The sequence below is a fragment of the Akebia trifoliata genome, chromosome 8 (assembly GCF_017979445.1).
Source record: "Akebia trifoliata isolate Shusen 1 chromosome 8, ASM1797944v1, whole genome shotgun sequence".
In the NCBI taxonomy this organism is placed as follows: Eukaryota; Viridiplantae; Streptophyta; class Magnoliopsida; order Ranunculales; family Lardizabalaceae; genus Akebia; species Akebia trifoliata.
Window position 1 is genome coordinate 46,897,405 of NC_141382.1, and position 144,179 is coordinate 47,041,583.

The 144,179-nt window shown below is 34.8% G+C and overlaps 10 protein-coding genes across 13 annotated transcripts; 6 read left to right on the top strand and 4 right to left on the bottom strand.

Annotated features, from left to right (window-relative positions):
* Positions 1 to 1,849: 1,849 nt before the first annotated feature.
* On the top strand, positions 1,850 to 8,165 carry LOC147397268 (vesicle-associated membrane protein 711). Its single transcript, XM_086452799.1, has 4 exons — positions 1,850 to 2,290; positions 3,932 to 4,122; positions 4,865 to 5,028; positions 7,838 to 8,165. Exons 1-4 carry the CDS (start codon positions 2,074 to 2,076, stop codon positions 7,926 to 7,928), a joined length of 663 nt encoding a protein of 220 aa, XP_086308925.1. The 5' UTR covers positions 1,850 to 2,073; the 3' UTR covers positions 7,929 to 8,165.
* A 1,923-nt stretch (positions 8,166 to 10,088) lies between these two features.
* Positions 10,089 to 41,203, top strand: LOC147397269 (uncharacterized). Its single transcript, XM_086452801.1, has 5 exons — positions 10,089 to 10,357; positions 33,541 to 34,833; positions 38,222 to 38,342; positions 39,384 to 39,443; positions 39,539 to 41,203. The coding sequence occupies exons 2-5, from the start codon at positions 33,617 to 33,619 to the stop codon at positions 40,994 to 40,996; spliced, it is 2,856 nt and encodes a 951-aa protein (XP_086308927.1). The 5' UTR covers positions 10,089 to 10,357; positions 33,541 to 33,616; the 3' UTR covers positions 40,997 to 41,203.
* A 4,793-nt stretch (positions 41,204 to 45,996) lies between these two features.
* On the top strand, positions 45,997 to 49,814 carry LOC147397270 (ACT domain-containing protein ACR2-like). The gene is given in 9 exon segments (XM_086452803.1): positions 45,997 to 46,122; positions 46,304 to 46,372; positions 46,790 to 46,841; positions 46,943 to 47,057; positions 48,158 to 48,225; positions 48,487 to 49,155; positions 49,251 to 49,355; positions 49,450 to 49,678; positions 49,681 to 49,814. Coding segments are annotated over 8 exon segments (1,407 nt in total). The 5' UTR covers positions 45,997 to 46,122; position 46,304; the 3' UTR covers positions 49,782 to 49,814.
* Positions 49,815 to 51,092: 1,278 nt separating this feature from the next.
* On the bottom strand, positions 51,093 to 57,457 carry LOC147397271 (uncharacterized). The gene is made up of 3 exons (XM_086452804.1): positions 56,859 to 57,457; positions 54,920 to 55,107; positions 51,093 to 51,903 (listed from the first exon to the last, which is right to left on the bottom strand). The coding sequence occupies exons 1-3, from the start codon at positions 57,304 to 57,306 to the stop codon at positions 51,373 to 51,375; spliced, it is 1,167 nt and encodes a 388-aa protein (XP_086308930.1). The 5' UTR covers positions 57,307 to 57,457; the 3' UTR covers positions 51,093 to 51,372.
* Positions 57,458 to 59,092: 1,635 nt separating this feature from the next.
* On the bottom strand, positions 59,093 to 68,822 carry LOC147397272 (putative clathrin assembly protein At5g35200). The gene is made up of 16 exons (XM_086452802.1): positions 68,673 to 68,822; positions 67,832 to 67,952; positions 67,582 to 67,651; positions 65,681 to 65,778; positions 63,975 to 64,116; positions 63,792 to 63,892; positions 62,775 to 62,858; positions 62,562 to 62,612; positions 62,390 to 62,455; positions 62,239 to 62,304; positions 61,834 to 61,914; positions 61,631 to 61,708; positions 60,824 to 60,973; positions 60,626 to 60,701; positions 60,116 to 60,237; positions 59,093 to 59,806 (listed from the first exon to the last, which is right to left on the bottom strand). The coding sequence occupies exons 2-16, from the start codon at positions 67,928 to 67,930 to the stop codon at positions 59,447 to 59,449; spliced, it is 1,644 nt and encodes a 547-aa protein (XP_086308928.1). The 5' UTR covers positions 67,931 to 67,952; positions 68,673 to 68,822; the 3' UTR covers positions 59,093 to 59,446.
* Positions 68,823 to 75,229: 6,407 nt separating this feature from the next.
* Positions 75,230 to 80,646, bottom strand: LOC147397273 (putative glycosyltransferase At5g20260). The gene is made up of 4 exons (XM_086452806.1): positions 80,215 to 80,646; positions 79,976 to 80,127; positions 78,369 to 78,723; positions 75,230 to 76,139 (listed from the first exon to the last, which is right to left on the bottom strand). Exons 1-4 carry the CDS (start codon positions 80,593 to 80,595, stop codon positions 75,477 to 75,479), a joined length of 1,551 nt encoding a protein of 516 aa, XP_086308932.1. The 5' UTR covers positions 80,596 to 80,646; the 3' UTR covers positions 75,230 to 75,476.
* Positions 80,647 to 90,969: 10,323 nt separating this feature from the next.
* On the bottom strand, positions 90,970 to 106,865 carry LOC147397274 (putative sucrose-phosphate synthase 1). Of its 4 annotated transcripts, none has more exons than XM_086452809.1 (14): positions 106,499 to 106,865; positions 106,282 to 106,371; positions 99,401 to 99,642; positions 98,993 to 99,056; positions 98,152 to 98,850; positions 97,474 to 97,590; positions 97,157 to 97,288; positions 96,839 to 97,015; positions 95,623 to 95,676; positions 95,466 to 95,528; positions 94,390 to 95,349; positions 93,851 to 93,978; positions 91,920 to 92,226; positions 90,970 to 91,266 (listed from the first exon to the last, which is right to left on the bottom strand). In XM_086452809.1, the coding sequence occupies exons 1-13, from the start codon at positions 106,679 to 106,681 to the stop codon at positions 91,947 to 91,949; spliced, it is 3,189 nt and encodes a 1,062-aa protein (XP_086308935.1). In that variant the 5' UTR covers positions 106,682 to 106,865; the 3' UTR covers positions 90,970 to 91,266; positions 91,920 to 91,946. The 4 variants fall into 4 exon arrangements, with proteins under 4 accessions (XP_086308935.1, XP_086308934.1, XP_086308933.1 ...); XM_086452808.1 differs by lacking the exon at positions 90,970 to 91,266 and adding an exon at positions 91,400 to 91,610; XM_086452807.1 differs by lacking the exon at positions 90,970 to 91,266 and having other exon boundaries at positions 91,400 to 92,226.
* Positions 106,866 to 122,489: 15,624 nt separating this feature from the next.
* Positions 122,490 to 129,076, top strand: LOC147397275 (calmodulin-binding receptor-like cytoplasmic kinase 3). The gene is made up of 7 exons (XM_086452813.1): positions 122,490 to 123,722; positions 123,923 to 124,174; positions 125,052 to 125,338; positions 126,516 to 126,681; positions 126,767 to 126,856; positions 127,257 to 127,555; positions 128,534 to 129,076. The coding sequence occupies exons 1-7, from the start codon at positions 123,431 to 123,433 to the stop codon at positions 128,741 to 128,743; spliced, it is 1,596 nt and encodes a 531-aa protein (XP_086308939.1). The 5' UTR covers positions 122,490 to 123,430; the 3' UTR covers positions 128,744 to 129,076.
* Positions 129,077 to 130,544: 1,468 nt separating this feature from the next.
* LOC147397276 (synaptotagmin-5-like) lies at positions 130,545 to 140,391 on the top strand. The gene is made up of 13 exons (XM_086452815.1): positions 130,545 to 130,957; positions 131,059 to 131,161; positions 131,249 to 131,301; positions 131,387 to 131,507; positions 134,172 to 134,293; positions 135,134 to 135,235; positions 135,376 to 135,450; positions 135,694 to 135,773; positions 136,257 to 136,407; positions 136,492 to 136,722; positions 138,197 to 138,490; positions 138,758 to 138,871; positions 139,891 to 140,391. The coding sequence occupies exons 1-13, from the start codon at positions 130,853 to 130,855 to the stop codon at positions 140,035 to 140,037; spliced, it is 1,698 nt and encodes a 565-aa protein (XP_086308941.1). The 5' UTR covers positions 130,545 to 130,852; the 3' UTR covers positions 140,038 to 140,391.
* A 1,035-nt stretch (positions 140,392 to 141,426) lies between these two features.
* Positions 141,427 to 143,886, top strand: LOC147397277 (Pentatricopeptide repeat (PPR) superfamily protein). The gene has a single exon (XM_086452814.1). The coding sequence runs from the start codon at positions 141,587 to 141,589 to the stop codon at positions 143,498 to 143,500; it is 1,914 nt and encodes a 637-aa protein (XP_086308940.1). The 5' UTR covers positions 141,427 to 141,586; the 3' UTR covers positions 143,501 to 143,886.
* Positions 143,887 to 144,179: the final 293 nt, after the last annotated feature.

A 144,179-nucleotide genomic window follows, 5' to 3' on the forward strand; every position in this document is an offset into this window, starting at 1 on the left:
ACCAATTTGATTAGGAAAGGTTCATATTCAGAACCAATCTAATATGCACTAGATTAACCTCTAATTAAATTGGATTTTATCAGATATCAAAGTTAAGATCCAAACTCGATCCACTGACAATTGGATTGCAGGTGGATAGGATCAAATCCGATTTGATATACAAAATGTAAATAATTTCTTATATTTAAATAAAATATTTATATAATAAAACATAATTGTATGACTCACTTTACTATAATTTTATGCGGAATAAACCTTATATTCAAATACAGTTTTATAGGGTCCACCATACTCACTTTATTATATTTATTTTTCACTCCTTCAATTTTATTGTATTTCTTCTCCTTGCCCCACTCTTTTTCCAAAAGAATAGTGATTTTTTAATGTCTCCTCTGACACATGCTCCTTACGTGACATGGGCTAGAACTAGGGTGCACATGATTCGGATTTTGATAAGATTGAAATTGAACCAAACATGATTGACTCTACAAATTTGAAATCGAATCAATCTAATTACCCTATAGAACCGAACCAATCCAAACCAACCTTTGTTTGGATCGGTTCTCGATTTTCATACTTTCAAAATAGAAAAATAGTATTTTTTTCTTTCAAAAGAGGAATTAAATTTGTATAAATAATGCCTATTTTTAAAATGAAAATAATTTTATGATTAAATTTTGACTGAAATCGATATAAATTGAAAATTAGAAGAAGCTCAATAAGACTAAAAAAACATTATAATTTTTAAATTTGTATTTTTGATAGATTAGTGAGGAAACTAATCCATAAATGATAGCCCAATGAATCCAAGTCTAGGTTTCATCTAACAAACACGGCATAAAGGTTATCGTTAAAAAATAATGAATCAAACTCTTTAAAAAAAAGTTTTTCAGTAAATCAATTTGAGAGTTGAGAGAGAGATTTGTATACATTTTTTATGAGGTTTTATTAGAAAAAATAGAGGAGATGAAGTTGATGAGTTACCTCTTCGTAACATATTAACACAATTGAGAGAGAGAGAGAGAGATAGGATATCTCTTTGTTTTCAGATAAGGTGACGAGTGGAGAGGTGAGGAGACGAACGACGACTAAACTTTGAAGAAGAGAGAAATAGATAATAAAATAACGAAACTAAAAAAGAGTTTTATTTTTAGATATATAATAATAATAATAGATATTTCGGATTAGTTCGATTCTATTATACTCCTAATTCGAAATCGAACCAAATCAATCGGATTTTTTTTAACAATCCACATCCGAACCAATACAAAAAACTTCGGATTGAATCGATTCTCAGATTTACCCAATTCAATGTGCACCCTTCCTTAGCCAAAACCATAGATTTTTCCTCAGGATACACTTTTTTTTAAGGGCATTAGAAAAATCATTATTCTTTCCAATAATATCCTACTAATTTAATTATCTTTCCTCATTTGTACCATTTTTAATAACACCCCTCTAACTTTACTTTTTTGCCTTTTTTATTCTTTTTAATTTATTTTATTGTCTTTACCTCCCTTATCCTTAAAAATGGTCATTGGGGCGAATTCTAGTATAATATAATTTAAATACTTTTTCATATTTTATGAGATTAGAATAGATTGGATTTTGAATCTCATCCCATCAATTGATAGCTCGGTTCCACCTACTCACAACTGTTTATTGTAATCCTTGGATAAGGAGAACATAGAAATCAATTAAACCAAAATATGTCCCTTGATCCAAATTTTGCCACGTATGATTGGGAGTAGGGTATATAACATACCTCTAGCAGTACATAATCCGATCTCACAAAACGGAAGTCTTCGTCCTCTCTGTCCTCCCCCGAACAACTATAAAACATGTTTCCCTTTTGATTGGCGCTCCTTTTCATCTTTCTTCCCAATCAACGCTAAATTTAGCAGAATTCCGCCAAAATCTCCCGCTTGTCGAAACCCTAATTCTCATTGAGGTTTCGTTTTTTTCGAGATGAATCTATTCGAATCGAGCTTATAGCAAAGACGATCTTGCTTGATCGATTCGATTCTTAGTATCTTCGATCGATTTTAGATTTTCACAGAGAGAGAAAGAGAGATGGCGATCTTATATGGTTTGGTTGCGAGGGGATCTGTGGTTTTGGCGGAATTTAGCGTGACATCGACGAACGCGAGTGCAATCTCTCGGCAGATACTGGAGAAGATCCCAGGAAACGAAGACAGCCATGTCTCCTATTCTCAAGATCGATACATCTTCCATGTCAAGAGGACTGATGGCCTCACTGTTCTCTGCATGGCTGACGATTCTGCAGGAAGTGAGATTTCCTCTCTATCTGATTAATTGCTTCGTTTTAAGGTTTTTTTCTGTTCAATTTCATGTTTCAACATTGCAATCCACTCAAAAAATGAATTTTTATTATTGATGCTGCAACTTTGATCTGCATCGTTTGAATAATAATTGCTAGATATGAAGAATTAAGACGATTGCAGACCTTAAACTTGAAATTCTGAGAAGTAAAGGTCCAAACTTGGTTCGATCAAGTCAAACTTTGATTAATATTCCTCATAATCTAAGAGGCTAAAGGCCTTCTAATATTGGGTGAGGGAGTTTGAATTCTTCGAAGGATTTAGTAAGTTAGTTATTATTGATCAATAATCAGGTATAAAATGTTTTCCCTTACCAAAAGAATATGTTCATTTTGGACTCGCTCTTCCAAATCAACTGTACTTTTAGTGAACATCCTTTTATACTTTCCTATGCTTTCATGGAAACATAGTGAATTTTCATTCCAGTGTGTTAACAATACTTTTTCAGAGAAATAATGGAAATATTGAGAATCTTTTCGTTGAAACCCCAATGAAATGATAAAACAAGCATGGAAACACCCTCATACTTAAAGCAACAACACTCGCACTCGCTTAAATCTCTTTTGTTTCACTTGTGTATCAACCTTTTGCTCTAGGCTCACTCTGTATATGCTCGGAACAGTCTTATGACTTGAATGTGTCTTGCTTTTTCTGTCTGGATTTCCTTCCAACTATTTTCCATTCTCACTCGTAGTTAAAAATGCTTGGCCTCTTTTCGCCCATCTTTTCCTTTCTTTCTAAACAAAAAGGATGTGCAGTAAAAGCTCAAACGAGGGATTTGAGCAGGCATCTGTCCAATCTGAAGGCTGTTCCTTTGTTGTCTAGATAAATCACACCGGTTAACATTCTTGGTAATTCCTAATTGCAACTTTGGAGCCTAACTAGTTCAACAAGATCACATATTTGCAATCAAGACTTGAGTTGATTGATATGCCTTAGAAAAGCTAGATTTCCTTTCCAAAGAGGAGTTTCTTTTGATCAGGGAATTGATTTGAGGATTGGGAAAACCTTTGAAGGTAAAGTAAATTTAATTCAAGATCAAATGTTGAGTATTCTTGGCTTGGTGTTTTTTTGGTGTAAAAAGTTTAGGGAGTTTAAAGGATTATTTTTTGAGGATTTCTTGTTTAGACGGGAACAAATTTTCACTTGTCAAAAAAAGGATTTGATTTGAAATCACATCAACTGTGACCTTATTAGGTAAGTGGGGATAGCTCCATACTTGGAAAATAGATTCATTTCTTAAGATAAAAGTTGGGATTCATTCTCTTTCTTTGCATATCCAGTGAGCTCTGTTGTGTAGAATTGTCACTTCTCCCCAATCTGCAGAATGCATTAGTGGGTATACTTGGAACTTCTTTAGGAGCTCTTCCATATTAATTACTCAAGGAGTGGTGATATCAATTGAATTGAAGCTTTATGTTGGGGCAAGTGATACCTTTCCATGATTTGTAAATGTATTAACTCGGTACTGTATCATATGTTAGTAATTTTCCTTACCTTAACTTTGGAAGGTTGATCATAGTCTCACCACCATTTCAAGATTATAACATGTGAATGATATATTTTTATTTTTGTCTAATCTATGGCAGGGAGAATCCCGTTTGCATTTCTTGAAGATATTCATGGAAGATTTGTAAAGACTTATGGTCGTTCTGTTCACACTGCTCTTGCTTATGCCATGAATGAGGAATTTTCAAGGGTCCTAAGCCAGCAGATGGACTATTATTCAAATGACCCTAATGCGGATAGAATGAATCGTTTGAAAGGTGAAATGAGTCAAGTAAGTTCTGAATGATTATACCGATTCATCCATTCTGCTGGGTTCTTTTATCCACTTTGGTTTTTGAAAGACATCTTAAACCTCTTGGCTTCTTGTGCGTGTGTGTGTGTAAATTTAAAAAAAAAATTTCCAATCCATGTTGATTGATTATAAATGCTCATGTTATGAATGGAACATGTAAATCCATTGGAAAATAAAAAATACGCATGTTCGATGAAATGGTTGTTGGTTTTTCTGCCGGATCGGTCGCTCAAGATCTTTGGTCTCTACCCGGACCCGATGAAAAAAATTGGATCACTTCTTATGGATTCGTTGAGAATGATTCTGATCTAGTTCATGGCCTATTAGAAGTAGAAGGCGTTCTGGTGGGATGTAAAAATATCTAGAAAATGTCAATTATCAAAAGCAAGTATGATGTATGTTATGGCCTCAAACACTTCTTAATTTATATCGTCAGTCATTTGTGTAGAAGGTCCACTATTTTTGTTTCCATCATTCTTTTGGAGAACTCATCCTCGAGTTTGAAATCAGTTTTCTCCATGGTTTATGTACCTTTTTTTTAATCTAGCTCATTTGTAGTCATGCAAACAATTATGATTATGCACACATTTGCTCCCAACTACTTACCTCCATGTGATTGCAGTGCAATGTAGTTCAAGCCATGATTTTAAATTTGTAATTATGTTGTCAATTTTTATCCGAAATGTTATTTTGAATATATCATGTTTATTTGACGTGGTAGGTGCGTAATGTCATGATAGAGAACATTGATAAAGTTTTAGAGAGGGGAGATCGGTTGGAGTTGTTAGTCGATAAAACTGCTACCATGCAAGGGAATACATTTCGCTTTAGAAAGCAAGCTCGCCGATTCAAGAACACTGTATGGTGGAGAAATGTCAAGCTCACGTATGTGCTCTAAACTGAAACCAGTTTGATCTACTTTTTGTTAGCCTATATTGGTGCACACACATATTTTTATGTACACACGAGGAATACTTGCACTGGGACAGAAGATAAAATTTACCTGGATTTACAAATATTCAGCATTTTCCAAAAGTTCTTTGAATCACACTACAAACTAATCCTCCACGAGTTGGCTGTGAAAAGAACTAACCAAACAAGGGTCCATCATGATTCCACTTCTAAGGTCTGTTGCCGAAATCATTATAGGAACAACTTCCAAGGAGATTAATGGGAGAAGTCTCCTCTTGGTTGTGCCCCATGGTTATCAAGGTTCTTAAAAATCTAGGGATGCACAAACCAACCCCCAATTCCCTCATAGCAATTAACGACCGAAGCATCTTTGTTGGAGGATACTGCCTACAAAAAGGTTCCTCCAAAATTCCATTTCTGATTTTCACCCTATATTTCTTAAGTGTAGATTTTATTAAACGAGAAAAAAAAAGGAATAGAAAAAGACCTAAGGAGGTCTAGGGGCCCAACCGGGGAGAACAAAATCAAGAGAGCACTATCCCGTGAATTTATAACGAGATCCTATCTGAAGACAAAATCCTAAACAAATTATCCCCAACAATTCGTAGAAGCTTGCACCATTGAAATACAAGCTTTTTGATATCATGGACAATATCGTGAATATTGTCCTTTTGCAATGCCTAGTCCTTTCCTTTCAAAGGTCCCATATGATCTCAAAGGTGTGGAACTAGGACTGTTAATTGATCGGATCATTAGGTTTGACCTGAACTGATCCGATAATGATTGGATTGGGTCCTTATTGGGTCTCCACACCTTGATCCAAAAATCCATTGACGGGCCTAGGTGAACCTCCGGATCAGCTTCTTTTGAAAGAAAAAGCATTGGTGTACCAACTATGAAAGAGCTCCAAAACCAATCTAGGAATGCCAAATCTCAGAAAGATCCCCCAAATCTCATTTTTATGCGATTATGCATGTATGATTGAACAAATCCTCCTCAACACCCCCACCTTATAAGGCCTAGCTCAGAGACTCCTATGCCTCCTCAAAGCAGTACTTCCATAGTTTAATATTACAATTAATGGTGCTCCATTACCGCCAAAAAACGAAGTAACGGTACTCCACTTTTATTTTCATTTTGATTCGTATTTATTTTCTGAAGTGCAAGGATGTGCTTTCTATTTCCTATGCTACACTTGACGATAATATTAGTTGTGCTTCTACTTATTAAAACAAAGAGATATAAACAATTGCCACATATGGTGGTGTTAATGGACTGGACTGGTCCAATGGGCTTTATAATTAGGATTAGACTATATGATTAGGCCCACTTGACTCATGGGCCCCGGCTCCATTTATATGCACCCTTGGGCCAGGATTGGACCTAGAGTTTTAGGTCTGTGTGTGGGACCTGGGCCTAGGAACACATATTCTGGGCTGGACATGGACAGAGCTTTGGCTCAAACGCAACCCCATTAGTATCTGAACACATCTCCAACTTCATGAAGGTGTTGTTGGAGAAACTGCACCAAGGATTGAAGATTCTTTGTGCAAAATTTTCTTAATTACATATCTTAGTGTGTTTGTTGCTTTAATAAGTGTTACTATTAATAACTCTCATTCTCATACAACAATACTCACCATCCCACCTTGTTTCTTTCTCCAAAGAAGAATGTTGATCCAAGATCTATTTTACGGGATTTGCTTTCAACATCTCTTAGTATCTTTTGTGCATGGTGACTCTTTCTTGCAATAACTGCGCCGTCCTCACTCAAAAATAGATTGATCACTTCGTGTCTTGCTAGAGAATGGTGATTTCCACTTTGGACGGAGTCATCTACAAGCACTAAACTGTTGAAGTTTCTAAAATAGGGTCTGAGTGCTAGTTTGGTTCACGCATCACTAAGGTTTTATTCAGACTTGATATATGATGGTAGGGAGGGACTTTTGCATAAGGAAGCTGTTCTTTCACTTCTTTGAGGTGTTCCTTTACTTCTTAGAAGTAAAGGCATTTTATGTTCATCTCTTCAAGATCCCATCACTGGAAATGGGAGTTGAAAGAACTAAATCAAATAATTGTCATTAACATAAAATGATCTGTATGTGTCAGTTTTGCTGATTTTCTTTTTCTTTTTTTTTTAATAGATAATTTTCTTGATCTTATCCCTAAGTCACAATCTTGCTTTATCATGTGATTGACCGCTCCAAAAGCTTCGAGTTTGACCTTTATAAATCCAGTTGCGACCAACTGCATTTCTTAACACTTATGATTCATCTTTATAACTTGTAAAATAACCCCATGAAAATGAAAGTTATCTACATCTATGATCTCTTTTCACATGGCGAACATGTAAGGGGCAGGACCCACTATTTGATGGATCAGAATCAAATGTTCAATGTGATCTCCTGTGTTCTTTTGGATTCGTTAAAAGAATATGGTGAATGATTCCCTGAAATATTGTGGAAGGGATGGTTGTGATCAATTGCTTTGGACATTTTATAAAATTGGCAATATGATCTAATGGATTCTCAAAAAAGATAATTTGAATGGTCCCTGAAAGGTCACGCATACATTTCTTATGCTTGGTAATGCTGTTTGACCTAGTAATGTCATTTATACATGGTTATGCTTTTATATTTCATACCTCATATCAGGAAAGCGAAATGAGTGAAATGGAACGCTGACCTTTTTGTTCTGATTCTACTAACTCGATCTTTTATGTTTTTGTTTTTATGTTAATGGACTCAAAAGTCTCACTGTGGAATGTTTTTGTATCTCACAGGGTTGCATTGATAATCCTCCTCTTGATCATCATATATGTCGTGTTCGCATTTGTTTGCCATGGACCGACGCTGCCTTCTTGCAGGAAATGAATTCTATGTTGCGTGTGGAGTTTGCTTTTGGGTTGATGTGGGGTGTACCCATTGTCCAGTTTCTTTTGTTGTTTGGTACTTAAAGTTTTCCTTGACATGTTTGGGTGGTGGTTGTTTATTGTAGTGGGGGCCTTGAAATTATTGCATGTTATGGAGAATTCCATGGCTACAAAATATCTTGTAGACATCAGAGATGAAGCTTATGTATTTATCCTTTTCTATTTTTATTATGTTCAATTATTGGCTAGGCGAATGGGCAGACTTGGTTGATAATTTTTTGGTTTCGGATTGACCGCACAAACATAACACATCCTGCTCATTGAAGGTGCCAACTTGGTAAGTTGCTTGAATTTACAAAACTATCAATTACTTGATCTATCATGTTTTTCTTATGGTGCTTATTCATAATATAATGGTGCGGTAATATCATTGCCCTTTATTATATATATATATATATGTCGGTGGCGTTCAAAGGCCCTAAAGAGAGCCAAACATTTTTTCATTGTATCACCAAAAATCTGCCCATTCTGAAATTTCTTGTCCCATCAAAAGTGGTTTACAAAAATCGGAGGGTCCATGATTCTTCAACTTGTAAACTAGGGTTAGAAATTTCTGAATGGACTGGTTTTTTGTGAAGATGATCTCTATGGTTTTAAGACAAACAATGGATGTTTTTAAATTATGTTATGATAATTCTAGTGATAGTTCACCCCAAGGGGTTGGCTCAATGGCAAATTTGAATCGATAGTAGTGAAAGTCCGTGGGTTGTGAGTTTGATACCTTGTGTGTAATTCTTCGGGGCCACCCGCGAAGCCACACCCTCACTTACCTGGTGCGTGTGATGTGCGGGCATTGCACGTGACCGGAGAAGGGACCCATCTAGTTGGATGTACTTCGGATACCTCTGTTGTAAAAAAAAAATAAATAAATAAAAATTCTAGTGACGGTTTGGGAGAGTTGCAAGTGAGATTAAATTCTCAAAACACAAGGGAAAAATTAAGTAGGGACTAGTCTATGCACTGGGCAAAGCCATACAGCCCAGTCTGCCGTCTACAGGGATGCCCAGTCTTTAAAAGAAAAAAAAAATCTAAAAATTTAAATATAACTTTATATCTATTACGGTGATTTGTGAAAACCATTGCACATGAAATATAACATTCTTGTAATTTTGGAGATATAGACGTAGGACTTAAAACAGATCGGATTCAGGCTGGATCTTGGTATTTTCATATCTAAATTCAAACTTTTGTATTTGGATCCACATCCAACTTTGAACCTACTACTTAAATCCATATCCAATTTGTTGTTGTTGTATTTATTATAGTCGAATCTGACCTGACCTGAATCCAATTTTGCATGAAAGTGTTTTTCTAATAAAAATAGAGTTAGGTACCTAGTAAGATTTTAAATCTTACTAAAGAGTCGTTGGGTTCACATGGATTATCACATTGGCAATCCAGCACCACAATCTTTTAGTATCCTACAAGGTGATACTATAAGGAAACTTTCCTTATTAAAATTAGAATTGGATCAAAGCAAAATTTTTGTTCTGATTATCCATGTTTAGATCCTGGCTTGTCGGATCTAGGCCTGTTTAAAGCCTGACCCATTGACAAATGGTCTAAGATCCAATTTTAAAGTGTTGGGCTGCTTTGATAATGGGTAAAAATCTTCTTGATATACATTAAAATATAAATACATATATGGGAAATGTTCAGCAACAAACATTTTGGCAAAACATTTTTCAAAACATGGGTTAGAGGTTTTGGAATGGGCTGATTTTTTGTGGTGATGTCATCACCACAAAATGTTTGTTGCTGAACATTTCCCATATATGTATTTATATTTTAATGTATATCAAGAAGATTTTTACCCATTATCAAAGCAGCCCAACACTTTAAAATTGGATCTTAGACCATTTGTCAATGGGTCAGGCTTTAAACAGGCCTAGATCCGACAAGCCAGGATCTAAACATGGATCAGGCTAACATGATCCGATACCTAAACGGGTCTAGTTACACTACCCAAACCCGATCCACACCGTTCAAAATTCGCTCCATTTGGACAGCCCTACGCACTACATTTTATTATTAATATTTAGGATAGGATGCTTTACGAAACTTTAAGGCTTGTATGGAACCCGCCCAAACTCTATGTTTGGCTCGGATCTCTCGTGATCAGGGTCAACGGTGGATAAGAGCTTAATGTGTATGACGTTAGATACACTGGTCTCTAGGTTATAGGTTTCCAGCCGTTTTGAATCCTACTGTGTCTCTGTCTGATGATCTCAGAGCGATACGTTTCTTCTCTCAAAGGTTAAACTAGGGTTTCGGTTATCTCCTCTATCCTCCATCGTGGATTTCCTTCAAAACCAGAGCGATTTCTAGGGTTTCTGCGCGCCTGCAACTCGTTCGTGCTTTTGTTCAGAGGTAAAATATCACTCCAACTTCCCATTGAGACTCGCCTTTTCCCTAGGATTTGTAGATTATTGAAATTTTTTTGGGGATTCGAAAATCCCACCATTTAGAAATCTCTGTGTCTATCTTGCGTTTTCAGATCTGTTTGAATGTAGTTCCTTCATGTTTCGTTGAAGTGGCGAGTCTTATAGAGAGATCTAGATTTCATATTTGGGAATTTTCTAATTGTTAGGGCTTATGCTGTTTGAATTACATATACTTATTCGTAGATTAACGTAGCCCTAAATAATAAAACCCCTTAACTGATAATTGGTTTGGGTTAAAAACCCTAAATTAAATTGCTTTGTGTTAAACCCTAAATTAAATTAAACAAAATTTTCTTATTGTAGAGAACCCAAACCTACATTTGGAACAACAGATCGATCATACATAAGCAATATCATATAGTATAAAAATCTCTCAAGTACCTCACACATCAATTTTACCACCACAGAATACTCTAATCAACCCACCAACTCACTATCATTGTTAACAAATACAAATCTCACATGCACTAATGTTACTCACATAACAAGCGCTGTTCTAATATTCTCATAAAACATAAATCTTGAAACAACTATACCCATTATTTTATATTGATTAGTAAGCCTGTTTTTAATGAGGTCTGTAACTTGGCAACATTAAGGACTAATTAACTATGGGGTCTCAAACTGCAGCCTTAGTTTGAATGGACCATAATTAACTATTCCATTGCAGAGATAAGTACAAATCCTGAAACCAATCTTAGGAATTTTCTAGGGTATGACTTGGAGACTGAGTATCAAATGGATGGCTGAGATGATCATTGAAATACAGATTGCCAATGGATCAGTTTCCCTAGGTAATCCCTAGGGAATATCTTCTCATCTCAGCAGTTCACGACATCGGACACTTGAATTTTGTTAACCCTAATGCCATTCATAAGGAGCTTAGATCCAATACTTCCCATTTGATAGATTGATTTTTATTTAAAAACATAAATGATAGCATGCATCTACCGATTAATTCCCATGAACAGAACCAGTAACGCAAATAATGATGTATGTGGGCTGCCTTAAGGTGCATGTTACAATCCCCAAAGGATTATTCTTTAGTCCTAAGACCTAAATGTATAGTGTGGTTAAGGTTTACCTTTTACAGAGTATTATAACCCATAGTACACGGAATGATCCACCATTTTGAAATGGACCCCACCAAAAATGTTAAGCTTAAGAGAAAAAAACAGTATTAATATGTCATAAGATAGAGAAGTCCTATCATAACCTCAGTGGTATATATATTGGAAAAGTATAAAATTTTATTAAACCCAAAAAGGAAATGAAAATAAAGGTGGTCAAGAGGACCATCTTACAAATGTCTAAATACAATTACAAGAAGGGAAGGTGCCACTTAGCTTAATGGTAAAGGCTTGAGGACAGTTGATCCCATGATCTAGGTTCAAATCCGGATGAACCCATCTTCACCTCGATTAACTACTAATCCCTTGCTTGCTTAGCCACAAAAAAAATTTACAAGGGAAAAACAAACACAAAACCACCACCACCTAACAGCTCACCACTATCCATAGAATCCCACCTGAAAATCAAATATCTAAATTCTTTAAGTGAAACAGTAGACCTATGATTCTTATGATGACATTTTTATCCACACACTCCTTGCTATCAAAGACTTGCATATTCATCTCTTACTGAATGTCCCAACCAATTGCAAAGGGAATAAGGTGCTCCTCAAGATCCTCTTATGCGATCTAACCGGAGATGGAAACAACTTTGGATTAGGAAAAAAAATCGATCTGGGAACCCATAAGGAGGAAGAAGCGCCTTAGGAAGAACCCAATCACTGTTTAAAATTTCATTACATTGCTATGTTTTGGTAGAAACATAGTGAGATTTTAAGGTACTTATCAAAAAAAAGAAAAAAAAGAAAAAGAAACAAACAACATCAAAGTTTGTTATGAAATTTCGGATTGTATCAGAATATTTTGCTATACATACAGTCCCCGGGTCAGCCTATGCATGACCAGGCCATGCCAGCCTGAGTTGTGCGCAAGCAATGAGTAGAAGTTTTATATTTCAATTTATACATTTTGTTTTGTTGAAAAAAGAGATCATTAGTCATCGAGTAGGTTGCGAGCCTGTTACTAATTTTTAAGTATGGAATATTTGTTTTAAAAAATATATTTTGAAACATTTCTAATGTATATTGATGTGAAAAAGTTTAATATTTAATACTATAATTTATTTAATAACTTAAAACATTTTTTAATTTATTTATGAATAAAGTAATATTTGAAAATTAATATGATTGTTTCGTAATATTTTACAATGTAATTAAATGTTTTGTGGTTTTTCAAATGACTAAACCGCTGAAAGAAAACAGAACTTTAGACCTTGAATATAATAATGCCATCTCAACTACTAGCTTTTGGACATGGGAATAATTGCAGGCTAAAGAGGTGTATGACATCTGTATTCTCATATCTAATTATTGAAAATGGGACGATGCTATATTAGCTGACAATTGGGGGCTATGAAACTATGAGATGATATGCACAAGATGAGCATAACCATTTCAAAGAAGACTTGTCCATTCCCAAATAACTACCAAAGAACATGGCTGCCTTAACTAGGATGAGCTCATGGCTATAGAGGTCGAACCTTGAAAGAAAATGTTAATTGGTTACAACTTATTTATTTATTTTAATTTTTTTTGGCGAATAGAAAGATCACATTAAGAGAGGATGAAGAAACAAACATAGGGAATTTTAGTGGACTTTGAGAAGACCTACCACAAAGCAAACCCCAAAGAGAAAAAAAGCCCTGTAGAGGAATGGCAAACCTCATTAAGAAGGTGGCTATAAAGCAACTTACTTACCACATGCTCACCCCCACAAGGGAATCTCTATTGAATTCAGAGTATTTGAATAAAAAGCTATTAACTCCACGGAATTCTTGGACCAATAGAACATCATTGCTTGCATATTCAAGATAATATAATTAAACACTTATTTTCCTTCGACAATAGGGGTATTCTTTTCCTTCCAAATGCATCAACAAACTGAAGCTAGCAACATATCTAGAGGATTTTACCTCTTATCACTAAAAGCATATCAAGACCAACTGAAAAAAAAGGGCCACCACATAACAAGGAATGACCCAATAGATATGAAATAACAAAAAGTGAGTCCAAAAGCTCCTTGCCATAGAGCAATGGAGAGTAAGATGATTAACATTTTCAGCTCTCTTTTTACACATGGCTCAAAAGTTAACATTGTTTCTTTGTGGCCTATTAAATGATCAATGGTTAAGATTTTGTCAAGTGTGGTTAACCACGCAAAGGAGACTTTTGACAAAATTTTAACCATATAAAAGAACCTAAGAAATAAAGGGAGATAACAAAGAATAATATACTCATAAAAATAGAATAATATGATTTGATTGAGAATTTAATATCTTGATTTGTAACTTAGAGGAAATGTCAAAGAACTACATGCAATCCGTCAAACTAGTGGCTTAACAGAGAAAATTTTGTTATTTTGCAACAAAAATTAGAGAGGAACATAGGACCTAATTGGGGAATCATCACTACCTATTCTCCCAAAATCTCACTATATTCCCTTTTCGTATTCTAAATGTAGTGCCTATATTGAACTTCATGCTTCTATCAAGAATACCTCTCCATACCCTACACCCATAGGGTTGCCTAGCTCGATCGCTCTCTCAACCCATCTATCACACCCATATTTTTCCATAATCAGTTTTTTTAATAAGTAAAACCGTTACATTAAAAAAGTACAAAGACAATATGGCAAAGCAACACCTTACAAATTACAAAGGGACTCCCATCTAAAGGCAAACTCCTCAAAAAAGACTCCTTTAAAAGCACTATCTAACATGCACCAATGAAATAACCACCCAAGGATAAATAAAGTCATGTCATGGTGAGGCCTCTCCTGCCCTGAAAAGATTCACCCATTGCTCTCCTTCCCAAGCCCCAACAATTTGCAAAGGGGAGCAAGGCCCAAAGACTTTTTTTTCTACCAGTGAAAACATTATGACTCCAACTTTAGAAGAGAGAATGCACCTCCTAAATCATTTATCCAATAAAGCTTGATTTGTAACCATCATTTTCCTCTTTCTAAACCTACCTTATCTTTTGGGAGAATGCACCTTCTATTTTATTATATGTTACTTGGGGGACTCCTCCAAATTATTCATTAGAACCTATTTATGTTTCTTTCAATCACCTTACTCTTCTTTATATTTATTTCCAAACGTGAGATAAGAGTTTGTCTTCTTGGAAAACCCGTTACTTATCCAAAGGGGGGAAGCTTAACTTGCTCAAGAGTATTCTTTCTAGCATCCTAGTGTATTTCTTATCATTGTTTTCCATCCTTGCAAGTGTGGAGGTAAAACTAAACAACTTATTCATGGATTTGTTGTGGCATGTTAAGGAAGGGGAGAAGAAGTTTCACTTGGTAAGTTGGAAATGTATAGTTGGTCCAAGAAAGAATGGAGGACTAGGGATTTAAAATGTAAGACAAATGAACAAGCTCTTCTTGGGAAATGGTTGTGAAGATTTGGGTGTGAGCGGTGTAGCTTATGAAGAAAGGTGATTGTAGCTAAGTTTGGTGAGCAAGCTCTTGGTTGGGAGAGTGAGTGGGTATGCATGCCCTATGGCTGAGGAGTCTAGAAAGGTATCCAACAAATTCTTCCTTTGTTCCAAGGTAACTCTTTTTTTAAAGTTGGGAGAAAGCTCAAAGGTTCGGTTTTGGGAAGATGTTTGTTGTGGTTCTATGTGCCTTAAGGATCGCTTCCCAAGGATGTTCACCATCTTGTTATAAAAATGAGCTCCCGTTTTTAACTTCTTAATTCCATCCACTTGGGGGGTGGGTTGGGCATTTTTAAGCTCCGAAGGGCCCTTGAGGTTGTGACTTGTAACATGGAGGTTGAGGGTGTGAGAGTGTGGAGGTTGGAGAAGAAGGGCTGCTTCTTGGTTCGTTCCCTCTACTTTGCCTTGTCTAACTTGTTTGGAAGCTTTCTAGTAAAAGGGGTTTGGAGGGCAGTTGTTCATTCCTAGGTTGCGTTCTTCATTTGGGCAGGAGTTTAAGGGAAGTTATTGACCTTGGATGATGTGTTAAAGAGGGGTATAATATCAATGAACTTCTGTAGTTTATGCGAGTTGGATAGAAAGGTCCGTGAACCACATTCTTCATTGTGCTCTAGCCTCTAAGATTTGGTTTCACTTTTTTGGTTTGTTTGGGGTAATGGGATGTTTCCCAAGGTCGCTCTGGACAATTTTTGAATTTTGGTCCTAATGGGGGGTGGGTCTTCAAGCATTCAAGAGGAAATTTTAGAGACTAGTTTCTTTTGCTATTTGTTTGGGGCTTTGAAGTGAAAGGAATGCTAGGGTTTTTTAGAATAAATAACGTGAAGACCACGAGGTAATCATTAATGTCTTGGGTCTTTTGCTCCATTGGAGTTCGATTTTTATTGAAGCAAAATGGATCTTCTTTGAGGCTCTTTTGGGGAGGTGGGATTGAGTTTGTAATTGTATGGGAAGCTCTTCATTATTCTCATCTTCTTTTCGTTTTCCTTCTTCTTTGTATCTTCTCTCGAGTTTGGTCTTTTTGACTCCGACCTCTTAATAAAGTATTTTTACTCATTAAAAAAATGGGAAATTATAAAAAAAATCTAAAATAAAAATTAATTATAAAAAAAGTAACAGATTTTTGTTAATTACCAAAACAAACCCAAATTGGCACTTCAAGTGCCGATTTTTTAAATAAAATAAAATAAAATTTCAATACTTTTAAGTGCTGAAATTCCATTTTTTTTAAGTAAAACAAAATTGAAGTGCCGATTTTTTAAAAAATCAAATCAAATAAAATTTCAGTACTTTAAGTATTGAAATTCTATTTTTTTTTAAATAAAACAAAATTTTGGCACTTAAAATGCTGAAATTTCTGTACTCTCCAATCGAAAAATTTCTCCCCATCTTTTTTCTTCTTCTTTTCTTCTCCTGGTTTCCCTCATTCCTTTCTTCCTATTCCTTTCTCTCCTCCTCCTCCACCAACGAAGCTTCAAAAGTGGTGTGCACATACATATTTTTCAAAATGTATGATCAAGATCGTGATCTTGATTTTGATGATCAATCAAGATCTTGATCTTGGTCATATCTTTTGAAAAATATGTATATACACACCTCTTGAAGTTTCATTAGAGGAGGAGGAGGGAAACCAGGAGAAGAGAAGAAAAAGAAAAAATGGAAGGAATTTTTCGGTCGGAGAGTACAAAAATTTCGGCACTTTAAGTGTCAAAATTTTGTTTCATTTTTATTTTTTTTTTAAATGGAATTTTGGCACTTAAAGTATCGATTTGGGTATGTTTTTGGTAATTAACAAAAATTTGTTACTTTTTTGATAATTAGTTTTTATTTTAGGTTTTTTTATAATTTCCCCTTAAAATAATAAATTCCAAACATGGGACATTCTCAAAACAATAGATCATACCTCTTCAGTACCTAAGCTGCTTGGTTGAAACTTCAACAAAGACGAAGCCTATTCCATGAACTAAAAATGGAAGGCCGTCGTCCCTCATTTCTTGAAGTTGAAGCCTTCCAATCTTACTCCCCTCAAGCCACTTTTTAGAAATCATCTTCTTTAAGTCTCCCACCACTGATAGTAATAGGAATGGTGAATGGAGTCTCCTTGCCTCAATCCACCTGAGCTACATAAAGAATCAGTTGGGCTTTCATTGACCAAGATTAAGAAGGATGTTGACGATACACATTTCATTATCCACGTTGCCTGTAGATCACCAAATCCTATTCTTTCCATCACAATAATTTGAAAAAAGCTCTACCTAACGTCATGGTGGTATGCTTTCTCCATGTTGATCTTACACACTAATGTGGCCTTGTCTTCATTAATCCTCGAGTCAATGCATTCATTAGCTATAAGTATGCCATCAAGAATTTGCTTATCTTTTACAAATGTGTTGTATCTGAGCCTCGAACCAATATCCAATTTGAATTTTCTTGATCCTTTCAAAGATTTCAAGGTCAGTTTAGGCCCAAAGGTTTTATTGGCCATTGTGGAGGGTTCTAACAAAGCTAATTGGCAATATATATTATAAAAGGTAATTACTGAATTTTGCAATAGGGTTAAAATTAAATATTCACAAATAAATCTCCAGCAGTGCTTATCGATTTAAATAAAATGTTAAAAGAAAAATAGGGGTAGTAGGGTTTTAATTGGCACAGGTTGAAGAAGGTTTAGGATGGATTGTCATGAGGTTAGAGGGATGGTATTGTGACAGCAAGGTAAAAAGGTATTAGGACAGGAAGAGTGGAGTTTTGGTGATGATGGAAGGTTCACTGGGGACTGCAGGGGCAGCAAGTTGTGGCTGCTGTTTGTGGGACAAAAATCAAAGAGAATCTACTATTCATTCGAGAAACTGGTGGCTGAAAACTTCTGGACAACTTCTAGTGGCAAGAAAATCAAGAAAAGAAGAAAGAATCTTGAGAAGAAGATGGAGAGGATGAAGATTAAGATGATCAAGAAGAAGGTAATGGAGTATTATCTTGGAATCACACTAAGAAAAGGAATCCTACCTTGGAATCATACCAAGAAGAACAATGGCTATACACAACGCATTCAATCACTGAATCTCATAAAAAATCTGTAAATTTTATTCAATCTTGTAATAATAAAAAATCTGGAATAAAATCTTTACAATTATTTATATCAAACTCAAAATCCTAATCTAATCTCTCTAACATTAAAAAAATCAATGGCCAAGATTAAAACACAACTCATGTGATCTTAATTAATATGGGAGACAACTTAAATAAAACCAAATTAGAACTAATCTTAATCATTAACTAAACCTGCAGTTAAAATTAAAACAGAAAATTTCAGGAAATAAATACAGTACCCAAATTAATGAAAAAGCCCTTAGATAACAAAAATATGCTCGTAGTTGAGCCCATTATTGGAGTTATATATTTAAGAAAAATGACCCACTTGGTGGTCTAAATGACTCTGATGATGTCCTTTCGTTACATGGGCTTTATTTAAGGTGCTAGGATCGAAACTTATGATGCTGCTCTAGATTTTTGAGTCAACACACTACCCTAGGGTGGAACCTTACAATTAGAAAAGAGCTTCATTATGAACTTTGTGTTTTCATTATATTTGCATTTAGTATTGATTCATGAAACTTCGACCATGCCAAGTTAAAATTCGAGGCTACTTCATTAAGATCAATTTGGTTTTTCCAGTAATTTGTCAACTTGGGTAAGTTTGGATTTTTCCCTAAAAATTCAATGCACTGATTTTCAAGGTATAACTAAACATGCATGAGAATTAACTTATGGCTCCATTTATCCCCAAAAAAAGGATTTATGGCTCTTTGTATCATAAGAACCATTTATGAGAACACATACACGATCAATATGGTTTGACACATTTTAATTTTATTTTAAAAGTTTAATTTATTAAAAGAGGACAAGAAGTCCTCGAGGAAAATACAAGGGAAGGAGAGAATGAAAAAAGCAAAGCGATTACTCCCTGATTACATTGTCCCTCCTAAACAGAAAATCTTTAAAAGAAGAAACTCCTAAACTCCTTAAATTACTTACACCAAAGGAACAATAAACCAAGAATACTGAAAATAAGCTCTTGCATGGTACTACCATTCCCCTCGAACGTACGTAAGTTCTTCTCTTTTCATAAGTCCCAACAAATTGCAAAATGGATGAATTTCCATAGAATCTTCCACCTGCTAGAAAAAGAATTGACTTTCCAACTAAAAAGAAGAGGAATAACCGAACTTGGAAAACACTACGAAATCTCAAACAAAGAGAGAAAGAAAGATCAAATGCCGTAGGCCACCTCACAATAAAAATAATATGATCCACAGACTCCCTGCTAGACTTACACAAGCAACAAAAGTCAATCAAGGCAAGGTCCTTACGTCTAAGAGAATTGATCATTGGCAACTTATTCAAAGTCACTAACCACATAAAAAAGACACTCTTTAGAAGGAACTTTGGCTGCCCAAATTAAAGAATATGGGAAACAAACCTCGATATTATCATCAAGAAGTGAATAAAAAGATCTTATCGAGAAACAACCATCCACATTGTCTTTTCAAATCTTGCAATCCACTCTATCCAACGAAGGACCTGTGGAGGCAAGAATATCTGAGATAGAGATAGTGTCCGCAATCTCCCAGTCGTTCAATCTTCTTCTAAGACCAAGATCCCAAGACTCACCACACATTAGCAATCAAAAGGGTTGAGACATGCATTCTTTTTCTTTAGGAAAGCACATACAACCCAAGAAATTGAAACTGTAAAGGGGTATCACTACACCATCTATCCTCCCAGAAGCGAATATGATCCCCTTACCCATTTCAAATCTAATATGCTCCCCCAAGAACTCTCCCAATGTAGATATGCTTCTCCACACACTACAACCAAACAGTAATCTACCAGGTCGACACTCCCAACCAAGCAGATCTTCCCCAAACATAGCGGCCACATCTTTCCTCCAAAGTACCTCATTTTCATTGTCAAACCTCCACCATCACTTATCCAACAACTCTTTATTGACGAACCTAAATCTCTTGATTCCAAGGCCGCCAAGTTTCCTAGGACGGCATACTAGCTTCCAATTCACGATGGAATTGAGGTTTATGATGCATATGGATATGATGAAGATGGAGAACATCTTTCTTGCATAATTCGCAACCTTCTTTTCATCCAGCATATTGATCATTCCATAAGGCATTGTTTGTTCCGCATCGCTTGCAAAGTTCAAGATAAGTTATGCCAGTTGATCATTGATAGTTGGAGTAGCAAGAACATTATCTCGTCGCATATGGTAAAAGCTATCAAGCTACCCAACACTCCACACCCTAAACCTTATTCAATAGGTTGGGTTGATGATGAATATCGCAAGCAAGTCACTCAACAATGCAACCTTGCATTCAACATAGGTACCTACATGGATCAAATTTTATGTGACATTGTCCCTATGCTTGCCACATACTTTTAGGCCGCCATTGGCTCCATGACAAGGATGTCATATTCAGTGGGAAAGTCAACATGTACTCCTTCATGCACAATAAAGTGAAAGTTGTTTTGCATCCCTCATATGCCAAACCAAAGCCTTCTCAACCAGCCAAATACAAGCATGTTGTCGACAAGTATAGGCATTTGTGAAGGATATTTTTCCTTACTCTTTTGATAATGGAGTTTCTCTATTTGTGTTGAACTCGAGGATGAGTTCTCTTCAAGAATGGGGGCTTAATAAGACATCTACAATTCTAAGTAATTTTCTAATTCTATTACTTTTTTTTTAGCTTTATGTTTTATTTTCTTTTAAGCTATTGCTTGTTTAGCAATAGAATCTATTGATTCAAATTGATTTTGAGTGTTCCATTGAACACAACCGATTGAATCTATTGAACACACTTTCGCTACGTCAATTTTGGTGCTACATTTGCCCTTGTAGCTAAGTTTATTGTCGTTTGCCTTCATATTTCTTTGGTTGTGTGTAACTCTTAGTCTTTTCACCAACTAGATGTGAAAAATGCATTTTTTAATGGTGACATGACTGAGGTCATTTATATGGATCCCCTTCATGGGTTTCGTTTTCTAGGGGAGTATTCTAGGAAAGTATGTCGCCTTCTCAAATCTTTGTATGGGTTGAAGCAGTCTCTGTGAGCTTGGCTTCAGTATTTTTTTAAGGTCATTTTATATATGAAATTTTACAAATGCCACTCAGATCATACATGTTTTGTTCGTCAAGGATTGGGTGGTCATTGTACTATTGTTCTGGTTTATGTAGATGATATGATCCTTACTGAGGATGATGCTCGATGGATTGACTGGGTAAAAATGATATTGGGTTGTGTTTTTGAAGTTAAGGTCTTGGGTCCTCTTAAATACTTCTTGGGGATAGAAGTGGTCTGCTTTTGCCGTGGTATTTTGTTATTTCAACACAAATACACATTAGATGTTCTTTAGGACACTAGTATGCTTGGTTGTTGTCCTGCTTCCTCTCCTATGGATCAGAATCTGACGATATTTTATTTGATGATTTTTCTTGTCAACGACTCGCGAGCCATCTGATTTGTCTAGCACTAAACTAGATTTGACTTTTGCGGTTACTGTGGTCAATCAGTTCATGCATGTTCTACGCACTTCTCATCTTGATGTTGTTTATCACATTCTTCATTACTTGAACTCACGTCCTGCTTCACTGATGTTGATTATGTTGGTTCTATTACGGATAGAAGCTCTGTTGTCAAAAGTTGCGCTTAGGCCCCATTTTGCTCGCCTAAATCATCCAAGCTCCTTGGCCTTACCTGCTTAAATCGGGGTTTCAAGAACCAGGTTTAAAATGATAATTTTATGAAGTAATTTTGTATAGATTGTGTTTAAAGGATATTTACGCAATTTTAAATGTAAATGGTGTCTCAAATGTTTAGTTAATTTGTGAGGCGTCATAAATTGCAAACTTTCGGTTTTATGAATGATCAAAATTTCTTCAAAAAACCATTATTTTTAATTTTAACTAGATAATCTTATATTTCTATCTTTTATCATTTAATATTATTGTAAAGGCCTTTGTTGTAATTTAAAGTATGAACTAAGACTATTTTAAAGATTACATAATAAAATGATATTTCTATTATTTTAAAAAAGTAAAAACTAACAAATGTAGTTATAGGGTTGTAGGATCATAATTTTATTCATTTTGACAAAGATGACCTTGATAATAATAACTAAGATGTAAAGTTGGGGGCATTTTTTGTCTTCCAAATTTTGGCGCCAACAAACACTTATTCAGCCTCATCTTATTATAACAATAAAGATGAGGGGCATCAAATCACTTTAATATTTGCGATTGCATTGTTTTCATTTTTCTTACATATTAGTTTTTTTGTTACTTAAGCCCCGCTTAGCGCTTTTCATGGTTGTAACCTAATTTCGTGAAAAAGTAAGAAATAGAGTGTGATTTCTCGTTATTATGCTGAAGTTGAGTATTGAGCTATGGCTCTTGACACGTGTGAGCTTATTTGACTTCGATTTTTGCTAATGGAGCTAGAATTTCCTGTTTCTGATTCTTCCACTCTGTTATACGACAACAAATATGTTATTATGCTTGCTTCTGACTTTATCTTTCACGAAAATGTTAACTTGGACTTCTTGGTGTATCGTTTGGGGAGGATGGGATTTGGTGGTAAGTGGAGTCGTTGGGTTCAAAACTGCTTTTCAACGGCTACCTTCTCAATTCTAGACGAGTCCCCAGAAGGTTTCTTTAGAAGCTCTAGAGATTTGAGACAAGGAGACCTTTTATCCCCTTTCCTCTTCATTATCGTGGTGGAGATATTAGGGAGGATGTTAGAGGAAGGGGTCGGGAATGGGGACATCAACGGTTTCTCAGTTGGGAATAATGGGCCGCTAGTGTCTCACCTCCAATTCATAGACGATGCCCTAGTTTTTCTAGATGCCTCGTTGGAGCAATCTAGGAGATTTGGAGGTTTGATTTGTTTCTTTGAAGCAATCTTGAGAATACTGGTAAATGTGTGGAAGACTAAGGTGTTTGCCGTTGGAAGGGTTCCAAATATAAATTTGTTGGGGCCTCTTTAGGTTGGAAAGTTGAGAGTCTTCCCACTTCCTATCTGGGGCTTCCTTTGGGTGCTCTTTTTAAATGCATGTCAATGTGGGATCGTGGCAAGCCAATTATCTCTCAAAAGGGGGACAAGGTGATTTTGATCAAGAGTGTTTTATTCAACATCCCAATATAATTCCTCTCTCTTTTTCAAATGCCCAGAAAGGTTGAAATGAAATTGGATAAGGTAATTCAGGACTTTCTCTGGCATGATAGGGAGGGGAGACGTAAACACCATCTTGTTAGTTGGAAGTGTGTGACTAAGGCAAAGAATAGGGGGGACATGGGATCAAAAGATTTGGGTTGGTTAACACGACACTTCTGGGTAAGTGGATTTGGAGGTTCGAGGTGGAGATGAATAGTTTGTGGAGACGGGTTATTGCAACAAAATTTGGGGAGGATGTTTTTGGGTGGGAGAGTGGCGAGGCAAGGGCTTCTCATGGTTGTGGCGTCTGGAAAGGTATCTTGAAGGTTTTACCGGTGCTCAGGATTAGATCAAGATTCAAAGTGGGTAAAGGAGATAGACTAAGGTTTTAGGAAGACAGTTGGTGTGGTCACATGCCTCTTATGAATGAGATCCCCGTGTTGTATTCGTTATCCATGAAGAAAGGTCTACCAATCACTAGTTTTAGACGTTGTGTAAAAGGTTTGTGGTCTTGGGATTTTGATTTTCAAATGGCGTTTAATGCTTGAGAAATAGAGGAGGTTGGAAGTTTGTTAAATCATACTAGCTCTTATCATTTCGATGTAGAAAGATAGGATACACACTTTTGGAGACAGAGTAAGGATGGTTTATTTTCGGTGAGTTCCTTCTATTGTTCTTTAGTAAGTGATGGTTCAGCTCCATTCCCTGAAGTAGCGGTTTGGGGTCCCCAAGTTCCTTTAATGATTTTGGGGAAAATTCAAACCTTAGACTTCTTGATACAAATGGGTTTATGTGCAGCCAATTGTTGTGTGATGTGCCTAAGGGATGTAGAATCAACTTACCATGTTGTATTGCATTGTAAGGTGGCCCTCGAGGTTTGGTCGCACTTCCTTAGCTTAATCGAAGTTTCGGTATGCCTCCTTGGGTCTTTGCTGGTTTTATTTGAGTCTTGGCTTCGTTTGAGGAGACCTTCTCCAGGATAAAGAGGGTGCTTTGGAGTTTTACCCATTTTGCAATTTGTTGGGGACTTTAGAAGGAACACAATATTTAGATCTTTGAAAACAAAATCATCCTCCCTCTGGAACTTAATTTACAGATTTTAGGTCTTGTTTTTGGGGTCAAAAATTTGTAACAAGCTTAAAAGGGTTGGTTTCTTTTGAAGATTTTGTAGGGAGGTGGGATTGGGTTTGTAGTATTACTTGAGAGTAGTTCTTTTGTACTGTTTTCTGCTTGGTTGGCCAACTCGACTGTCCTTGCACCTTCTTATTAATGAATTCATTTTGCTTATAAAACAAAAAGAGGAACCAAGTAAATAGAGGTTGATGTTCACTTTCTCAGGGAGAAAGTTTGATTTGGTGTTATTCAAACAGTATTCGTCTCTTCTTCAAATCAACTTGCCGACATGCTTACGAAGTCTGTTGGTCCTCCTATTAATAACTCTCATCTTGTCAAGCTAGCTTAGTTGATAAATTTGCACTAGCTTGAGAGGGATTATTGGGAAATATATCTTTTTTTCTTTGTGTTTCTGTTTTTTATGTAAGGGCATTTATGTTCATTCACTTTTTATCCTTTTAGTATAAATATCCTAGCTAGCTTTCATGGAGACTTGACCATTATTCTTTCATAATTCTTCTACCGCGTGTTGGGGTATCTGGCTAGAGTGGAATAGTAGGATATTTGAAGGTAATGAGCATCCTATGCATGTGATTCTTATCTTTATTTTGGGGCTAATCTTCTCTTGGAGCAGGATCTTGAAGGAATTTAGAGGAATTTTTTTGAGTGTTTTTAGTTCAAGTGGTACTCATTATGTGATGAATGAGACGTTTACTTTGGTTGCCCTTCTTCTTCTTTTTTCCTGTTGTGTTGTTGGCCGGCCGTCTCGGCCTCCCTTTTCTTTTCGTTTCAATAAAAAAATTTGCCTATAAAAAACATTGGTCTCATATTCATAATTTTTCATCTATTAAGACTTGACCAAGCTCAAAAAACACCACCTTAAAGAGAATCAAAGACCTCCAATAGTTTATTGTTAGGAAGGATGGTTGGTTTGGATGGGGGTAGGTACTTATCTAAGACTTGAACTACAAATTGCCATCAAGGCTCCATTTCCTCCATCTTGAGTTCGGTTTCAAAGGAACCATGGTTTTTTGCTGTCTTTGAAGTCGAAACTGCCAAAATATCCATCTTCCAATCATTTAAGCTCCTTCTTCACCCAAAATTCCAGGAGATATCATATGACGATGGTTCTCCTACTCTTTTGAAATAGTAAACATCGTCCTTGGGGAAGGATCAACTAGTAAGGGTGAAAACAAATCAGTTCACTTAGTAAACATCTTCATTGCAGTCAATGAAGTAGGTCTTGTAAACTTGATTGGAAATACTAGCAAGTCCCAATAGGTTTCCTTAGTGTGATGTACTGCTCCACCGATGAACTTCTTTCCTCTTCTATTACTTTTTTGAGGTGTGGCATTGGAAGCAAGTGTTGACCTCCCTGGGACAGTGTAGTCCTACATGGTATTATGCTTACTCTCTTAGGACTCTATATAGGCATAAGCTTGATGCAGTTATGGCAACTCCTCCCTACCAAGAATATGAACTCTCACTAGTTCAAGCTCTAGATTAAGCCCAATAAGGAACTCAAAGATCCATGTTCGCTAAACTTTCTTATTGTAATAAATAACATCTATCTTATAGTGATCCAGTTCTTTCCACATACTATGAAGTGAGGCAAAATAACCATCCAAGGTTTTCTCATCCTGACAATGATGGAAGATATACTGGCTTAACTGGTATTTACTTATGTCAGACTGCATAAATTTAATAACCATGACATAATAGTCAAGTTCTCTTGTTCCCAATTTTTATGAGTTGGATCAGATTCATTAAGCTCCACAACCTTCCATTGACGTAACCAAGTCTACCCAGTCCACAAACACACCGACTGCGAACATCCCAAATAATTTGATCCATTCAGTTTTATATTTAGGTTTTTTATTCCTATATTATCCAATTATGTATTTCCTATCCAAACATTTCCGGAATGACCAAGATTAGCACTACTAATAGCTATGGTCTTAACAAATAAGCACCACGATAGAAAAAAATTGACTCTACTAGGCCAAGAAACTCCCAAACATCTATAAAAACATATTATCACTACCACTTTACATAAATTAGCCTCAATTAGTCTTCCAAAGGCATCAACTAACCTTCTAAAGGTTGTTTACATGTAAAATCCTCAACGCATAAAAAAAAAGCACTTTTTGTTCACAGAAACACATTCTTGGGTTGTTACCAATCACTCCATTTTTGGGTTTACAAGATTGACCTGTCCGTATGACTACTGGCTTCAGTCATACAGTCCGATGATGTTAGCAGTTTGCGATTTCCTTTCACAGTTCCTGATGAGATCTTCATGCTCTAATACCAAGTGGAAAAGTCTGGTGCAGATCTAAGGCTTTGGTGAACGGTTTGGTGTAGACCTAAGGTTTCCAAGATGAATTAGAAGAAGAAGAAAAAAAAGAGAGAGGAGAGGGGATCATTGAGAATTGTGTCCCACGTTCCCTACTCTCTTCTCTTTATATTAACTAAATGTTGATGGCCATAATGCCTTACAAGTCTTTATAAAGACCAAAAAGGTAAATAAAAACATGTAAAGAAATAAAAGGACATAAAGAGAGATGAATGATTGCAATACTAACCTTTCAACAGAGTGCCCTCATCTTCTTTTTGAAAGATGCTAATAGGGACTAGGAACTGGTAATGTTATCTCATCATTACTGCTACATGGACAATTTGTTCTCCTTCGGAAAGAATAAGGTGCATTTTCAAGGAAGGTTATATCTAAGGAGATGGATCATTTCCTAGAAAAGGGATAGCACTAGTACTGCTTTTGAGTATGAAAGTTTTGTTAAGCCACACATTTAGTAGACCTATGAGACAAATTGACATGGAAGAATCATGATTGTGAACAAAACATACACAAACAAATTTTTTTTGGGGAATGTAAAATAACTTTTTATTTGCTTGTAACATTCTTGGTAGGGAGAGCCATTTAGGCCTCCTCTAAATTACAAACCACTTAGGCCTCCTCCTTGGGACAGTGTGATTTTGCTTTATGCAGTTGTGTTAACTTTTTTTTTTTTTGATGAGTTAAAATTTTATTAAAAAAGAGGACGAGATGGCCCCGAAGTACTAACTTATCAAAACAAAGTGAAAGCCACTTAGGCCTCCTCTAAATTACAAACCATATCCCACCTAGCAACAAAATCCTCAAAGAAGATTCGTTTAAAAACTCTATAAAATTTACCCCAATATAACAAAAGACCCAAAAGGGACAATAATAGGTTTTGAATCACAAAGATAGAAACTGGAGGATAGAAGCTATCTAACGATTTGAATACGAATAGGAACAACTTCAGAGAGAAGAGACAATGATAGGCCGAAACGATAGTGCCATTCCTTGATTAGGGCTTGGACAAATGGGTGTCTTAACAATAACTTGTCACTCAAAACTCATGCTTGCACAAAATTAATCACAAACAAGTAAGAAGAATCACTCCGAGTAATAAATAAGAAGGTACCTTCATGAATTTGCAAGTGCATGACCTCTTGTAGGTGACCCTTCCCCCCTTCCTCTCTACCTCTCTCCCAAACTACTGCTTTTTGTTGAGGTGTTGAAGATATCCACTTGCAACATATTCTTTGGCATTATTTGAACGAGGGCTTTTGATTTTGGCACCAAACTAAGTAGACACCATGGAAAATAACTATATAAAGATTTAAAGATAGAAGGTAGATCTTCTCTACTTTTCATTAGGTATAAGCCTGGGACAATCCTATGCAATTATCAATGTGGAAACAAAGTACCAATAACCAAATAAAGAGTGAATTGGAGTAGGACCCCCCCAATATTTATAATGTGAAATGACCCATCACTTTTGATTTTATTATGGTTGCAAGTTGGGTCAAAAGAACAGAAAATGACTGCCATTAAAAAAATGCATGCATTTTCCATCACATATTGCTTCATTGTTTTTCTGTTTGTATGGATATATTTTGCAGAACATTGTCATACACTTGAAAATTTGAAAAAATTAGCAAAAATAACTTCTTTTGTACATACCAATATGTTTCACAAAACATTCTGATACTTTTGAAATTTCAAAATACAAGCATTGTTATATTTTCAACTTAATATTTCCGCCAAAATATGAGGAACGAAACTTTCGACCTTGACTAAAATTAAGTAGAATTTTCAGTGATCCTTAAGGATTAAGAATTTTCTAAGACAACTCTTAATGTTCCTAGTGATTGATTGAAGCTTCCAATGCTTAAGATAAGAGAATATTAAAGACTCATATGCCCTTGAAGTTTAATAAATACTACTTAACAAATTGGGGAATTGGTGAGAGGACGAGTGATCATATTCTCTCATAATCATTTAAGCTCCTCCGATTTTTTTATTTTATTATTAAACATTCATTCCAAAGAAGAAAACAAAATAGATACAAGTAGTGGGTCAAGCATGCCTACTTATGCAAGAGAAAATGATGCCTACTAAGAGAAATAAATTGGTTTTGATACAAAATCTGAAAAACTTGCATGTAGAGAAAGTAATCTTCCATTGTCATTGAAATAATAGATGCCTACAAAATGTCTCTACAAGTGAACGTTAAGAAATAGGAAGACTAGCCAGTGTTAGCAAAATATTTTTAATCAATCAGAAGTCTTTACATGTTCACTTAAGGTCTATTTATAAGAAAATAAAACCATAAAACCTAACTTAATATCCAAGTAACAAATCTTAGCCATCCATATGAAAGTAATATAAGTATTTTCTAATGTACAAAAACTCTCTACATGTTTGTAACACCCAAAACATCAAAATGTTCTCTAAAGTTATGTAGTTGTTACAGATCTCTGAACGAGCTTTCCAAAGCATCTGATGTCTTATATCCATATTAATGTCATCTATGCCCGATGGGATTTGAGAAATCAATCTCTTTCCAGACATCTATTCATTGTGGCTTGAGATGACTTTTGATCTTTTGATATTTTGCAAAGGATCCATATTTTCAATTGCATCAATATTTTTAATTTTTTGATAGGCAAAACCACAATTTTATTTGATAAAAAGATAAGTGGCCAAGTTGGCCACACAAACAAGAAAGCAGAAACAAAAGAAACAATCCCAAGCAAAGCGACACACTCAATCAGTACAAATGAGCTGCAATCTAAACAAATGATCTTCAAAAAAAACTTCCTCCAAACTCTGTGAACTCCTTAGCCCAAGAGAAAAAGAAGTCCCGAGATAGAGATCAACACATCTTGTAAAGGATGCTCCTTACCATCAAACACTCTTGCCATTCTGTTCCAACCATATGCCCCAACAGATAGTCAAAGAAATTAATGTCCACAAGATTCCTTGTTTTTTTTTTTAAAGGCAAATTCTTAACAACCCAACTCTGACTCCACTGGAAGCCAAATAAAGACAGAAAATGTGCCCAGACTTCTCTAGCAAAAGGACAACTAATAGGTACATGATTTACATATTCCTCATAAAATTTGCACAAAGAACAAAAGTTAACATAAATGCAACCCCTAGTCATTAGTTGGTTCAAAGTGAAGTTTTCCCAGGGCAGCAGACCATATAAAGAAAGAAATTTTTTAGGGAACCTTGGGCCCCCAAAATGAAGAACTTGGGAAGGAAAAAAGGGTGATCAAGGCCCAAGGAACTGAAAAAGGATTTTACAAAGGAAATTTTATTCTTGCTAACGTCCCACTCCCTTTTGTGCTCTTTCGTGCTGTCCACATGAACCTGAAATATACAACCAAGGAGATTAGCAACCTCTTGAACCTCCCAATCGTTAAAGCCCCTTCTAAACCCAAGGTCCTCAGAAAAATAATCTCCTAAAGGGAATAAGAAATCACTGATTGGTGTCAATTTTTTTTTTTTTTTTTTGAGAAATTAAATATAGGTTTGGAAAACACTCTTTAAGGGGAGAACAATCAATCCAACTGTCTTTCCAAGACCTAATCTTATTTCCCTTTCCCACCTTGAAGATGATCCTCTTAAGCATTTCACCCCAATTGTTGAAGATCCGTTTTCAACACCCTCAGCCATTAGCGGATGTTACAAACTTGCTTTCCCAACTGAACCTATTAACCCCATACTTTGCCTTGATGACCTCCGTCCAAAGTCCTTGATCATTCTAACAAAATCTCCACACCTTCCCCAAGAAAGCCATTTTCACAAGTCTACACTCTCTAATTCCTATCCCACCATTTCTTTTTGGCATGCACTCACCCCTCTTGAATAAAATTCAACTCCAAACTTTCTAGAGGTTGGCTGTCTTCATTGTGTAACTTCTCTATAGATGATTGTCTTGGTTCCTTGTGATTAATGGATAATGGGATGACGTGGATGTTACGAAAATGTTTGGTGTGATAATAGATTGTGTTTTGTTTGATGGTGCGGTTGACAGCGACATGATGAGCTGATCAGCCTCTTCATCTCTATAGACGTCCATATAAAGCATTTTATGTATTGGTCACACTGCTCTTTGGATCCATCTTTTTTATGTTGATTGAGTTGCTTCAATTGGTTGATCGACACCTATTCCCTACGAAGGAACCTGCTTTGATACCAAATGAGGTAGGAGGAAAATCCCTGCTAAGGGAAATTGACTAGTTTACAAAACCAGAAAAACTTGCAAGGTCTCCTAAACACAATACTTCAATGTTGTTGAAAGAAGGGATCTCACAAAAGTTACCATGCAAGTGAACCCTAAGGACACCAAAGTCGTTCCAATGTTTGCAAAGCTTCAAAAGCTATCAAAGTATTTTAATCAATTAGAAGTCTCTTTACACATTCTTATGGCATCTATTTATTTATGAGAAACCAAAATCCTAAAGTGTAACTTATTACCCAAGTAATAAATCCTAGCCATCCATCTAAAGTAATAAGAATATTATTCTAGTAATGGTTAAAATATCCCTAATTTTTGTTTTTTCTAATGTCCCAAACTTCCAATATATTTTTAACTCCTAAAACATCAATTTTTTTTCCAAAAATTGTGAAATAATTGTAGATCTTTGAACGAGCAATCTATCACATCTGATGACTTTCTAATTGGATGCCTGAGTAATATATATCCATTAGAAGGCCCAATAGGATTGGAGAACATGGACCTCTTTTCTCGGAATCATTTCGTTGTGGTTTCATACAACTATTAATCTTAGATTTTTGCTAGGATCTAGATTTTCTACTGCATCACCTCCTAAGAATCAGAGGAATCTACCCAAAGAAAATAAATACAACAAAAGTATGACAAGCATAAAACAGATGCTAAAGCTAAGAGCCCTCACTGATCACAATTTACCATCTATAAACCGAATTTCAAAGTAGAAACCTTGAAACTCTTTGACAGTCTTACACCAAAAATATGTCCTAAATTACTAATACTAAATTCGTTGATCACCTGCTTCCGTCATAAATCCTCTTATGACTTTCCTTCTAAAGGGTCCAATAACCACAAAATTCTCTCTTGGATGTGTTACTGCATCCAGTGCCAACTTTGGAGTTAAAGAGAGACGGATTTGGAACTAATACATACTAGATGGAAAAAGTGGCACCAAATATCATGGGCAAAGCTCTAGTGGATGTAAAGGTGTCTATGTTTTGACTACTAGCTTTACAAAGGAGACTACATTGACGATGATAGTTCCATGCAAAATAAGATGGTCGACAGTTGAGAGCTTATCCCTGATAGCCAACCAAGAGGAAAAAAAGAGGCACTTTTGAGGGATGTAGTGGTCTCTTGTGAAAATTGGTGCACATAAGTATAATACATTGTATATTGGGAATTCAATTTCCTAAACCTTTGTCCTCACTGGATAATGGCACATGTCAATAAGATCTAGAAGTAGATTTACAATTATAGAACACAAAACCCCCCTACTATGAGCTCAGTATGGAACATAGTCAAGAGTTAACGGAAGATGATACTCTCCTTGTTCATCTTGACTTAAGGTTTAGAGAATCAGTCGCCGTGTTTGGTGTGCTATAGATGCATGCTCTTTAAATGTTAAATGATACTGGGTGTTGGAGGAAGTATATTATTGGGTGTAGTGAAGGTGGTATAAGACAAGACCATTTGCGGAGACTACATTGCAATTACAAAAGGCAATATATTTTTTTTTATGGGTAATTCCCAAAAGCCATCATGATTAAGCCAAGGACCATTTTGGCTAGTAAAGAGGCTTCAAACCATTATAGAGATTTGACATATCCAGGTAATGCTAATGCCCACCTGATGACGAAAAAAACTTGGTGTCAGGACACATGTTGGTTGAATAAAGAAAATTCAGAGGTTGAAAAGGAAAAAAAAGAAGAGGACGACTTTTCCTATTGTAATTCAAATCCAAAAAGACAGGCAAGAGGACACATGCTAGTGTCTTTACATCCTCTTATGACTACAAATATAGTTATTAGGCTCATTAAAGGATAGATGATGAATCATCAAACATACTGTTATGACATGTAAATAAAGCTACTTGTTTTGGCTAAGTTTCAATGAAGACAGTTTCATGGATCCTAATCAGAGAGGGCTATTAGATGGATTTAAAAAACCTCTTGAATTGACTCCCCCACAAAAAAAATAAAGGTACTTCTGTTTGGGGTAGAGAGGTATCTGCCTTTCGAATCTACAAAATCAATCTTGCAATAATGGGACCCAAGTTATTTCCTTAAAGTATACATTTCACTCAACTTAGGCCAAGCTATTTAATAAAAAGGAACCTACCTTATACTTGATAGTTCACGTATATTCGGACATGATAATATATATAGGTGGACTATTGCTGAAAGAAACCTAGATGGATTGCTATTCAATGAGAGAAAAACTGGTGTTTTAAAGGAGATCAACAAATCCTACTCTCCTTGTGTAAATAACAAAGATCAGCTCAACAATATGCTACCAAGCGTTGAAAGGGTTTGAGTTTTTTTGTATTCTGAGCAAATAATTAATGACTCTAGAAATCCTCCAACGTGAAGGCATAGCATACCATTTCAAAGTTATTGTAAAGTTGTTACTTTTCAGTTTATTGAGGTCATTTTAGTATGTATTACAAGTTGTGATTATTTGATCGTTGATTTATAAAATGGTGATATCTTCTGCTTGGTGGTTGATTTTATATATTACTACAACATAGTAGTTTAAAAAATGGTGATCTTTGTGGTTCCCATTTTTCATATATCACACTTTACTTATTTAAGAACATCTACTTGGTGGTGTTAATCTCCCTTTTACTTTTTCTGTTCAGGCTTTCGATCTTGGGGTTTGGGACCCATGATTATCTATACTTGGTGAGGTTCCTCGGAATCAGCTCGACCAAAATAATGTGGCACCAGAAACAAAACCACATGATCTTCCCAAGTCAAGTTATTGGTATGGAGCCTCAGACAGAAGAGAACGTGCAACTTAAACCTCTGGGTGTTTCCGATAGGGTTTTTATGGAAGAATCATCAAGAAAAAGGAAAGGGGTGGCTATGGATCAACCTCTCAATAACACATCTGAAGACATTTCTCATTCGGTATGGGATTATATCTGGCCCACAGATTCAAATCAAAAGCATAACGTTGATGCATTTCAAGGGATGAATGTGCAAGGGAACACTTTGGGAGTGATTTCAAATCTAACTTCTCAATGTGTAGAACCTAATATAAAGGTGCTTCAATCTGAAAGATATCAATTTCAGAGTCCAAATAATTTTTCAACGAGTTCACAGATTAATGATGGGAACTTTCCAAGTCCTACGCTTGGGAAAATGATTAGGTCGTCTTCAAGTGCACAGCCTCACTCCTTCCATCAGCAAGGGCTGTTGACCTCAATCAACTCACCATATAATTTGTTCAGCCAGATTGAAGATAATAAGTTTCCTTTGTATCCCGATCCAAGTAATACAAACATGAACAAATCTGAGTTGGGTCATGGTTTGAAGGATGGTATGAACTTAGGACTTAGAAATCATATGCTTAGAGATAATTCTCTTTTGGAAATGCATGGCAAGTTTTCTGAAAGTTTGGGTTCCTTGGGAGCATCGCAGCTTAAAATTGGGGGGTTTGCTCATTATTTAAATTTGGATGGAAGAACGTGCATTCAAGATGTTGGCAAAACGGGCTCTTCCTTTGAAGTGAAACAGAGTGGTCAAAGTTTTGGTGTTGTAGGAAAGGAAACCGATCAATCTTGTCAAAATTCTAGCACTGAAATAAGAATCAGTTCTCTTGATAATGGTGTAGCCACTCATCTGAAAGGCAGAGATCAAAGCTATGGAGACCGTGACCCTCAAAATATGGACAAAACCGATGGATCAAATGTGGAGAATTTGAAAAATTCCTTGGGGGAAGAAGTTTTACCAAAAAATGCTGACAATCCCAGTAAAATTCTTGTTGGAAATGAACATGGTGATGATTTTCGAAAAGATTCTCATAATTTGGATGGGAAAAGCACGCCACGTGCTGGAAAAGTAGCTTCGACGAATGTTGAAAAGCTCTGGGATGGGTCCCTTCAGCTAAATGCATCTATCACTGTCTCTGCAGTTGCCTTCTTTAAAAGGTCTCTTCAACTCCTCTATATGTATAGTTCATTATATGCATGTATTTGTATTACATAGGCCACGTAAACTTCAGCTTTTTTGAATTGTGTATGGTTTGTACGTAAGTGGGCCGTTAGTTCAAAACTGAAAATGTCTTCCAGAATTTCTTGTCATTTTCATGATAGGAATATCATATTTTTAGTTGAGAAGAACTAATATTCCTGTCATTTAGACCTTAAGGTTGGCATAACAATGGCGTCATGGCTCTTGGAATCCATTTGCAGGGGCCGGGAGTAGGGAAAGTTAGTGTCCTCCCCCATTTACAGGGTTTGATACCCCGGGAAGCTTGCCTAGTAACTTTTGAATATGCCCTTTCTAAAACTGCCCTTCCCTCACTAATATCTCATTTCACTTGTTGGATACTCGGTTAGCGGGCAGACAAATTTGGGTCTCACCTTTTAACAAGCCTCATCTACAAGATATACAAGGCTATGGTGGCCGGATATGTTAATATGGCTATTTGATTGGACATGTCTATTAACCTACCCTTTCCCAAAATCTATGATACCCATATTTTCACACTAGGTTTAAAATGTCATTATGGATGAAACTTTTGGTCAAGGAATAAAAACGATAAATTCACCTATACGAACCGAAAACATTCTGAAATATTCTGAATTTTTCGGAAAAAAATCAATTTTTTAGTGATAAATTATGTAAACAAATATGTTTTAGGGTATAACGTACTCTTACAACTATTTCTTTTTAAGTATGTAAATATTTTCACGTTAATGTGCGCTATTAGACACCAATATGCTGATAGTGATAATACACTTAAGTTAAATTATATCAAAACATGTTTAATGTTTTAGCTTTCAGTGAGGTATTAAACACCCATAGCCTAATATGGATAGGCATCTGATTTTTATTAGAATATTGTGGTTTCTTTGATTTCATTTGAGAATGAAACCTTAAAGTATGACTCTCTGCAAAAAACATAGATTCGGAAGGACTGAAATATATTTTTTGCACAGATTGCATTGCTTTTTTGAGGAAATTCTTGATATCGTTCGAATCTCTATTTATTTTTATTTTTTACAAAAAATTCATTGATGCGTTGATTACATTACTTTTTTTTTAATATGTTATCTTTTTCTCATTTTGGTTTGTTTTGAAATGTTCTGGTCTAAACATTCCAATACATAATGAATTAATGGTACAAAACGAATATTCTGATACAATCCGAAACGTTTAATTTTAGGAATGTTTCTTATCGGTATGTTCAAAAACCGATACAATACGATATTTTGAGCCATGCTTTCACATGTATGATAAGTTTTAAAGAGTGCATGTACACAATTGTAGTGTATAAAGTATGCAATATAAAAGTCTATGATTCAACTAATTGCTATGAAATGGGATTTTAAGGGCATATTATTTTAAAGGTTTCCTTTTAAAATGAAACTTTGTTTCTGATGAGATAATGTAACATTTGGGTGCTGGGTTGTTATCTTTTCTTTGTATGTGTGAAGTAGGTCTTCTCAACCTCCTTTCTTCACCTATTCATTAATAAAAGTTTTATCCATTAAAAAAAACTTTATTTGTAAAAAAATGGAATATTCAGTTAATATGATACTCCTATTAATGTTTTGTTACTTCTGTTATACTTTTTTTGGTGGTTGATGTACCTTAAATCTTATGTGTCCTTATTGAATCCCACATATATTGTTACTTGATCATATACATGCATTTGGGTATCGTGGCTCTGAAGTGCAACCCAAGTAGATGATCCTAAGTCCTAACCACCCAATCTGTTGACCTTTCACAGCCATCCACGAAAACATGATAGCTCAGATGAGTACTTTCATTTTACTGGTTCAGAATGGCTTGGGAAACATCTTACTTGGCCCATCCCTAGGCCGTCTCACTTCCCTGCTTGTGACCCATGTGTGGTGTTATTCTATTTCTTATCAACCTACAATTAGTTTAGATTTCTTTTACGTGTTTTGTACATTTCTGGTTTGGCTCTTATTGGTAGTTGAAAAATACCTTAGATATAATGAAATTGCTGAATTTGATGTGTTTATTCTTCTTTTACCTGAACTGGAGTAGTGATTAACTTTGAATACGCTTATGTTATATTATAGCCTAGTGTTAACCTTCACTTACTAGTTCTTCTCTAACACTATCAATTGGTGGGTTTTAATGATTCTTTTATTTTATTTTGTTGGAGCGTGCTAAGAGTAATCAGATTCCAAAGTTCCATCTCATGAATTATCAAATCGAAACAATTATCTTTCACATGTGATATAGCAAACTCGTTCATCAATATTTACTCACAGCAATAACAACAAAAAGGTAAAAATAGGTATAATTAACAATAGAAAATGTTGATTGAGAGAAAATTGTTAGGTCCAGAAAAGCTTTGGTTGATCTACTTATCAAGCAGAGGAGCTGATCTTATTTATAGAGGTAAATGTTGGAGCAGATATTCTAGCTGCAGGTGCCAACACTCTTCAATAACTTCACGAGGGATTAATTTAGCTGAATAAATTTTTTTCCTTGGATAGTTTAAGCATGAAGACAAGGCTTTGATCCTGGGTCTATGGTATTATAACCACAAACTTCACCACCTCACCAGGGTTGCTCCTTCGTTCAGCATCTAGGTTCAAGGATCGATCTGAGTTCTATTCTTTGATTTGAAGATCAAGGACGTAGGATGGAAGATGAACATAGATGGTAAAAAAGTATTTGAAGAGTTATAAAATTGAAAAAAATGAGGAAGAGAATAAGTAGAATGTTCCCATCTCTCTCAAGCCAATCATTTATCATTCGCCATTTGATGTCCCTCTACTATTGAGCTTGTCTGCAAGATAAGCTGTCAACACAGTCAGACATGACAAGTGCTGATGGACACATATGAGCCATGAGCAATATTTTCATCTTGAGTTTTATTTCACTTCACGTTTTATCTTCTTTCTTTTTATATTTTATCTTTTTCCTTTTTATTGTGTTTGGCTTGTCATGTCTTCTTTTGTTGTTCTAGTATTTTGGTTTCTGTTTCGTTTTAGACAGAGAAATTATGCTCAACATTTAACTAGCCCCTCATAAAGTAAACCTTTTTTCTTGTTGCTGGTTCTAGATTCCAATTTTAATACCTCCTCCCCCCCCCCCCCCCCCCCCTCCTTAATTTACTTATGCTTATCCTGCATGATTATTATTTTTTTCACCCTTGTCAGTAAATTGATTTTTCATGTTTATTTATTTTTTCTCCAAAACATTAACCATTCGGCATTGTAAAGGCTGGATGTGGTAAATTGTGGCCTAAAGGCTGTAAATATACTTTTGAAGATTATAATAGAAAAAATTATTTAATATCCGTTCACTGTAATGAAACCATTTGTGCAGCGGTGAGAAGGCTCCAGATATCAACTGGTCTAAGTCTATAGAAGTTAAAGGAAAAGTAAGGTTAGAGGCATTTGAAAAATTTATTCAAGAGCTTCCTCGTTCGCGCAGCCGCGCATTGATGGTAATCTTTTATTGTCATTCTCTAGCATTACTAAGTATGCATCATAAAATAATAAAGCGTGGTCACTGTCATGTCTGGTCCTGACTTATGTGAGTTACAATGAAGCATTAGAAGTGTTCTTAGTGAGACAAGTTCCCTGGTTAAAAACAAAAAAGTCAGGGTGTTTAGTGGTGGAAAATAATAGATTCGCACCGTTAACAGTAATAACTGACTGACTTCATCCATTTGGTTATAGATGGTTGAGATAATAAATTGTTAACTTAACATTTTTTATGTGGTATTTCATATATATTGCTGGAGTATATAATTGAACCATTCTACAAGTTGCCTGTGTAACATTACTATTTCCCACTCCTACGTATCCTAAAAATTTGTTGGGGGCCCTGTAATTGATAGTATCCTTATTTGTTACTAGTTCTAGAGAGAGCACAATTCATGCAAAATAAAATAAAAAATCTTTTGCTGAACCATATTAATGACATAACATTTTATTTTATTTTGTATTTTCATTAACTAATTTGGCAAAAGCCCACAAAAATGGATGCAGCCTCTTTGGCCTGGAAAACTTTCCTAATCAGTGGCCAGGTTTCTAGAATAATTCAGAGTGAGGGATTGGTGGGAAACAAGTCTTTCTATATATATAAATATATTCCAATAGGAGTATCTTTATTTTGTTTAATTGATCTACATTGACTCGTGAAAAAGCATGTTTTTGGAATTAATACTGTGATTTAAAGGATGACAGCAGATTATTCATGAAGGCAATCCTGAAAAGAATGCCTACTTTTATTATTGTCATGATGGGGACTAAGAGCATTAATAGCCAAAGTAGGCTACTTATCCTTTATATTCATAAAAAATTAGCAATCTACTGACCACTTGAGTCAAACCTACCTATGAAGCTTTTAACCACGATATTGTATGTAATTTTCCCTCTTTATGTGAGATGCATAAAAATTCAGATATGTTACGATATGATACACATTTATTGTTAATTGATTCAAATCAGGAACTACTGAACCATTTAAACATTTATCTTAGGTAACATCACTTTGTTGGAAAGTTGGGTCTTCCAAAACTGGACTTAAAGGCATGAAGGAGGTGAGTGAGACTGAGAGACAATGAGAGAAGAAAATAGTAATGTTAATTCTCAATTATTTGTGATTTAATATCAAGTTTTTCATTCTAATTTACAGGTCACAAAGGGTTACAAAGAAGGGGAGAGAGTGGGGTTTGCACAACTTTCTCCGGGGATTGATCTTTATGTTTGTCCACGCAGCGACACCATAATCACAATACTTGCTAAATATGGTTTCTTCAAGGGTATGGCAGCTGTCGAAGATAACCAAGACTCGTTAATTGGTTGTGTTGTGTGGCGAAGAAACCGCAAATCTTCGGTTACTTCTTCAAAGAAGAGTGATAGAAAGAAACTTTCCGTTTCAGAGCAACCTAATGCAGAAGCTAATGCTCCACTCATACAAGCTGGCGGAGCTTCCAGCCCACCCGGATCTGAAACTGGACCTTCTGCTATTGAGAGTTCAGGAAACACTGGTATTGAAAGCAAGAATATCCATTCTAGTGAAGTCCAGACCGAAGTTGGCAAAACATTTACTAAACTTGATCCAAAGCTAATCCAATTGATCCGTGACAACTCGCCAGCCATTTCAATGGGATTTCAAGCATCTATGCATTCTGATTCAAGATCTGTGGGGGGTCCCATGAGATTGGATGTTGAGGTTCCTCTCATACAGGGCTCAGGACGAGAAAAATCTGACAATGGTTATGATCTTCCAAGACCCGTTATTGCTGCACAACCTAAAATTGGAAAAACCCATGATGGACCTGCTCCTGATGACGATGATCTTCCTGAATTTGACTTCAATGCTGCTTGTGGGCCCAGTGATATCAATCGTGTTTCGAATGCTAGTCAATTGGACAAGAGACTTCCAGCTATAGGTGGCAAGAATGTAGGTGGGTCCGTGCCTTGTACACTGCCCCCCATCGTACAACCTATGATTATTGCTAATCAACAAAGGCCACAGTCTCCAAATTTTCCATGCTTACCTCTAGATACCCGTCAAGGAATGCCCCACTCGTCAAAGAAACTTGGAGAGGGTCAATCCATCAGGCCTGTGGTACCCTTTCCCAAGAAGCCGATGACTCATAGTAGTGATCTGCCTGGTCAACCAGGGATTGGTAAACAAGATAATCGAACTGCATGGCATCCACCAAAGAATCTTTGGGAAGATGATGACGATGACATGCCCGAGTGGTGTCCCCCCAATATGGAGCGCCGGAAGCAATCACAAACAGTTGCAACTTCGAGGCCCTCAATTCCATGTTTCCCATCAACGGTTCCCAACCCCACTTCGAAAAAGTTACTACATGGGCCACTACTGCCCAGGCCCCTCCCAGCACCGCCTATGTCTGTATGTCCACCATTGCGTCCCCAAGAATTACCCTGTGGTTATCAGCCTTGCCCCATAACTATTACCGTGAAGCCTGCACAAACAAGACCCATTGGTGGGCATGTCCAATTTGGTCCAATATCTTCATTGGGATTCAATTCTAACCCGAATTTGAGGCCTCCGTCCAATTTGCTTGATGTGAAACATCCTATCAGGCCAGCTGATTGGAGGGGTTGGAGGCCCTGACATTCTGGGGATGGTGAGTAGTAATCTGGATAACTTGTACACATTATGGTCCCTTAAAGACATCAGGCTTTGCAGAGGATGGAAGTGTTCTTAAGAGAGAAATTTCAAATTGTAAATAGGCAAGAAGGTTAACTAGAGATTCCTTAACTGTCAAAATAGTGTGGTGTTGATTTTAAATGTCTGTTTCTATCATGGTATGATCAAAATTGCCGTCTGTCTTTTTTTTTTTTTTTTTTTTGTACTTTGTTGCATGATTTAGAACATACCCCTCCAGTTTTGGTGAATATTTGAGATACCCCCATATGTTTTTGAAACTGATGACATGCTCTGTTTGGCTTTAGTGTCCTCTGTGAGACTAATTAGAAAATGACCAAAATGCCCATGTCTTCAACCTCTAGCCAAAAACCATTTTTTTAAAACCCGAAACCCAGTCACCTTCAATCTCTTGGGTTAAAAGGGGATTAAGAGATGAATATGACTGAATGGAGATGGTTGGATAACCAAAGGTCATTGAACTAATCATCTATTAAAATTTAATTGTGGGTCCGACTCCAACTGTGATTGCGCTTCACAAGTTTAAATCAATCCTTTTCTTTATCAAAAAATAAAAAGTTCACTGGACTAAGTTTGTGAAATTTAAATTTTTTGTAACAACCCTGCTATTTGTAAGAAAAATAACTTGAGATATATAATAGAATTCTATTCCATATTTTTGTCAATTGTGTTTTAAAACAAAGTGCTATCTCAAATATTCACCAAACTGTATGTCAACAATTTTTACGTTTCAAGATGAATACATATACATATATATATATATGGGAACAGATCAAGGGACATATGAAAAAACATATGTAACATTAATAAATTTTCAAAATATAGGTTAGTTTTGGATTAAGCTGATTTTTTGTGAGGATGGTCTCTATGAAGGGAAGATCATCCAAAAAAAATCAGTCCAATCTGAAACTTTTAATCCCATTAAAAGTGATTTAGAATGTGAACCATCGATTTTTTATCAATTTTTGCCAATAATTTGTAAATAACTTTTGATGGATTTAGAAGTTTCAAATTGAACTGATTTTTTGTGACAATGATCTTCTCATCATAGCGACCATCCTTGCAAAAAATCAGCTCAATCCAAAACCTCTAACCTATATTTTGAAAAACTATTGTTTTTACATGTTCCTTGAACCGCCTATATATATAATGTTGCATATTTAAACAAAAATACTATAGAAATTTATTTGTTTTTTTGGGGTTGGGGGGTGTTAGTGAAGATGCCTAGGCACGTACTCATTACTTGTCCTTAATATATATGTATATATATATATAACCAATAAGTTTGTGCCATGTGTATTCCAAAAAAAACATGAGAACATAGAACTGGTTCTCTTTCTTTTTTCCCTTTTGGTTTCTGAGAAAGGGAGCCCGGCTTCTTGGGCTATAACTATTTTCTTTTACAAGTCACTATCTTTGGATACAAGCATCCAATTTGACTTTAAATCCTAAAAGAACTCAAAAAGAAAATGACTTTCTTTTTATTTGCAACTAGAAAATGATTGCTCGAGAAAATCGGTGAAAAATGATTTGTGTGTATCTAATTGCACATTTTCTTGTAATATTTTTCTGCAAATAAAATTATCGTCTTTCCGACAACAAAATAAAAAAATTATTATTCAACCTATTTGCGAATATCCTAATATTATTCTCTCACAACCATCCTTACCCCCCCAATACTTAAACAAACTTTCGTTTTTGGCATTTTCCAAGCTACAATCAAATATCACAAACATTTTAATTTGAAATTCAATTTGGTCATTGTCATTGTCTAGGAAAATTGTTTTTTTTTGAGAAAAAGTTCTCCAAATTTGTACAAATTATTAGAGAAAGATTTTTAGTGGTTCCAATAGACTAATCCATCTCCATTTCCCTTTGTGGTGTTAGTTTAAGTTGTGAAGGTTATCTTTGTAAAAAGTGCTTAGGTGTCAAAAAGGTATATTAAAATGCCAAGTGGAGGACAGAGACTAGTCCATAGTTCTAGATGCATAAGTGGATAGATACATTGAGGTCCTCTTAATTATCTCTTTATCTTTGCCGCGTCAGGAATTTTCTTCTATATCAGTATTTGATTTCTTATGATTTAATTTAAATTCTTAAATTAATAAGAAAACTTGATTTATAAGTAATGGTAGTTTCAATTGGCAACCACAAAAAGAAAATTATTGTTGACGTGGCAATAAAGGATATGCTTTAGACATTAAGCCTTGTGTCCTCTTATCACAAAGAGTCGTCATTTTCTTTCACTAAGGTAGCGTTTGTTGGACGTTTCTGAGATCACTTCCTGTTTCTTGATGGTCCAAAAAAACGCTTTTAAGACTCAAAACGAACATTTCGTAATGAGTCCTGATAATATCATTCGCCAGGTCAATCGACTTCTTGACGTGGAAAACTTTGAGAACCATAGATTTGTATGCCTCGGGATACATAACTCTTTTGGGATACACTTTTTTTTATGGAGAAGTGCAATTGTGTATCTAGAGGCATACAAATATTAGTTTAAGCCATCTTTCTGCTTCTCACATTGGCTATATGCCTAAATTCCAATTTTGCACAAATAATGAAATTACCCTCGAACTATATGGTTATTCTCAAATTTCTCCTCTCTTTTTGTTATTCATTTTTTAAATAAAATACAAAATTACCCTCAAAGTAATTATCACTTCTCACACTTTAATCCTTTTTTAATTATTAAAATACCATAATTACCCTCCTCAACCATGATTATCCTCTTTTCGCAACATGGTTACAAAACAATTAATTGGAACTATGACGATTCCACCAAATGTGTCTAGTAGAAGCACTTTAACTCGAGCCTTGCTTCCCCAAACACGGACTAGGTTATCATTTTAATTAAACACTTTCATTAACACCCTCGTTTTGTATCAAGCGAATTGAAGTAAAATTGTCAAAAATCTAACTTGTAGTGATAGGAATCCACCAATCTAAATTCGCTTGCAACCATAAAGTAGTTCAATTTCTTCTTCTTGTCGAAGAGCAAAGAATCAAGTCACTCGAAGCTCTGCCCTTTGCTTTGCCTCGTGCTGTCTCCCTCCAGTTGCTCAGTGAAAAACGTTGCAGTCAATTGCCCGATCACTTCTTGATGCTTCCAGTGATTAAGATCATTTCTAATCTAATTTAATATTTAAAGGACTTTTAAATTACATTAATTAAAACATCATTTTTTTTTTTTTTAGTTAAAAGCATATTTGGTGGGCACTCAGATTTTTAAATTCTTATATGAAATTGTGAGAAGCACTTTTACAAGAAAATCTTATGTTTGATATGGCAATATAGTCACGAAAAGTGAAACACACCATATCATTGATTAACGTTGCTCTGACTATCAGCCACTCTCGATCAACATTTTTAGGTAACCCTTTCGTTAGTTAAAGTCATTTATATCAATCAATGTCAATTAATGCCGATGCCACTTGTAAAAATTCTCCATCACTTTATTCAAAATCTCTGACTGTGCCACTTATGAAGAATTGATGAAAAAAGGTTGTTTTTTTTTAGAAAAATAAAAATCTCTAAAGTCACAATGTACTAAGGGTACGTTTGATTACATGGGAAATCAAGAAAAAATTGCAATTCTATGAAAAATTACGGGAAAAATAATTTGCCAACACACATGATTTTTCTTTGTTAGCAGCAAATCATTTTCGTACCACCCTCTAGGAAAATGATTTGCCATCACACATGGCATTAAAATTTTAAAATAGTGATTTATTTTAAATTGTTAAAAATTATGTTTTATTTGCAAAATAAATAGTTAAATTACTAAAAATTAATTATTTCTATCAAAAAATTAAAATTAAAATTAGCTTAGTCAATCATTTGTTTAATTTCTGTAAGTTATTTCAATATTTATTTTAAAAATAAACATAGAGAGCTACTATTGGCACCTCAACTTTTATTGATTACACTCCAGAAAAGAAATCATAAATAAAAGTTATGGTGCCAATAGAAATTCTCTCAGGCTTTTGCTAGGTTATATAAGCTTAATCATAATTATAAACAACTACTAAAATTGTTTGAATGAGTGTTATAGTGTTGAGATTATAATTTGTGCCTTTTGAAGATTGTCTTTTAATCCTTAATTGAGGTGTGATAAATAATTTAAGAAATTGGGTGTAATAATTAAAATTTGGGGTGCCAGTAGTTTCTATCTAATAATTTAAGAAATTGGTTAGTAACAATTCAATTGTTACAAAAGAATGATTTTATTGTGATTTTGTATATAGTTATCAACAAAGTCAAATTAAAATTATTTTATTTTATGTTTATTTTTTATTTAATTTTTTACAATTCTAACAATGAAAATAATTTTTCATGAAATTTTATATGTTTTGCTCAAACAATAGAAAAGAATTTACCTGACAAATCAATTGTTCGACAAATGATTTGTCAAATAATATTTTCTCTGCAATCAAACATGTCTTAAAATCATTATGATTCACATAACTTGATTTGTGATTAATTTATTGATGAGATGTTAGTAAATTATTCAGCACATATAAGGGTATTTTGATCATTTTAATATAATACAAAGTTTCCAATGCTGCCCCCCAGTCGGAAAAGCTAGCAGCAAAATTCCAAATAGAGGAAAAGTGATTCCATAGAAGCATTGTATTAAAGTAGAGGTAACCTCAAATATAACCTTAAGTCTGAACTCGTTTGGAGGATCCTCCTGATTTGTTGGCGTGTGGGCCCACCATCTTATAATGTGAGTTTTATCATCGCATATGGTCTCGAGTCAAACAAGACAAAGAGAGAGAGAGAGAGAGAGAGAGATGTTTGCATCCATACATTTAGGGAGGGGAAGGTGGTGAGAAGGAATCAATCACAACGTGGCCAATAAATCACAAAAACTTGCACGTGTCTTCTTTGACGTTCTTCTCTTCTCTTCTCTTCTCTATACATGATTTTTTCTCAAAACTCGAATCTCTTCCATATATATTATATATACATCTCTCTTCATCACAAACTCAATAAACAAACCTCTCTCTCTCTCTCTCTCTCTCTCTCTCTCTCTCTCTCTATTACTTTCATTATATATCACATCACAGGTAATTTCATCATCTCTTCTGTTTTGTTTTATGTTCTTCTCTCTCTCTCTCTCTCTCTCTCATTTATAACTTTTTGTGGAAGATTTAGAACAATAACGTGATTTGATTTAGAATGTGTTTTCTAATCTTAATGGCATTGGGTGATTTGTGTAGTTAATTAATGTGTTTTTGTTTTTGACAGCATGGATGTTTGTTGGCCTTACTTTGATCCTGACTTTGAGAACCTTACAGAGAGGATTAATGGGCCCAGGTTAGTCTATCATGTTTGAATCTTTTTTTTTTTTTTCCAACCATTTGATGGGTCCTACGTACTCCTTCTACCTCAAATATATCCATATGATATCAATCAAGAATCAACCTAATTTCGTTATGATCTTCGTTCGTCCATTATACATTGAACGGTTATGATCATTCAATCAATTTGGTTTTTCTTTTTTTTCTTTTACATTGACCCCACTTGCATGGGAGCCACGTGTCTTGATATGAGAATGTACATAGCCGAGTCTGACCCAGTTTCCGGGTTATATGGGGGCTTTGTTTGACTCAGGTCAGGTCCCATATATATATCATATATATATAATAGCTACTAGGCTATATATCATGATGTGTAGAAAAAGAATCATTCTCCACCATTGATCAAAATACATGATATGTTGTGTTGTTGTAGTTGCCGAGTTTCCATTGACAATGAGAGCGATGAAGCTTACACCATTGTGAAGGTACGTAAGAGTTGATGATTTAGAGAGTGAAACATCAAAGATATATACATATACATATAGAGACAGAGATGAAAATCAATTTGTGTGCATTGGCGATGCAGGTAGATAGCGTGAACAAGCAGGGACTCCTCTTACAAGTGGTGAAAGCTTTGACAGACATGAACCTTACCATCACCAAAAGCTACATTTCCTCTGATGCTGGATGGTTCATGGATGGTATGCTAACCTAAATAACTCACATATGTGCTTCATTAGACACTTACTACTGTCTATAAACTCCTTCTAAAGCATAATGTATAATCCCTTGCTGTAGGTGCACAACACCTTAGGGACTACAGACTGTAGTTACTGTCTAAACTTAGCTTAGCCCTTCAAGTTTGGTCAATTTTTGAGATACCCCGCTCGGTTTTCAAATGACATGCCCCCTTGATCTCAGTGTTCTCTAATAAACTAATAGAAAATGACATAAATGTTTAAGCAAAGCCCTTGATTTTTCCTCTCAAAATCAGTAATCTTCAATCTCTCAAAATCAGTAATCTTCAATCTTTCAGGAAAAAAAAAATTTATGGTCATAACTCAGTTGATTTGACACATTGCAAAGCAACCTTGAGGTCATGGGTTCAAATCCAGCTTACCCATGAAAACAATAAAGAACAAGATGAGATTTTTGAAATAGGAAAAAGTTGGTGGAATTTTGGATAGAAAAACCAAGATTATTCTATAAGGGAGTAAGGAGAGTTTCAAAATGAAGTATTGAAGATCATAGTCACAAAATTCTCCAAATTAAAAAATAAAAAAAATCATAAAATTCTTCAAAGTAGTGGTGAGCCGATTAAATTGACAAATTAATCAATGATTCTTGGATTAATCGGGGAACATTGTAACATTTTTACCTTTCACTTTCACAAAAAAAAAAAAAAAAACACCAACATTCAAATATCAAACTTCAAGAAGAATGAGGTGTTTAGAGAGGTTGAGAAACACCCAAAACATAATTTGCATAATCTCCGAAATTTTGCCATTTTTTTCTTATTGAACTTTCTCAAATTGAAACTCCTGATTAATGAATCCAAACTTTGTTACTATGTTGAAATGAGGTTGCATGGATTAAAAATAATTAATCATAGAGGTTGAAGACATAGAGCTTTGAGTCTCAATATATTATACTTTTCAAAAAAAAAAAAATATGGAGCTTCAAGTTTGAAGATAGGGGCATTTATGTCATTTCTCAGTAATATTTTGACTAAGACCAAAACGTGGAAGCGTTCGTCTAAAATTCTTATATCTATTGATGATGAGCTGTATGGTTTTTGCAGTCTTCCACGTCAAAGATGAGCATGGAAACAAACTTACCAACCAAAGAGTCATCAACTATATCCAGCAGGTAAACTATTTGGTATTTATTTCTATTTACCTCCCTCCTTATTAATGTAACATATTATAAATACATCCCTGTATTCATAACTATTAACATAGCTCCCTTGATTTTTGACTTTCAAATTTTAACTTATATCTATTTAACTCCCTCCTTATTAATGTAACATATTATAAATACATCCCTGTATTCATAACAATTAAAATAGCTCCCTTGACTTTTGACTTTCAAATTTTTATTTTATTTTTATTTTTGTTAAAAACCATGCAGGCCATAGATTCAAAGACAGAACCCCTAGACTCCGATGAGTTGAAGCCCACTACGGGGAATGTCATCGGCACGGCAATAGAGTTGACTGGGACTGACCGACCCGGACTCTTCTCGGAGATATCTGCGGCCCTCACCGACCTAAGATGCAATGTTGTAGAAGCCCACGCATGGAGCCACAACGAGCGACTCGCCTGTGTTGCCTACATCTCTGATCAGTCTACTGCTAGCTGCATCAGTGACCCTTGCCGCCTTGCTACCATCAAAGATCATCTCTCAACAGTCATCAACGCTGCAGACACTTCAATTGATGCAGATGGAGCTCAACATGAGCAAAAAGGAGTAGAGACATCAGGTGTTTCAGGAGGAGATGGAACAATAACTTGTGTCGAGCGTAGATTGCACCAGCTGATGTTAGCCAAAGGGGACTTTGATGGGCCATCATCGGGGTCCATCAGCAGGTCATCGTCGAATGTTTCATCGGAAGTTGAGGAAGATGGGAGGAAGACTATTGTTTCGATCGAGAGGTGTAATGAGAAGGGATATTCAGTTGTGAGCATAGAATGCAAGGATCGACAAAGGCTGATGTTCGATACGGTGTGCACACTTACCGATATGCAATATGTCGTATTCCATGCTTCGATCAGTTCTAATAGAGATTGTGCATATCAGGTATGTGTCAAACCTATTAACCCTTCTATGTATAAGGGCAATATTTACTTCTCATCGGTGTCGTCGTTGGTCGTCTAACTTATCTATTGATGCAGGAATACTACATCCGACACATAGACGGGTGCACGTTGAACACAGAGAACGAGAAGCAACGGGTTGTAAAATGCTTAGAGGCTGCTATAGAACGTAGAGTCTGCGAGGTATGAACCCTACTTAAGACCGTTTTTTCGACTGCCCATGCAACAAATTTGGCTAACTTAACACTACTTATTTTGTTATTTTTGGTTCAAATAGGGGGTTCGGCTGGAGTTACGTGCTCACAATAGGGTAGGTCTGCTTTCTGACATCACACGGGTGCTTCGAGAGTATGGGCTTCTTGTTCTCAGAGCAGATGTAGAGACACAAGGTGAAAATACAATGAACGCATTCTACGTCAAAGATATATCAGGGAACGAAGTAGACATGGAGATCGTCGAGACTATGAAGAGAGAAATGAAACCACTTTCTCTAGAAGTGAAGAAGGACTCACCCAGACCAGCTCTCCAGACAGATCACGGTTCTCGCTTGGGGGTATGCTTAAATCACAGATCGAACGCTTCTCCCACAACTTCATTCAAATCAAGTGAAGGGAGAGAGGAGGTGGTGGTGTTTGATGTGTACATTTAGGATCATAATTTTTTATCAAATGGCTTGTATATGAATAAACTTTGGGTGCATTTGCACTCAATGTGATAGCCTTGTGAATAAAATCAAAATGATCTTAACCATCGATAAAGATCTCGTCTTGGGCAGCTATTGTGAAGATTTCTACTTGTTATTTGAGAAAGGTAATAATCTACTAATGCAGAAAATCCCATCAAAACTCAACAATTAAGCAACTCAAGAACACTTTAGGATGCATAATTAGTAAATATCTTGAACAATTAGATTAATTTGCAAGTAACAATGAAAACATTTGATTCAGCTTCAATTCGACAATTCAATATGATACAGTCTTGTAGCGTTCATGACTTCATCAATATTCTTGCAATTATTCATTAATTCACCAATCATCGTCTTTCAATGGCTCAATCTTTGTTGTCCTGTCTTCCTTCTATTATAATTAACAGTAGTCGGAATACAACATTTAAGGCCACAGTGGTCCATCATAACTAGAGAATAATGATAATGACCCATGAACCAATCAGCCTGTGAATCCTTCTCAAAACCATGTACAATTCAATTACTCTCTCTCTCTCTCCTCTCTCTCTCTCTCTCTCTCTGTCCACCAGTAGAGCTAGTTTTCCAATTCGTATGGGTTGGTCTAGGACTACATTTATATCCAAGTGAAACCCTTTCCTTAACTATCATAGTAAGATTTTGAACCTTACCAAGGGTCGTTTTGCTCAAATGGATTTACCACATCAGAATTCCAATGCCCTCTAAGTATTGAATAACTCGGATCCTCCTCTAAAAAATAATATTAAAAAAAATAATTTCTTTTGAACTAGATCCAAAGTTTTAAAAATGGACGGATGGACAGCTACCAAACTTCCATGTAACTCCCAAACTTAAACAAACGAAATACAACGGTGAAAAATATCTTCTTTTCTTTTTCTTTTTTTCAAAATTCATAGAATTTCGTCCTCTACAACCCTAAAGCATCAGATCATGTTTTTGAGCCAAAGGCCCTTAGTAAGGTTAGGGGCACTCTATCCAATTATGCATTTGATGTGAAATGAAACAGGGAGAATGGTATCAGGCTTTGGAGGAAATGTTAAATTTTAAGTCAGTGTCTGGATGGTGGCTGGAGCATAAGATGCTTTGATTTTCTTCTCTTTTTGAATAATTACATAATTTTATCAGTTAAAATAAAAATAAAAAAAACACAAACCAAAACAATGCAAACAGAGAGTTCTGTTTGAACGCATAAAAATTGGCAGCTTAAAGACAGCCCGCACCAAGCAAATAACATTTTTACGAGAATAAATATAGTTGATAATGTAAATTTATCTACAACGGTGATCATCAAACAATTTAATGGTCTTTTTCCGTGTTCAACAGAGAGAAACAAAATATATACCATAATGAACTCAACAACAACAACAAAAAACTGGGTGACCACGTGAACTGACATCGACAAATTATTAATCTAAACACAAGTTTATTTACCAGGTTGAAAGTGAAATGTCAAGAAACCAGATGACCAGCAGAGAAACTTTACAGAATCTTGGAAACTTAAGCAATCTCCGTACTGTCTGAGTCGAAATCATCAACAGTAAGCCATTCGTTCGACTCCTCACCATCAGAACCTTTCTCCCGAGAATTTGATTGGACTGCCTTACTTCTACCACTCACAGCGTCAGAATTTTCACTAAGTCGGACCCATCCACCATCGACATTGGGTGAAGAAACCCGTATATTCTGTTTCAGGCTCGAACCTCCTTGTTTACTTGTTGTATCATTATCATCCTCCTCGAGATCACTGAAGGAGAAATCTTGATCTTTTCCAAACTGTTTTCGAGCATCAAAAGAAGTGCCTGTCTCACCATCTTCTGCTAACCACTGATCAGCATCGACCTCTTCATGATGTGCTGCATTTACATTCTCGACCAAATCCTTCTTTTCCGGAACCGGAGTGTTCTCTTCTTGGACTTCACCACCCTTACTGCTTGCCTCCATGGATAAATCATCAGACTTAGAGCTCTGTAACTGTGTATTGGTCTTGCTTTGCAGCCTCTGCGACAGTTCATATCTTGCTTCCACAATCTGCAAGGAGTCGTACTTAATTACATATTACATACTAGAGAAACACCTATGGTTTGCTATAAGGATAGCAAGATGAAAAGATACCCGAATGTGTTTTGCGAAATGTTTCTTTAGTATTCCAAATGGATCTTTTATTCATTCATTACATAAAAAAAATTACATTTATTCCTAAGAACCATACATACATTTATTCTTAAGAACCACACAAGTAAATGGTGGGGAAATTATTACAAGAAAGATTTCAAGATTCCAAAAATTGTGAGAAGTCGAGGTAACTAGGAAAGTAAAGGTCATTAGAATAAGGAGACTTGGAGCAATGAAAGGAAAACTAATAAACTCTGGGTATGTTTGATTGCATGGAAAGTGACTTTCCATGGAATTTGAAATCCATGGAAAAATAGTGGTGGAAAATAGGTAGGGTTGGAAAATCAAATTCCATTGTTTGATTTTACTTGGATAAAATCATGGGAAAAATATCTGAGGAAGATGAAGAAGAAGGAGAGGAAGAGGAGAGGGAGAGGTTTGGGGCAGAGAAGAAGAGGCTTGGGGCAGGGGGAAGAGGAGGAAGAAGAAGAAGAGGGGGAGACAGTGAGAGAGAGAGGGGTGACCGGTGACGGAGATGGCAATGGTGCGACGACAACGACGATGGACAGAGTGAATGTGACGGTGGCTATGGAGGTGATAGTGATGGAGAAGAAGAAGGTATGGAGTTAGGGTTTTAATTTGGGATGGAAAATATATGTGGATTTCATTTTCCCACCTATATAGATGGGAAAATGAAATCCAGGATTTGTGGGACTTTTAGAGGAGGGTGGAAAATCATTTCCCATGTAAAACTGAAGTCAAACACATGAAAAATGTTATTTCCATGGAAAATGGTTTTCCACCCTATTTTCTTTGTGCAATCAAACATGCCCTCAGAGAACAATGAAATAGTTCAAGTAGGATGCAATTGCAACCCCTACTCAGAGTCGAGTCTAGTCTGACAAGGCAACATAAGATAGAGATTGCTGAGATAGTTTGACCGTGTCCAACAACAAACATTGAGCAGGCAACACCAGTGAACAGCTGCCTAGGTTGAAGGTTCTAAGAGGAGAGAGGAAAGATTCTTTAACAGAATATATGGCCCTACATTGAGTAGGCGACACAAAATAGTTGGTATAAGGCTTTGTTGATTGATTAATTGATCTGAGACTCAATACATAAGTCATTCTATTCACCTTCTTTTGTATCTTTGGGCTGGTTTCTGAACGGTTTGAAATCACCTAAATCCAAGGAATGGGAAATAAGGGGCATCAGGCATGGTTTTAAATCCGATTTATGCTCTCGTCTTGTTCACAAACAATACCAAGATGACTCAGATAAGACTAGAGTATTTTTGCAGATCTGTGAATCAGAAAGAAGAAGAAAAATGCAGATCTAAATCATGGCGTCTTGTCTTACTCACTAACAATATCGAGGTGACCTGTAGAGTCATCTCAGCCATGGCCGATTTTTAAAAGCATGAAATGAGGTTTAGATTCCTTCATATTTGTGTATTCTGTTTTGGGTTTTGGATCCTAGGAGGGGTCATCATCTATTAATCTCAGAAAGGGACAAAAAATGTGTTTCTACTACCAAGGAAAAAAGTTCAAAAACTAGCATTCATTTTTTGAAGAGTATGGTACTATTGATTAATGAACAATGCCCAAGTGGTATGCTATGGAGTCTAATACCAAAGAAAATTGTGGAAACAAGCTCCATGTCCCCCTAGCTTTCTACCATCTCTTCGACTCTGGTACCAAATCTTCAGATTTGACAGAAACTCCCACCTCAAGTCAAAAAAACAGTCCTTAATAAATAAAAAAATGTTTGATGTTTTTAAAACGGACAATCAAGAGGTGCTTGTGTCCAAATTGCAATATAGTGGTTTGGGATGATAGTTCACACACATGTGCATAAACGTCTTTATGCCTCTAAAAAAATCACATAAACTAAATATCTTATCCCAAATTTATCACCATGTAAAAATTGTAAATTAGAAACAGACACCATTGCACCCTAACTTTGTTGAAGACATCAACGATTTCCCTTGTACAAAAAGCATGGCCAGCTTATCCCACAGTAATACAAATTGCACAATCCTAAGAATCCTTAATGTATTATGGGTTTAGGGAGAGAGAAAGAGAGAGTATCATTTGGGAAAAGGAAGTGTTGAACGTTGCAGATGTTATGGTGGAGGCCGAATTATATTCGTTGAGTAGCTACAGGGGTAGTGGATTATAGACCAACATGCATAAATTGGCGGTCTCAATTTTGAGCGGAGTTAGATTATACACATGGCATGTGGGACAGGAGACTTCAATGTGATTTGGTTCTCCATGAAGGGGGATGCAAGATTAACATACACGTGAAGATTTTGGCGACTTTGTTGGTAGGAATTTGCTTGTCGATTTGCATCTAGCAGTGAGGTGTTCACTTGGTCGAACAATCAGGCATATCCAACCGTTTGTAGGTTGAATTGATTCTTGGTTTCTAAAAGTTGGGAACTCCACTGTTCTTATGTCCATGGCACGTTTCAGGGCACAAGTAGCACTGGTCTAGTCTGAGTGGCTCAAATGATACTAAAATTGCTCCAGAAGTGGTCCCAGAGGTGAATTTTTCTATGTCAAAGCTTCCAAAGGTATTTTTGAACCAGAATGAGGGTAAGAAAATTCTGGTCATTTTCCAAAAAGTTTGCAATTTTTAGAAAACATTTGTTTATCCTAAATTGATGTTTCCTAGTCTTAGATGGGTCATGGCTTGAAAAATAACCAAGAGAGTTCTAACCTGGGTTATGGGACATTGCTCATCATTGGAGATGGACCACATCAGGGCGACAAGTTGGTGAGTCAGAAAAGTACAAAATGAGGTGTCTATATATACACATGTAGCTTCCACACAAAAAAATAATACATATTTTATCGACTAAATAGGCATGGAGTGCAATTTCCAATATGTGAACCGATTATTAGGAGAAAGAACACAGAATTCTTACCTGGGGAGTTGCCAGACGTTCCAAGTCATGTTCATTCAGCCTTGAATGCAACAGAATGAAATATTTCATCCAAAATTGTCCCTCATTCATGTGACTTGGACAAAGCTTAACCTTTAAATCCCTCAGAGTTGGAACCAAACGCTCAACCATTGAAGTATGCTCTCTTTGAACATCAGACATATCAAAATCTGCAAGAAAAAAAAATATTCCAATTCACAAGCAAATAGATGTAGAATTAAATGCAGACATAATGTTTACTTCAATTTTTATTTTATTTTTATTTATAAGTAATCATTCATTAATAGGAAGGCAAGGCCGGCCAAGGTGACCGACCGAGATTTTGATAACAAGAATACATTCATTTACTTCATTTTTTATAACAAGAATACAAGATTCATATGCAACATATTCCTATTACACAAAAGATTATATAGAAAAGGTGATGGCATCAGACCCATGGCCCATATTTGTTAGGAGTCCATATTGATTAGGAGTCTCTTTGTTAGGAGTCCGTATTGATTAGGAGTCTTTAGTACAATCTATTTGGGGGTTGTACTTAAATTTTATTTTAATTTTTCTTAACTCCTTAGTAGATAGTCCATGTTTTAAGTAGGGGGTATGTTTTAATTTTCTAATATAGTTAGACATTTACTGCTCAGGATTTTTTTCCCTATTTTAGTAGTTAGGCTATTGCAGGACTCTTAGTAGGAGTAGGAGACCATATATACATGCAATTTGTTATTTTAAAATCAATGAATAAATGAAGAAGAAAAAAAATTTACAAGTTTTCTCTTATAAGAGTCCTCTAATGGTGTGAAGCCATTGAAATCCTTGGTGTAAAGTCAAGGTTAATCTATCATCATTTTCTCCATCTCATCTTCTCCTTCTCTTTTCTTTATTTTTCTATTTCTCTTAGTATCATTCCTTGCTGCCATGGAAAATACAGCACCCTTTGTGCTAGCCAAACCATCGCTTTGGACCTCAAATCCCTCTAAACCCAGCTATAATCTCTCCATTACCTATGTTGTCCTTCTATCCTAGGTTTTAGCCATTTTAGAACCTAACCCTAATCTTTTCTTCCATTAAACCTATTAATCCTTATTGCAAAACTTTGTATTTTTCCCTCCCATCCTACATCAAAACATTCATACAAACATGTGATTGTAGTCCTTTTGAAATCCAATGCATTTTCAACAGAAGTAGGACTTGTTTGATTAATAATTCCTAACTGACTTGCTGCAATAATAGAGGCAATTTCAGAAACTAGCCTAACTGGGCTAACATCTCAGCGGTTAACCCAAAAGTAATGGAGGGCCAACTCAACCATGGTACATAAACCATCCCTACACCGTTAGAAGGGAAACCCATCTCCCATCACATAATTTGTATTCCAATATCACTATTTTCGAATTTTGGTTGTCCACAGTTTATAATCTAATGAATTGTTAAAATTGAAAAGAGATCGAGGTTCTGAAGAGGGATTTATATGTAATAACGGTAAATGTTTCCGAGCTCATCTCCACGGGTACTAAAAACTGAATTGTTAATGGGAGGAATATCTTATATGTAATACATTAGGTAATCTTCACAATATCATAAATAAATAAATAAATAACAACAGTAAGAACTCTTAAGGCACTGTTAATGGGGTGCTTTCTTGTTTTGGGGCGTTTTTGCTTTGGAGTGTTTCAATAGGTCCCCTCGACCTTTGAGTGCCTCTCTGTTTCGTACTTTTCTGTTTCCTTCAATGAAATCTCTTTAATAATCACCAAAAAATAAAATTGATGTTCAAAATCAAGCAACATTACTAAAAAATTGCACTTTCAAATATAAGCTTCAACCTTTCTACTTAATAACAATTTTTCAATAAATTTCAATCTAATAACCATAATTGCAGCATAAAAAGACAAACAAAAATAACTGAATTAAACCAAATTACCATTATTTTCCAATGACAATGGGAAATTAATCCAACATTCAGGTCGTATAGAAATCTCCCGAACAAATTCCAAAACCTCCTCGGTAACCCCAACAATGCCATCTCTATAATCCTCCACCTCATCTTCATTCTGAAACTGCAACAAGTTAGAAGCAAACCTAGAAAATCCAGACTTCAAACTACCTCCAATCTCTGCAAAATCATTCCGAATCCCGAGAAGAGTTTGCGAAGAGGAATCTGTGGCAGTGACAGGTGGCGGAGCGAGAAAAGAGGCAACGCCCCATAATTGGCTCCCGATCGATTTTCCAAACTCTGATAAATCCTCTTTCACACCTCCTCCATGTGACTGAGAGGAGATTCTTGGTTCGTCTTCGTTTTCTGAGAGATTTTGTTGGTGTTCTTGTTTGGATTCGAAGGGATTTGGGAGAGAAAGAGAAAGCCAAGACATTGTTGGATTTTTATTTTCCCATAAAAAAGAATAAAAGAAAATTTTAGGTTTGAGAGATGGAGAAGAAAGAGAAGTAGCAGAGAAAGAGTGAAGCTGTTGAAAGGGCCGTCTCCTCCATCCTCTCTTTTTTGTATTTTGTTTTTGGGGTAAATTGATGTTTGTTTTACTTCCAAATTCTAAGTCTAATCCATTTGGGGTTTGTCTTGCCACACCAACTTTTGCTAACGCTACCCCAACTGTATGCAATTCTTTGGTGAATTACACATTGGAATTGGTGTAGCATTAGCAAAAGTTGGTGTGGTAATAGCATCTCTCTACTCTAATCATCGGGTATTGGGCTCAAAAAATTTCAAGCCGTTAAAATCCAGGTCATGCTAAGGTCTCAAAATGCCCAGTTCAGCCTTGGGGTGGCGTTAGCAAAACTTCATGTGGCAATAGCAGCTCCATACTCTAGTCATCAGATATTTATTGAGCCCACATGAGTCTTGATGAATGCACGCGGTCTTAGTATGCGGCTGACGTGTCAAAAGAGAGGGATACACAGGAAAAAGATGTGCCACATCAGCCACGTGGATTCATCATTATTCAAGCCGTTAGATCCAGGCCAGGCTAAGGTCTCAAAATACTCAGTCCAGCCTGACCGGTTAGTATACTTTATGGGTCGGATCGGTCACAAATATAAACAATTGGGATTTCGTGTGAAAATATAAGACCACTTTTCATTAATCTATGGATCCCAACCCATAAATAGATGTATGATTTTTGAATAAAAAATAACAAAAGTCCATTATGAAACTTCTAACCTAATTTACAAATGTTGAAAAATCTTGAACCGTTCTTTTTTTTTTCTCGTAAATCACTTTTGACTAGGGTTAGAAATTTCAAAAAAAAAAAAGATTTTTGATCAAGATGATTTTCTCACCATAGAGATGATCATCACCAAAAACTTATAACTCATATTTTCAAAATACTTTGACTATATCGTTAGCTGAAGATCTTATCCATTAGAACATATTACAAATAACAAGGTGGCATGGGCAAAGACATGTTTCAAAAGGACTCACTTGTAATAATTATAGGGTGATCGGTCGCAATTTTCTTAATTTTTGACCAAAAATGAGATTGATTATATTTTTAAGTTTAAATGTAAAAGTGGGAGGCGTTTGTGAGATCCAAATTTTTATGTTGAACCACTTCTATTCCTCCTCTCATTTTAATAGTAAAGAAAAGTGTCTTCCATCTCTAACCATTTCTTTCAATTAGGATAGGTAATATAGATCCGAATTTAGATGAATAAAGTATTAAACAATAATATATGAATTTTATTTTTCACAGAACTAGGAATTAATTTAGATGAAAATGACTATCAAGTTTTGATCATAATGTCTTCATGTAAGTTCAATTCCCTTACCTACCATGGATGATCATTAGAGAGAGAGAGGGAGACCTGAGGTGTTTGTCAATAACACCTGTCACTCGTATTCAATGTTGCGTTCTATTTAAATAAGCCTGATTGATAAATCATTTAGAGCCATTGGATTTAGGCATTTTTAGGAGCCCAAAATCTCTCATGGACTAGCTCATAGAGAGTAGTTTTCATTTCTTCATTTTATAGTTCTTTTAAGTTACCATCTCACATTTCTTAAAGGGCAATCCCATCACACTTGGACATCAACACCCTTGTAACAGTAGAGATTAATCAACGTAAACGAGAAAGGGCAACATTAAAAAACATGAAGTTAAATGTAATTTTCCTCATTAAGTTGTATCTAAGCAAGAATTAAACTAATCAAAAACAAAATCTCATAATCATTCAATTATACATAATACATAAACAATAAACACAGATTATACAAATCATTTATAACATTCCAAGCCTAATTTCAACAAAGAAAACAAGAATCAGGGTTCCTGCTCAAGCATTAATAACATGTATTGCAGGTCCAAAATTTTAGTGTGATCTAAAAAAATTATTAGGAGCTATTGGTCGCATAATTAATCAAATGTTCCAAAGCTCAGCCCTAGCTTAAATACGTGGACAACAATCTCCTACTAGTTACACATACACATCTAATAAAACCAGTCCTAGTCATCCACCCGTTTATCGTGTTCGTAAGAACTGAATTTCCCTTCGTGTTTTCTAAATAAGGCCGGTGGTGTAAGGATTATAGGCTTGAACTGGTGTACCTGATCCATATGGGTTGACGCCAGCTCCGTACAGATTACCAAAAGGATTTAAAGGTTGTTGCTGTTGTGGGCCCCTCATCATCATCTGTTGTTGCAACATGAAAGCGTGTTGTTGATGGGCCATTGCTGTCATCTGCACAGAAGGTGGTGCCGCCACCGCATTTGATGCAAGGAATGGATCATGTGCCACTTGTTGCATCATTGGATGCACAACGGGTGCTGGCTCCCATGGATTGTAGCCCACATTCTGGTTTGTCCGTCGGAGAGCATCATCATATAAGCTGTCCAATGTAAGCTTGTCCAGCCCACCCGCCTAGTTTTGCAAGTTAAAAAGAATTAGCATAAATTCTGAGATATTCTAAACCGATTCTCGAGAATGGGAAAAAAAAAAAGTGAAATACTTAAAGTTGGGATGGAAGGATGGGTGATCAAGCATGGATACAGAATACTTGCTCCAACAGGAAATCATATCTTAGTTCTAAACATCAACTCAGATCCAAGATAAGGTAATATTTTAGCTAGAACTATAATGGTGCCTTAAGTGTTGTGAGTGTAATTGAATGTTATATCGCAAACAACGAAACCTTGGTGAGAAATAAAATACAGGAAATAAGAATCAGACCAGTTTGCTCGCAGCTGTAGTGCTCTCATTTGAACTTGGGGCACCCACAAGTGCCAATTCCCAACCTGTAGTTCCATTAGCTGGAGTGGGGGCAGCAGGAGGGACATCATTATATGGATCAGCTGCAAGAACCAAAGGGCATCGTTAGGGGTGTTCCATCCCAGCTCAAGAAGCTCTTAGTTAATTAGAATTCAATCCAATTTCAAATCCACTCTAACAGAACTTTATTTGGCTGAGATAGTGCGACTCAAAATCTCGTGTCTTCTCTATAAATAGAGGGGTTAAACATAAGTTTGTATCTTTAAGTGCAAAGAAATTTTTTTGCCAACTTCTTCACAACCCAAAGGGTTGCTTGAGTTTTATACGATAATTACTTTACAAACAATATAAAAATTTTCATTAATATAATTCAAGACTAGGGCAAGTCTTGGAGTTGACTCGACATGAATGACTTGTAAGTGAAATATTTTTTTTTAATATAAATTCGTGACGCCCTATTGAGCAACTTACCAACTGGAACAATAGCAAGAGCCAGAGCATTTTTCTCATCGAGTTCTGCTGCATCTGGGATCGGATCATTCAAACTCTGGTAACCATGAAAACAAGTATTTTTAGATAGGATGAAAGTCCTCAAACCTTCAGCTAAAATAGAAATTCATAGAAAGTAGTCGTGATTGATGTAAAGTAGACAATGGACTCAGCAATCACCAACAAATCAGGCGGTTCAGAAACTGGAGCTTCAACTTTAACTGGTTCAGGTGGAGGTGGTGAAGGTGGACGCGCCACCTCAACTTCTGGGGTTTTCTTGTACCCTATAGCCAAGACCTCTTTGGGAGCAGAAATTTTATCACCCGCAACCTGATTACATGAACAGAAAGATTCATAAGTGAAGCATGGCAGCCCTATTGAGCCAAAAAGGTTCATGGTGTCCCGACACAAATGAAAGAACATTTTCATTAAGTTGCAGGTATTGCACCAACAGATTCTGCTAGCATGAGGAAATAAAATAGAAGCACGTTAATCATTCTCATATGCTGCTAAAATAGTTCGGAGGATGAGTTTTGCATTTTGAAACACTTGGAATGAAACATGTCTGCCAAAAATTTATGAGGACACTTTGGAGGAAAAGGTCAGTTTTCCAAGGAACTTAAGAGATTTTTTTCTAAAAAACTAGTTTATGAGATTCTAAAGCATTAGTTTCATAAATTTGGTGTCTGGACTTAGTTATGAAGTTACTAATCTCTCCCAGCCAATGTAACAGGATGATACTTTCACATCGGATTCTTGAACTAGAGAACTTTTGAGCCTGGGAATTGTTACAGTTTCAATGCTGGACTGCACTAGCCAATATGGAAGCCCTTTTATGGTAATATCCATGACATTATTATAGTTCTTGATAGTGTCAATAATACCATAATATGTTCTGCACCCTACTTGTCAGATTTAGATCATGCTGCATTTATGGATTTTCTATCAATTTTCTACCCATTTGAAATGAAAACTAGACTTCCATACCTGATCTCTGCGAACCAAAGAAGCTCGTGGAGCATCTTTCACATACTCCTCCATGGCTGTTAGAAATGACGCTGGGGGCTGCATTGTGAATCAGTAAACCAGTTCAAAAAGCTTTGAATTGATGGCAAAAATGATAAGATCAGTTATCAAAGAAAGCAAAAGTCCTTATAAAAGGCATCAATAGGAAGAAAAAAATTCCAAACCTGCTCAATCTTGATAAATCTTTCTCCACGTCCAAGATCAAGGCTTTTACATATTTCATAAAATTCAGATAATCTCTCTGCCTGAAGTACCAAGAGATAAGTAGAAAAAAACAGTGAATGCTGAAATTTTATAAACTCTTTACCTAAATTGGTACTTCATATAAGAATTTTTTCCAGCAAGGAATGCAGTCATAAGGCTAATTACTTATAAAAGGAAAAAAAAAGAGTTGTGATAATATGACTCCCCCCTCTGACACATGCCTCCATCACAGAATTGTAGATCATTTACCACAGGATACACAAGAAAAAGATTTATGGTTATGCATATCCCAAGGCAAATGATCTACAGTTCTGTGATGGGGACGTAGGGGGGCATTAGGAAATCATTACACACAAAAAATATACCTGCTGCCCTGCTCTCCTGTATATATCAAGAGCCCTAAGAGCATCATGGCGTTGCATCTCAAAGAACTGCCACAATCCCAGTCATCACATATATAATATATGAACCTAAATAGTAAGCTTTTTTGTTTACAAAGTAAAATAATAAGCACACCTTGTCAACCATATTCACTGTACCATCACTAATAGCACTATAAATCTTAATGCTTTCCCCAGCAACCTGTTTGAAGTGATAAATGTAAAGAATCCATACGAATGCCATTGGCCAGACATTTATGCTAAAATAATCAATCAAAGGTAAATTAAAGAGTTAAAAGATTACTTACCATTGAAAGTGCTAACTGAATCACAAAATTATAAACTGCAGCTCCTTGCGGCTGCATATAAGTTCCAACATAAATATTCCCATATGAAATATATCACAAGATATGGAAAATATTCAATGTAAAAATACCACGTAGTAAGACCCGTATAATTGTATAAAAACATAAATGGAGTGTGAACTCCATTTAAATTTTGGACAGAGTCATAAAATTTACCAGACAACCGAGAACACGAAGAAGCAGCTGTTGCAAAACCGGTAACTGCTCAAGCAATTCAGCAGTATCCAGATCCCTGGTTCTCTGTGTAAAAAATAAATAAATATATAAAATATTGTGACTAAGAAGAATTTTGTCACACATTCTATATGACTCAAATCATTGTATTAGAGTCCCAACTGTCAGCCATCAGAGATTAAATTCAAGGAAAATGAAGGAACGAATTGTCCCTCAAAATGATGCCTTCAAATAATGCAGATTTGAAAACATAAGGAAAGGTGAAACTAAATATGAATGCATAGTTAAAAATTTTGCAGTCGCCAATTTAGCATTTGCATTGTTAAAAGATGCCGTACTGAGTTGCAGACTGCAATACAAGTTTTGCCAGAGCAAATAATATAAAGAGTGCTGATAATATGACAGACTTGACACACGCCGACGTGGAAGCACATAATTTATTAAAAAATAAAAAGAGAAAGTTTCTCTCTCTTGCCCGTTCTCTGCCCACATATTTTTTTTTTAGATTTCAAGTCTTAAAAAGGATCGTTGGGCTCACATTGATTATCACATTAACAATCCAACAACACAGACATCTAGATTTCATGAAAATATTCATATTCAAAACAAAACAAAAATTAAAAATTAAAAACAATTGTTTTTCGAGCTTGATCCATGGTGTATAAAACGGACGGCCACCGAGCACCCACATTTAAAACTAAAATTCGACAGTGAAAAATAACTTTTTTTTTAAAACTTCATATAATTTTATCCTCTACAACCCCATTTCATCAGATCATGATTTTGAATGTGACAAGGTGATCAGATCTGAAAGTTTCCTTCTTTCACTATGGGCAGGAGAGGGAAACTCTCTTTTTTCTCTTTTTTATTTTTTTAATATGGTATGTGCTTCCATGTCAGCGTGCGTCAAGTCTGTCCACCAAAAGTCCATCATATTATCAGCACTCTAATATAAAAGAGTAAGAGAAAGACTATCAAAAAAGACAAAGAAATGCTTACTGGGTGATCCGTCTCAACGTCATACTTCAACACACGAAAACATTCAAGCCTCTCCTCTAAAAATAAAGCATATGCACGAACCCACGCAGAATAATCCCATGCTGAAACAAGATTAATGAAAAATGTCATGGATGGACTAAATTTTATTTTGAAATATATAACGTTTTTGGAACAACTGAGTACCATTTGGACTGGAATCATCCTTAAAATGTGCCAAGTTGAGCATCTGGCTTCTGCTCCCGCCATAGTTAATAAGTTCTTCACGGAATGAGGAATCAACATCCCTCAAAGCACGATGGATAACAATTAAAGTTTTCAGTGCTACCTAAAAGTCAAACAACACTGAGTTAGCCAAATGCCAGGGCTTAAAGGTGGTTGCGAAAATCCCTCAAAGCATCACTTCTAAAACCATTAGCTAAGATTCAATATAAAAACAAATCGACTTTTGTTTCTTTTTTGTGATTAAGAAAGACAACCAAATTGATCAATGTAATGATTTGGGGAAGTAAAAATAAGAGGGGGGGAGGGGGTCCCTAACTAACCTTAACTACAAAAGGAGCACTCTGGTATATATTTGTGTGATAAAGCCAAAAAGGAATGCATGTAAAAAGTAGGAGTGTGTACTAAACTAAAATACAAGAAATATGCAATATGATGAAACGACCCATGGTAAATAATAGAACAAAGTATATTGAGGTTGATTGTCTCTTGGAAAGATGACGTCCGGGATGATCTATATAATTTTGTATGAATTATATTGATCAGCTTACAGAAATTATAATCGATGCAGTGTATAGGCTGTTGTCACACCATCCTTAGCAAACCAAGCATGATAATATCTAAGCTACAGCCTGAGGTGAAGAATGAAAGGATCTAATTTGTTTTCCTACTTGTTAATTATTTAATTGTGTACTTGTTGCACGAAATAGTAAGGGTGCAAACACAATTTTGTTTATAAGTGCCCTTACAAAATACAAAATAATACTTGTTTACTTTTTAACTCTGTACTTTTCACACAGAAAAGTGAGGGTGTATGCGCAATTTTCTTACAAACAAGGTGCAAGATACAGAAAAATACTTGTTTGCCAAATTACAAAGAATAGGGAGGGTATAAGTGCAATTTTCTTTTGAAGTTCTTTTACAATTTACAAACAAGATATGAGATAGAGAATAATTCATGTTTACTTTCTTTTTCTACTTATACACTTGTCAGACAGAATAGTGAGTGTGCATGCGCAATTTTCTTACAAACAAGATACAAGATACAGAATAACACCCACATAGTAGTTCGGAATCAGAAGTAGGAGGTGTACTTGTCATAAAAAATAGCAAGGGTGTATGCGCAATTTTATTTATAAGTGCCTTTACAAACAAGATACAAGATACAGAATAATGCATATCCCTAATACCTCGCTTTCTCTCCTATTCTTCTTCCAGGTTCACTCAAACTTTTTTCCCTTATTACCTTGTGAATTTCTTTATAATAAATAGATATTCTAAGCAAACTAAGCATGATAAACATCTAAGCTACCGTTTGAGGGGACATGTCAAAGCATTCAGTTTATTTTCCCAGTTGTTTATTTTCTCATTGTGTACTTGTCATTCACATTAGCGAAGATGTATGCACAATTTTTTTTATAAGTGCCTTCACAAAAAAGACACTAGAGAGGGAATAATATGTATCCCTATTACTTCATTTTCTCTAAAGTTCAGCTTCCAGATTTTAACTTTTCTTCCTTAATATCTCACAATTTTCTTTAATAGCATACAAATAAGACTCTCATATGTGACTTCTCATGAACACTTTCAAGAGATGCATCTAGCATAAAATACTAGCTTCCTATGTTCAGCATCCAGCATAAAATACTATTTTCTCATGATTCACATACTGCCCAATTATGTGTCTTGGCAAGACGCTTGGCAAGAGTGTGGATGCAATATGCAACATCAGCCCGTGGCCTCGTAGCTGAAACAGCAGCAAATATAGCTGCAAAACCAGAAATGATAAACGCTTCAGATCCCTATTGATTAAGTATTTGTTTTAGCGACAAGTCAAAGCTGGCAAGTTTAAAACATTACCAAATTGTACATATCAATTTCTCAACCTACCAATACAATATACATCAAAATTTACCATATGATGGTGGTGAGAATGATGATTCAACATTAATCTAATTGATTGAATCCTTTTAAAATACATAATTAAGTGTAAGTGGTAGCATGCTTCGACTAAATATCATACTTTTAACTTCTTTTTTTATCGGTATCATACTTTTAACTTATCTAAGCATTAAACATAGTTTATTATATTACTTACAAAAGATGTAGTTTATTGTATAATATTGCTATGCTTGTGCCTTGTATCTGTGGATGGTATTATATTGGCAGAACAGACTATACACAAGGTGCAATTCTGTGGAGCAATTGCATCTTTTGTATAGACTATATATTCATAGCCAACTCGTTTTAGGGTTTTTATGAGGGAGATTTTCAGTTTTTCTTAGAGGAAGTGAGAATGAAAGATTGCATCCCTGTTTTTCATGGAAATAGTGAAAGGATCTCATCATCGCTTGTGGATGTAGGCAATCTTGTTGAATCACATAAATCTTGCGTTTCTTGATTGTTTTCTTGTTTGTTTCATCGTATACATTTTTTTTATAAGTAAAGAATTTTATTAAAGGTAGTTGAGGAGACCACCAAGGAAACAAAAGAGAATATAAACAAAAGTAAAACCACACATGTATGATTGTATATATGGTTGTAGGGGTAGTTAAATTGCTTTAAAATATTATGTCTATAGGTACTTATTCATTTTACATAGTTCAAAGAAATTTATTGACATATATCGTGTGTATTGAAGCATGAATAATTTTCCCAACAGATTGCACGATATCAATAGTAGTATAAAATTGGGTTATTTTCATAATGAATTGAACATTATCAATATTAGCATACAATGCGTATAAGATTCTCAGCTCGCTTAACATTGAAGGACACCGCTATTCAAAATTTGACATATGGTATACGTAGTAAGAAACTAAATAGAATGCCAGGTACCCATGAAACAACAACACAGGAATTTTAAGGTTCTTGCTGCATCAACAGGTATTGGTGAGTGTTTCTGTGTTGACACATCGTGATGCATGAGGCAGTGTCCCCTTTATTTCAATGATATTTTCACCCAAAAAAAGAAGGGGGGGGGGGGGGGGGGGGGGGGGAGGGTCTTATAAGAGAGGGCTAGTATGGTAGATCCTCCATATAAATAAAAAAATTAGTTTGTACAAAAAACTATAGCCATTTTATATTATAGACATTTAAATTTAGTAAGTTATTGGACAGTTCTATTGTGTATGGAAAAGCTTTCTTTTACTTGTGAATACTTCTTTCCCATTTTTTCATATCTTCCGACTTTTATGTCAAATATAATTACAATATTATACTATTACATATGACTTGGCTCTAAATGAAGTGGAATGGAGGAATAGGATACATTTAGCCAGCCTCAAATCTTTGGAATAAGGCTTTGTTGTTGTTGATTTGTTGTATACTATAACACATGTGTAAAGTCATGTCAACAGTTCACGCTTCTTGAAGGCACCATGTCAGACACCTTATATCCATGTTGGACACCGATGCACGAGTCCATGTCATTGTTAGATAGTCGGGTACATGGTTCACAAATGAGTAAGGAAAAGCAAGATTCATTAATCTATGAGGAAGACAACCAACTTAAACACCAACATTATCATAATATATACACGCACAAACACAGATACAGAAACCCATTCACCTCGTATGTGTTTTTCTTTTGCTGGGCGTTCAACATGATTTGTGGTCTTAACAATTGCAATATCCAATTCCTGGAAATTTTAACACCAAAAATAAGTTCAGAAATATCCAAGTTTACCAAAAAAACGTTTTCTATGAGAAACAGACTGTCTTCGGATTGTTGCCTTTCTAGGTCATTACAAAACCTCTATCAAGTGAAACATCACGATGAAAAAAAAAAACACACTTATTAGCATTTGAACTTCACCCACTTTGTAATCACTGTTAACTTTAGCCAATCCAACTGTGGTGGTATCTTTAATGGCTCCCAGAGCTTTTCGCAAGCTCTTTTGTGTACCTCCTCCAGACATTCTCTCTCCCAATTACAGATTTCTACAAAGACACAATACACAACTTTGGTTCAAACTGGAAAATCTCAAATTGCAGTAGAGAAATCAAGTAAATTTTGAAAATCAAATGGCATCCTGGCGAATTAAGTGACTTTAATCTCCTCAACAACTTAACATTCAGGCTAATATTGAAAACTAAACAAGACTAATTCAAGAAAAAAAAAATTTAAGCTCTACAATAATGGGAAACAAAAATTCCGAATTTCTACAACAATAGCCAGAAAACCAAATATCAACCCACAGAAACAAAATTTTAGATTGTAATATTAGGGTAAAAAACATAAGAAGATCGGATCCACGAGTTTTAAACTTCTTTACAGCTTAGAACCACTTAATCAGCCAAAATTCGAGTAAAAATATTAAACAAAAATGAAAAACATAGGTTGAAAAACGTAACTAAGGTCTAAAATCTAACAAAAGAATATTAGAGAAATCTCCATCTCTGCCAGAAAAGAAGAAGAAACAACATGAACTTAGCAAAGACCTAACAAAGTAAAACTCGAAGAACATGAAATCTAAAAGCAACTCTACATGACTTGCAGGAACTAAACAAGCTTATTCTTACTGATTCACTAAGAATAAATTTTTATTTCTTTTCATCTTTCAAAAAAATTATTCTTAGTTACTCGAAATCAGAAATTAAGAGAATCGAAGAACAGATGAGTAAATAAAACAGAAAGATATAAGAGAAAATGAAAATCACCTTAACCCGACTCGAGACAGAGAGAGAGAGAGAGGACTCGGTCTGGTTCTGTCTGAGACCGCAAAAGACTGAAGGAACCTTTTAGTCCAGTTTGACACCAATTTTTTATGAGTCTTTTACTAGGTAGACCTCAGCCATTTACTATTTACAAAAACTTCCCTAATGTTAAAACAATTCCATTTAAACCTTGTTTTTTCAACTTTCTTACAAATTGATAAAATACAAGTATTTATTTTTAAATGACAAAATTATCCCACCTACAAAGATTGGTTATAAAAAATGATACAATACAATTATATTACTTTTAAATGATAAGATTTATCCTCCCTTTATACAGATTGGTTATAAATTATAAAATAATAATTGTATTATCTTATAATATTGTACATGAAATATCCATCCTTATTAAAATATAAAGGAAAAATTGCTTAAAAGACTCTAATGGAAGGGTTTTTTTCTAATTAATCCTTAAGATTTAGGGCTTCTCTTAATAACTCATTTAGTAAATAAATAAAAAATTCTAATCAATCCAAGAACCTCACTCCAAACATTCTCAAGATGAAAATGTTAAAACTGCCATAACCATTCAAATTCATCATTTGTTGTCCAAAACAATTGGATTTTTGACATCCCAGACAAATTTCAGAAACTACAGTCCAATGGAAAGGATTTGAAAATGAAGAAGAGGTCATTTTCAAGGGTTCTTCCACACATTTTAAAGACACGTGTAAAAAACATTAGGATTTTTTCAATTCTTTTACTTCGTTTTTTGATGAAAATCGATAAAGAATGGTTCTTTTGATTTGGAATCATCTACAAAAGTTGTTATGTTGAATTTTTAGTCGATCTTTTCATGTATTTTAGTTGGAAAAACTCGAAACAATGAATATTAATAGATTTTACCAACGTTGAGCTCGCCGCTTTTTATTATTTTCAAGTTCATTCTTTTTATTGTTGAGTTCGACATTTTTTTTAAATTGTCGAACTCAACAATAATAATTGGTGAGCTCGACAATAAAAGGTGATGGCTTTTGACAATAAAAATATTGAAATAAATAAAAAGTGGTGAGCTCGACCCGATTTCCATTTTTTAAGTTTTTTGATCTAAAATACATGGAAAGATCGACTAAAAACTTGACATAATGACTTATGTAGATGATTTCAAACCAAAAGAATCATCATTGGTTTATTTTCATTAAAAAAAAAAAGTAAAATTTTGAAAAATCCTAATTTCATTTTTTTGATAAATCGTTGAAAAAAAAAAAAAATACATCTAAAAGTTCAAAATAAGAAGTATATCATTTCCATTCATCATTCACAGTAAAAAATCGTCGGAAACGATTGAAATCGCCGTTGAAAAACCTAAGTATATGAAGAAGATGAAAAAGGGATAGTTTCGGTATTTTAAAAATATTATAACATAAGATGTGATTGAATGATTATACAGAGAAGGAAATTTTACTAAATGGACCATTAAGAGAAGTACTAAAACTTAAGAACTAATTAGAAAGAAATCCTTTAACTAGGGTCCTTTAAGTAATTTTTCCAAATATTAAATATAGGTCAGGATCCCTTGACTCCTAAGAATGACTCATGAAAAAAACAAATGATCCCAACCTTTTAAATGCAAAATCCAATGATTGATATTTATCTTTGGGATAAGTATCTCTGAGATTTGTGTTCTAAAGATACTCATGAATCTCAGACATTAAATTTGCTGGAAGTACAATTCACCTTATCAGTATAGTTTTCTTATAGATAAATTATGGAGGAAAATAAATGGCCAACAATATTATACATAAAAAATGAATATCATCGTAAAGATTATTCTATCCATATTTAAAAAATCCAAAAATAAATAAATCATTACAGTTTTTTTACTTTTTTCATAATTAGGATCTTAATTAGTATAAAGAAAAATGAGTCGTGCTAGAGTGACCTTAGTGGGGGACACCTTGATGTGGTGGTGCATGCATGTCTGTAGATGAGTTTTACTCTAATCTTAGATAAACGTATCTATGGGCATGATCGCTCCACCACGTCAAGATGTCCCCCACTAAAGTCACTCCAGCATTAATCAAGACAAATTTAAAGACTTCTATTGAATCAATTTTTATAAATTTTTAGTAATATATTTTTGAAAGAAATATATTTATACATAATTAAAAATAAATAAAATTAGAAAAAACATAATCACATTGGTCAATTTAATGTTATTTTAGAGTGTGATGATGAAGGAATTAGAAATGATAAAGATTTAAAAAAAACAAGGGAAGCTACCTTAAATTTTAGGTTTACAATATGTAAATAATGCTATCTTAACAACCTTTTGGAAATAAAGAATATATATATATTTTTAAATAAGTAATATTTTAATGGTTTGTCTTACATGTTGGATGACAATATGTTATCCCAGCCCTATTTTCTACTCAATAGGTGGTGTAAAGGAGGGTAATATTCTCATTTAAAAATAAATAGTATTTTTTGTGGGGGAGTATTTTCAAGTCTAGGGGAGTACTTGTATATGGTACTTGGGTTGAGGTAAAAGACTCAATTTTTTTAAAATTAATTTTTGAGTGATTTAGATATCCCCTCTACGTTTTGATAAATATTTGAGATAACTACCATGTTTTCAAACCAATTTAATATAAAATGACATTGTACTCAATCTTTTAAGGAAAAATTACTTGGAAGACTCTAATGAAGGGTTTTCTTTCTAAATAGTCCTTGAATTTTGGGCGGTAGCTTGATGGTCCATTTAGTATAAAAAAATTCTTAATTGTACCTCATTATTGTCGAGGTTACCATTCTTCTTGTCGAGCTCACCAATCTTTATTTACTGTCAAAGTCAACATTTTCACTGTTGAACTCACTAATTATTTTCGTTGAGCTTGTCGATTTTTATTTATTGTTGAGGTCACCACTTCTTATCGTTGAGTTCAACATTTTTTACTGTTGAACTTGACAATTATCGAACTTGACACTGTAAAATCCATCTGTTTTTGTTTTTCAAGATTTTTCGACTAAAATATATGGAAATATCTACTAAAAACTTGACATAACGACTCGTCTAGATGATATCAAACCAAAAAATCCATCTTTGATCGATATTCATTCAAGAACGAAGCCAAAAAAAAATCCTAATTTTTTTATACAAGTCTTCCAAATGCTTGAAAATTACTTCTTCCTTTTTCAAATCATTTACATTGGAATTAAGTCCCCGAAACTTGATTGGGATAATGAAAATCCAATTTTTTATATGAAAATGGTGAGTTTAACCGATTATGCATATTTAGCATTTCAATCACGAGAAATGTGAGAAGTGGGGTTCAGGGATTGACTAAAAAGAAAAGTTTTACTAAATGAACTATTAAGAGAAGCCTTACATCAAATTTCATTTTTGGTGCAATATTACAAAGTAAAAAAAAAAATGATATCTAACATGTTAAAATTTTCACATTTTAAGTGTGGGAAAAATCTTTCATTTCTTAATTAATTTTTTTTTTCTTACATACTATTTTTTTTATTTTTTTTTAGAAACCCTTTCCTTACTAAGAAAGTGAGGAGGAAGGCCTTACCAATCCTCCCCCACCGTAAAAAAATTTCGAGATGCATAAAACAAGACCTCGAGATTTGTCACCCCAATATCTCATTAAGGCTAGTTAGACTCTTTTTCTTTTACTAGACAAACGAGATTAGTGGTTAGTAACCAGTAAGTGAAGGTGAGTTTCAAATCCAAACTTCTACATCAACGCTCCCAATTTTTAATCAACTTAGCAAGCACGCATCGCAACACTCTAGAAGATGACCGAATTGATCATACTTCCCACTCCCATAGTTTCCTTGGCAATGTTACACCATCGAGTGTCATGACATGGAGTGATTAAAACTACAATCAAAATTCTACGATGACTACCAACCTAACCTTACTTAACTCTTTCTACCTCAGCTTAGCTTACAACCATCAATTTAGCCATGAAGTTATTTAACCAAAGAGATTTATATTCAACCTTATATGGTATTACTATTATTACTATATTAACTTGCAACATGGTTATTAGGCGGGTCAAATCCGAGCCCGTTGGGTTCAACCTAACATTTAGTCAGGTCCGGGCAGAAATTTTTCACCAATTTAATTGGGTTGGGCTCGGATTCAGTTTTTGGGTTGCCCGATTTGCCCCGAACCCGATATATAGCAGTTAGTTATTAACTTATCTTAAAAGTTATAAATACACCAAATTTTTCATAAATAAATAAATAAATATGACTTCAAATATATGTTGGTGCATTACAGCAGTACCTCCACCACCACTTCTTACTCTTAAAAATATAATTTTGGTCCTTATCAAGAAGCGAGTGGATCCTCTGTGGTACCATTTACTGTAATTAGGTGTTGTACTCTTTCAATAGTAGATATTAGATAAGCCATGTTGAAAATTAAAAGAATTGTGATAATTCGACTACCTCACGTGACACACTAAATCAACTCTCTTGATGTGACAAATTTGAGAAGCATAGATTTGTACACCTCGGGATACAAAATTGCACTTCCCCATAAAAATGTGTATCCTGAGATGTACAAATTTATGATTCTCGAACTTGTCACATCAGGAGAGTCGATTGAGTGTGTCATGTGGTAGTCAGATTATCATAACTCAAATTAAAATATAACACATCAGCCATGTTTTGATCATGATTTGAAGGGAAAAGAAAATTCATTTTTAATCTTTGATCAAATAGATTGAAAATGAATGACCACTTAACTCCAACATTACAACCAAAGGATTTTGTCTCAAATCCATGTGGCACTCTCCCAACCATCTAATTGAATTACATGGAACTGTAGAAAAAAAAAAAAACAGCACAAAGGATTTGCCCCTATTAAAAAAAAAAGGTGAAAATAGGTTTTTATTTTATTTATTTGGATTTTTAGTAGTAAAATATATTAAATGTTTGGCTCAAATGCATGTGTTAAGTAAGTAGGGTATCTTTATCGATTTTTTTTTTTTTTTTAATTTAATTATTTTGTGCTAAGTATTTATAACATCAGTTAACAGCTCCTAAGACTGTAAAAGTATTAAGATATAGTAGGGCTATCCATGGGCCGGGCCTTACCAGAATTTGGGCCTGATGGAATACAGTCTGATGGCTCAAATCATAATCCAGGCCTGTCTGGAATAAATCAGATTGATTTACAAATCAATCACATATCGATTTACTATGGATCCAGTCCATAACATGTGTGAATGCATATGAGAAAAACATATAATCCCAACCATTAAAACATGAAATTAAGTGGGTTGGAATTTATACATATCTTTACTATTATAATGAAAGATGGCAGAGTAGAAGTGGTTTGGCACCAAAATTTGAGTGCCATAAATGCCCTCACTTTTATATTTACATCTAATATAACTAAGGCTAATTTGGTAAAATGCCAAGAAAATTGTAATTATATAATCAAGTTGCTTAGTTTTCAAAATTACAAAAATATCATTTTTACCATGTAATCTTCAAGATTCCTTTAATCAATATCTTAAATTACAAATAAGCTTTTTTGATAAAACATAAGAATTATATGGCTATTGTGACGGATTACTGCGAGGAATTACAAAATCCGTCACAATTGCCCCCACATTTTTTTTTTTTAATTTAAATTTTAAGTATCTTATTTGCCCCCACATGGACAAACTCCTGGCTCGCGCCCGTGTGCATTTCGTGACTTATGTTTACTAATAGCGAGAAAAACCATTCATGAAAGTCAATTATTGGATTTATTGTTTCTGCAATTTACTGGTCTAGAAACATTTTTAAAATATTTATCAAGAACTACATATATGTGTAAGGAAAAATTCATTAAAATGATCATATAACGATGCCCATTTTACTAAAATTAAGTAAATTACTTATTATTTTTTTTATAAAAATTATAAAAATAAAATGGATATATGTTTTGTTAAAATAAATATTCTAAAAGTGTGTCTAGGCAGTAACTTCATAATCATACTATCCCTTGCCAAACTTTTCTTTTTTCAAATATACGATATATTTCGACAGTGCCTAAGGACATCCTCTCTGAGTTTAAGAGGGTAAAAGAAATACAATAAAATTGGAAGGAAATTACTGGATAAGAGAGGGAAGAGGAAAGACAATAAATTTTGAGGGGTATTACAAGAAAAGAGAAGAAGACTAAAGTCAATATATAGAAATTGAAGGGATATTTTTGGAAGGTGGGTAGAAGAGGAAGGACAATAAAGTTGGAATAATGATTTTCTGGCAGCCCCCCTCTGACACACGTTCCCTAAAGTGGCATGTGCTAAAACAATAGATTATTTCCTCGGGATAAACAATTGCACAAAATTTTAGAGATGTACGGTTGTGTATCTCGAGAGAAAATATATATGGTTCTAACCCATGCCACGTAAAGGGGTGTGTGTCAGAGGGGGCATAAAAAAATCACGACTCATAAAGTTGTTAGTACCCTTTAAAGGAGAGGAATTCAAAATAAAAAATAAAAATTGAAATGTGCCTTTGAGATTCATTTTTTTATGGGGAGATAAAGACAAAAGAGAGACAATCGTCCTGTTTTATTATTTACATTCCTTTCAAATTGGATTTGAAATCGAATATTGAGGGCCCCATAAGGACCCGACCCAATAAATTATCGGAAACAATCTTATTGACCCCATTCCAATCTGAATCCGATTCATTGACCGTCCTCATGAATACAATAATTAATACACATGCAATACAATATTCGTAAATGCACATCAAATCAAAATTTACAAAGCAAAATTTAAATAATCAACCCAACACCCGAAGATTGAGCCTTCTTAACCAAATCGAATGTAGCACCATATGAATCACATCAAACCTTTGCGAGGGCCGATTGACCACAAAATGCTTCTGCACACGCCGAACCCTCTTTTGCATTCTTAGATAGTTATCCGTCGTTATCCCTTGCAATATCGTCTTAATTTTGGGTATCTTCTGAACCGGTATGGAAACCGAAAACTTGCTCCAATCCAACACATCACTAAATGGTAACACATAGTGATCCGAAATTATAACCGGAACACAACCCGCATATATGGCCTCAACAACTCTTGGGCTGGCAACTTCCCACCCACTCGGGCACAAACAGAATTTGGCTTGGCCCATTAATTTAGTGTAGTTTTGGCCTTTAGGGAGGTACTCATGAACTTGGACCTCATTGTCTTTTTCTTTCCAGTGCTTCAGTAGGAACTTTCTTATAGAGCCGTGTGCCCCACCAGCGAAGAAAGCAAGGATCGGACGGTTGGAAGGTGGTTGACCGAGGTATGGTGGGCCCAGGCGTCCAAATGGGAGGTAGATTTCGGGCAAAGATACATCTCTTCCAGGTTCGAAACCTTCGGTTGTGTTGGCGTTGCAGAGAACTCTAATGAAGTTGCGGAAGAACTCTGGGTCTGCATCAGAAATATCTGGTGCCTGAAAATCACAAATTAAGAAAAATCAGTAAAACTAGATTACTAAATATTTTTACAAATTTTAAAATATGTAAAATTTGCAAATGATTTGCACCACAAACGTCGAGATCAATTTTAAATCTATCAAGTAGGGTGCTAGTCTCAATCATGTCTTTTAAATGCAACCCTTTTTTTAGGTCTCATCTTAAGCATTCGTCAAGATCAAGTTGCCTTGCCCTGCCCGAGCATCTCATCTCATCTCATCTCATAAAAGTCACCTTCTTGAAATCAATTTCAATAAAATATAAATATTTTTTCTACTATAATTAAATTAATAAATATTTAACTATAAATTTCTAATTTATGTAAATTACAAAATTTTAAATACATTTTCTTGAAAAAACCTAAAAATAGTTGACTCAACCAAATTTTCCAAAATATTGGGACGTCTTGGATCTCTAATGAGTAAATGTGACCCGCGATTCACACTAACGTACTCAAAACTTGGTTAGCTTGGATATCGGGACGACTCCCTCTAGTAATTACAATGTAGGATCCCAACACTATATTCTATATAGGGTCGATCAAAATTGATTGTGCTCGACACTGTGCTCAACACTATACCAACATGGTTGGATTCCTAGAACAATAAATTTTTTTCCTCGAGATTCAAAGAGAAAAATTTAAGGTTCCGAAGACACTATCACATCAACACAACATCGAGTGTAGTGAGTTCAGCATTTTCCTTTTATATAATAGAAATTAAAGTTTAAAAGCACAAGACTAAATATACATATTTTATTTATACGAATCTATTATATTATTACGATTAATATATTTATTGACTTGTGATAATCTGACTACCCCACGTGACATACTCAATCGACTATTTAATGTAATAAATTCAACAATTGTAGATCTCAACTCCTTGGGAAACATGATTTCCTTAAGATACACAATTTTATGGGGAAGTGCAGCCGTGTATCCCAAGTATTACTGATCTAGAGTTCCCAAACTTATCACGTCAAAATAATCGATTGAGTTTACAATGAGAGGTAGCCAGATTATAAGGATTTTATACTTACAAGTTATATCGAATATAGTAAGTCAACATGTTGAACATATAGCACATGTTTGTTTATTATATGGGTCTCGAAGGCAGCCTTAATGGTAAGACAATTCCATTGCCAACTGTCTCACGTGTCCTCTTTTTGGCCATTTAAGCAATGTAAGTGTCACACATATGTCACTTAAATAATCACATGGACTTTCTTATTATTAAATTTGTGTAAGAATTGTGATAATCTGACTACCCATGTCATGTGGCACACTCAATCAACTTTTTCTACGGGGCAAGTTCGGAGTCACAGATACGCAAGTCTCGGGGCACACAACTCATAAAAATGTATATCCCGAGGCCTATGGATCTAAAGCTCTCGAACTTGACAAGTTAGGAGAGTCGACTGATTGTGCTGTGTGGGTTTGGATAGTCCGATTATCACCATTCTTTGTATAATTAGTATAATAAATAATTTATATAAATCATAATTGAATAATTAAAATAATCATCTATATTTTGCATGTATTATAATAATTGATATTTTAATAAAATATTTACTTATAATATCATGGGAATATCATTGTGAAAAATCTTGACGAGAATCGAATCTAATTAATGCCGTTTCGAAAATCTGAAAAAAGAAAAGATAAAGCAATTATAAATTTATTTTTAAATAAATTCTAACTTGCTATAAAGAACAAGATAATATTTTAAAATAAAGAAAAAGAGGGAAAAAAAAAAAAACTTTACTTTTACTGAGAAACTGTAATATTCAAAAAAACAGAGAAACCACTTATATCATCACGTGCATAGCACTTGCTCCATCCCCTAAAGAATGTACTCATTAGGGTCATTGATTAATTTTAATGGTACTAGAATTAAATAATAAACTACACTTCCAAATAGTTGTCCAATAGAGGAGGCAATTGGGGTCCATATATATATTTACATTATTACAAATATCATATTTAAATATTTAATTAGTGAGCATTTTGTCCATTAACCTATATAATTGACTTAAAATATATCAACTTGAAAAGGATATTCTAATGCCAACAAAACCATTATAGATGAGCCACTATGAATCGATCACTAAAGGTCATCCCAGTGGAACCCATCAAATGAATGTCACACCTACTTATAATAATAAATAAATAAATAAATAAGGAGTAAGCAAGGTGTCATACGTACCCAATCGTGACAAGACACCATAAAATGATCGGCCCCATTGCTTCTATTCCAATATGGGTACTTATTAGCTACGACATTTATATAATCTGTCACGAAGCGTTGGAGACGATCTCTAGCAAACGACGTAACTGGTTTGTAAACGAATCGAATGACATTAGTCACACTGTAAGGAAGGAAGAATGCATGAGCCTCGTCGGGATGACGAGCTGAAAATGGGTTCTTCCCACTATCCATCTCGTCAATGAATTGCCCTTCTGTCGAATAGATGTTGTTAACTGGCCCATCGTGTGCCAATGGTGGCTCGCCTTCCCTATATGTCCACACCTTGAATCTCTTCTCCATCTCAATATGGCTCCTGATTATTTATATTTATAAAGAAAAGGTTTAATGATACTAACCATTAAGATTTTAAAAAATAATTATTTGATTGGTTCTGATCACCCAATCAAGTTGATTTTTGTTTAATCTTTTATATTAGATATGGGAATTTACCATACATAGGATAGGATCAAAGCATTGACTTCTATTCTGACTACATTAATGAGGATAAGTATGAACTCGATTAATCATCAATAATATACGTAACGTATCGGTCACATTAATGAGTGAGAGTAACATATGGAACTGACAAGTGGCAGTTACGAAAGTAAAGGAACAAGGTTCCGAAATTTAGTGTGAACATCAATGAGTCACATGTGAATCTTATGAGACTAGAGTGAGAGAGAGAGTACAAATTGCTAGGGAATTAATAACTCAATCAATGAGGAGAAGAACTTATCGTGACCATTGAATGTGGGCCACCATAAATAACTAAAAATCTTACTAATCGGATGGTTCTGGTTGCTTTTGATCAATAACCATGTTCAAGCAACAAATCAATCAGTGTTATTTAAGACTGTTCCAAGTTCCAACAAAAGAACCATTGGGATGTGTTGGCTAATTGTAAGACAATCGAGACCATTTGATTGGTGAAGTACCGTTTCATGGAAGTTTGGTAACCCCAAAACTACACTGATGTAACTTTCATAATTTAGTTTAGCAGAAACTTGAAAACTCGACTCGGATCAGATTTTACCGATTCGAGTTGACTCTGATGTCAAATCGAGTGAGTCAATAAAATATTCTGACTTTTCTAAAGCTCATATCACTTTTGGACCAAGAGGGTTGGTAAAGATTGGCACGGAATTTTTTGGAATTCGTTGATAAGGAATCTCTAGAAATTTAATTTCTTAACACCTCCTTATACTAATATTTTCCCCAAAATTAAAAAAAAAATATTTTCCCCAAAATATATATAAAAGAACACCGTAAAGTACCAAGGGAATACCGGAGACCGAGTTACCGAGTCGAAATGATGAGTTTTTAAAGTTGGATGATGCTTATTTAATTATTTACCTCGAAATTCGATCGAGTCAAATCGAAAAATTCGAGGTGAGTTGTCGCTTTAGATTTATGGATTTAGCAAGAAAAGATTGGGAAATTAGAAGCTTTCCTAAAGAGGAGAAAGATACTAAATATGAATATAAATCTAAATTATTAAATATTGGTTCAAAAATTAAATGAACAATTAAAGAAGTAAAATTTAGTTAGTTTTGTGTGATCTTAACTGATGAAAGGCGTATGGGTTTCTGTAAATGGATCCTCTGGGGATGAAATCTTCATCTTTAAATGAGGTGTAGTTACGAGAACGAACCGCCTCTCGAATCGCAGCTCGAGCTCTTGCTAGACCATCTTCAATTCTATCCAAACTACTCTTTTCCTGCAAAAAATAAAAAACCAATTTTTTTTGTAATAAATAACAACATAAATGAATTTAATCGAACTGGGTTTGGTTTTTTTTACTTACTTTAATACGAGATTCAGTTGGAGCAGTTGTTCTCTCACTTGTGATATTAAGGGGAGATGAAAGAGACCCATTAGAGATAGATTCGATTGGAGTGGGAGAAGGAGAAGGAGAAGGAGAAAGAGAGATTTGTGGGGTGTTTTCATGATTTGTGTTTGTTTGATTTGAAGTAAGAGAAGAAGAATAAGACAAAGAAGGAAGAGAAGAATGAGTAGGAGAAGGAGGAGAAGAATATGAAATAGAAGATAAAGAAGAAGAAGAAGAAGAAGAAGAAGGAGAGAAGAAGCTTGGGTTGGGTTTGTTGAGAGGAGAGAAAGAGAAGAGGAGAAGAAGAAGAAGAATAGGGCATAGTAACAAAAGTGTAGTGCAGCTGAAGGCTGCCATGGTTTCTCTGTCTTTTTCTTTTTCTGTTTTGTGAGTTCTTGAAAGAAAGAGATTATTTATTAATGGATGATTACACATACCCCCACTTCTTTTGGTAAATATTAGAGACGCCCCCCGCTGTGCTTTCAAACTGATTACATGCCCCTTGATAAGGCTGTCATTGGATCGGATAGGATTTAGTTTTGTACCAAACCAATTAGGGTCGGATTAGATCTAGAACTAACCTATTCAGGTCCAAATCTGAACAAATCCAATTTGATGTACAAAATCCAAATAAACTTCATATATTTAAACAAATATATGTAATATTAGAATGGATTAAATGCTTAATTATCAAAATCTAAGTCATTGATCGAAATCCGAAGTTATCATATTAGAATGGATTGGATTTTGAATCAGATCCAATCTAATAACAATCCTACCCCTTGGTTTGGGTTTTGTAATAGGGAGTAACATTAAATGACTTATATGCCCTTGTCTTCCTGGTTTAGCGAAAGTCCTTTGATTTTCTACCTCATATTAATTATCTTTAAGATGTAAATATATAGGTTAAACGGCTTTTAACCTGTTCAACCTAGTCTTCAATGTGTTATAGAAAATCCTTGATTTTTCTATCTAAAATATCTATCATTCTCAAAATTGTAAGGTTCAATATGATATTGTCACGTATAAATTATTAAAAACTCTTCATAATGTTTTTTTTAACCTAAAAATTCGTTCTTGCTTTTTAAGATTTGAAGATTGAAGAAGATGGAATTCTCAAAAAGAGAGGAAAAAAAAAAGGTGAAGAGGAGGGTTAGAATAAAACCCTTACCTTAAAGGTGGAAAGCAATTGATGTTGGAAAGAAAATTAAGGATTTTTGCTAATTTCGTTGAACACTGTGTTCAACATTGCATTGACATGGTAGTGCATAGAGAATCGTAGATTATCTATGCACTACCACATCAACGCAGTATCCAACAAAGCAAGTGTAGAATGACTCTTTTGCTAAGGATCAGGTCAAGTATCCCATTCCGATTGTATAAGAAAAGAGTCTATATGTGATACATTTTGATTGGAACTTAAAACACATTGATCTCCTAACCTAGTTATTTTCTACCTTGCATGCAATCCGATGTGTTTAATCTTCAATTAAACCTTGCCATGTAGTCACCATACACAGTTATACGAATGAAACAATGTCTTGGATCGTAACTCTTCTACTAAAAGTCAAAGCCAAGAGGGCTTTTAAGACATTTTAGATTTTAGTCTCACTTACAAAACCTAGGTAAAGGGTGCATGTGATCAGTTTCAATATACAGGGGCATCTCTAATAATGACCCAAATGTGCAGCGGTATCTCTAAAACCACCATTCATTAAATTAGAAGGATTTACAACCTAAAAATTCTTAAAATACATTTTAAGAGAATCGATACCACGTGTCCCACCGACAGTCAGCCACGAATAAACTAACATTTATTAGGATACGTGGTGCGGTAACGTATGGAGGAGTTTTGTTTGAACTCGGCTACCGAAGTAGAAAATCTGACGTAAACGATTTTTAAGTCAAAATAGACGTTCGAGGTAAGCAAGAAAAAAGAAAAAATTCTTTCTCTAGATCGATTAAGATTCGCAAATTCCTGAAATCACCATCAAAACCATGTTCTGATATCTGTCGCAAACGACCCTTAAATTCTTTTTATTGCCGCTCCAAATTTTATTATAAAACTTCAATTTATGTGACACATCTAAAGTCTTCTAGTAAAATTTGGTGTGTCAATAGAAATATAATCTCTAAATTCATTCTTATGTAAATCAAGTATCCTAAAATGTATGATTTGAACCTAGTTTTTGGTTTTCGCCTTTGCTCGTGAAGTACTATTTTATATGTTGTCCAACTTACGTTCATATTCAAATGAATTATAGGATTGACTTGAGATAATAATAAAATTCAATTGAACAATAGTTCAAGAGAAGATTTTCCTACCAAATATTTTTAAGTCTTATTAGATTGTAGGAAAATTTATTAAAAAAAAAAAATATATTATTTTATAATTATTAAAAATATAATAATTCTTGAAAAATTATCAAAGTTAACAAACATGTATACAAATATCTTATTATTTTTGGCAAGTCTAGTTTCAGTGAAGGGTATTTTGGGTATATGATTAAATTTAGACTGAAAACCGATGATTAGGCCATCGGTTAATTTACTTTTTTGATAATTTCTCAAAAATTATTATTTTTTAATAATTTTCCTTAATTCTACGAGCCAGAAACATTTAGATACTTTAAAACACATTAATAATAGATTTTACTTATTTCATTCTAAAATAATATTGAACAAATTTCAAACTAATTACAACATAAATTTATATATATAAAAAAATGAGTCATGTAGTTTTAAATTTTTTTGTTACAAACTTTTCTCTTTTCCATTTTTAAATAAATAAATAAATTGTGAATAATTTGAAAAAAAAATAAAAGTTAATAATTTTTTTTAAGGAGTTGAATTTGATGATATATTTTTTTAATATTATTATAAAAAAAAAAAAATCGTGTATATGAATTATACAGAGTTGCTAACTATAGTATTTGAGGTAGAATATCAATTATCAAACATAAAACTAAGATCTTAGTGATAAGCGCAGATTCCTAGGATTCTTTCGGTAGTCACGAGAGTTTCTATGAGTATTTTGCCTCAACCAGTGAAACGTGGACACGTGGTTAGAGATTAATTTTTTTTCTTTAAAAATAAGAATTTTGACGTCATATTAAGCCAGCCACCGAATTTGATAAGTCAGAGACTCAGAGTAGCATCCTCCCTTCCACGGCGGCTACTGGCTACGACTGAATTTGAAGAGAAAACTTTTGATCCACAAAGATGCTTCAAGAAATTGGACCCACGGTCTCTTAATCATGACACGTGTACTTAAATAACCCACGTGTGATAATTATGTGTGATAATTAAGGGCCAAATGTTGTCAGAGGAAGCATCAAGTGTTGATCACCAATACTCAAAGCTCATAATTAAATGTTTAAATGCACAAATCAACAATCGTGTGAAAAATCAGTGATGTGGGCCCACCAATGGGAGTACTGAGATTCCATAGGTCAGTGGACCCAAAATGTGGTCCATTTGTTTTGACTTTAACTAAGATAAACCAATATTTTGTTTGTATTTTGTAATCAGGGGCTTTGGGTACATGTGGATCCCACAAGAAATTGACAATAGTTTTAAGACCAACCACACAATTTAAACCTCATAAAACATTGATTTACTTAGTCAAATTTTAGAACCTTCACAAGTTTTAACATTCACTTTCCTAATTAAAGACCAATTTTCTTGAAATTATTATAAAGTTAGTTAAAAATTTAATTGATATTGGATAAATGGATCAAATGTTTCCCAATTGAAAAGGTCAATTTTGAAGGACGAATTATATGGTTTTAAGGTGTCGTGTTCTTTTGTTGGACTTGGGACTTCTGTGTGGTCCCAATGATTTTGATTTGAGTAAATTACAAAAGACATGCATTTATTAAGAAAAGAAAAAAATATATTTAATAGAATATATATTTTTATTTTTATGAGAAATTTCTAAATTATTTGATATGCTCCTACTATCAGAGATGGAATTAGGTTTTCTTGTAGTGGGGGTAAATTATAGTTGTCTGATAATGTTAAAGAACATGAAGATGAGTGATTTTGAGACGAAAATTCATAGGTTGTTTGTTAGATGTTGTAAAAAATTACATTTAGGTTATTTCTTATTAGTCTATGAGAAAATACCTAAGTCAATGAGCAATGTCATTATGAGAGTTGGGACAAGTAACTATCAAATATTAACTAAGTAGAAGAGTTTTAATAAATCCAAAAACTTAAGTCGGGTGGGAGTAATTGTCAAAAGTTAATAGCGGCCAACTCAAAATATATTAAATTCTCAAGAGGAGAATCTACTTTTTTTATTTATTTATAAACATTGTGGGGCAAGTACCTCCACTATAAATCTACTCTTGCTTACTATGCCAAAGCAAAACTCAGTACGAAATTAATTTGACACAGTGCAAAACAATGAAGGAATAAGAAAATTTGGAATCTATCAAAAAAGAAAACTCTCGAAAATAATTTTTATTAAATCAAAAATAGTTTTATTCCTAGTAAAACACAAAAAAAAAAAAAAAATCAATGATTTATGATTATAACTAATAATATTATCAAAACAAAACTTTTCTAAAATGAAAAAAAAACCTAAAAAATATATGAACAAAAGAAATAGGCTTGAAAATGAAAATTCATAACATAGTTTACATTTTGAAGATCTTAACGTTTTCATTTATGAATATGACCTTAGACTTGGAGAGACTTAAAAGAAATAATTACTTTACATCTTTATAAACTATCTCTTGACCAATTATTTTGGAATTCAGAATGAAAGAAGTCATTTTATTAACCATCTAACATGTTTTAGTTAGTCTCTCATCATCATATTGGTAGTGAGTCTCCATGTGAAATCAGGCAACTTGGCACTATGAGACAAGGGGCTTTATAATAAAAGACAATCCACTAAGAAATTCCAATTCAACAAGGACTGGAGTGGGGAGAAAAAGAGAGGAAGGATTGTCAGTTTGGATAAAAAAACGTGTACTTCACAAGATTTTCGAGCTTTAGGGATAAGACCACGTAATTCATTCATTGGGGGGCCACCTATAGTTGTCACATCATCCTTACCAAGGGTTAGGGGTGTCAATGGATACTCATTTACCCGAATCAAACAGAAATCGAAATTAAAAACTCTAGTTTTGATTCTTTTTTTATTAGACTCAATTAGAGTTAGGTCTAATATGGAATCGATAGGAATCGAAATCATTAGATTCTATCCAATGAGTACCTACGGGTACTCGAAATCGATTTATTTTATCATTTATTTTTACATTATACATGATTCAAGCTAATCCTATATTTTAAAATTAATATATATGATATAAAATTCTTTAAATTTCATATAAACTAAATGTTTGAGTTTAAGAAGAGTCATTTCTTTTTAAATTTATTACTTGTAAAAGAAATTCATTTTAATGTTTGAAAATAAAAGTCATTAAATCATCATTTTAGTGACACAAATTATTATTAAATTGATACTTTACAAATAATATATTATTTTTTAGAAGAATTTTTATTATAATGATTTTGAAATAATTTTTCTCATTCGATTATTGAGAATTGAAACTGACAGGTAACCCATGATTTTTTATGATTCTGATTTCAGTTCCACTTATTTTAAAATCGGAATCGGAACCGATAAAACATAAAGGTTATGATTCCAAATATCATAGGAATCAAACCGGAACCGACCCATTGACACCCCTACCAAGGGCATGTTTGATGGTAACTAATTCTTCATCAATGAAATTTTATTTTCATAGGAAATGAATTTCATCATTTTATTGCATTCGTGAAATATCTAAAGAGGTGTCATGTTCCCGTTCCGTTCCTATAATGAAAGTAGATCCTCTGTAGCACACGATTCATGTAACAATCTTGTAACACACTTTCAAAGGATGAGAGAAAGGTATTTAAAAAAAAAAATAACATCTCAACCTCTTGTGATCATGATTATAAAAAGTTAAAATTTATTTATTTATTTATGCAGATCCATGTCTTTAAAAACAAGTGATTATTGAACTCTCCATATTTTAAGTGTGAGATCTAATTTTATTATTGACGTAACACTCTTTCAACGATTGAAAATGTGCTACACAGTTGTTACAAAGGATTCGCTTCCTCTTATAATTTACACAACATGTTTTAATTAGAGATCAAAACACATTGGGATGCATAAAACAATTCAAACACCTTGGTTAACAGTTCGATGTGTTTTAACTCCAATCAAAATGTGCCACGTAGACATCGTTTATGTTAATGGATCCTGATTATATTAAAAATAATTAAGTTGATTTTTAGCATAGTTTTAAAACTTGTTGAGTCAACTTCAAACTTTGGACGAATACGACTTCTCTTACTCCAAGTCTATGGATCCCAACCCATGTATGTATGGGTTGACTCCGCCGATCCAAACAAGCACACCGAATCCGTTTCTCGAAACCATGTGCGTTCCAAATCCGTAAGACTTGTATGAAACACACTTCACGAAGTCAAAAGTGATGAAATTTAGGTCAGCTCTTTAGGCGTATCCAGAGGTAGGCAGCAAACAAATAACATGGTCGAAGTTATGAATTATAATAATAATTTATAATTTTAGCAAGGAAATATAAGGTGCAACCACGGCAAACTAAGGTTGGTGGATCCTAGTAAACTAGACTCCAAATGAAGACCATAAGCATTCGATTAACAGTGTTCTATTGGTTTTTATACCCATCAATGGTGGATCTTGGCACAATGTGCAAGAAAACCAATTTTGTAGCCGACCATTCATTTTGTTAAAAAAAAAAACTTCCTAGAGATTATTGAAAAGATATCTCTAAGAATTATGATCCTAAGATTGTCAATGAATCAAGATTGGATTGGACCAAGGTTGACATGAGATTCATGGGCAGAATTACAGTTAGAACAATAAGGGCACTTGTCCCCATAAGAATTTTTAAAATCAATAAAGATTTTTGAACTATTATGACAGATAACAATCGTTAATATTGACTCTACAAAAGTTTTTTCATTCTTAGTTGCCCCCACATGGGAAAACTCCTGTTCCGCCCCTGATGGGTACAATACGACCAGAATTGGATTTGGAATTGATCCAATAAAATCCAGTTTGATATATACAAAATACAAATAAACCTCATTTATTTATATATAAAAAATATAATGTAATTTATATACTTTCTCACATTTTATCATAACAAAACTCCTAAATCCACATCTGAAGCTATGAAATGGATCGGATTTTTGGTCTGGTCTGGTCTGATCCATTACAGCCCTAAATGTTCCACGGGTAATCTGTTTTGCCTCTCATTTCAACCGCACATTTGAAGCTAATCACGTGATTTGAGTGTTTGACATGATCACTAAAATCCCTACATATCCTTATCAAAATTTTGATAAAGATATTTTAAATGCTACATGTCACTTTGATTGATAACATGTCAGTGTCACACTTCTTTGGCTTGAGTGATAGCATGGATGTCTGTACAATACACTAAAAATCGGATTTAATGACGATTTTAACCCCATAGATTTAAACACAAATATAAATATAAATAACAAAGGTAGTGTTAAAGGTACCCCGGCCCAGAGGTTAGAAATTGTATACAAATTGAAAATTGCGTGAATCCAAGGCTAAGAATAAAAGTTCTTGACAGACAGTCGCACATGATAGAGACGTCTTTATCGAAAAACAAATTGTTGAACTTTGGAAACGGAATCTATTTGCTTGGGGTAGGGGTTTGAGGATTATAACTTGGGATTTGCTGCAAACTCTCATTGCAAAATGCATGAGTTGTTGGAACTTGGAACTTTTTGTAACAATTTGTACTTTGGGTGCTTACATTGCACGTGCCACCCACATGCTATTTGTTTGACTATTAGATTTTGTTTTCTTCCAAAAATGGTATTTTCTTTTTCAATATAAAAAAAATTGAATATTCAACCGTCCAAAAGGAAGAAAGAAAGAATATTCAAAATTGATAGATGTATTTTTATTTATTTATCAGTGAACCTGTTTTTAATGACTTCAATATTTTGATGTTGACGGGATTTGAATCCAGGTCTCTGATATCACCATCCAAAGATTTATCATCTAAGCTAATTAAAACCAAACCCATTTTGGTAAAATAAATAAATACCAAAATGGGTATATGACATTTTTTATATATAAATATTTCAAGATAGGACTGAGCCTGTAATTTTGACAAAATACATGACCATTATGGTAAGACACCACATAGTCATTGTATTCTAGATTCAGATTGATCTGTACTAATTGTACATTTTGATGAAAATTAAATGTAATGATGTTCATCGTGCCCTGAAATCATATCGGGATTAATGTAATATATTTCTATCTAATATTTTATTTTCTGATTTTGTGATGATACACAAGCAAATGATAATAATAATAATAAAGTTCATTTTTCATGCAAGTAGGGCCAATCGTCCTCTTTGATGATAATTGGAAGTAAAAGTCAATGCTAAAGAACCCTAAAAAGAGAGGACTCTAAGATGCCATATATGAATGAAGTGGGATTAATGTATTTGAAAATGCAACATAAGAAAAGGTTTCCACAAGAGAAAAAAGAGACTTTTATGTCTAGAAGACCATGTAATGATGATAAAGAATAATGATTTTTTGATGTCTTCTTATGCTCCCATCCCCAGATCTTCTGTAGATCATTTGCCTTGGGATATATAAAATAATAAATTTTTTCTTGTGTATCCCGAGACAAATGATCTACGATTCTGTGATGAGGGCATAGGTTAGAGGGGGTGCAGATTATCACGACTCGATGATTAAAGGACTAAGATGAAGTAAATTTTTTTTTTTCTTTTAATAAATTTTAAAATCAAGAAGGTTCTCTCTCTTACTAAAAACATGCGAGAGTAAGAAAAGGAGTTTAAAGGAGACCAAAGTGCTATTTTAATCAAGTGGGAATTACACTTCTTTAAATTATTAATTTTCTTTATTGAGCATTCATGGTCATTAGAAAGAGGATCCAAGAAACATAATGACTACTAACATTGCCCAATGCCCCGAGTCAAATCTTATTTTGATGTTCATAGAAAATTATATTTCCACTTAGAACTTGTATGATTGGGCAAAAAACGGATGCAAAAATGGTTTTTTAGGAAAATATGCATTTTTGTGGAAAACCGTTTCTTCTGATAAATAAGTTTTACTTCTTGGCTGGAACATTTCTCCCGGCCAACTTCTTAGAAAAATGCTTTTCTTGCATGAAGGGAAAATCCTAATATTATTCTACCATAATTACCCCGAACCCTAAACTAAAAGATAATTCTCATTTTGACATTTTCCTAGGTGCATTAAAACACCTGCAAATATTTTCAAAGGGAATTATTTTTCTCATTACCATTTACCAGATTTTTTTTTTCCAGATAATATTTTTCTGCAATCATAGATACCCTTAGAATGCTAAATGCAACTTAGGTTTAATATGGTATCTTTTTAACAAGTGCTTTGTTCATTTAGTTTTAATAGACCAAAACCATCTGTTTAACAAGTCCACCTTTAGATACAATTGTCTTGATTGCAAGATACAAGTTTATTTTTCCATCTTTATAAAAAAAAAAAAAATATCCTGATCAGTACAGGTATTTTCCAATTGATATCTTAAAAAGCCTTATTTCTAGCTTATTATCATATGAAATGTTTGTCTTTTATTAACAACAGAAAACCGAACTTCAATTGAAGACGAGTAGATAAAAGCTCGCGGGACACAGCCATGTTTCCTAAATGAGTCGTGCTGGGGTGACACAAAGGAAGACACTAGGATTACAAAAACCCATGGTGTCGTGCACATTACCATAGATGCTTTTCTGCGAGATGCAAGTAAAAAGCATCTACGGTTATGAGGGTGCTACCACATCATTTTTGTCACCTTTCTGTCATTCCAGCATTTTCCTTCTTAAATTTTAGGAAGATGGACTAAGGGTATGTTTGATTGCATGGAAAGTCACTTTTCATGGAATTTAAAATCCATGGAAAATTAGTTGTGGAAAATAGGTAGGGTTGGAAAATCAAATTCCATTGTTTGATTTCACATGGATAAAATCATGGAAAAATATGAGAAAAAAGAAGAAGAGGAGAAGGAGGAAGAAGATGATAGGAGGGGGAGAGGAAGAAGAAGATGACGAGGAAGAGAGAGGGGGGAGGATGTGGCGACAACGATGGCGGCGACGGTGGCGGCCACGACGGCGACGACGACGACGACGGCGAAGGTGAAAGTGACGACCACGACGGCGACGACAACGACGACGGTGACGGTGGCGACGGAGGTAAGTGAGGAAGATGGGGGGAGAACGTGGTGGTAGTGGTGACGGATGAGGTGAGGGATGGAGAAGAAGGAGAAGAAGAAAAAGAAGAAAATAGATAGAAAGTGGTCGGAGACGGAGCCGATGACGACGACGACGACGAGGTTAGTGTAATGGTGATAGTGGTGGTAGTGGTAGTGGTGGTGGTAGTGGTGGTGAAGAATTGATGATGGAAAATATGGGTGGATTTCATTTTCCCACCCATATGGGTGGGAAAGTGAAATCCATGATTTAGTGGACTTTTTGAATGGGGTGGAAAATGAATTCCATTTCCATGTGCAATCAAACACTTGAAAAATGTCATTTTCCATGGAAATTGATTTTCCACCCTATTTTCCATGTGCAATCAAACATACCAATATTAAAACAAAGCTTGAAAATGAACAGCGGTCTAATCTTTGGAGGCTCTGGCTGAAACAACAGCTCTTTCAGGTATTAAAAATGGCGCTAATGATATTCTGACCAGAAAATTTTCACTCGGCTGACGTGGCAAGCACACAGAACTGTTGATCATTTCCTTGTGTATCCCAAAGAAAAAGATTTATGGTTCTGTTCCCTTCCCACTCAGTCGAGTACAGACCGCAAAATCAGAACTCTTAAAGATGGCCATTCCTGATGATGTTTGGAAAATTCCACAATTTGTGCAATCTGATGATTAATCTCTAGTCCATATATTTTGTATACCACCTGCAATAATTAGAATGTCATGGCTCTCTGGCCAGAATTAAAAAGGATTCGTTCAGCCAACAACCCAGAGTTATGCATCAAGGCTTCAATAATGATATGATTATTGTGTGTGTCACATAAATTCCATTTAGCATAACCAAACAAGAAACAACTTAATATAAGAAGGAGGGCTTCCCAAAACTTTTTACACTGTAGCAGAGTTAAGAGCTCAGTTATCACAAGAAGGGCCCAAAATTTTAAAATCTCAGTATCTTATTAATACACTCCCAACCGGATTAATATATAACTTAGAAATTTAGAAACCATCATCATCTCAATGTAAAGGGGTCCGGCCGAAAGCACAGCTGATCACAAATAAAAAACAGAGAGAAAACTCAGCTGACCAATTCAAACTATAGAAGAGACTAGTTTGGAAAAGTACTACTCAAAAGGGAAATTGGTCTTTTTTATTTTATTTTTTACGATTCATAAAGGTCAGCCCTATGTATTTCTGGAGTGCGTGACTCAGGACTAGGTTCCAAAATGAAGTGAAACTGTTTTTGGAAGCAGTATTCAGGTTTGAAGGCAATTTAGGAAGCCAAAGGTAAAGCCACATTAAAAGAGACAAATCTTTTTTTCGCTTTTGTACATATAATATAGAGGCTGTTATGTACCTTCTCTTGGCATTACCAGTACCTTTGCTAGGCCTTGATAATGCCTAGTTTTCCCAGAGCGACACGTATGTCGTCACTGCTACACCCTTCAGTGGTCTGAATGATATTGGGACTGTCAAACGGTACGACATCTTCCAGTGGATAGTTCCTGTTAGAGTGAATCTGTGTGCGTTCGCTGCTGCAAACTCCCTTCAATATTACGGTCTTGTGGACCCCACCAAGCAATCCTTCATAGTCCGTGTCCCCAGATTCTCCCACAAAGATCACCATATTTGACAAATCAGTGCCCCATCGAATGTATAGATACCTAGAAATATGGTTTTGTCTTTAGAAATAAGACACTCTTAAACAGATGCAATGAGAAGCACTTTGAATGTAACAAGAAAAGTCGGAATAAAATCATTGGAACCATTCAATCCAACTCTAAAATATTAATCAATCACAAAAGCAATTAGAAAATTTTGGTGAGATTTCCTTTTCTGCCCTTATCTCGGTCATACTTCTGGGAAAACATGCTTAAGGCAATGAGTCCTGCTGGGGGGTCTCCTAAATAAAAACTGAACCAATGAGATTTTCCAACCCATCTAAGCTTTACACGAGTCATTTTGATCCTCTGCCACATATACTCTGACCACATAAAAGACTCTGATCACTGGATGACTACAACTAGGGGTGTCAATGGATAGTCGAAAATTCGAATCCGATAATATCTGATTCAAAATAATATATAATATATATTATTTCATTTAATTTATATTTTATATAAATAATATAATATATATTATTTGATTTGATTTATTTATTATATAGTATAATATATAATAGGATTTTTTTTAATAATGAAAAATCAGTTGGATAAGGAAAAATTATGGTTTTTTTTAATATACAAATTATTCAAATTCTAATTGGATATTATTCGATATCCGATAGGATAGTCAGATTCGAATTCAGATAGAGTTTTAGAACATCCGTCGAATTCAAATTCGGATATCAGATAAAAATTTCGGATTCAGATATTGATGTATCCAAACCGATAAGATCCCTTGACAGCCCTAACTACAACCATGTCATAAGATTCACCCCATCAAATGGGGCAGCCAATCCCTCTATTTTTTAACAAATCTATGCGTACTTTGAAACGAGAAGAGCCATTGAAATGCAAGTATTCCCAAAATTCTATGCGCCACGACTTCCTTTTAACATTCTAGAGAACTTATCACCTAAATTGACCTTGTTAACTACAAGGATATCAATCACATAAACAGAGAAAACCAATATTGTTACACCATCTTTTCCTTAGAATGCCCCACCTTCATAATCCATGTCTTTTTCTTCAAAGAAAATTTGAGAGAGAGCTTCAAAACTGTTTTACACAACAGGGAGAGGCGATCAAGAGCTTCTTCAAAACCAGATTCAGAGGGGGGGGGGGGGGGGGGGGCTTTTTTTTAGAATTACCTAACCACCAGACAACACCTGTTTTTTATCAGAAAAATTAACCACCTAGTTGAAAAAACCCACTCCTATGGCTTCTCTCCTTGTTTCACTCTCTGCTCTCTCTACTCCTCCACTCCCTTTCTCTCATAAACTCTTCTTCTATCTAGGCTGTCGGAAAAACCTCTTGCACTACCTCTCTTCTCTCAAAATCGTCATTAGGGTTTCTTCTCCAAAGACAACCCTAGGAGAAGGTTAAGATATGAGGTATTTGGTGTGCATTTATCCTTGTTTGGCGCATTATATACTTGGTGGGTTAAAAGCAAAAGTTGGAGTGGCAATATAAGTTCTCAAAATAAAAAGGATGTTAGTCACCAACCCAAATAAAGTTTGAAGTAATAAAATATTACGTCAAAAACATTCAGACACCATACTGAACTAAGAAGAGATCAAAAGAAGATCTTATGTCCAAAGATGAGGAAAAAACTATAATTTTATACCTGAGGGCTTGGGATCGAGAAGCTAATACAGGAATTACATGAAGCTTGCTATCATTCTGACAATATATGACATGACATCGAAGAGCCTGGATTCTCATCACCTTCCGAAGCTCCTTAACAGGGGGGATCTGTAAAAGCAAAAGCATTCGTTAAGAAATCCATTGTCACATATGGTTCAAAGTTTTGTTCCGCTTAGGAATAACTCAATGTAACTTTCCAATTTCGGTGGAGACCGGAAAGGAACATTGACTCTGGAACATTGAATGTCAAGGATAGTGTTCAAATGTCTCGGAATGTTTTGGTCAAGACTGTGTTGGTTTTTCTCCTGACTGAAACATTGCCTAGAAACGAGATTTTAAATCTTCAACTTGTACCTCTTATACATTTCACGACATCGAAAAGCACACAAGCAGCACAAGATATGAAAAAAAAAAAAAAAAACGAAGTTGTAACCGGTCATATAAATTGTACGGTTCAATGTGCCTTAAAACTACCATATGCTGGGAACTCACAAGATAGCAAGGAAAAAGTAAATTTACCAATGAAGGGTTTTTCACTTTAAATGCATAGCAATATTTGGTTGATCGTTGTTCATCTTCAATAACAATTTGCTCTCCATTTTCTCCCTTCTTATCAGTAGTAGAAGCAGCCCAACGAATCATGGTCTTCCTCAGTCCTTCACCACCCCAACGGTATTCAATTTGTGAATGATAATCAGAGTCAACTACAAAGGGTAGACCAGAAGGGCTAAGATGGTCCTCAGAATTTGATGGATAGTAGAGCTCACTACCACTGTTGCAGATAAAAGCATCAAAATCAGTGGTACTCAGACCTCCAGAGAGCAGAAGAGAATGTATCTCAGATATGGTCAAGGAAGTAGACAATATGAACCCTATGGAGCCCGAAGCTCGATCCTTTCCCGCAGCCTCAAAAACCTTTTGGATAATTTCAAGAATATCTGTACTGGTATCACAGTCCACAGCAATCACAAAAATATGTTTCCTCCTCTTCAGTGCATGATGCTTACTAGAACTAATATTTTGGTCTGATTTCTCACCAGACCCAGACTTTAGAGAGTCTCTTAGAATACCCTTTGACCATGAAAAAACAGCATTCTCTAACTTACTCTTTCCACTAACAGCCTTTTCTTCAGAATCTAAAGCATTATCGAGACTACCACTCTCTTCATTTTTCTCACCATCCATTGAAAGTCTTAAGTTTAAAGATATATCCTGTATATCTCTCAAGGAATCACCTGGTGAATCTGATTCTGAATTAATATCATCATCACTTCTTTTCCATTGTGGATGCCTTGGTCTACAACTGGTTATCCGAGATAAGTAAGTCTTACAATGCTCTGGCCATGAGAATAGGTGAATATTTTTCAATCCATTCTGCCGACATCGTGCCCACAACTGCTTATCGGCAACAAGCTTCAAAAGAGCACCAGCAATAGACTGCTGGTCATGGGGATCAACGAGGAGGCCATTGTCAAGAACCTGCCACACCTCTACTGTTAGTAAAGAAAATTACCAAGAAAACTCATCTCACTGCTAAAACAAATGGATCTACATTTTTTTCTAAACTAAATGCTGGGATCAATGGGTTAACATACTCGAAGAATATCAACCGGACCTCCATTTTTCGTGGCAACCATGGGCAAACCATAAGCTGCAGCCTGTTCAGTCAAATAGCAAAGCTTAGGTTGGCTAGTAAAATAAATTAAATTATGAAATCCTAAAGATTTAGGGCAGTTGATAAGAGACAAGCACCTCTATCAAAGTAAGTCCAAAAGGTTCAATGAAAGCTGGATTGATGAAAACTCCCTGCAAAAATGCAGAATAAGGATTTTAGGATTTTGAACTAATAAACTAACATAACATTCTTTTGTTTAACAACATAGTTCAACATGCATATATAAAAGGAAAAATAATAAGCAGGAATTTTAACAAGAAAAGGTGGAAGTAAAATAAATAAATAAAGTTGATACTTCTGTAGTGAAATAGCTAGGCAATTTGAACCACATGGCTCACTAAAAGAGAGAAACCAAATATCAGAAGCAAGAATTATGTTCTACGGTATCTATCTATGCACGGACTTCAGGGCGAGAGTACAAAAGTTTATTTTGGGTAGTTCTAGGATACTAATATTTCTCTAATAAATAATCACAATTCCAAGTGTATTTCTCAAAAATATTGAATATGCTAATATGTGAGTGAGAAAAGACACACTACACTTTTTCCATCTCTTCTTCTTCCTCTCCAAAACTGTTAATCTGGATAAATAAACTAGTCAACCTTGTTTGTTTTTTTACCTTTTTATATAAAATATTTTATATCAAAACATCAATATAACAAACCCAAGCAGGAGATATGCTTTTAGAGAATAAGATAAATAGATTAATTGAATAAGACAGACCTCCCCCCCCCCCTTACCTCTTTGAAAAAAAAGAAAAAAAAAAAATCTAATTTACAACTTCAAGGAATCAAACATACAACTCAAAATTCCACTAATTAACATTCACTACCAGGACATCCTACGTCGGTGTCATGAGAACCATAAAGAAATATGTAAATGGTGGACCTGTTTTCTGGTACTAGTGGAACTCTAACCCAATTTGGAATCGATTATCTTTCTTATGTGAGTAATTAACTGTGTTGTCCAACATTTTTCTTTTGAGAAATATTAAAAAAAAAACTTTATTTTTATAAGTACTATAATGTCCAACATCACAGAAAAGAAAGAAACTTAAAACTTTTAGCTAGCCTTCCTTGGGTATAAATTTTATAAAGTGGGAACAACAAAACAATTTTAAGGGGATAAATAGCACTAGCACGAGCTGACTCAAAAGTAATTTACCTTAAGGCACAATAAGCAGAATACTGGAAATGATATCAACTACTATAACTAAATTGTCTTCTATTAACTTTAAATTAATAGAAATACTTGCATTACATCTTAGTCAGATATAGAAATTGTAAGGAGTACCTTCGTCTTTGCTGCAAGACGATAAATGTCAGGAACATCAGATTGCTTGTGATGTTTGGGGTATGCCACTTGGCCATACAGATCATATTTGTCAATTAGTTTAAGTATCGAGAGAAGAACAGATGCACTTGTGCTCGACATTTCATCAATAGTTTCTCGGTTACCCATTATTAATGTCTGCAACAAGAAAAATTAAGAGAATTTTTCATAAAACAGGTAATGACTGAATGAACAAGCCATTTCATCTCAATACAATAGTAAACAAATGGAATTAGGTAATTCGACCAAGCTAAACAATAGCCAAAATAATAGACATACAAGGTTGGCAAGCTCCCTCAATGGTCGACATTCTCCAAATGCTTTAACCAGAGTTGTTATGTTCTTTTTAGGGTCTGGCCTAGCAAGGGCAAGAATCATAGGCTTGCGCGGGTTGGAGAAGAAACGCATTATCTGCAAAATATAAAACCCACCTGAGTAAAATCTGAAGTCAAGAGGACCAGTATGGCCCAAAAGGGGAAAAAAATAAAGGAAGGTTTTACAATGGAAATAAGACTTAGACAATTAAATCTGGAAGACAAGAACATCAAATATTGGCTGTTCATTTCAGGATTGTAGTTTAAAGAAATTATTACTACCTCAGACCAAATAGGTGGATCTGGAGAAGCTGGGTTATCTTCATTTCCTTCCGTGTCACCATCCATATCACCATCATGTGGAACAATATGATGGAACTCCATACCAGGAGGAATAATCTGCAGATAATTATAACAAGAAAGATTTACTTTCTAAATCCATTTTATAAACTATCAAGGAATTCAGGGGCGAAAGCAGGATTTTCTTGTCATGGGGGCAAACTATAGTTGCTTGATAAGGTTGAAGAGCATGAAGATGAGTGGTTTTGAGGAGAAAATTCATGGGTTTTTTGTTAGAGGTTGTAGAAATGAGCATTTAAGTCATTTCTTATTAATCCATGAGAGAAGACCTAAGTCAAGGGTAATGCCATCGGTGGGTGTGGGGGAAACTGCCAAATATTAACCAAATAGAAAGGTTCTAATAAAACTTGAGTGGGGTGGGGACAACTGCCAAAAGTTTGTAGGGGCAAACTCAAAACATATCAAATTTTAAGGAGGATAATGTAATTTTTTTTAAAATCTGTGGGAGCAAGCCTGAAGAAGTTCATCTCCCAGACCAGCAGAACAAGGAATGAATGAGATGCCCATCAATATGAAAACAAATTTAGTATTTAGATACATTAAGAAGTTTCCATCTTACTTGGAGAATTTAAGATACCACCATGTAAATTTAGTACTTACAACCATGCGAGGCATGAACCTGCCATAACAGTTCACGTTGCGCTTGATCCTTGCTCTCAATTTCCGCTCAAGTTTAACATCGAAGCCATCATACAAACTCCATTGCTGCTCTATCTCCTGTCTGGTGCTCGTGATAACAATTTCAGTGGCATCGAGAGACAGCTCTTCAGCCTCTATCCTACGCATTATTTTATATAAGGCATTTATTTCTTCCCTTGATTGGCGTCCTTGTTTTAGAAGCTGTTCTAGCTTGTCCCGGCCAAGCGAGTGGCCTGTGAAAACCATTGGTACATTTAAAGCCCCAGACAAAAGAGCAGCAGAGTCACCTGCATCTGCATAATGTCCATGAATGGAAACAGGCCAAACTGGTTGCCCACCACCTATTTGTTCCCCTAGAACTTTGGACATTTGTACAATGTGATTAAGTGCACCATCAACAAATTCTGGAATGTGAGGCCAAAGAAGTTCTTTTGGGATATACTTATCTTTTGGCCCAAATGGTATTCGAACAATATAAGAACCACTGCTCTCTCCTATCTCATCCATGAAACCTTCGGAGCTTGGTGAGGTCAGCATTTCTGTTGGTTCACCATAACTCCAATCTACGTCAGGTGCCGAAATTTGTCTAGTCAGCAAGTCAACCCGATAAACACCAGGCATTGTGCCTAAAGCTCTTGCAAGCTCCACAACATATTTAACCTAATAAAAAATGGTGAATATTCAAATCTCCCCACAAATACTGGGACAATATATAGACCTTGCAATGAAAATTTCGAAGAACTTCACACTATAGACAAAACCACATCAGTGAGAACTTAAAAATAATAATAATAAGTGTTACCTGACCACCAGTATCAGAATCCCGTCCAAGCTCCATATTTTCACCACGTATCAGGCCATGGAGGCTGCATGAAGAGTGTTAAAAAAACATCAAAAACCATCATGCATGTCTGAAAATCGTAAAGCCCCTATTCTAATATTCTTAAAAATATACATGTTTCAAAATGAGAAAACAACAGAAAATTCCCTTCAAAGCCGATCTCCACATGCTGTCCAATTGACATAAGATGAAACGAAACCATAATTCCATCCAATACCAGAAGTGTTCCACTGACATCATACTCGTGTCAAAATAACTTTACAAACTATATTTACCGATTGGACTGCATCTAAAGTTGACAACAACAGATCATTTTAAGACCTATTTCTAACCTCAGTATAAAGGTGTGCATAAAAGTTCAGTTCATGCCTTATTAGCACAATGTATAACTTTTTCTCCTTGAGCTGACTAGCCAAGGCATCCATCACATCAACAGAACTGATTCTAGGCAATCTGCCTCTGTTGCTATCACCATGCGATGAAATATCACCCATAATGTCTCCTTTCTCTCCTTCTGATAAGTCTTCGGACATATCAGCAGTTGCCTCCCTGCGGCCTCTTTCACGCTCAAGACGACGTTTGGCCTTACGCTGAGCTTCCTCTCCCTCAATCTGCATTAGAAAAAAAATTAATTGCTTCATAAGATGATCACAAATTTGTTCAGCATTACGAGAAGATGTAGCTAGGTCTTCCCCATTGCATACAGCATTATGATTATAACTTACACGAAAAATTTGAACATATCTAAAAGTATTTGAAAGTTCAAACTTCAAATGTTGGTTGTCAACATAAGTAAATAATTGTTTTATGATTAGTATCAAGCAGTGACCCTTTTGGACAAATGAATCCATTTCCTCACTAGCATTGCAGGGACCATACACAATATCTGACCCATAGTTATATCTAGCGATGGCAATATTGCCCTGCCCCGTCCCTATAGGGTCAGGTTTTCACACTTTTAAATGGTTTTGATACACACCGCTGCGATATATATATATATATATATATATGTGTGTGTGTGTGTTGAGTGTTGTGTCAACAATATGGACCGAAGGACCATCTATCTCTATGGACCACATGCCAACATGGCGCCCAAAACCACCATCAGGTGACACGTGCATGTAGAGCATGAAATTTTATGAACTTCCAAAAAAAATTTGAAAAAAAAGATTTTTTTCACCACTGGATCTAAATTTTAAATCTGAGAGTTTAGTGGCCGTCCATTTTCAAACTCAAGATCTAGCCCAATTTTTTTTTTTCAGGATTTGTTTTTTCAAACCTAATCTAGACCACAAATCAAGAGGTAAGAGGTGTCATTTGGACCAACGTGGCAGTCCAAATGGCTCAAATGCGAACCTTGGTCCATGCTCTACACGGTCCATGCAACCTTTTCCCCTATATATATTTGAGAACTGCTATTGGAACCCTACTTTAATTTATTGCACCCCAATTTCTTAAATTATTTATCACACCACAATTAAAGATTAAAACACACCATTCAAGCATTACAAAGGGTTGGCTCAAATTATTATCTCAATTCCAAAACATTATAACACTCATTCAACCAATTTCAGTAGTTGTTTATAATTTTGATTAGGTTCATATAAAATCTTAAACCCAAAAAACAGAAATCTAGAAAAAAAATGAATTCCCTTCTGATTGACTAGTAGAACCTTACAAATGCCTCTTTCCACTCACCACTATTATAGTATAGTCAGTCGTCTCGACGAGGATAAACCAAAGCCTTTCTAAGTCAATAGACATACCTCCCATACATACTCCTCTTCCAGAGCAGGCTACTTGAGTGGATAACTTAAGCCGGAGGAAAAGACCCCGTAGAAACTCTCTAGATTAACAGATGGGTATGGAAATATGTATAATAAGGATGAAAGTCTCGTTCATATCTTCACTCGCTTGGGGGTTTTAGAAAAACTATTAGGAGCAGGGTTGGGTCAAAAAAATCAGACCCGAGTCGGGGTTGGGGTGGGTTCTGGGTGAACAATAGCAATCGGGGCTAGGGACGGGTTAAGCTAAGCCCGGACCAAACCCGGCCCATTTCCATCCCTAATTAAATCCTTAATATGGTCAACAGTATTGGAAAATCCCTGTGTCTCTATTGATTTGCTCAAGGCCCAACAAAATAACATTAAATGAATCATCTTCAACGTCTCAACCACAAGACTCAAAGAGTAATGTGGGAAAGACTCTAAACCCTTCAACGAAGTGTAAAAAGGTAACTTGTGGTCAATGTAGGAGTAAACCAAAGCTACCCTGATCAACAGACACTAAGGACTAAATAAGTAAATATGATTCTAACAATTACGTTCAACAAGATCCATTAAATGGTGGCCAAATATTAAGCATCAGTAGGCCCAAGAAAAGCGCACCATGTGGCAATAAAGGAGATGTGGCGATGGATAATCTTACTCAACTCCTAGAGTAATTGTCATATAGATAAGTTAGAAATCCAGATTAGTACATAAATGATCTGAAATTTAAACTTTTAAAGGTGCAGCAGAAGGAAAAAAAAAACTTTAGAACATGTGAAAACATGCGGGCTAAACTTAGAAATGGACTATAAAATTGGAAAATTTCAAGAAAATTGCTTAGCATAACATTTATTTACAAGGAATCCTATCATAACCAGAAAATATATAAGTATGCAAAAGTACATATATAACATGTATTGCCATTTATAAGTTTAAATAGCTGGTCTTTTAATCCCAATTTTTCCAAAAAAAATCGTAAAGAACACATATGTTTATCATAACAGATTTTCTTTATCTAACACATGGCTGAGTGGTAGTGAGATGAACAGCTAGTTCGAGCAAGATTTCAAGCATCAGAGATTCCAAGAAGGACCAACTAGTTCTCGAGTGGTTGACACAACAAACAAAAAGGAGCTAGGCGCCATGTTTAGAAGGGATAACATTATCCCTAGAGGTATTTCGGACTTTCTAGAGAAGCCAAAAGAGCTTGGTCTCCCCTGTAAAAAATCTCTCAATGTTGCTGTCAGGCGGTGTTACCTTGGCACTTCCACTTTAATTTTTCTTGTGCCAACATTTGCTAGTACTTAGATACACCATAGCATTGCACAACACGTCGGACCATGTACGGAAAAACACCATATATCATCAAAGTGCGTCTCATTTCGACATGGTAAAATGCAATGGCATTTTGTGGAAAAACAATGCAAATTAACATGTAAAGTGTCGCAACTTATAGATAAGCACGGGTCTAGGTAACATTGCTGTAAAAAAACAAGTGCTAAAAAGAGAAGCCTCAGCTTCAATCCAATCGAGAAGAGTGTAGGAACTGTGAATCTGTAAAAAAAAGCCAAGTTGAGGCTTCTAAAGGAGGGGGCAATCTAATGAAAGATTTGAGAGAATTTCCCTTGAAAACAATAGGTGTAAGAAGGAAGGAGCAGACGACTAGTGACCATAACGATGTTCATGGTCTTCTCTTGGAATGTTAGGCGGTCAAGTGAGAAGGCCAAATGGATGGCAACAATCACATCCATCAATCTGCACATTGTGGTCCTTCAAGAGTCTAAACTGAGTATTGTTAGTGACAACATTATAGCGCAGTTATGAGGTTTGAGGGACAAAGTTCAGTATGGGCTTTCGGAAAATGGGTCATAGGTGGGATCATTGTGATGTGGGATCTAACATCCATCACCGTGTTGGATAAGTTGATAGGGGATTCCACTGCATCTATTTTGTGCCAAATGGTTGATGAATCTGTTTTTCTTTTTCTTTTTTTGTGGGGTAGGGGGAGGGGGGTTGTGGCCCAAGTTTGGAGGATAAACACTATCAATTTTTAGAAGAACTTGATGATGTCGCGACATTTTGGGATAGACCATTGTGTTTAGGGGTGATTTAATGTAATTAGGCTTTCCTTCTAAAGAAGAGGTGGATCAAGTTTGACTAGAAATAATAAGAGCATCTGATGAGAGATTGACATCCTTTTTTTCTTTCTTTTTTCTTTTTTCTTTTTTCTTCTTTTTAATTGGGGGGGGGGGGGGGGGAGTAAGGTTATTCACATGGTCCAACAACCAGGAAATCCATATCTTCTCCAGGTTGGATGGGTAATTGATGTCCAGTTCTTGGGAAGAGCATTTTAGCTCTGTTGTGCAGTCATGTGAGCCTAATCTAGTATCTGGCCATTCTCCAATTTTCCTCGAAGCGGGCTTGGAAAGGAACCATTCAATCTTGTTCAGGTTTGAGAAAGCAATCTGTCCCTCAAAGAGAAGGCTTTAAGGAAAAACATCAAGTGGACTTCCAAAGAATGTTGGCATTGGAGGAGATAGGCTAAAAATTGAAACTAAGGTGATGTGGAGTTCTTTCATTGAACGACAAATTGTCACTAGAGGATCAATCATATTTCTAAATATCATTGTGGAGCATTCAAGTAGATTGATGGGTAGGAGGCTTCATTGGTACATTGAGAGGCTTCCTAGTCAATGAGAAGGGTCCCATCATGTCACACTTGCAATTTGCAGACGACCTTGGTGTTTCTAGAGGCTTCTAGAAGTGGATCAAATTTTTTTTTTTTTTCTTTTTGTTATTGTTTGAGGTGGTTTCTAATTCACCATTAATTTGCAAAAGAGCAAGCAGTTCAGGAATTTGGGATTCTCTAGTTTGAGGATTTTTTGTTTAGATGGGATTCAATATACTATGAATATCCCCTTCATTGGTAGGTCTATTGACGTCCATTTCTTGAATAAAAAATTTTATCAATAAAAAAAAATTAATGAATTAGCACCAATTATTGATGATTGTCAATCCAGAAAGTAGTGAAATCAATATGATCACAAAATAATACTATTGAAGACTATTCCATCCTCCATTTTAAAGCATTACACTTAATTTACAAAAAGTATGTCTCTTTGCACTACACTTAATTTATGAAAAGCCTTTGCTCTTTTCTACTTATTTATAAATTTCGTTTAACTATCAAAAAATTTACAATGACCAAGACAATTTCGGCTCAATTTTTTTTCTTTTAAATTCCAATAGTTTATTTTATTAAGTACTAGATTACTATTCAATTCCAGATTTAACCAACCATAAACTCAATATCATCACCACTTTTAAAGCCTTTTTTTAACAAATCAAGCAGTATGCTAGCATGAAGCAGATCAGGGCAGGCCGAAGCATAAGGCTGCTTAGGCAATCACCTAAGGCCTCACTATTGGAGAAGGCCCCCAATTTTTTTTGTTTTAACTAATTATCACTTTAATTTTTTTTTTTAAATAACAAAACATTAAATTTTTTATTACACCTCTTCAAGTGTTGGAATTGCGATCTAGAACGGTATCCCATTCCAAAAGTAAAATAAGGCGTCTATGTAGCACATGTTTGTTAGGAAACAAACACATTGGGCTGCCTGCAATGCAAAAACTACTTAGTTTGCAGCCCAATGTATCTCAAACTCCTACCAAAACACGCCATGTAGACACCATTGCTATGCTATAGGAACGAGACACCCGTTCTAGATCCTTGGTCTTTCTGAAAAAACAAATTATTACATTCACATATGTAGGAAATGGGATAATTTTTCAAAAAGAAAAAAAACTAACCAGAAGATCTCCCAAGATGTCTTAGATTCCCATAAATATTAGTTTCGAAAGAAAAACAAACTCTTACAATTCAATCTATTCTATTTAAAGTTATATATTAAAAAATAAAAATAAAAACTAACTCAAAATCATCGAAGTTGGAGGATTCCCAAGAAAAGGTAGTTTCCAAAAATTTTAAAACAATCCCATCTTGAAACTTAAAAATAAAATAAATAAATAAATTTAAATCTTGAGCGCCGGGGTGTCAATGGGTACCCATCTAATCGGAACCGTTAAGTTCTATCTGATAGATAAGCGGAGCTGATTTATTTAGTCATTTCGTTTTATACCATAGATGATTTAAGGTTTTTCTGCTCTTAAATATTAATATACATTATATAAAGTTCTTCCATTTTTCATATAAACTATGCATTAGAACTTTGTAGATGGTGCAAAATGAATCATAGGGGCATTTAAGTCATCTTAATGAATCTATAACAAAAGACCAAAGTCAAGGGGGCTTTCCTATAAATGATAATCTAGGGCAGCAAAGGAGGCTGAAACCCTAATTTGGGACTCTCATCTCCTTTCTCTTGGGGGAGACCTTTCCTCTTGCTGGGGGAGCTTCCCCTTTGATCTGAGGAGCCACCATCTTCCCTCCGATGATGATCATCTCCATTAACATCACCTAAGACCTTATCCTTCATTTATGTCCTCTACAAACTTAAAAAATGACCATCTCTTCCGAAAGTTTATTACTTGAAAAGAAGATAAATTTTACTTTTTGAAAAAAGAAAAACACTAATGCATATCTTTAGTAGAATAGATAGTAATTAAGTTGATAATTTTGTTAGATAATATGGTTTTTTTTTTTTTTTTTTAAGATTTTACAATGATGAAAAATATATTTTTCTCATTTGATTTTTGAGAACAGAAATCGATGGGTTACCAGTGTTTTTAGGTGGCTAGCTCCGGTTCCACTTATTTTGGAATCAGAATCAGAACTGACAAGAATCGAAACCTAAAAAAATAATGTTTATGATTCTAAATAACTTAGGAACCAAACTGAAACGATACATTGACACCCCTACTTGTTTGTTAAAATTTTCAAAAATAAATAATAATGATTTCAAAATCCTTTTTACATTATCTCCAGTCTCCATTGACCTCTCTCAAGTTTTTAACTCACAAAAAGTCCTCATTTTAAGATTTCACCTTAGGCTTCAACTTGCATTGAAACAACCCTGAATCAGACCACACAAAGCAGTGGACTGGAAAATAAGATAAATGCAAGATTAAATAACAACTGAGTCTGAAACAATATACTTCAATTTGCAATCTCTAGTAAGATTAAGATGTTAAATAATTTCCAAATTCATATTTTTTTATTTTTTATTTCTTATTAGTGAGATCACTTGTTAATTCTTTACCAAATAAGAAAATCCAACCAATCACCTATATTAGATAAGAATAATAACACAAAATTGCTACATATTTCAGATAACCGATCTAAAAAAATAGTTTCAGATCCCCAAATATACTAAACTTCGATCTCAACGCAATAGAACTAAAAAAGGCTCGAAAAATCACAAATTGCAATTTCACATGCAGATCGAATTATTGTAAGCATTCCAAAAACAAAATCCAAAATAATTGAACTTAATTAAAGAGAATAAAGGAATCATAGAACCTGCTTCTTCGTGCGAGCCAAATTCCAAATCCTCCAACACATATTCTCCAATCTCGTATTCCTCTCCTGCGGACTCCTCGTCGCAGCCGCCTGAAAATCAAAGAAGAAAAAAAAAAGAAAAAATCTTATTGAGAACGAAAGAAAAGAAACCGAATTAATCGATGAATCGGAGAAAAATAGGAAAAAAAAATAGAGGAAACTGAGCTTGATTTCGTACCCGAACCCATGAGCGATAAAGATCGGTCTCATCGAAACCAGTGATCACTTCTTCGACGAAGTAACGAGTAGGACTAAATCTCCCTCTCTCCCTCAGCAGCAACGAAGACTTCGATTCATCAATTCCAGGGCCAACATCCAGAATCGCTTCAAGGTAACTGTTGAGCCAATCGTTTCCCGCCATTAACGGTTTCTAACAAGTTCTCTGAAACTCTCTCAACCAGACTTATATAGAGTGATAGATACAGAGACAGAGAAAGAGTGAGAGAGACGGTTATCTTAATTCGCTTCGATTTTCGGAATAATAAGAGGCATAGGACTCCCCAAGAGAGAGAGAGAGAGAGAGAGAGTGACTGAGAGGTGTCCAAAAATGGTGACAGAGCCAGAAAATGCTATAATTTATAAGTTATATAATTCACGGATTTTTTCAAAGAGTTCCAACTCATTTGTCTTCTCTTTTTTTTGGATTTTAACTTTAAAAATTTTCTACTAAAAAAAAGGAAAAAATAGTGATTAATTGGATATTATTAGAATATTCTTACCCTCTCAGGTACCTAATCTGCCCCCTTATATTGACAAAATTAAACTTACCTTCTTTCTCTTAGGAAAATATTGGTGTAACATTGAAATTGACATCGTTTCATACAATGTCGACGTGGATATGTGTATAGAACCATAGATATTTTTCATCGAGATACAAGTGAGAAGTATCTATGGTTCTGTGCACACCAATGAATGAAACGACATCAATTTCAATGTTATTTCAATAAGACTTTTTCTCTTATTATAGCAAATTTTGGGTTGTTTTTGTTTATTGGATTTGATCCCTTAGATCAACCCTATCTCATTCTAGTAGTTTGTTTGTTTTTTTTTTTTTTAAATCATTAAGATGAGATCGGTTTCAACTATAAACCAACTTGAGTCTATATTGATCCTTGATCGATGATATACAAAAGGTGTCAATTTGCCAAATTGATTAAAATTTGAGTGGCAAATGACCTGCTTTCAAAATTTGCCTTCGCTTACTTGCTAGAACTAACATACTCGTTATAATCGAAGGACTTTGGATTTGGTCAAAACTTTCTGATACATACTTATATAAGGGCACCTGTCATGTACACAATGCAAAATTAATGATGATATTGATTAATTTTCATTTGATGAGTAAATGCTCAGGTAATATAAGTTTTACAACATCCTCAGATACACATATGTTGGGTTTGGACCCATAGACTCAAAAAATTGACATATTTTTCAAAGCAACTTTACAATTTTGTGTTAACTTAATTCCCAATAATAGAATGACAAGTACTCGTGTTTTGCACGCAGTACTCGAATAATGGTCACAACGCTTTGAATTTAATCAAAGGTTCATAGGCAATGCTGATGATTAATTGTTAGGTCTAAAAGTTTTGAACAATAAAAATAGGGTAAATTACTAAACGAGAGTAAAATATATATTAATATTTTCGAAAAAGATTCTATGTTTTTTCAAAAGTTACCAAAAAGGTATTAAGTACTAAGGTGATGTCCATTATTGTGATTTTAATAGTTTTTGGGACTGAAATGGTAATGAAATAAGGTCTTAACTCTTAAATTATTTATTATTTAGAAAAAACATTAATAAAAATATTTTAAATTAAAAAGATTCTGTCAGATTTCTGGAAAGATCCTCCAATAGTAAAAGAGAATATCAGGTTATTCAATTGGGATCATTAGACACCTGTGCTCGCCAACAAGGGCACACATGTCACGAAATACAGTATTTTAATATTTCAACCTTTTATATTATTTTAAAGAATAATGCTGGGGTGACACTTGGAATTACTGCGATACTCACATTTTTGAGAAGGAGGTTCGCACATAACTGTAGATGCTTCGAACACGAATCTCGATGAAATACATCTATGGCTATCACATAAATTTTCCTATTTTAAAAGGTTGATATTATTTTTAATAATTATTTATTCCACTAATAATTCTTAAAAAAGTGTCTCTGTTGACAGGATTTGCGGTGCTCTTGCTTACCGTTAGGTTTGTGACGCGTGTTTTAGACTTTTAATTCTTTAAAACTCTGTCACCTTCAATTTGATTTTATTAATTATAATTGGTGAATTATTTTATTTTAGATATGCGGCCTGTTTGAATAAAAACGGCTTTTGTATAAAATCTATTTTTTTATTTTGATAGGTAAGAAAAACTATTTGCGTTCAATCTTCGACACAATAGAATTAAACGGCCAACAAATTATTGTATTTTCTCTCTCACTTTTTAAGGGAAAATTATTAAAAGAGAATTAAATATTTTAATATTTACACAAAAATCTATTTTTCTCAACAAAAAAAAAATATATATATATATATACCAAAAACAAATGAAGTGGTTGGACCGTTCAATTTGTTAAAATAAATTGCTTTACTAAAAATACTCTTGAATGATTAAAATGTTGAAATGTCCAACGTTTTAATAGCTTGCTTTAACACCTCAATAATTTAGCCTCCATTTAAAATACTGGACAGTCCAATGTTCTATAGTCCAGCGAGTTATTAAAATGTTGAATTGTCCATCTACTTAATTTGTTTTTGACAATTCTTGAAAAAATAGATTTTTTTTTTTTTGACAAATATTAAAATATTTAATCATCTTTTAGTAATTTTCCTTTTTTTATTATTATCATAAGGATGTTGGATTTCATGAGAACCAACATGTCTATGTTGTTGGGCATAAACATTGTTAAAAAAAAAATTGTCTGTTCTTTTTTAAAATATTCCAAAAAAGAAAAAATATCCTTGATTAGAGATTTATGAATTAAGTCTCCATTTATTTTTCTTCTGATGTTTGCGATTTTGTTTTTAACTGAAGTTTTCAACCTTGACTCTTCTTCTCAAATCTTACTAAAATTATATTTTACCTTTATTGTTAAAATAAAAATGTTGATTTTCCTTATAAAAAAAAAAGAACCCATCTTCTTCTATAATATTAGAATAAAAGCTTATAATCTCCACGTGTATATATATAGGTTAGGATCCCTTGACTCCTATGAGTCACTCATGAAAAAAAATAAATGATCCCAACCCTTTAAATGTAAAATCCAATGATTGAGATTTATCCTCGAGATGTGTATCTCTGATATTTGTGTTATCAAGATAATCATAAATCTCAACCATTGGATTTTGTGTTTAAAGGGTTGGGATCATGTGATTTTTTCATGAGTCATTCTAAGGAGTCAATGGATCTCATCCCTATATATATGATGTTCGGCACTTTACTATTTGTCTTACATGTTTTGTCCTATATGGGTTAGAAGTTTTTGGAATTGACTAATTTTTGGTGAGGGATGATCTCTATGGTGAGGAGATCAACCTCACAAAAAATCGGCTCATTCCAAAACTTTTAACCACATCAAAAGTGATTTATAAAAAATTAATGGCCTACGATTCTTCAATTTGTAAACATAGGGTTAGAAATTTCGAAATTGGCTGATTTGTTATGAGGATGATCTCCTCACCATAGAGATCATCCTCACAAAAAGAAAGCCCATTCCAAAACTTATAATCCATGCAGAATAAAAAACGTATAACAAATAAGGTGGCGAACATTTCCTATTATACAATGAATACTAATGTTCAAAATCTCATGGAGACGTTAGCATTCTCCACTATATTTACTTTACAATAATATCTCTATTCATTTTACTTTTTAGTAAAAGAAATAAGGATATGTTAGTCTCTTAAATAATAAATATTTTTTATACAATAAAACTAATGACATTTTAGTATTTAGATTTAAATGTATTGTTTGTAATAAATATTTTAATAATCAATGCCAATGTAATAAAAATATCTATTAAGGATATAATACATGCATTTATCATGTAAAAGACCAACATACCTTAGTCCTTCTTACTAAAAACAAAATGAAGATATATATTTTGAAAAGCGAATTTGGTGGAGAATGCTAACATCTTCATAAGGTCTTTAATGTTAGCGTTCACCTTATTTTTTTTATTTTATTTTTACGAAACCTAAATAACTCGTCTACAATCTTAGAGAGGGAGATGTGAGAATGAGAGGCAAACTCGTAAATTAGTCTCAAATTTTTCGCACTCCCTTTATAAAGTACTAGAAGGTAGCATGTGTAAGCGCACATGTATCAAAAGGATTTATTTGTAATTTATGATATTGATTGAAGAGATTTTTAAATTAGATAATAAAAAAAAGATTATTATTTTTTAATAATTTTTGAAAATAAGTAATTAAAATGACCTTGGTTATATTAATTTAAAATATAAAAGTAGGGGTATATGTCAACTCAAATTTTTGTGTTGAGCCACTTCCTCTCCAACCCATGGTATTGAAACTTGTTTTGATATTTCGTCTAGTCCATGAACGAGATCAAGTTGTCACGGATAAGTTATCAGATTTATTCGAGTCGTATCATTCAATAATATGAGACAATGGAGTGACTTTTAAGAAACATGTCAGATTTGAAATGATTTGTTTATCCGTCTTGTTGGCGAATGATACCGAAACAAATTAGATGAGTCATCTCAATCTCGAACAAGATTTAAAACCATGCTCCCATCCTCATTCATTATAATAGTAAAGATAAGGGTTGGTTATTATACATTCTTAAGAGGTAAAAATAAACGAGTTGCTCTAATAACAATAATGAATGATTGGTTTATTTGATCTTTGTCATTAGATAATAACATAGTCTGACTCAATTCTCTATTTTTTTGTGCTTCGAGATATGCTTAAAATCATACACTTTTATTACTAAATAGTGATTTTCTTACACCCCCCCTCTGACACATGCCCCCAAATGTGACATGTGATAGAATCATAGATTTTTTTTCTCGAGATACATAATTACACATATTTATGGAGATATATAATTGTGTATCCTGAGGGGGGAAATCTATGATTCTAACTCATGCCACATTAGGGGTGTGTGTGTCAGAGGGTTCAGAAAATCACAACTCTTTGTTGTTTTATACTAAAATTCTTATTATTGAAAAAAATTAATAATAATAATAATAATAATTGTAATAAAATAATATTAGTATGTGAAATATAGAACACATCTCCCTCGCAAGTACAGAAAGTTAGTTATCCATATTTCAAGAGAGATTTACTGATTTGAAATCATACTAAGGGACATTGGGACCACGTGGACAATCAAAATAGTAATCCAACAACATGTACTTCTAGATTGCATGTAAAAATTCATATTTGAGAGAAAAAAAAAAAAATCTTTTTGATCTTGATAGTAGATGTTGAAAATGGATGGATATCAAACTACCAAATTTAAAATTAAAATTCAACGGTGAAATTTTTTTTTTTAACTTTTTTTTTTTTTGAATTCTTAGAATTTTATCTTTTATAATCTTGTACATTAGAACATATTTTTGAATGTCACGAATTAATGTGGTTAGAATCTACTCCAAGGCCTTGTTGGCAATTTCTTGTTTAATTCTTAAAAATTTTGCGAATTTTTTAAGACTTCAAGGTATGCCAAGTAACAAATTAACTATAAAAAATTAAAAATTTATGATGTGGAATTTGCTCTCAAATTTGATCAGTAGCGAGCTTGATAAAATTAGGTTTGATGGGTAACGAGCTTCATAAAGCATGATTTCCTTCGAGTTGTCAAAATTTCAAGAGAGTTTTTATAATAAAAGTGCAATAGTTATATCTGTCGGGTAAATCTATCTATTTTGATTTGTCTTATAATCTTTCCGGAGTCTTTTCAGGCCATCCATTTGCTGAATTGGATAACTCTTAGAGTCAGTATAAATTCACAAACTTAGTAAGATTTGTAATCTTACTAAGAGTCGTGAGTTTACATTTTTTATCACAGAAAACATGATCTGTTTCCTTCCACATGATTATGGAGAAGGAAATTCTAACGACTTAAAAAAATAATCTCAAAAATATATTATTTTTTTGTTGAATTTAATTTTAAATTTTGAGAATTTGAAACTTTTCAAGCGGTACATTTTCAAAGTTATATGAATCTGAAAAAAATATTTTTTGTTGAATTTATTTTGTTTCAGAATCTGAATTTTTCTATGAACACAAGAAGGCTGTTGTGTTGGATGGCCATTGTGATAATCCATGTGGCCCCAAAGACTTTAGTAAGATTTGATATCTTACTAAGTTAGTAAGCAAAGTGATTTTACCCTTTCTCATTCAATCGATGTATTGAAGCCGCCAGGGACCACTGTTCAACCCTCTCCTCTGAATACACGCGTCTCTAAAGATATTCTAAAGGTTAAGAACTAGGCTCGTGATATTCTGACGCCCCCATCCTTTTTCTGACGTGGCATCATAGATATCTTCATCGGGATACACAAGGGCACATCCCCATAAATATATACAAATGTATATCCCGAGAAGAAAAAGATCTGTACTCGTCAAGAGACGTATGTTGAAGGGGGTCTAAGAAAATCATTATTATATAAAATAAAAAAAAGTAAGAGCACCTTTAATGGTAATGTTATATTTGTTTTTAATTTTTTTTAAGAAAACAAAGAGCAAAATTATCATATTTGACAGGTCTCTCTCCCATACTTCTTCATTTATAAAAAAACAAAAAAATGCCATTGAATGACACTTTAGTAAAATAAAAAATAAAATTCAAATTATATTTTTTATTGTTTGAATGGCAATTTGGTAAAATAAAAATAAAAAATCAAAAGACATCTTTTATAACCTAAAAATCATTTTAACAAATTGTGAGACATATTAAAATCAATGTCAAATATAACATCGATTTTAGCATTTGTTATATTCGAGAGATCATTTGAGACATGTATTGGAGCTCACTTACATGAGATTATTTCAAAAATTAGAATTGTAACCTAATTTGAAATGTTGTTGGAGATGCTCTAAGGACGTGAAATAATCAAATAGATATAAAAGAACACATTTCATGTTATGAGGAGGGTTTCACCAAAAAATTGAAACGACAAATTGCTTCAAAGTCGGATTCATCAATTCTGCACCTTTTATCTTTTTTTTTTTAGAACTTTCATGAAAACAACTCAAGATCTAATGGTTATAATCATGAGTTCTACTAGGATCCTATTTGACTTGGATGCATTTTTTTTTAAAGGTTGGTAGGGTTAAGGTATACTATCATGCCCCTGATTTAGAATTTAGATTTTCTCAAATCTCGAGGGTAAAGTAAAAGAAAAATAAAATTAAAATCAAGATTTTCAAAGGTTAAATATGATATAGATTTCTTTCAAATAATTTCGATAGAATTTCACCTAAAAATTTGACTTATGAAAAAATTTCACCTGTAGAAATATATATCAATTAAAAAAAAAACATAACTATAATTATAATCTAAAAGTATACATAGATCAAATACACATCTCATATCATCAACAATTGTCCACGTCATAAACATTAACTCTCACACTCTAAACATATACATACAAGAATACACAATACACATAATGTTAATAAATATAAAGAAGTCTAAAATTACACAAAACTAGTTTACTAAACTCCAATCTCATATCACATATAATAGAAATAATGTTTATCATTCTCATCATGCGATTTTTTTATATAATATTCTTCATAAAAAAATAAGCATCTCGATAGTTGGGACATTTGTGATATTTTGTTGGTAAGATGAGTAACAGTAAAATTATTCAATAGTAAACTTATATTTCAAATTAATAGTCTTAATATGAATGAATAAACAGATTGGTCTATTACAAATAATGCAGATTTTTAAATAAGTAAATAAAAATGAATAATTAATTATATTCTTATTATTTATATTAAATATCTTATTATTAAAAATTAAAATTTTAATAATAATAATAATAATGTTGATGATGAGAAGTTCACCTCGTAACATGACGAATTTTTTTTACTCCCACAATGGTCAATCTAAGATTTCACAGAATACACCAATCACATGAACTCACATGTATTGAAGGCATCCCAAATTGCAAAACTATCATAGTAATGTTTTGTGCAATGGTCAACTGGGATTCTGTAAAATTTTCAATTGACTTTTTTGTGAGCAAAAAGTCCCTCAAGAGAGGGCACATCGCCCTCACCAAGTCCAGGAAGCATGGTAACAAAAAATGTTTTTTTTTTTTTCTTAAAAAAAAGTGTCTTGCATCTCTAACGATTAAAATGATTAAAAAATATGATCTTTTCATTTGTGACAAAAAATACCTTTTTCTGTTTTATTTTTCACAAGACCAAAAATTAAACAATTTCTTATTTTTTCAATGTGGGATTTGATCTATAATAAAATTCGGTGATTCATCAATGTAAAGTTATGGGATTCGATGATAATAAATCGATTTTATGATTTTTCATTCAATATATATATATATATTTTTTTTTTTCATAATTTTTAATATATTTTTTGATCTTTTAATTTTATTGTGTTTTTCCCATTTTTGTAATCAAATTTTTTCTCATTTTCAACGTTTTTTTCCAAGGTTTTCCCATGCCGCTATAAACCTGTACTCCAACTTTGTGACCATGACAGGAAGTTGGTATTAGAGAGTGTAGTTACATGTAATAGTTGGTTATCCATCTTTCGATTTGTCTAACTCTAGAGATTCTTCTAAGGCTAATGACTGGATAAATTGGATAACTCTTATCATTCAATCGACTCTTTATTTTACACATTATATATATATATATATATATATATATATATATATATATATATATATATATATATATATATATATATATATATATATATATATATATATATTTTTTTTTTTTTTTTTGAGTCTTTCAAGAAAATAACACATATCGGACTGTTGGAATCATGGAACTTATCTGACTAGGATCCAGCTTAGTAGCTAATGGACTGGTGCCCAATTCCCAGACAGAATTAGAGACCCAATCCAATAATGTGAGAAAAAAAAATATAAAAATATACTTTATTTTATATCAAAGCCAGATTAGATTTTGATCGAAATATTGTAAATTTGTAATCCAATAGATATCAGATCCATTCCAAATCTAATTCGAGTGTTATCAAAGTGCAACCTCCACCTAATCCACTGGGGGGTACATTAAATTTTAGACAAATTTAATTAGATGGTGTTTTTTTTTTAATTATAAAAACTCCCTTTCTTAATTAAGTTTATTCCTCAACAAACCTTTCTTTTTTAACCCAACTAGCCTGACTCACTAAGTAACATTTGGGTCATTGGATCCACATGAATTCTCATATTGGCAATCCAACACCACAACTAGGGGCGGAGTTAGTAAGGAGTTGGTGGGGGCAATTGCCCCTATAGAACTTTGAGACACCTCTATATTTTTAACTAATTACATGCCTCTTTTGTCCCGACTCTCTCACCTCTGTCCCCATTTGCCCCTACACCCTCACCTCCCTCCAATTCCTCCGCCTTCCCCTTTCCATGTTTTCTAGATGACATGGCTTGACCTAAATACATTTTCTTCAACTTCAAACTAAAAACCTATGAATTTCTCTTTAAAATCATTCAATCTTCAAGTTCTTCAATTATACAATTAACCATAGTTTACCCCCCACTACAAGAAAATCTTGACTCCACCCCTAATCACAATCTGTTAGATCATGGAAAAATACATATTAAAAAAAAATCTAAAAAACAAAATCGTTTTTGAATTTGATCCAAGGTGTTGAAAATGGATAGCTATCGATCTCCCAAATTTAAAATTAAAATTAACTTTATTTATTTATTTTTAATTCTTAGAATTTTATCTTATACATCAGATCATGTTTTTGGATGTTATATATTAATGCGGTCAAGAAACTTTCCTAACTTAGTAATGAAAGTACATTTCTTTTTATTATTATTAATAAACGTTGGAGTGAGTCTCATATTTTTTTAAAAAGATTAAATACTTATTGTAGACACCCCAATTTGGACGGGCCCAGACTCGAAAGGGTCAAAAAATACTGATTTTTCAATAGGATTCGCCAACGGACCTCAAAGGCCTAAATCACTAAAAAGTGACTTTTTGATCAAATCGATGCCCCTAAGATCTCTTAATGGTCTAGGAAGCCCACCAAAAGGACTTGACCTACCCTACGCTTTCCCAATATTCGTCGCACCATTCCCAAAATCGAAAATGACGAATGCTCAATAAAATTTACCAACAGGCCTTAAAAAGTCCGATTTGCCAACACGTGGCATTTTTATCAAACCAATTATTTCAAAAATCACAAAAAATAAATAAAATTAAAAAACGAGACTTGGGACGCCTACCACACCTATCCCTTCACCGCTTCATCTTTGAATCCGAAAAAATTTTAAGCCCACCTAAGGCCCATAAATCCTCAATTCTTCAAAATCTATCTTCCTCATCTTAATCCTAACCTAAACCTAATCCCACACCACATAAAATCTAAAACCAACCTACACCCTCAAAATCCATTCCAAAATAACCCTCAACCAATCTCTAAAATCCAAAATCATTTTTAAAACCCAAGATCAATACTACAAAACCCACAAATCATTATCCATATCCAATTCATTATCCAACCCACAACCCTAACCCATAAACCACAACCCACATCAACCAATCACTTTTTTATCATCAAAAGATGACACATGTCATCACTCCTTCTCACCTCCTTCATCAAACCACCCACCCCATCACCTTTCCCTAAAACATTAACTACCCACATCACCTTTTCTCTAAAAAATCACATCAACCCACACCCCCCTAACCTATCCTCATTACTCCCTATAAACCTCCATTCTTTCAAATCAAACACCATCAACCCATACCCCCCCTAACCTACTCTCATAACTCCCTAATCCATATTCTCTCAAATCAAATACCTCTAACCCCACACCTCCCCTAACCTATCATCATCATACCTCTCCCTAATCTACCATCATCATTTCCTATAAACCCATCTCTACAACCTAAATATACACCCATTCTCTCAAATCAAATACTTATTCTCTCCCATCAATTAAATCTAAACCCTTAACCTCCACACATCTTGCCACATGTCACCATCTCCCTCACCCTCCCAACCATCCTCTTACACCCTCCATTCTCTTAAACTAAACACCACTTAATCAATTAACCATCCTCTTAAACACCCATTATCTCATCTCACCAAACACTCCACCCAAATGGTTTAGGTAAGATCCAAACTATTTGGATCAAAACACAACCCATTTACCTCTATACATAATAACCCTTCTTCCAACTCATAATTTCATACCTCCCACCTTTAAAACATATGCCATTCTCTACTCTCCCACACTTCACCCCATTATACCCCTAAAATACCCTTCCCACATATATAAACCCCCCCTCTTCCCAAAAATGGTTCTCAACTCTTACTAAAAAATCTCTTAAAAAGTCTCACAAAAATCACTCTCAATCTCTACTCATCTCTTCACTACTTTCTCATACTAATTCAAAATGAGTTACATTCTCATAACTCACTAAGGACCTCAGAAGACATTGAAGAAAAAGAAGACAAGAAAGAAAAGCAAGGTTGAAGCTTCAAGGTGGGTGCAACAAAACACCCCCCTTTCTCTCTCTCTATCCTCTCCTCATCCCTCATCTATTACCCCCTTCTCTTCATTTTATTTTAAATTTTAGGGTGAATGGATTTCAAGGCAAATGATTCATTTGGATCATCTCCTTCAATGAGATGATCCTATGATCAAGTAGAAAGTAAATCCCTATTTAGGGTACAAATGCACACACGTGGCACTTTATTTTCATCTTTTTTAAAATCAAAATGACCGAGTTGCATAGAGGTTACCACCACATGGTGGGAAGAAAATGGTACCTAACACCTTCCTTTTTCTTTAACCGAGTCGCTTACCCCGATCCTTAAGGTTTGATTAGTTCCTTACCCATCGTGAGTCACTATATGTCAAAAATATCATTTTTAAAAAAATGTACATCGGGTGACTATTCACACTCACTTACAACATGAATGGTGGCGACTCCAATTCTTAGTAGATGTGACCGTCGTAATGATGAAATCCACGTATCTACACTTATAATACTCTTAGTTCTTTTAATAAAACATTGATGTTTGATTAAAATTGAATTAAGGATATTATAGGTATTTTATCATTTACAAGTAGGTAGAGTTTGGTCTTTAGAAACTATAGTTCTTTAATAAAACATTGATGTTTGGTTAAAATTGAATTGAGGATATTAGAGGTATTTTATCATTTACAATCAGGTAGAGTTTGGTCTTAAGAAAGTGATCTGGACTTTTCTTGGGTAAAATTTAGAGAGATTACTGGGCAGACCTATCTGTTCCCTTTTTATTACAAAAACTCTCTACTTTTATCAAGTTTGTTACTCGACAAACCCTTAGGATCTGATAAGGATTAGAGTCGTGATGGATGCACGTGATTTTGGTACACAGCTCACATGGTAAGGGTACAAAATCATAGATCTTTTTCATCAGGATACACAAGATGTGCAGTTTTATACCCTTGCCATGTCAGCCGTGTAACCAACCACGTTGATTCATCATTATTCTAAGAATTAAGTCCAAATAAAGAAAATAATAGAAAAATAGTGAAATGACAAAAAGAATTTACTGCAATTCTCACAAGTCTGACGGGGAATGTGCACATAATCATAGATGTGTTTTCTCGTGATATGAGTAAAAATCATCTATGGTTATGTATGCATGTCCACGTCAGAATTGTGAAAATCAGAGTAAATCCTGTGTCACCCCAGCACGACTCAAAATAATAATATTAAACTAACTCAAAAGATGTTAGAGTACACTTAACTGACATGGAATGTATATACAACCACATATTTTTCGTTGTGTATCTCGAGGAATGGTTCTAAAAAATATTCTTATGAATTTATATGAATAAGAGAAAATTAGGGTATGAGTGGAAACCAAGAGGCACCTGGCATACTCAATCGACTTACCTGATGTGGTAGACTTGAAAATCGTAGATATGCCTTCCTCAGGATACAAAATTGCACCTTTTTATAGGGAACTATAGTTATGTGTCCCGAGGAGAGCACATCTACAGTTCTCAAACCTGTCACGTCAGGTAAGTTGATTGAGTTGCCACGTGCCTAAGTTAGATTATCATCACTTTAAAAAATAATGTGAAGTTTCATACCAGTTAAATTAAAAGGAAAGTTTTATAGGGTGGTACCACTCTAGTCAGGAAAAAAAATTGAATTTTAGATCTTAAAAGTGCGGCTAAAAGAATATTGTGGATGAAGACGATAAAAGCAAGTATAAACTTACTCTCACTAACATACGCCGTTACTTTTGACAATGGAATAGAGGACCAAGATTCGTTTAACTCATCCCAAATCTTTGAGATAAAAAATTATTGTTGTTGTAAGAAATAAAATATATTTATCATTATTGTTGTTGTAAGAAATAAAATATATTTATCTCCAATTCATTATCTAAAAGAAATATATTTAAGAAAACATTAAATTCAAGATATAATAAAGTTTTTAAGATTGCTAGGTATGTCGTATGTATCACATGGTTTCATGTCTTGTCTCATTCATGGACGAGACAATCCATTTAACTCGATTTATATATATTAAAATTAAAATAATTATATTTTATTAATAAAATAAGATAAATTAGAAAATATTTAGTAATAAAATAATGTTTTATTTATATAATAAATATTTATATTTAAAAAAAATTTAATTATTTTATTCAAAATCTATAAAATTCCAATTGACTCGGCCTAGATTTTCAAAATATCGTCTGAGACATCTCGTTTATCTCGCGAGATAATGTGAATGTTGAGACACCTTACATATCCGTATCATTGTTGAACGAGATCGAGATAACTCAGGCAAGTCATGATCTCCATCTCGGTCTCGGACGAGATTTAATATCATTATGACAAGCTAATATAGGAAAAAGAAGAACATCTATCTCGACTAATATAAATAAGTTTGATGATAAAGACAGCAAGTCAATTATTGTCATTTTAGAACTGAAGATGATAGGAGAGATGTCAAATGTTATATCAATCTATATGACCACCCACTAATTCAAAGTGATATTGTCATCATCAAAGCATTATCTCAAAATTTTGGGGTCCACTAAACAAATTATATTCCATAATTCATTCCATTGTGCCAAGAACAATGATTTTCATTATCTAAAATATTGTTCTCCAATAACCATGAACATGTTAATGGATAATTCCTCCTCCAAAGTTGCAAGGATCGAAGGAATCCATGGAGCTCAAAAGTTTTTCATGTCACCTGTTGTCTAGTGATCGTCAACTTTCATTTTCTCAAGATGTTTTTTATTTAAAAAAAAAAAAAAAAAAAGTTGAATGAGTTTGTTCTCTCAAAGAATGGTATCTTCGTTAAGGGTCTTGTTAATTTGTGCTCTAAGGGCACACGTTTAAGTGCAATAGATAGACTTTGGGAATTGTTTTGTGTTCTAAATTTTTTAACGTAAATTTCATAAATGATAGCAAGGTGAGTTGAAACTTTTGGAGGGATTCTCCATCTTACATGACTTTTTAAATCTTAAAATAAATGACATGCTCCTTTACACCCTTCAAACTTCTGACTTCAAATTTTTTGAAGGAAGCCCTCTTGTTACAAGACACGTGGGGTTTTGAATTTATTTCATGCCCCCTACATTCTTGCCAAAATTTGGAATACCTCCTTAGAAATATCACGTGTAATCCAATGGAGATGGTTCTTTCAAAACTTTGAAGCAGCCTACCTGCTTCAAAGTTTTTTCCTTCAAACTTGATCTTCTCTTTTGTTATTAATCAATAAAAAATGAAATGTCCTTGTCCTCATTATTTATTTTTATTGCAGAAATGATTAATTTTTTAAATCAACAAGTTCGTTGGGATGTTAGGGATTCCCAGGGTTCTGATCTCTAAAAAACCTACTTTTTTTCTTGAATCCCAACAGTCAAGTCGATGGAGAGTTACATCTATAAGTTATGGCTAAAACAATATTTTTTCCATTAGGAAAATGAGAATGGATCCTTTGTAGCGTTTTTTTAAATATAGTCGTCTATAGTGTGATTGGACAATTGGAAAACGGCCATGTCAACGGGATAGTAAAATCCCACTATTTGACATTGGGAGGATAGTGACCGTCCATTTTAAAAGTCTTGGATCTGGCCAAAAAATGAAAATTTTTATTTAAAAAAAAATTTCAAATCTAGGCCATCAACACTAGATGCCCATATTGTATTTTTTTTCTTGAACATTGTCCTTTCTCTCTCTCTTATAGAGAAAGTGCTACACGGAACTACAGGAAACATGGGTTACATAGGATCCACTCCATAGAAAAGTACTAGGCTCTCCAACAACATGATGATTGGGATGTTAGTGAATCCCAAGAAAAAATGTATCTTTAGGAGAAAGTGTATTTATCCCTAAGAGATTGAAATAGATATCTAGGAAACTTATTTGTCATAGGGATACAATTTTCTTGGAAATCCCTAACATTCCAACAGTCATGCTGATGAAGTGCCTCAACCCTAACTAGAATTTTTGTCACTTTTTCTAACCTCAATCCATGGTTGATGCTCTTCTTCAATATGACCTTCAGGATTTGAGGGAAAAAAATAAATTTCCTAAGAATCCTTTCCTAGGGATACACATGTTCTTAGGGATACATTTTTGTTGGGAATCCCTTTCATCCCAACGGTCATGTTGGTCATATTAATGAAGAGGCTCAACCCATGGGTTGAGGTTAGTATTTTCCCAGAATGCCAAGGTTGATTTTTGAAGATATGAAAATGCCACGTGTCATAAAAAAAGCGTCTAACAAAGTTTTTCCTTTCTTGTGTATCCCGATAAAAGTGATCTATGGTTCGTTGCCCATGCCACGTCATTCACGTACCCAACCGCGTACCAAGACCGCGTGGAGTCATCACGACTCTAAATGAAATATTGAAAGTCAGATTTTTGATACAGACGTCCGTCGTCAAGTCTTAATTCTCCATAAGTTCAAAATCTTTCCCATTTTGTATTGTATTTCAAAAAAGTAAGATGAGGTGAGGGGTAACTTCAACCCGTCCTTCTTTGATGCTTCTCTCTCTACTTTTAAAAAACAGACGCCAAGCGATTCATTTTCGACGAATCATCTTCAACTTTGACGAACCTCTATCCCCTTATCGTTTCCTTGTTCAGCTCCTTCCGTACAGGTCAGTTGCCGGTTACCAGGTCGAATTGCTTCTATGCTCTCTCTTCTTTCCTGTTTAAGGTCAAGAATCATAACTATCTGAACTCTTGAATCACTCTTTACAAAGTTGTTTTTTTTTTTATCTCTAGCTGTTCGATCATATGGGTTTTTCTCCTTAGTCGATATAATAAATTGGGTATCGAATAATTTAGTTGAATAATAAGATTCTTATTCGAAAATTTCCATGATTGGTAGTTGGTTTTGGATTTTAGCTCTTCTGGCTTCTGGGTTTCTCTCTTTTGTTGGCTTGTTGAATTGGGCATTGTAGAATCCGGTCAAATTTTCAAATTTTGATGGTAGTGGAGCAGGTTTTGGATTCTTAGCTGGTCTGAGTTGTCGATTTGATGAACGGGATATCGAGGAATTCAGTTGAATTTTAGGATGTTAATTGGTGATTTTTTATTGCCATAATAGTTGGGTTTGGAATTTTATCTTTTCCCCTATCTGGGTTTCCCTCCTCGCCCAATTTGGTGAATTGGAAGGCGAAGAATTTGATCAAATATTAGAGGGTACTGGACTATTGGATTATCCCGGGTTTAAGATTTCAAGCTAGTTTTCCACCTGAAATTGACTCTATCAATTTGGTGAATTTGAGTATCCATGATTTTGGTTGAATTCTGTGGAAGCAGGCAATGGTTGTACTTGTACCTTCATGTTTTTCGTGAAATTTTGCTAAATACAGATATGATTGTCTTATCTATGACTACTCAAGATTTGAATTCGGGTGAATGAATTCATTAAGAATGATTTTAGCCATATTGGGTCTGTTGATGTTAGTACAATTGCCGAGCATCTATGTGGCAGATTCAGTGGTTTGTTCAATGGTTTGTGGAGCTGATTGGGTCAAATATTCAAATTCTTTAGAACAAGAGTTGTTTTACATAAATGGGCATGCAGTAGGCAAAGTTTCTTTCTGTGAAGCCCTCAGCTATTATAAGGCAACCAAGTGTTTCTCTGATTCCAGTTTGGAAGAATGGGGAAGAGTTACGTTGAATTACTGTGGCTTCAAGCTTTCTTTAGGTAAGCACTTCCGATGGTTTTGTATGTGAATGTTCCTTTATAAGAACATGTAAACATTTTATCATTTTTTTTTAATGATTCTTCATAAATATAATTTCAATCTGAAAGCAAGTTTTGGTTTTGGTTCGGGTTTTCGGCTTTGAGGGCTCTTTATTTGGTATATTAGGAATTTGATTATAGAATGAATCTTTTATTTGCAGTGGAGTTGCCTCAAAGGGCAGGAAGAAAAATTTTGCCGGGTTCAAGAAGAAATGAATCCACAATCCATCAACTTGTCCAGAAAAGTCATTCGAGAGAAGAACGCAACAATACCAATTCTTCTTTAACCCCAGAGACCATGGTCATGGCAGGTCCAGGAATGCTCCTTTTTTGTTGCAGCTTACTTTGTCCATGCTTCCGTTCTAGGAGGAAAGAAACTGACGAAATTGCTCTTTCCAAGGACCCAAGTACTAGTGAGTGCTCATCATAATAATATTTTGTGTGTGTGTATTTTTTTTTTTTTTTTTTTGTAGGTATAAGTGTGAAGGCAGGGTTTTGATCCCGGTTCTGGAATTATGACTCATAGACTTTACCAACTTACCAAGTTAACACCTGTTAACCAACCAACTACTCCAAAAGATCGATCTGTTGGAGAAGGGGAGAACAATGAATATAAGGGGGTCATGAGACTTAAATGAGGTATGACACAACGGAGAGTGGAGGAAAATATATACTCAACACTCCCCCTCACCCATAAGGGTGGAAAGAATTGAGCCCATGACCTATATGAACCTAGCGCTCTAATACCTTGTAAACCAACCAACTACTCCAAAAGACCGATTTGTTGGAGAAGGGGAGAACTATGAATATAAGAGGGTCATGGGACTTAAACAGGGTATGACACCAGAGAGTGGGGGAAAATATACACTCAACAAAAGACCATTAGAAAATATGAAAACATGAGAATGTATCTTCTCCTTTTTTGTTCTGTATAATTGGCACTAGGCAAGGACAAAGAGTTCACCAATTCAGTTTAAGGTCTACAAGATTGGGTAATGTGCATGAGTCCCTACTTGCAAGATCCATTTCACACCGAAGTTGCGCTGGTCACTAGTTGACTGGTGGTGTTTGCCATTATTCTTTTGGACCAGCTTCACCTAAACAAATGCTTGTCTTGTGGTCACCCTTCAGAGTATCTAGTCCGTAGGCTTCCATTTTTTTCAGTTTCCTTAATCCATGTTGAATTACTCCTCTGACTAGTTGAGTATTGGTTGTCTTTTCCAATTAAAGTCAATGTGGCAAAGTATGGATTTAGTGTTACTTCTCTGATGAATAAATCTGTTGTTGCAGTGGAGTCAGTTTCCTCTTTGGAAGTAATAACTTCTGCTTCAGAAAAAGGTCGAGGCAGTCCACTTCGAGTGCCAGCTAGTCCACTACGAGTGCCTCCTAGTCCTTCTCGATTCTCAATGAACCCGAAATTGAGTAGAATTGGATCTATACATCTCGATATGAGTCAGGTTATGAAAGCTACCCACAGCTTCTCACCATTACTACAGATAGGTGAAGGAGGTTTTGGGACTGTTTACAGGGCTCAGTTGCAAGATGGTCAGGTCGTCGCCATTAAACGTGCAAAGAAGGTAATTATCAGTTTCTTTCATGCTGTGCATACTACTATTTTAGTAAGGAAGTAGGGACTGTTATGCTGTTGGTAGGTTCCTTGGGAGTTTGAAACATTGTGCAAGAGAAAAATTCATCATGAAACTACTAAACTTCAAAATAGAAAGATACATAGGTGGCAAAAGTACTAGAGATTCTTAATGGGACCTGAGGGTATGTGTGGCAACTAAGACTTGAATAAATGGATTGGTAAGGTATCATCATCACTAATATTTAGGCTATAAATTGCTCTCTCACTGCAAATGGTATGATTACTATTATGGAGTCTGTTAGTCCGACCATTTATTGAGGAAATTATAGTGACAACACACAAGATCATAGCAGTCTTACTCCTCTATTTGGCTCAAAGGGTCCTTAATTCTCGATTAGAGTTATTTCTGGTCTTGCAAAAAATCTATTTTTAAAAAAGTAAGCCAATATGTAGCTAAATTTTAAATTAAGATGTCCGTGGAACAGCTTTGTCTATAATAAGATTTGGGCATCTCTTGATTGAATAAGCACTTTGTTTTTTCCCCAGGCGATGTTTTTTTTTTTGCTTGGTGGGGTTAATGGTTAACAGTATTTAGTATAAGGAGGGGTTTGAACCCAAGACCTTGGGAACAACCTCCACAAGGTCTTATCACTTAGCTAAGTGGTCCTTCTTATTAAAGGTGAAGTTGATTGGATAAACTCTTAATTGGTATAACGTGGAATCATTCATTATGAGTGTAGGATTCTATCTTCAACATGATTAAATTGTGCCGGCCAACCAAATATGACTCAACAAAGAGTGAGGCCCAGCAAGGGAGATAACATGCAATTATCTAATTTAATGATGTCTGACTTAAGAAAAAAAGATAAGAAAACCAATATGAATACTCCCTTTGGGATACAAATGAAACTTGTTGATTGGTTGAATTTTCTAACTTATGTGATATATATATAGTCAGGATACATTGACATGCAACTTTTGACACCAAAAAACACATCACCCTGCACACACATCTTGAAAAAGCACTGGTGCCACTTTTTCCTATTAAATCAACACATATCTGACCACTGCATTTTAGAGGTCTGGATGATGTGTTTTTTGTGCGCGCGTGTTAGTGCAAAAAATTATTATGACTATACTCATGTTGGCATGAAAATTTTGGACAGGAAAACTTCAACATGTTGCGAGATGAATTCATCAGTGAAGTACAACTGCTAGCCAAAATTGAACATCGGAATCTAGTTAAGCTACTTGGCTATATTGATAAAGGAAATGAGCGCATTATCATTTCTGAGTATGTTCCAAATGGTACTCTTAGGGAACATCTGGATGGTAAGTTCCATTTACCTTAAGGAATCACTATTCTAATTTAAATCGAAGCTTAAATATTTAATACTTTGGCGGTTATCTTTGGCAGGTCAGCATGGAAAAATATTGGATTTTAATCAACGGTTGGAAATTTCCATTGATATTGCTCATGCCCTGACCTACCTTCATCTATATGCAGGTAGCTGCGATTATATTATTATTATTATTATTTTATTTTATTTATTTAGGATAAAATTCTTTTCTTCAAGTACTATTCTAACAAGAGATTATTTATAGGGCAGTAGGGTTATGTTAACAAAAATCTTGTTTGAGACAGCCTTAAAATTTATTTCGCTAAACCAGTGTTTATTGGCTCTTAGGCTTAGTGAATGAATGTTTATAACAATTTCTTTCCTTCTTTTTTTCTCTGTCAATATCCATAAAACTTATTTAATGCTTCTGTGGAACTTCTTAAGTACTTTCCATGCTCAAATAGTTCAGAAAGATTCATCATTTTTTTAAAAAAAAAATTTATATTTAGCATTTTTAAAACATCATTTTTTTTCCTTCCTTGCTAATCTATAGTGATTTGTTTACAGAGAGTCCGATAATCCACCGAGATGTGAAGTCATCCAATATTCTTCTTACAGAGAGCTTGAGAGCTAAGGTGGCTGATTTTGGGTTTGCAAGAGTTGGTCCAATGGAAGCTGATCAAACACATATTTCAACCATGGTGAAAGGGACCATGGGTTACCTTGACCCCCAATATCTGAAAACCTATAAACTCACTCCCAAGAGTGATGTGTTTTCATTTGGAATCTTATTAATAGAAATTCTAACTGGACGTCGCCCTGTAGAGTCGAAGAGAGTTGGTGATGAAAAGGTCACAGTCAGATGGGTAAGTAGTTTCTTCTCTTCTCCTCTTAACAAGCTTTGATATCTATGTTGGGAAAAATAGAAGCAACGGAGAATGAGAAGAAAAAAAAAAAAAAAAAACAAGATGCAATCACACAGATTTTAATTGGTTCCCTCAAGATTGAAGTACATCCACGGAGCACACCGATTCCACTATGAAGAGAAAACTCGCAGTTACATATTACACCATTTCACTGAAAAACGAAAATATATACCCTAGGAAAACATAATTAGGGTTTTACATAATACTAGTGAAATTACAATGAATAACAAACAATAACAATCTGTATTAGTTTTAACTTTTAATTACTGATCAGAGGAAATCTCAAAAGTCTGTCATATAGAACATAAAATATAATTCATAACTGACATATTACACAGAAACACAATGATTTACGTGATTCTCTCAAGATTGAGGTACGTCCGCAGATTACACCGATTCTACTATGAAGAGAAAACTCGAAGTTACAGATTACACCCTTTCACTAAAAAAGAGAATACATATCCCAAGAAAACATAACTAGGATTTTACACAATAGTGGTGAAATTACAAAAATACCCTTGAGAGAATTTCTTTCAGGGGCTCCTCTCCTGAACCCCTACCTTCCAGGCCGAGGGGGCTTGCCCCTCTCCAACCCCAAGTACTATGTTAAATGATGAATGATACTCCATGTTGGCCAGTACCATCAGGCTCCACAAACCATAGCATTTGTGCCATCTTCTTATCTTCATGTCTTTGTGATTTAAAGCTTTGTACCATCCAAGAATGTTTTGGCCGAGATTGTAATGAAACATTGAAAGTTACAGATTGTTTTGGTCTAGTCTATCTCAATTTTCTCCTGAGATATCGCCTCTTGATGATATCTTATACCTTGAACCCTGTCCTGACTCAATTACCCATCTTTTGAAGTGATCTGCTCCTGATCTATTTGCTTGATTTTTTTTTTGGCCGAATGTGCAGGCCTTCAACAACTATAATGAAGGACATGTGTTAGAGATGTTGGATCCTTTAATGGATGAAGTGGTAGACAGAAAGATACTATCGAAGATGCTTGATTTAGCATTCCAGTGTGCTGCACCTACACGATCTGATCGGCCTGACATGAAAGAAGTGGGAGAGCAACTGTGGGGTATAAGGATGGACTACATCAGGAGTATCAAGAGAGGGTAATTCTGTAACATCAGATGGTTGTTCCACCCATTTTAGTTTACTCACTTGGTACGATCTTCAATAAAAAATGTGCATGTTTTTGGCTTACTTCAGACTTTTGTAACCTCCAACGAAGTCTAACGAATGGCTGAGATGGGAAGAGAAATATAGATTTCCTAGGGATTAGCACAAGTTTCCTAATGATCCATTTTGTCGGGAATCCTTAGGGTATGTCTTCACATCACAGCCAGAATTTTTCTTTTTGGTTTTGATTTAGTTGTTGTTTAGTGTTTGTACTTTGTATTCTCCAACTTTGAGAAGTTCAAGAAGAAGAGTGATGTTTTGAGCTTTCGAGATATATATATATATATATTTTTGTAACGAATGTTTGATTGCACGGGAAAATGTTATTTACAGGTCTTTAATTGTGTATCACATAAAAAAGTCATTTTCACGGTGAAAATGATTTTCTCGAATTGGTGGGAAAATAAAAATATTCTTAGATCTTACCTCGAGAATATGATTATGTTTGATTGTTGGTAATTCCGTTTTCAATGGAACTCAAAGTCCAAGAAAAAGTGATCAAGGAAATCACATCATACTGAAAATGATTTTCACCAGAATTGCACTTGAGGAGGTATTTAAAAGAAAAAATAGAAATTGCGTACTATCGTGGGCTTGGTTAAAGAAAATAATATTTGAGTGTTTGGCTATAGATTACAAGGAAGGTATTTATATCATCTTATATTATATCGACAAAATAATGCTGAAGTGACCTCAAGCTGGAATCTCATGTCACACTTCTTGATCTCGATGAAATGCATCTACGGCTCTTATGCACTTCCACATAAAAAAGTGCGACATGAGATATCTGACTAGTAAATGTTTAAAAAAAAAATATTATTTATAGAGTCCAACTAACCTACCTGAGTTTCATCTACGGTCAAATTTTTTGACTTTGGGATGCGTAAAACAAGTTCTCGAGATCTATAACATCTTATTTTACGTATCTTGATGACTTTCTGATTATGGATGAGACTTAATAAGGCCTTTTTCCCCATTTTGCTAGTCAGGAAGGTGCGATCGACAATTAGAGATCATTAGTGAGTCTGTCCTTATCTTTTAGGATAGACTAGTTGCACACCATCAGTTATCAATTGCACACCATCACTAAAAATTTCATTTGCACCCCATTTGAATGATTACGCTTCAAAAATAATTAAAAATGTTACATTTTTTTTTTCATTATTATTGATTTAATAATTTTTGTAAGAAATATTTAATTATTTTTAAATAATATTTATAAAGTTGCACATTTTAAAATCATTTTACAATAAATACTATCATTCTAAAAAGAACACGAGCAAAATCAATCACGAGTTGAGATCTTAAGCAAAAAAAAAAAAAAGATTACGTATTAAAACACAATCAATAAGTTAAAAAAGTGATTATAAAAAATAAAATCAGAAAAGAATTTTATAAAGGTTGGGGTGCAACCAACGATTGATGGTGTGCAATTAGTTGATCTCAATCTGGGTCATGTCATCATAATGAAACGATAGGGATCGAAATTTCAAGTCCCATGTGTTACTATCTCATTGGTTTGGAGGGGAAAACCTATTTTAATTGCAAAAGTGATCATTGAATCTGGACAAAATTTTACACACGTGTCTTGTTTATATATATTGAAACTACTTCAAGTTATAAAAGGCCAAAACATAACATATTTCTCCTCCCAACATGACACGTGTCCACTAAATCTTTCCAACTAAGAATGATTAACAATTAATTTACTAAAGAAGTAAAGCATCGAATCGATTCAGCATTCCTTTTCCTGTACACTAAAAACAAAAGAGCTTCAAATCTAGCTTCTGCGTCTCACCTCTTCCAGATTGTGAAATTTCCCTAATTGGAACAAATTGCAGATTTCGATTCGCGTCTCTCTGTTCGACGAAATCTCTGACTGAGTATTTTTCGATAATGGCTTCTATTTGTCACTCTCGTTCCAAATTATCGGTCTCAGACATGATTTGGTGAAGCTAAGTGTCAAAAAACCCCTCTGTTTTTTTAGGTAAAAAAGCATCTGTATTTGTTGGAAATTTCGGATTTTTCGCTCGTTTTTTAGGAAAAATGTCCTTCTTTGTTGGATTGTTTCTGGGAATCGTTCTCGGTATTGGATTGATCATCGGCTTCGCTCGCTACGCGAATACCAGATCCAAGCTCCGCTGTGATTTGGTAAAAAAATTCGATCTGTTTTGTACCCATTTTTTAAATCAAAATTTGAGATTTTTTTATTTTTATTTTTATTATATTTTTTATTATATTTGTTTTTCTAGGCGACAACAATAGCGGCATTTGCAAAGATGACAGTAGAGGATTCTAGGAAGATTCTTCCAGCTGAGCTTTACCCTTCATGGGTTGTCTTCTCGCAGAGGCAAAAGTTGAGTTTTAGCTGTAGTTCTGCTTTGTATTGTTCTAATTTGTTTAATTTTTCTTAATTCTGATTTGTTTTTGTTTTTAATTTACAGTTAAATTGGCTTAATCTTGAACTTGAAAAGATCTGGCCGTATGTCAATGAGGTCGTTCTCCTGCTTAGAAGTTGAGGGAAGAAATGGTGATGGTTAGAACTTAGAAGTAGTTCTCATTTTTCTTTTGCTGATACAGGCAGCATCGGAGCTGATAAGAACTTCGGTCGAACCCGTTCTCGAACAATACAGACCCGTCATTTTATCTTCCCTCAAGTTTTCAAAGTTGACTCTTGGTACTGTTGCTCCTCAATTTACAGGTTAGTATGATTGGTGGGTCATCATAACTGTTTCCTGATTCTTTAGTTGTTATTTTAGGTTTTGGATTTAGATGTAGTAATTGTGGTATAGTTGTGTTATTTTTCTTATTTTATGAATTCTTATAACTGTCACATTGATCGGTTGTAGCTTGTGTAAAACAATTTGTTTTAACTTTGAAAATCACACAGTCCATACGAATCCTCTCAAGCTTTGAATCCTAGTTAGCTAAATGGGAAATGGATGTGAGAAACATTATGGAGAACTGGAATGGGAAACCACCTTTGAAAGATTTATGTGTGCATATAACGAAACAAATGGGAAAGGGTAATAGAATGGTAAAAAACTTTGAAGTGCCCATCCTGCTTCAAAATTTTGGTAAAACCCTCTCCTTTAGATTGCACGTGGTGTCTCCAAGGAAGTATCCCATATATTAACGAAAAAGTAGGGGCATGAAATAAACACAAAAATCTACATGTTGTATTACGAGGAGGTTTCCTCCAAAATTTTGAAGTCGCTTGGTCACTTCAAAGTCGGACTCAGAGAAATGTCTATGCATTTTTGAAGCTTTATCGAGATACATTGTCCTAGAAAGAACAACCTGACACGCTTCAGCCCCCCAATCAGGGGTCTGCGCTTGTTACTGAGCATGTAGTCTTTTCAGCCTCCGTTTGCTGGGCCGGACCATATTAGGTTGTTCTATAGATGTACGACAGGTTGTTCTGGCCGTAGTGTGCAGGAGCGCACTTATGTTTTCTATGCAGGCTTTACACAAGAAAATCCTACTTTTTGGTAACATTATTCACAAGATATTCTTCTTGAGGGATGGGGAATCTGTTAATCACACCCTTATCCATTGTTCCTTTTTCTTGGGTATTTGGTCAAAATTTCTTTCCAGATTTCGTATGGATTGGGTCTTTCCTTTATCTTTCATCTTGTTATTAGAATGGTGGACTTAGAATATCTTCTCTCGTAGAAATCGCTACCTTTGGGCTATCCTCCCATCGGCTATTACTTGGGGCCTTTGGAGAGAAAGAAATATCAAGGTGTTCCAGTGCAAGGCTAGTACGTCTCATGCGGTGTTTATGGATGTCTTAGGGCTGCTTTACCTATGGTCGTAGTTGAGCAGAGAATTTGCGGGTTCTCTTTTGATGATTTTTTTTTTTGAATGGGATTCTTTATGTGTTTCTTAGTGTTTTCTTGTCTGTTTTCTTTGGTTGTTTTGTTGTTTTCTTCAGCCTTGTATTTTTTTCTTGCTTTTGTTTGGGGACTATCTCAGCCTCTTTCTTTTGTATTTTCTTTCTTTGCCCTTTTGCAATATAATTTTACTCTTATCAAAAAGGTATTCTTCTTCTTGATTATTTTTGTATGTTCAAAGGAAGTGGTGAATAGATTCATCATTTACTTATGCATTGCCATTTTGTTTATGAAATTTGAGTGTTTTCTTGTCCTCATTCCATATTCATTGGTGTTTTCCTAGTTTGGTCCGTACTTTGTTCCAAAATTGGTAGATTGAAATTTTTTCTTATAGGGGAAGAAAAGATTCTTTGGAACTTGGTGTGTTTTCCCATATGTTGGGGCATATGGAAGGAAATAAACATCAGATTATATGAATCAAAAGAGCACTCTATCCAGGATGTGATCATTTGCATTGCTGGATTATTTTTTTTTCTTTTGGTGTAAAGTCTTCAAAGAGTTCAAGTAATTTATTTCCGAAGATCTTTTATTTGGATGGAATGTGGTTGGTATCAAGGTTTAATATCTCTTCTTGAGGTAAAATGTTTTGGTTGGAAGAAAAACCCTGTCAGTCTTAATTGAATTATTACGAGACAATCTGAAACATTGAATGTTTTAGAATCAATATTTCGTTTCGGTCTTGGCCTAAATCAGAATGTCTCAAATGAAATATTCTGAACTTTAAACCATGGTTTGCATTGAGTGAGGAGTGGCTTGTATTTGCTCTCGCTTATGTTGTTTGGGGCAGGTCCTCTCGACCTCCTTTTTCTACTTTATTAATAAATTTTCACCTATCAAAAAAAGATTATGGCCCAGCCTGTATAGACTCGTAAACAGATTTTATGACGTTTTGCAGGTCTTTCTGGAAGTGACCCATTTAAGCTAGTTTACTTTTTTATTTTTCTGAGTTTTCTTTTCTTGGTTATATCTTCTGTCTGGCCATCAAAGGTTGTTTAAATGGTTATTACTCAAACTATGATTCTATAATTCCAATTCGCCTTTTTCTGTCAGAATTGTAGTTATGTAGATCTGATATTTGAGACGTGGGGAGCCCCAAACAGGGTGATTAGCTGGAAAAGTTCAGTTTCTTGGGGATCATGTTGCAGTTAATTGTCCTTACCATACGATATGGTTTGGGAAAATTTCCTAAGCAATTAATATGGAAATTTGAAATTGTTTGGATAGTATGTCTATTTTAGGTTACTTTCCTCTGAAATGGATATACCTCATTGATCATGAATTCCCATATTTTATCTAATATGTGCAAACACATGCTAATATGGACGCATAACTCTCTTAATAAACTGGGGGCCTTGTGGAAATGTGGTTATAGTAAACTTTGAGATTAACCATGATCTATTTTGTGAGTGAGTTTACCGTTTTCATTAGTTAATGATTATATAAGCTCATACAAGTTGACATTTTTTTAGGAGTTTCCATTATTGAAGATGGAAGTGGGGGAATCACTATGGAATTGGAGTTGCAGTGGGATGGGAATCCAAGCATCATACTTGATATTAAAACTAGATTGGGTGTGGGACTACCTGTTCAGGTGACCTTAAATTATTGCTTATGCGTAATAGCTGAACAGGTCTTTTACATTTGACCTATCATCTACTTAGAAATTTCTGAAAAGCAGTTATTCCTGGAAATTTGCATAAATTCTCCTTTTTGTATTGCTAATTATTCTTAAGAATATTTTGAACCACAAAAGAAACACGAATGGACCGAGGGACCAAGTAGAGTATGGACCAAGGTCCACATTTGGGCCTCATGGATGCCCTGTTGGTCCAAATGACAACTCAACCCTCTTGTTAGTGTTCTTGATTGGGTTTGAAAAAAAACAAGACAAAAAAAAAATTATTTTTTAGCCAGATCTAGAATTTGAAAATGGATGGCCACTGAACTCCTAGATTTAAAATTTAAATCCAATGGTGAAAAGATCTCCTTTTTCAATTCTGTTTTTTTGGGAGTTCATAAAATTTTATGCCTACATACATGTGGAACTTGATGTTGTCTTTTGCCACCAAGTTGACACATGGTCCATAGAGATAGATGGTCCTTCGGTCCATATAACCCTATTTCTATATATATGCTAGAATCCAATATCAATTTATTAATGATCAATGTTTCCTTTTATCTGAATTCTCAGTTATGTTAACATTACTGAAATTCTTAAAAAATCTAATTATGTCAATTTAAATTCAATTCAATGAACTTTTGTAATAATACAACTCAAATACTGTTGCCCATTTCTTATTGTTCCCTCCTGAAAGAATTTCTAGTGCCTTTTCTGTAAGCATTTCTTTCTATGTTTGTCAAGCAACAGTTGGTTGAGTTTTTGGGAACGTGACTTCTAAATTGATCTTTTGTTTATGAATTTCCTACCTAGGTGAAAAATATTGGGTTCACTGGGGTTTTCAGGTTAATATTTAAGCCACTAGTCGAGGAGTTTCCTTGTTTTGGAGCCGTTTCTTATTCTTTGAGAGAAAAGGTGCAGTATTTCTTTCTATGGGCTTTTTCTTTGAAGCTCCTTTTTATAAGGTTTAGAAGCATCTATAACCTATCTATGTGTTGTGTACTCACACTCACATTACCTGTGACATTATAATATCCTGATGTTTTGGTAAGCAGAAGAAGTTGGATTTTACCCTTAAAGTTGTTGGTGGCGATATTTCATCAATTCCTGGGATTTATGATGCTATTGAGGTTCGTGGTTAATTGCCAATCATGTGGTCTGATTCTGTTGCTATTTCTCCTGAACTAGTTGACTGTATTTTGTAATTTCTCCAATTTACAAACCTTCCCTTAAGTTTCTACCCATGCTTATGTACATTTGCACAGACATGCATTTCTACTTATGGATGTATTCGTGGTTGCTAGCATAGCCTTAGATACATATAATGTGCTTGTCATGCAAATAGGAGTTTAATGAGCATGTTATTTATACAGGGAACAATACGGGATGCTATTGAAGATTCTTTAGTATGGCCAGTTCGGAAGGTTGTTCCCATTTTACCCGGGGATTATAGGTATGCACCTTTTTTCCCCCATTATATGAGATAGAATGGCGATGTAGACCATCAACAGCCTACCAATACTTGTGCCACACATGTAAAAGAGTAGGGGGGGGGGGGGGGGGGACTAATCTTGGACATGGGAAGTAATCTAGGCCCAATTTTTTTCCATTTTGTATTGTTTTTTAAACCTCCCAATTCATTCATTCGTTTACCATTATGATATGGTGAATGTGCCAGCAACTTGCCAACAGATTGGGTGGTTGTGGATATGTGTATTACCCTACTGAGTTGGCCTTAGTTTATGTGATCTTCTAGATGGGACCCATTGAAATGATGATCCATCCTCCATGTGCACCATGCTCATGTGTACATGCTAAGCTGCTTTTAGGTCATCCTCATAGTCTTGCTAAGTGGCAACTTGGATGCTCTCATATTCAAATGCTCAAATCAGCACCATTACCAACTTCCATTACCTGCAATTTGTTTGTTGTCTAGTGACCTGGAGTTGAAACCTGTTGGAACATTAGAAGTGAAGCTTGTGCAGGCCAAGGAGTTAACAAATAAGGACATCATTGGGAAATCTGATCCTTTTGCAGTACTATTTGTACGCCCGTTACGTGACAGAAGGAAAACTAGCAAAACAATTGTAGGTGATCTCATTTTCTCCCCATGTTTTTGTTCATCTGTTTTTTTCCATAGTCTAACAATAATTTCTTATTATTTCCTTCAGAACAACCAGTTGAACCCTGTTTGGAATGAACACTTTGAATTTATAGTAGAGGATGTATCTACTCAACACTTGGTAGTAAAAATTTTTGATGATGAAGGGGTTCAAGCATCTGAACTCATTGGATGTGCACAAGTACGGCTGAAGGACCTTGAGCCCGGTAAAGTGAAGGATGTGTGGTTGAAACTGGTCAAAGATTTGGAAGTACAGAGAGATACCAAGAACAGGGGTCAGGTGAGAACACCAATTTCATTCTTTCCATTTTTAGTGGTAATGACATCTAAGTCCCAGCTTGGTACAACCAGAAATCTCCATAAATTGGCATAGTTTATTTATTATTTTTGTTTTGCAGCATGCTTGGTTGTCCCCTCAATTGACTCTTTTAAACCATTCGGGAAGAAAACAGAATTTGATTACAGGTGTATATTTTGGTCAGCTTGAAAATGGGCATCTTTCTATTGTTGCAGAAGTATTTTTAAAATTCAAAACTTGTGAACGCATTATAGAAAAGTATTGAAAACATTCATTGGAATTTTAGGCAATGATAAAGCAAGCATGAAAACACACCCATGACTCGTCATTTTATAACTAACAACTATTTGGAATAAAAAAGTACAAGTTATCACTTTTGGTTGAGACTCATGGACTTGCACCTTTTAATATTTATAATAATGTCGAGTAATGACATGAAAGGAAAAAAAAAAATCCGCCTTGTGGCTTGAGTATTCATAATCATGTCTACTGAATAACCTCATCTTTTTTTATATTTTCAATTTTCAATTCTTAAAACTTTTAAACTCATGAAAGTTAGATTTTACATGCAATTAACCCATTGGATGAAGGTGCCACCTTGCTGACGTGGTAAACTAAAGTGATTTGTGGTACCGTAGACCTGTGATCAAAGATGGAAAGATTGAGGAAGATGTTTCCCATAGAATCATAGTTGGATGGTTAAAGTGGAGGTATGCTTTTGGAATGCTATGTGACCGAGTCATACCAATTAAATGAAAAAAGAAATTCTATGAGATGATTGTAAGACCATCTTCGTTTTATGGAACTGAGTGTTGGGCGTTCAAGAAGCAGTGTTAATATATTGAGCATAACAGAGATGAAGATGTTGAGATGGATGAGTGTAAAGACTAGGAAAGTTAAAAAGAAATACACTCATTCGAGAAAAATGCAGGCGTAGCTCCAAGCTTCAAGAACTTGTAAGGTCGATTACAACCCTAATTAAAAGGAATATACAAGTTAGAGGTGAAAAGAGGATGTGAATACTCTTCCAATGACAAAAGAGCGAAATGTAGGCCAAAAGAACATGGATTGAGATAGTGAAAAGAGGATGTGAATACTCTTCCAATGACAAAAGTGGATGTGAACGCACTTACAATTTGGGGTAAAGGCTTCAATGATGATAATGTAATAAGGACACAAAACATGTTTTTTTAGGGCGTGTCCGCATTGTCAAGCGGACATACTACCATACCTCCTCACATATAGAGACAATGTCACCCTTTACTTTAGTGTTTTTCTATAGAAAATAGTAGCTCTGATAGAGGGTTGGTGTAATCCGTCCTCCATATGGTAATTTATCAAAACATAACCACAGTTAAATAAAAATTAATATCAAGCTATGGTGTATAGAAATAACCATACACTTAATTTCTTTCTTCTTTTTTAATAACCCTTCTCTTTTCATTTTGGGTTTTAGGTGCATCTGGAGCTTTTATACTGTCCTTATGGCATGGAGAATGGGTTTACTAACCCGTTTGCCCCCGATTTCTCAATGACCTCCTTGGAGAAGGCCCTTAAAAGTGGGACAGATGGAACAGAGGCTGCTGATGGGAAAACAACCACGCAGAAGAGAAGGGAAGTTATTGTGAGAGGAGTACTTTCTGTGACGGTGATGTCTGCTGAAGACTTGCCGGCAACTGATCTAATGGGAAAGGCTGACCCTTTCGTTACAATCCAAATGAAGAAAACCCAAACGAAGAACAAGACAAGGGTAACTTTCAAACTGTCGAAAAAACTATTGCCCTAGTTTGTTTTTCCTTTTTATGCTCTGTCCAAAAAGAATGCCATATACCTGATGGTTACGATCATCCTATTAAGTTGATTTTTGCTTTACAAGATCTCCTAGGTGGGACCCATTGGATGGTTCTTACCCACTTGCATGTGCAGCGAGTGTCCTAAAGTTGTGGGCAATATTTAACTGTTCATAAATGCTCAACTAATAACATTCCCTATTCTAAAAATTGTATTACATTCTCAGGTTGTGAATGACAGTCTGAATCCAGTTTGGAATCAGACTTTTGACTTTGTTGTGGAGGATGGGTTACACGATATGCTAATTCTGGAAATTTATGATCACGACACATTTGGGAAGGTAACATCTTCTACCAATCTCGTTTATTTGTTCTCCATTTGATAGGTAACTTAAGAGGCTTAGAACTGGTGGTGTCCTGGATTAAAACACAACATTCTGGCAGAGAGAAAGCCTGGTCAGCTGTTAAAATATTTCCTTAGTTGCTGCTGACACTGTTGATGATAACATAATAGAAGAACTTTGATTAGTATCCATTTCCTTGAGGATATGTGGTGGAGTTGTACCAGTATGGTTGGTAGTTATGCTCGTAATCATCTTTGATATTTTCAATACTTATTTCTTTGAATAATAAGATCAAAGTCCTAATGAGAGTTTAAATGTGTTTTCAATAATCTAATTTCGATGGTTTCTCAACAAAAAAAAACGAACTTGGGATGAATGAGATCTTTAGATTTTCTGATTGATTATTATTGAAAATTAGTTTGTGAAAACTACTGTTGCCCAAAAAATTTAGTGTGAGATTTATGATTATAAATGGTGCTGACATGCTGTTGGGTGCTCCACACTGTCAAAGTGTCTGCCCAGCTGAAAATAGCTTGAAAAAGGTTCTTTTATTGGAGGTGTAGGATCATTGGATTGAGATGACATTGGATGTGGTCTATCCAAGTCAATCGACTGAACAACACAGATTTGATGAATCAGTGGCAACTTGTGCAGTGTTGGTATCCTTGAGTTCAGCACCACCAAATATGTGAATGTGATATTCCTTTTTATAAACAATATGAATAATGATTTTCTGACGCCCCCACCACAGAACTGTAGATCATTTGCCCCGGGATACGCAGAACCATAAATCTATTCTTGTGTATCCTGAGGCAAATGATCTACGGTTCTGTGATGGGGGCATCAGATTATCACGACTCAAACAATACACCATTAAGGTATCAGTTGTAGGTTAAAATCTCAGTGACCTAGTTCACAATTTGCATGGGTTTGACAGTGGTCTGCCCTTTTGTTGTTAAAAGACTAATGAGTTCATAAGCTTTACTAACACTGAGAGTTTTGTTTAATCACTTCAGGACTACATGGGGCGAATCATCTTGACACTCACTAGGGTAATATTAGAAGGGGAGTACAAGGACTCCATTCCCCTGGACGGCGCCAAGTCAGGAAAGCTGAATTTGCATCTCAAGTGGACACCACAGCCTATATACCGAGATTCCTGATTGAGAAAAGCTATGGCCAACCAGTGTTGCATACGAGGATGCATTTCTGTTTTCTGTTCCTGTCCTTCCTACTACTGTACTCTCGCAGGTCTCTAGTCCTTGACATTTCAAATTATTCTAATTTTGTATTGTAATTCGAAAGCTAAAAGAATTTTTCGAGGGGTTTAGGTGAAAAGCCCAAGCAAATTCTGTTATAGAAATACACGATAATAGTGGAACTTTTGATATTGTATATCAAGAAGAAAATAAAAATGTGGGGCACTGCTAGATCAGAACACATCAGATAAACTCATTTACGTGTATGATCAGAAGGACATCTTTATATGAGACCTTTATATATTTTTCCATCGAGTATGATTTGTTTTTACGAATTTTGTCAGCTTTCTCTGGCTGCTGGATTTTGTTATTTCTTTGTTTATGCCTAAGAGGAACTCTGGCAACTATTTGTTTCAGTTTGGACTTTGATGTCAAACTTGAAGAGAGTCTGCGATGGGGTGTGTATAAGAAGCAAGGAATAGTGGAGCCTCAAGACCAGTTGAGGCGATGAACTGGCCTGAGTTGCTTCATTTGAGGTCTTGGGAGCATAGCCTGTGATTCACTATATAGCAATAACTTTTTAAATACATAATTCGGTTTCCTAATTCGTAATTCTGTCTTTTTTTTTTTTTTTGAAGGAAAGATGTATAAAAAAGGACAAAAATGGAAGTTTTTTGTGTGTGTAGTTTTTCACATTATTTTCGAAGTTAAATAATGGTTATAAATGTTGTTATTTCCATTAGAATGGGACCACAAGAATTGACGGATGGCTTAAGAAATGAAGAAAAAGCAAATTAATGGCTGAGAAAATCGGGAGAAAAAAAAAGAACCAGGCTACTTGAGCCCACTGTTTAGTCTCTCCACACCCACTTCCTCCATGCACAACTCTAAAATCCCTTCATTTTCAACATTCGCCTATTTTCAGTTACTCTTTGCACCCACCAACCCAACTGAACCTCATTCGGTATTCTCTCTCACACTCATCTTCTTCTTGCACTATGTTTGGATTAAGAAAAATGGAGAGAAACTCATTTATTTTCTCCTCTCTTCTCTCCATTTCTCTCAATCCAAACACAATATATAGTCTTCTAATTTACATATACCTAGATTTTAACTAGGATTTGGGATACAAAAATTATACTCTTTGAACTTGCAAAGTAGGTTAGAAATGATCATGGAAACATCAATTTCTGATATAAATAAGGATTAAGAAATCTCGACAAGACAAAAAAAAAAAAATCAAATGAAGCTTCATTACATGATTTACCAATGAAATCATTAAAAGAAATTTGGTAGGATCCAACAAAATCTACTTGAAAGGACAATAGATTCCTATTAATGTCCCAATTAATATATTCTTACCGATTCCTTTCAGATTGAATAGGATCATGGGAGACTTTCCACTACTTAAGTATCACGTGAATCGCACGTGCTCTTACAATTCAAACTTGAAAAAAGAGAGTATTATATGGTAGTAGAGTGCTGATATCCGTCCGAAGCTTCCTACTAAATTATGGTTGCTTTTTCCCGCCATTTCAACAAACTTGGATTCTCAGTCTTTGAACAACAGCAACAACAACAACAACGTAATCTCTTAGAATCTCAACTCGTCTCTGTTCTCCATGGTTGTAACCATCTCATCCAACTTAAACAAGTTCATGCCCACCTCTTCCGCAAAGGCCTCGATCAATCCTCCTTTATTTTTGCCAAATTTCTCCGAATGATCACCAAATTCAATGTCCCCATTGAACCTTACCCTCGACTCCTCTTTGATCAAGTTCGATACCCGAACTCATTTCTTTGTACTGCACTCATTCGAGGTTACGCTCTCCTTGGACCGTTCAACGAGTCGATTCTCCTTTATAAACGTATGAGACGTGACGGTATTCGTCCGGTGTCGTTCACTTTCTCGGCTCTTTTCAAGGCTTGTGCAGCCATAATTGATGTCAAATTGGGCCGGCAAATTCATGCCCAGACAATTTCGATAGGCGGGTTTGAATCTGATCTCTATATTGGTAACACATTGATCGATATGTATGTGAAATGTGGGTTTTTGGAATGTGGGCGTCTAGTGTTTGATGAAATGCCTGAAAGAGATGTTATTTCTTGGACATCGTTGATTGTTGCTTATGCTAAGGGTGGAAATATGGAAGTAGCAAAGGATTTGTTTGATGGGTTGCCTGAAAAGGATATGGTGGCATGGACAACTATGATCACGGGTTATGCCCAAAATGCAAGGCCATGGGAGGCACTGAGATTGTTTGAGAGTATGAGGGATGCGGGCGTGCACACAGATGAGGTCACGTTGGTCGGTGCCGTTTCCGCTTGTGCCCAATTGGGTGCGGTAAAGTATGCCACATGGATTCGGGATGTCGCTGAGAAAGATGGGTTGAGTCCTGCCACGAATGTTGTCATGGGGTCTGCCTTGATAGATATGTACTCTAAGTGTGGAAGCGTGGAAGAGGCACACCGGGTTTTTAAAGGGATGAAAGAAAGGAATGTGTTTTCGTATAGTGCAATGATTGTGGGATTTGCCATGCATGGCCGAGCTGATGCAGCAATGCGATTGTTTTATGAGATGGTGGAGACGGAAGTAAAGCCAAATTGGGTTACGTTCATTGGGGTGCTTACGGCATGCAGCCATGTGGGGATGGTTCAACAAGGCCAAGAAATATTTGCAAGTATGCATAAAGATTATGGTGTTGCACCGTCAGCGGATCACTATGCGTGCATGGTAGATCTTCTTGGTCGAGCCGGGCACTTGGAAGAAGCTCTCGAGCTCGTGAAGACAATGCCAGTCGAGCCCCATGGAGGTGTGTGGGGAGCACTTCTTGGAGCGTGTTGGATTCATGGGAATCCCGATATTGCCGAGATTGCGGCAAACCATCTATTTGAGCTTGAACCCAATAGTATTGGGAATTACATCCTTCTCTCCAACATTTATGCTTTGGCGAGAAGATGGGATGATGTTTCCAAGATAAGGAAGTTGATGAGAAAGAGAGGTCTGAGGAAGAACCCTGGCTGTAGTTGGGTGGAAGCAAAGGATGGAACTATTCATGAGTTCTTTGCAGGTGACATGACGCACCCAAAGACTAAAGAGATAAAGGAAGCATTGGAGGAGCTTCTAGAGACATTAAAGCTCGAAGGTTACAAACCAAACCTGAGTTCAGTCATCTATGATGTGAGTGATGAAGAGAAGGAGCGGTTACTTAAGAATCATAGTGAGAAGTTGGCCTTGGGATTTGGTTTGTTGACCACTAGTGCAGGCAGTAGTATTAGAATCGTGAAGAACCTCAGAATGTGCGAGGATTGCCACGTGGTGATGCGTGGTGCATCTCGGATCATGAAGAGGGAGATTATAGTGAGGGATAATATGAGGTTTCACCATTTTCGTGGTGGAGTGTGCTCTTGCGGCGATTTTTGGTGATTAAGAGAAAATTCTAACTTCAACAGAGAGATATAAGACTGGCCACTAGAGTCTTGGATACTCTAAGAACGAAGATTCCGAGATGGATGGTGAAATAATCCATCCATTGATTGGATTAATTTTGTAAGTTTAATACAAATGTCACATTCTTTACAATTGTCTTTCATGCCCATCGACACTGACCATCTTATCAATATAAATTTTTTTGGGGCAATTTTAAATCCAAAAGGTGGCTACTTGAATGGATGGAATTAATCAATAAAAATATTCAACAGTTACATATAGCATTATATCTCTCTTTTTGGTTTGGCTGTCATATATTTTCTCTATACCTACGTGACTACAAATCAAATGAATGTACTTTTGAGAAGATTATGTGGTGCTTTATTATTTTTTTGTACTAATTTTCTGAAATAATACTATCAAACCAGGATACTATGTCAAGAGCTTGGACCTATAGATCCGTTGGTTCACATATTGCAATGCAACTTTGAGGTCATGGGTTCAATTAAAAATGTTGGAAGCAAAAGCAGTAGTTGATGAGAGAAGACCGAGGTTAAGGGACATGTCACCAATTTGAAAATGGATATTTAAAGGAGAGGATTCGTCCCCAACTTTGAAGTGCTTTTCACAGTTTTTAGTGGAAATTATTTTTGTAAAAATAAATGAATATCAAATT

Excerpts from the sequence above, each read along its gene's own strand:
- LOC147397268 (XM_086452799.1), top strand. The coding sequence starts at position 2,074 with ATGGCGATCTTATATGGTTTGGTTGCGAGGGGATCTGTGGTTTTGGCG. Across the intron at positions 2,291-3,931 it reads GGCTGACGATTCTGCAGGAA|GGAGAATCCCGTTTGCATTT; the intron begins GTGAGATTTCCT and ends AATCTATGGCAG. Across the intron at positions 4,123-4,864 it reads TGAAAGGTGAAATGAGTCAA|GTGCGTAATGTCATGATAGA; the intron begins GTAAGTTCTGAA and ends TTGACGTGGTAG.
- LOC147397269 (XM_086452801.1), top strand. The coding sequence starts at position 33,617 with ATGTGGCACCAGAAACAAAACCACATGATCTTCCCAAGTCAAGTTATT. Across the intron at positions 34,834-38,221 it reads GCAGTTGCCTTCTTTAAAAG|CGGTGAGAAGGCTCCAGATA; the intron begins GTCTCTTCAACT and ends CCATTTGTGCAG. Across the intron at positions 38,343-39,383 it reads CGCGCAGCCGCGCATTGATG|GTAACATCACTTTGTTGGAA; the intron begins GTAATCTTTTAT and ends CATTTATCTTAG.
- LOC147397271 (XM_086452804.1), bottom strand. The coding sequence starts at position 57,306 with ATGTCTTGGCTTTCTCTTTCTCTCCCAAATCCCTTCGAATCCAAACAA. Across the intron at positions 55,108-56,858 it reads ATTGTCATTGGAAAATAATG|ATTTTGATATGTCTGATGTT; the intron begins GTAATTTGGTTT and ends TTTTTCTTGCAG. Across the intron at positions 51,904-54,919 it reads AACGTCTGGCAACTCCCCAG|ATTGTGGAAGCAAGATATGA; the intron begins GTAAGAATTCTG and ends GACTCCTTGCAG.
- LOC147397272 (XM_086452802.1), bottom strand. The coding sequence starts at position 67,930 with ATGTCTGGAGGAGGTACACAAAAGAGCTTGCGAAAAGCTCTGGGAGCC. Across the intron at positions 64,117-65,680 it reads CCAAGACACATAATTGGGCA|GTAGCACTGAAAACTTTAAT; the intron begins GTATGTGAATCA and ends TTTGACTTTTAG. Across the intron at positions 59,807-60,115 it reads CTACAGCTGCGAGCAAACTG|GCGGGTGGGCTGGACAAGCT; the intron begins GTCTGATTCTTA and ends TTGCAAAACTAG.
- LOC147397273 (XM_086452806.1), bottom strand. The coding sequence starts at position 80,595 with ATGGCAGCCTTCAGCTGCACTACACTTTTGTTACTATGCCCTATTCTT. Across the intron at positions 80,128-80,214 it reads CAACTGAATCTCGTATTAAA|GAAAAGAGTAGTTTGGATAG; the intron begins GTAAGTAAAAAA and ends TATTTTTTGCAG. Across the intron at positions 76,140-78,368 it reads TGGTGTCTTGTCACGATTGG|GCACCAGATATTTCTGATGC; the intron begins GTACGTATGACA and ends TGTGATTTTCAG.
- LOC147397274 (XM_086452809.1), bottom strand. The coding sequence starts at position 106,681 with ATGGCGGGAAACGATTGGCTCAACAGTTACCTTGAAGCGATTCTGGAT. Across the intron at positions 106,372-106,498 it reads TTTATCGCTCATGGGTTCGG|GCGGCTGCGACGAGGAGTCC; the intron begins GTACGAAATCAA and ends TTTGATTTTCAG. Across the intron at positions 97,289-97,473 it reads ATCCACCTATTTGGTCTGAG|ATAATGCGTTTCTTCTCCAA; the intron begins GTAGTAATAATT and ends TATATTTTGCAG.
- LOC147397275 (XM_086452813.1), top strand. The coding sequence starts at position 123,431 with ATGAATTCATTAAGAATGATTTTAGCCATATTGGGTCTGTTGATGTTA. Across the intron at positions 126,682-126,766 it reads TCTTAGGGAACATCTGGATG|GTCAGCATGGAAAAATATTG; the intron begins GTAAGTTCCATT and ends TATCTTTGGCAG. Across the intron at positions 127,556-128,533 it reads AAAAGGTCACAGTCAGATGG|GCCTTCAACAACTATAATGA; the intron begins GTAAGTAGTTTC and ends CCGAATGTGCAG.
- LOC147397276 (XM_086452815.1), top strand. The coding sequence starts at position 130,853 with ATGTCCTTCTTTGTTGGATTGTTTCTGGGAATCGTTCTCGGTATTGGA. Across the intron at positions 135,774-136,256 it reads ATTTTACCCGGGGATTATAG|TGACCTGGAGTTGAAACCTG; the intron begins GTATGCACCTTT and ends TTTGTTGTCTAG. Across the intron at positions 138,872-139,890 it reads ATCACGACACATTTGGGAAG|GACTACATGGGGCGAATCAT; the intron begins GTAACATCTTCT and ends TAATCACTTCAG.
- LOC147397277 (XM_086452814.1), top strand. The coding sequence starts at position 141,587 with ATGGTTGCTTTTTCCCGCCATTTCAACAAACTTGGATTCTCAGTCTTT.